Genomic DNA, 110795 nt, shown 5'->3' on the forward strand with positions numbered 1-110795 from the left:
ATTCACATATATACAGAAAACACTCTTTGCAGATTCAGAAAGAAAAAACATGGTAAGACAAAACAGTAATACATTGGGCACAAGTATTACTTTACAGTAATTCTTTCAGCGGTAATATACATGCTGGTAAAAATCTTACTTAAACCATGTTCATTATGCTGAAAGTAGTGAATAAGATTAAATACAAAACCCAAACTAAACAATTGTAAAAAAGGAATTGATATAAATTTATTATGCAAAACAGTTACTAGAATGCACTGTGAGGATGGCTGTCTCCAAGGTAAATACACACTTGGGATATTATACTGTCATGTAAATATATAAATGTAAAACTGTCAAATCGTACACACAGAGTGAAATGAGTTATCTTTCAGATACACTGTTTGTCATATTCAATAAATTAACGGTATTCCTGTTTTGGAGTTAAGAATAACTACAAACCTCATTTCAATTTATGTTTTGGATGCAAAATTTAAATACAAACAATGAAATGATGTGCAAATAATTTAAACTATATATGTAATTGCAAATAGTACAAATACAATAATTTTGAAACTGAGGAAGACTTTGTATTTTTCATATTTTCCCATTTAGATTTTCATGTCAGCAACACATTCCAAAAAAGATGGGACAGGGGCATGTTTACCACTGTGTGGCATCACCTATCTTCTTAACAACACTCTGTAAAACTTTGTGAACTGTTCTGAAAGTGCAATATTTTCCCATTGTTCCAGAATTTCTGTTGCTCATGGATTCCATTATAGTTGTTTTCTTTACATTGGCAACAGTTGGTTTTCAATGCGAATGTATCACCCGTACACTTACTAGAACTTGGCCTCAGTCCATTATAAATTAACTTGGGCCCAGAAGAGGTGGTAGCGTTTTTGCATACTGTTTATATACATTCTCTTCTTTGGATTTGTGAGTTTTTTTAACTTTCATTTGTGGATGAAGCAAGTCTGTGTAATGCTTTCAAATACAGAATTATATCTGTTTTCAATTAAGTGCTGTCTGAGGGCCGAAGATCACAGTCAGCCAGTATTGATTTTGGGCCTTGTCCCTTGCATTTAGAGATTTTTTCAGTTTCACTTAAACTTTTAATATTATTACATATTGTGCATGAAATATTTTTCAGAATCTTTACTATTTTAAGTTGAGAAACATTATTCTTGAACTGTGTGGTGAAACAATCCCTATTTTTCCTTTAGACATAACTCTCCGAGATTCTCCTTGTAAACCCAATCATGTCACTGACCTTTTGCAAATTAACCTAATTTATTGTTTTTGTAGCATTTCACAAAAATCTTTAGTTGCCCTGTCCTAACTTTTTTGTAATATGTTGCTGGCATCAAATTAAAAATGTGTATATATTTTTCAAAAACCAATCAAATTTCTCAGTTTCAACATTTGAAATATTGTCTTTGAATTTTTCTTTTTAAAACATTTGGTTTAAATGATTTGCACATCTCTGCATTGTTTTCCTGGAAATGTGTTTTTTAAAAACATGTCAAATGTTATTAGCCATAACAAATAAACTATGTAGCCAAAACATTTTTACACATTTTTAACATTTCTTCTGGTATCTGGGATATTATTAGGAAATTAGACTGTCCTCTGCTGTACTAACAACACCCTTCTGGAAGTGCTGGAACATTTAATTTAATTGCATTCACAATAGCAACGGTGAGGTAAGGTCCTGAGGTCGGATGATTAGCTTGGATCACAAATGTTATTCCAGTTCAGCCCAGTGTACATTGGATAACACTGCACCACTCTAGATCCACTGCTCCACAATTCAAAGCTTGGCACTGGGCATGGTGAACTTAGGCTCAAGTGAAGCCACTTCAGAGTGTCCCATTGGATTTTATGCTTTTTATGGAGATTATACAAGCTATGTGTGCACTGAACATCTGAGTCCATGAGGATTGCACCATAAAGATGAACTCTCTAATTATGAGTGGTGTTAATACACGTTTTCACATGTAGTGCTCAAACACAGCTGAGTGTGAGCGGAGGTACAGCGTGGTTTGTGTTTTCATACATACTGCTCTTTAGGAAAGGTGTAAGAGGTGATGGGTGCTGATGGTGTGGGGTAGATGAAGGTGCTGTGGGTACTGTGTTGAGTGTAAGGGTTCTGAGGCAGGAAGGTGAGTGGAGGATGGATAGGTGGGGAATGCTGTTCCAGATAATCATCTTTATTGCATGCCAGACGATAACTCACATAGTCTGCTGTGTTTGGCAACTCATCGTATAATCTCCCTGGACTCTGTGAAAACAACAAACTCCATTACAGAGAGTTGGAATAGATGTACAAGTTACAATTTTTTTTCTCCTTTACTATATATTTGGTTTCAAAATGGACAACAGCACAATACACATAAAAAACCAAAAAAAGAAAAAGTAAAAGGGCAAAACTTATTTCCAGATTAAAACTAAAGACTTAAATGAGTATCCCATTTTAAACGAAAAAAAGTCGTTTTCGTTTAAAAAAAAAAAAAGTGTCCTGTACAGGCCGTGTTGGAAAGTAACACAATACTTGTTACATATTTAGACAAAAGAAACATACGTAACTGCATTCCGATACAGTTACAGAGTAAACAAATACGATTTATAAAAGTTACATTGGTGAAATTAAGGGATTACATGAAAAGTTCTTAATTTAACATTTAACAATTCACTCTCAGATTACAGAGATTGTGTATTTCCTTAAGGCCCTTGAAATGAAGCATGCAACGTTTGCACTTAGGTATGTTGCATGCTCCGCAGGGTTATGGAACTGGCAGGACACAGCCAGGAGAGAAATGCATTTGTTTTCTTAAATTCAAACAATATTTCACGTTTAAGCAATAAACATGAGAGTGGATCACTGTGCAGTGCAACCTGTTTGCAGCTACTGACTTGCTTCCAGCATCCAAAAGGAGCATTCTAAAGAAGCATCTTGTCTGCAGCTTTAGTTTCATTGACTGGGTTTCTTTAAGTCCAAATTCATCAGATAAACTAAAGAGCCTGATATTGAAGAACTGACAAGTAAGATTAAAGACACACACGGTTTAGTGTGGTTATTAGAAACTGGGTGTACACATATGATGGATTAGTTATTTTGTGTAGCTTTTAAATGACAAACAGTTCCAAACTCGCCACATTAAATCATGCAGCAGCTGACAGACCCACCTTAAAAGTGCTTTAATTATATTTCATTGTTTTATTCCTCTTATTTAGAATAATGCAAAATTTCAGAGCTTCTTTCTAACTTAAACGTTGCTAATATCATTCCGGTCCAAAGTTCCACCTTAAATAGTTTACATTTAAACACATATTCTTTTGCTCTAAGAGCCTCTTATAAATTAGAAAATGGTAAAGGAATATTTATTTTCTTATTTCTTTGGTGCTGCTTTTATTTTAAGAGGATTATTTGCAACACTAATGCACTTCAGTAAATTAAGTGCTAAAAGTGTGTGAAAAATTAAGTAAAAAAAAACAAAAACAAAAAACGGGATATTATATATTTGTCCAATATATCTGTCACTCTTAACAGTTGTGGAAATACTCAAGGGAATACTGGGTCTTTTTTCCTTTCTTTTTTTTTTTGTGTTTACGTACTTGTATAGATTTGACACCTTTACAGCAAATGTTGTAAATATTCCGGAATACTCTTATACATTCAGCTAGTTGCTATGGTAGAAGGACACAGCAGAATATTCTTCTTAAGTGAACATGCTGTGATTTTTTCACATTCACACTGTTGTAAAATAATGTATTAAAATAAAGTATTTTAGAGTATAATAATATATTGTTTATATTATACATATTGAATATATGTATAATAAAGTATTTCAGAGTATTCAGAATACATGACTCATTTTGAGTAACCTAATGAAATACACTACATAATATTTTTCATGGTATGTTTTTTGTATTCTATAGAGAAATACATGTTAAACATAACCCTCCCAACACTGTGTACAGGTAAATTTTGTTCACCAAACAAAGAGTACAAACATTGTAAATGAATGTCATATTTACAGTAGTCAAAAGGTAAGGTGCTCCTAAGTACATTACACTAACATTTCCATATATGGTTCTGAATTTTTTAAATAAAACAAAAGCCAATGTCAAATTATTAAATATAATAGAGTACAATAATGTTCTCCAACTTCAGGTTTATGAACATTCAGGGTACTACTTGTGACTACTTTCTTTATATTGTACATGAGAATTGCAAGGTATTTAAAAGCACACAAAAAAAACCTTCCACTAAAACATCAAGTCTAAAAACCATAAACTAAGCAATGATTAAAATAACCACTGGCAAATTATCACATTCTTTTCTGGAGTTAATCTCCGGTGATTCACATTCATGTCTTCTGACTATTTGCTCAAATTTGACCCTAAAAACAGATATTTTTCTCAATTAGAAAACAATTCACATTCTAGAATTACATTATGTGGGTTGAGCATGAAATTCAAAATGTCGAATAGTTTCCAGTTATGTCCCACTTTTACAGGCAAATTATGAATACTTGTGTTCACAGTGACAAAGTTATCACGTTGTCTACAGAAAAAAACCTAAATATATTTTTCTATAAACCCTACTCTGTAATTTGTTTAACTAAAAAACGAAACATAAAGGAAATATGAGCAGCTAAGTTGACTGGCCTCTTCACCTTTAGGAGGCGCTGTGTCCTCACATGCACTAAGACCATGAGCTCTTTTATGTAATCACTGAAGCACCAGTGGCTCTATTCAGTTCAGAGAGCAGGCTTATACATTAGTGCATCTTTTCATCAAGAAAAAAAACATACAGCAGCTGAGTGCCCTCCTACCTGGAAGTCATCCGCCGGTTTCTTTTTAAAAGAAGGCTTTTTACGGCCTGGAGAAGAGTTGTCCCTGTTGACCATAAAGAGGAAATAGTGCAGCTGGTAAATTACAGGTCTCAAAGGCTGCAGTAAGTTTATTAAGTGAAAAAGTCCATAGTTTCCAGAACTGGAGGTCAAAAATAATTACAAGGCCAAGAGTAATTTGTACTCCTAACAAACATACAAAACCTAGTAAAAACACAAAACTGTCACCATCACAAACTTAAATCCTTCATCTTTGAGAGGCAAAATATTAAGCTCCATTCTGGCTTCAGATCTGGAAAAAAAACTATTAACTGATATCCATCTTTCTTATTTGAGAAAACAACACTATGGGACTGACAGCATGTTGAGCTCTTTAAGAAGCTTTTACTAAGAACAATTTGCACTAGAACAATAATGGGAAATCTGAGATTGTGAGAAACATCCACCTTCTAAAGCCAAATGTCTGAAATGTGGATATGATTGTAAAGCTCAAAGCATGTTTCCTGAAATAAATGGAAGCTGTTAAAGAGGCAAAAAAACAAAACAAAAAGTAATACACCTTATTTTGTGCCGGTGACAAGATACATACGAGTCACTGTCGCTCTGGGTTTGCTTGTTTCTCTGTTGTTTGTTGACCAAGAATGCAATGCCTGCTATACTGAGGAGCACTCCCAGGGCAACCACCCATCCCAGGACCCCCATCACCCTCTCAGCTGCACTCAGGGGAAGTGGGTTCTCTGTAGAAAAACACAGATGTTCAGTGACCACTTTCACCTTTCACAGTGTAACAACATGCAATAAACTTTTGATATTGTGAATTGTGAAGAAATGCCTCCGAATCATCTTTACCTAGAACGAAGAGAGCTGCTCTATTGTTTTGTGTTTAAACAGACAGGACAAAGCATGCATGCACTTCCTGTTGGAATATATGTCTTTGCTTTGTGCCAACTCACCCCTGAAAATGAGGCCTGTGGAGAATGGCATTCAAGTGAGTTTCCCTTAGGTCAGAGTGGACCTAAAACAACTGTGATGTCAAACCCAACTAGTGAAAGTCTGCTGCAATCACAGAGTGCTGTAATGGATTTGGAAACACAATGGCTGGTGGCTTGGAGCTTACACAGGGGATACAACAATGACCAGTCCAAATACTAAATGCCTGCAGTAAAGAATATGTCTTAAACAGTCTCCAGCACTGCTTTGTTGTTGGATCTTTATTGATATTTGCAACTGTGAACAGTGAATCAGACATATACTAATGTTTCCACATAGTTCCACAATGTTTGCCAAAATTACAACATGTACTCAAGGACATTCGCAATACAATATTAATGATTACATGTTAAGCTAAATAGAATTCAATAATACTTCATTTTTTTCAACTTTTCTTTACAAACTAACAAACTGGTAGAGTAGGGTTTGATTCCTAGCTTGGGTAGAAACACCACACTATATCAGTATGATTTATTGGGAAAATAAATCTGGTAAAAGAATATCTGCCATATGCACTAAAGTTTACAAACAGCAAATTCTAATTTCATTTTGGACAATTTCCACTGCAACGTTCCTCAAGGCATGTCCACAGTGTAAAGTAAGCTGGTTTTATCAAAAGGTTTAAAAACATACCAATAAAAGGACTTTAATCAAGTCAGAAACAATGGTTCTTCTCCCCACACATACGTAATTATCAGGACTTCACCATGAAGTTTTAAAGCATTTTTATTTAACATGAGCTTAAGCCAAAAAGCTTTACAAAAACATATGCAGACGACACTCAATATGAGCACACACCAGTCTTTATAACTCAGAAAAGGAGCAGTTCATGAACTAATAACAACCAAAAAAAACCTATAAGCACACACACACACACACAATGGTGACACCATTTATATATATATATATATATATAAAAAAAAGCCAGATTTACATATAAATATTTTTACAATACTGACACTGTACAAACCACTTGGGATTGGTCACATACTACAATAATACACATGTGCATCTCATTTGTGGTTTAAATTGTATTAATACTACCATGACACAATATACACACAATGTTCTACATGTTACATTGTCATATTTATCTACACAACCATTTCTGCTAAAGACTGTTAATGCATGACTTACAAATAGGGAATGTTGTAATGTTCATTATGTTCTAAACGAATACAAGTAAATAGAGCTCTTTTAATTATTTGGTGAGACATAATAATGAAATAATAAATGAAATGCAGAATAGGCTGCACCCAGCTCAGAAAAACAGAAACTATAAAGCATCAAAAGTTGATCCAATCTGCAACAGTCCATGCCACAGATATTCAATCACATTCATTCAGTCTTTAAAATGGCTTTTTTATATTTCCTTTTCTTTTTAATACTGTAAACACTGGGGAACAGTTCCTGTTCAATTTATTATGTGCCTTTTTAACGACCATCCACTGAGACAAGACAAAAAACAAAGCATTACTTCACCCACATTAGAATAATCCGTTCTGAGCACTGATCAAATACAAAAATGGTTTGAAGAAATGAATAGATTTTTTAAAAGAGAGTAGACACACTCAATTTGCTGGATGCTTGCTAAATAAAAACATTTGTTTCACTAAAGGGGAAAAACCAAACCTCATTCTATTAGTTCTGAATGGTATTGTGTTTGGTGTTTCTGGCTGGTGATTCAGAAAACATTACGCAGGTGGGCAGCAACTGAGCAAAATGAATGGCTCAGTCATTATATGCTTCAATGTATTTGTACGAGAAATTTCATAATGGTTCTAAGAAATGTAGTCATTATTAGTATTGTTGCAATGACTTTAAAAATTGAGCCATTACGAGGAACACTAATAAACTGATGAAAAATTAACATTGTGATGTGAGAATTAATCAACCATCCTACAGCCCGAACATAGACCCAAGTTATCTTTATCTGTTCCCAAATTTGAAGATGTCAATAATAATAATAACAATAAATTATAATTTTTCTAGTCTAGAGAAATGTATGTTTTGCAGGAAAATCTTTTTGCTAAATGCAAGATCTAACAAATATAGATGTTAAAGGTGAAAGAGAATAAATAGTTTAATGTAATAGGGGCATTCATTTAGTTCTTGGTAAAGGCATGAGGTAAAGCAAATATATAAAAGGAATTATGTGTATTTTACTTCACACATTTACTGAAGATTAATTGAACGCCCCTATTATGTTAAACTCTTTATTCTTTTTCAATCTGCATTTGTCTGAACCCGTTATTCTCCTCCAAAGCTTACAATACGTAATGCACCTTTAACACGGCCTTTGGACAATTAGGCTGGATTCCATAAATATCAAAAATGGTGCCTTTGTGCCCTGTCTTTTGACAATATTATCAAATGCTTTTAATACACTCCATCACATGTACTCTTAAAATCATAGAGAAAAGTGCATTTAGCACTCATCCCATTGGAACTGACTCTAAATTCCTCTATTAGGAATAAATTGGTTCTGCACTTGTTCTATCCCAGTGGCCTTTTCCACATTTACAATAATATTCTGGCCCTGTTTTTAGGTAAGTGTTTATATTACTGAATGTCCTTAAATATTAGCTTAAACCTTGATGGCTGTCAAGACACTTTTGATGTTATCAAGCTAAATAAATTCAACATCTGTCACCTGCTCTAAAATGTCATTTGAACAATAAAGACAATAAGTGATGCTGTATTTTGATTGTCATCACAATATTTGTCTCAGCAATGTCCCAAATCCTACATTTTACAAAGTCCTATATATTTGTACTGGCATTGAAAGATATGTACATGAATCATATTGAATATTATAGTTTGTAGGCCGATTGCCATTTGGGATTTCTCAGCAATATCCAAATAGATTTTTATTAATTACATTAAGGAGTCCTGTTGCATTAAAATAATCCCTTACTAAGTAGAACAGTGCTATAAACACTCATAGGTTTTCTGCTTTATGCTTCACAGTGACCTCAGTTTCCTCTGCCCCCGATGACTGCCCTGTGATGAATCATAGCAGTTCATAAAGTCTGACAAACAAGCACTCAGTGCTTCAACGTGCATGTAACAACTAGAAGAAACTGAAGACAAACCCATTTTTCTTTAGACACTAATCATGCTTCTAGATGCTACGATGTAATAAACAGATAATATTTTTAAATATTTAATATCGTAATACTGTCTAAGCAGTAGCAGTAGTATATATTCTATAATTAATTTTCCAAATCTTTTTTCACATATCTCTTATTGGTAATAATAACGGAATGTGTGAAGTAATGGAAGAGACTCTGAGATCTTTTTTTAACAAAAATATATTTGATTTTTTTAAATATGAGAAAGCCAAATAAACATATACGTAAAGGAGCAATATATAATACTGAGACCAAGCATTTAAAATAGGAAATATAACACAGTTTCATAACAGTGGAGAGAGCTGTCTGCCTCCTCCTCAACCCCAGACGACCAGGTTGCTAGTTTGAGGAAAACTCAACGAACAAGCAAGAGACGAGTTTAAGAACTATGGACTGTAATAGCTAAGAAGAATGTGCCATAATCAACATATTTGCCCAGAAAGGTGTTCATAATTTCACTAAAGCATCTACCTATGCAAGAAAAAGACAAAAAAAGTGAACGAGTGGCCACCATTTCCCTGCATTTACAAGCCTTTACTGTCCAAATCCACCTTAAATATTTCGACTAGAGAAGGCTGGTGTTACTTTTTGATTTTCCCTTCCGTCATAAATGTCTTTTAGGAGGCAGAACTTTGCCATTTATTCACAATTTTTGTAGTCAAACATTTCGTTCCACCTTACGTGTCTGTTTACGAGTCTTATTGGTGTTATTCGCCAGCTTCTTCAATTCTCTGTTCCACCTTAAGACCCTAGCACTATGGATTTTGAAACTTTTTGCACAAAGCAACTGTTATACTAGTTTATCAGTTTAATTCACACAAACCAATTGTATGTAATGTCACTAAACATTTACCTTCTTAAGTGAAAGGCAAAAATGGAAAGAGCCCCTGCCATTTTCCCTGCATTTACAGGAATTTACCGTCGAAACCACATTAAAAATTGTAACTAGACAAGACTGGTGTTATTTTCCCTTCAACCATAAATATCATTTTAGAAGGCAGATCCTTGCTTCTTATTTAGAATTTTTTATATTTAAGCATATAGTTTCACCTCAAATGGGTCCATTTAAGAGTCTTTGAGTTATTCTTCAGCTTCTTATTGAATATTAATTTCCACCTTACACAGCTATGCAAAGCTAAAGCTAGCACTAGGTTTTATAAACAAAACTTGTTTTGAAACACTTATTTCCCATTTTATCCACTTAAAACACACAACTAAGTGTACATATACTTACTAGTGAAACATTTATACCTGCTGTGTACTACTAGGCTTGAATTTTCTGCTCCACCTTAAATAGGTGAATATGCAAGGCTTTTCAAACACAATTCTTATTCCTTAATTTGTTTAAAAACACACACACACCACGGAGAAAACATGAATTTGCATCAATTTCTTTAAAACAAGCAAATAATGGTATTTACACCTTTCAATTCTGTTGTTATTCACTTTTTTCTTTTAAAACACACAAAACACAGTCCTAACACCTTTCAAACATCTCTATGTCTCACTTTTAAATGAAACACAAAACATATGGCGTTTACTCCTTTTAATCTATACATAGGCACCTGTATTTCAATACTGTTTTCAGAATTTGTTTGCTGTTACCTGTTTAGCTAGCTTTGCCGCCTCTAATTTTTCTTCTCATTTTACTCTGTCTCTGGTCATGGAGACTTTTGAAGGGCAATGGGTTTTTGGGTCTGGTAAAATATAACATTAATTCTGTTCACTTGGTCATTTCCTGGCTGCAAGACACTGTTTGCAAAACGTCTGGACAGAGTGGGGGATCACAGGTAGGACCTCTGAGGGCGGGATCACAGGAGCTCTGCTCTGGACTTGGCACTTCTTAAAGGGAATACACTGCTTCAGCAATGCTATGAGAGGCAACAGTGTTTTAGCTTTGACTGTTTCCTTAATCTATGATCACACACCTTGGACATTTTATGACTAAGTACAGTACATATCTTAAAGACTACTCCTTTAATTTTGGGTACATTTTACTGTACGTCTTATTCATAAGGCTACATGACACCTACATAAACCCTTTAATATAAATGACCAAAACCTATATAGACATCTATAAAGACGTGTACCATCAACTGTCCAAAACGTTTCTAAAGTTTAACTAACTAAAGCAGATTTTATGAGTCTTATGGATGGTGACCTGTATCAAAATGTTTCCAGTCTTTATCTAAACTGCCAAAGGTTTTCTTGCATCACTTATACACACAAAAAATCCTGAGCTTTATAACTGGCCTAGCCATAGGATTCAATAGCATACAAAAGCTGGCATTCATTTGATAATTCATACTAGTCTGTTGAAAACATTTGTAGCTTTGTAATGTAATAATTTATATATCCATATTTACTGTAACTCATCATTGATCATACACTTTCCAAGAAAAAAAATATAAACATATATATATAAACACAATAACACATGTTTTACATCTATTCTGTCCACTACATCTAATACATGGTGCATGTGACCTTCCCACACCCCCACAAAGCCACACACTTTTACAAAAAGTGATTGTAGGTGTATAGCTTTATGTACTGTATGTATGGAAACATATTTGCCCCTCTCCTCCTCAAAAAAAAAAAAAAAAAAAAAAAATATATATATATATATATAAAAAAATCATAAAAAATAAGAATTTGAGAGATATAACAAAAGCAAAAATAATCTAAAATACAAAACTTTTATAACTTTTAAAACTTGTACAAAGTATTATATGAAGTTAAAATTTACACAGACTTCATGTTGGTGGGTTTTTTAGGGGTGCGTCCCAATTGACTAATGAATTTTTGATTGACAGCTCAGTGCTCCATATATTGTTCAATGCAGCAAGTGAGTGTATTTTGTGTATTTCGTCTGGGGCACTGAGGTGTCACTCAAAAACTTATTAGCCAATGGGGACATACCCCTTAAAAAAACACCAATACCAGAGGTCTGTGTCAGAACTGTAAACAAAAAGTTAGGCAGCGCAAACCAGAAAGATGGCATCATAACTCTGTTCACAAAATCACCACCATTATTTAAGAGGACAGTGACAACCCATGCACACATTACTAGCAACAGTGCAATTTTTTCACAGTAAAGAAAGTGCTTGTAACGTCTATCACTTGCTCTATTAAATACCAAAAGAATGTAGCAAAAATGTCCTAAAAGGGTCTAACTTTCTAAAGCATTTTAGGCCTGATGCATGCAAAATCACAAACAAGGTATTGACTGTTAAAATAGAATCGTTCCAGTCTTTGGTTTTCAGGACCACAAAAGATAGCATATGTTAATCAGACCCAGATTGGCTTGAATTTAAATTTTCAGTCAGAAGTAGGATTAAAGGAAATTGGGGAGGAGTTCTGGGATAATGCCCTAATAATATGTTAGGAAGATATGGTCATATTAATTCTATTCACACATACCACTCTTCTTTGGAGATGACAGAACCATCCATCTGAGGAACCATATCCACAGAGATCTCCACTTCAGCTCCATAGTCATACAAGTAACTCTGTTCATCATATCTGTATCTCTTACTGTCTTCCACCGTGCTGTAGGCTATCATCCTGTTGTCAGGGTAACCATGGAACTTTTCACAAACACTTGTGTCCCCATAAAGTTCTGGCTTTTTCTCAATGTTTGATTCTTCAGGATTGGTCAGTGTCTGAGGAAGGGAAGGGCATGGTGGAAGGCTGCCAGCTTTGCCAAAACCATTGCCCAGCACTTGCTTCTTGGTGCTATAATCCCCTTTAAAAGTGCGCCTCTGGCGATGGAAGAAAACAGCCAGCAGTGTGACGGCTGCCAAGAAAACTGTGCCACACACCACAGCGCCACCAATTGCAGCACCTGTTTGCTGCTGCTCCTGAGACACCTCATGGGAGAAGCTAGGGTATTCTGGGTAGGGAAAGAGATGGAAGGGAACATGGTATAAGCATCACTCTATCAGAGCTACTTCCCTCAGTAGGGATGTGACGATGTAAAAAGCTGATACCAGTGACCATAACTATGGTTTTAGGGGTGTCTTGATGCAGTCCAGAGATTGATTATTGGGATAATTGATGCATAGATTAAGAGGTTGAGTATAGGCAATATTAAGCCTGATACACTCATTATCCTTAGTTTGTTCTATTCAAGGCAAAGACATTACTTACAAATTAGGGCAGAAAGGACATTTTTTAAAAGTTTAAAAACTATTTTACATATCTAAAAACAGAATTACTGTGAAGTGTCAAATAAAGTTTGAGTGGGTGGAGAGAATTTTTAAAAAAGATTTATTGAAAGATTTGGGTGAACACTGATATTTAGTGTTCGTACGGAATGTAAATTTATAGCTTCAGCGCTAATACAAAATACCAAATATGGACACCAAATATATAGACTCACCATCTACATAGGACTATTGCACAGTTTTGTACATTTTTATTTTGTACCATTGCTTTTAAAAATATTTATTTTTTTTTATTAAATAACTGTGTTTATTTTAAATAATACCATTCTCAGATTAGAAAAAGAACAAATACTGGATCAGCAACCTCCACCTTAGCTTTTGATAATATGTCACCACTGGTATCGTACAGATAGACTCTTTACAGAACTGCACAGCAACAGGATCTGTAGGCTGTTTAAACTGTAACTGTTTAAAATAAGCTAATCATACACATGTACTGTCATTTTTAGTATGTGAAACACAAAGACACAAAGTCTTTCAAACCCATACCTCTCCCATCCCTACCCTACAGTTAAATCACATCAAGACAAAATAGAAAAAAGCAGAAAACCTAGATGATGTAAGATTTCTGTGAGGCATCTCACATAAATTTTCTTTCTCAAGGGAGCAGCACACAGGTGGCACCAAGCATCATTCCAGATTTTCATACGATTCCAGTTTCTGCAGAGCACATGCAGCATTTCCACCATGCAATGACATAACCACTACATCATGCAAAAGGTAGTTCAGCTTTGAGAACAGACAAGACAGATCACATCAAGCCAAATGTCCACAGAGCAAACCATGCAGGTTGAAGAACAATACAAAGAAAGCAGAAAGGAACAGGAAGAATTCCCTGACAAACACAAAGCAGCCACACACAATACTTGTGAAAGTTAATAATAATAATAATAATAATGTGATGTTTCAGAGGCATTTCATGAGAAACATTACAAGTTAGTGAATGGCATAATCAACAATCACTTAATGACTTCACATGCACAGGATTTGGCAGCATAGACAAGCAAAGCAGTTATATGCTTTTAACACCGAAAACACAAGTGCTTACCTGACACTGTTACTTCTATTGATGCAGAGCCTGTCCCAACACTATTGGTGGCATCACATACATATGTGCCTGCTATATCATAGGTTACAGGACCTTTGAAGATTAGTGTGTCATCACGCAGCTCCACTGTATTTGGCATGGAGCCATTCAGACTAAATGGAAAAACAATTTCTTTAGTTATTTCATTAATAACAAACCCTTAAATTTCAGTAATCATTAGAAACTGATATAATTTTGGCTTAAGAGTCAGTCTGTGCCCAAAAGCGTGTCCTTAGAGTTAGTGGTTCTTTAAACTAAACTAGCACTGGTATCAATCTGTGTGATAATTCACGACTATGCATTTCAGTCTTGTCCAGTATTTCTACATACTTACTATCTCCACTGAAACAATGAGATGGGTGGGTTAGCATCAGCAAGGCAGGTGAGCTGAACATTGTCTCGGTTTATATACCAGTTTCCATCAAAACCGTCAATGATTACTTCTGGCTCATCTGTGATTTAAAAAAAATTAGAGCATTATGACATTTTGATCATTTCATAGTATATTTTTAATAAAAAAAATATAAAATTGTAAATGAATGTTACTACTCTTGGACATGGCTGAGTCTATGTTACAAGGCACTGTGCTAGAACAGTAAGAAAATGAGAGGTCTTTACTATTTTGTAATTTAGGGGAAGGCAGAAATGCCTGCTTACACTGTATGTTGAGTGTAACACTGTCTGTGTACTGTTCTTCATTGTACGTGGAGATACAGGTGAGCCGCTGCTGGTGCGTTTCTCGACTGGGCACCAATATGTAGTCACTGCGCACTGTGATGGTTCCATCAGCATTACGGGTCTCCTCTGTGTTGGCTTCTCCATCTAACTCACTATCCCACGTGATTACACTAGGGGGTTTCCCATTGGCAGAGATACATGTAGCCACAGTCATCTTCAGATCTTTGGATCCTGCCACTATTGTGGGTGTGGACAGACTCATCTGGACCATAGGTCGAGCTGTAGAAAATCACACATCAATACATATATTTAAATAAAAATAAATAAAAAGTAAATAATATTCACCCAAATTTACTGGTTATATAATGCTACTTCTTTGACTAATTAGAAAAATCAGTAACACTGTACTGCAGATTTTAATGTATTGGAAAATGTTGTTTTTGAAAACTAATGGTGAAATAAAAACATTTTCTTGCAAATGTGTAAATTATCCAGTAAAATCTCCCGCCAGCTGAATCTTAGCTCTGTAATCCACAAAATGCAACACAGCCAAGAAACGGAATGTTGTCTGTGTTCCAAATTTGTGTTGTGAGCACAACATCATAAAGTCAGGTCAGACATGTCACTAGTTCACAAATGTATCCAGATTATTCCTGGTTGACCCAGTGGAGTTCTGTGTATTAATTTCTGCACAGATATGCCTGTGTAAACGGATATATATAGATATGTATACAGCTCACTTATAAGACGCTTGAATTTTTTTTATTAAACCTGATGTTGGCAAATGTTTCATGTTTATTATAATCAATGAAAAATGTACTAGAATACTGAGATTCATGTTAAACCAATTATATACATATACCCAAAAAATAATGGAAAATTAACTTATAATCCCATACAGTACTCTTATTCACTACTGAAAAAAAATGCTAAAATCTGTTGTGCTAAATTATATAATAAATAAAAGATTATCTAGACTCTCCATTAAAAAAGCCTAATAAAATATTTCTCCAATGATTTACATAATTTTCTCTGTACTGCTGATCACCCACTAAGAAGTAAATCCCCACATCCATGTCAGTGATTTACTAGTTGAGGAATGTTAAATGACACTACCATAAACAGTGAGGTTGACCATGCTCTCTCTATTGCCAGCAGGGAAGGTGGTGTATTCGCAGATGTAAGCAGATTCATCGGACAGTCTGAGGTTATTGAATATGATGGTGGTATCCTCCAGGGAAGGCATTCTTTGACGCACTGATGAATTCTTGAATCTGACACGCTCTTTGAAAGGCGGCAGCACAGACACTCCTAGGGCAGGGTTGGCAATGGCTACATTCTGCTTGGTTCCATTGGAGAACTTCTGCCAGGTGACCTGGGAAATCTTTACCGGTGGGTTACTGTTGATAAACTCACAACGCAGCTCCACCTGTGAGCCCACATATCCTGACTTGTCACTGTCCATCTGCACCATCTGACTACTTCCACCTGAGGTACAAACATAAAAGGGACAGATTAGGAATCCCAGAGGTCATACTGGGCCTCAATCATGAAACATTCATAAAAAAAAGCAAGCTGCAAGTAAAATGGACCTTCCTGAAAAGGAAGCAAGGCACAGACAGCAGAATCGCCAAAGCTATGTAAACCCCAGATTTATCAGTAGACAGGTGTGTGTTAGTGAATACTAAGTGTTCTGAGCTGAAATGTACCTTTTATCAAAGTGGCACAAATCGACACAAAAGCTGAAGGCATTTATGCTTAACACAACCTCCTTATATTGGTTTTGGGGCATTTAATTATCTCTCTGTTTTCTCAAAGAGGGACAAATGTCTGTGGAGCTCTTCCTGCTTTGCAAGAGCTCCTTCAAATGCATTCATTTTGTATGAAGAAAGTTTAAAAAAAAGATTGGTGGTGCACTACCGGGCATAGCAACATGGCCCGGGCCTAACACGCAAGGCACAGGCACAACAATTGCCTCCCTCTGGATCACAAACCCTTGTGCTAGTTGCAGGGTGTCAAGTATAAGCCTGCTCTACAATTCCTGGCATGATGCTTGGATGATTGAGGGCTTAGAAATGTGTATCTGAAACGTTCCAGTGTCCAAGGAGACAAGTGGACAGCGCCTGTGCAGGTTTGGGAACAGGATCTGTTGGATTCCCTTCTCAAAGCTGGCTCTAAAATGTTGAACAAATACAAAAGAATGGATCTTGATAGTCAACAGAGAGTCATCCCTGTCAGTTCATAAACATTTATCGTCTCTATAGTCGCTGAAGTTCTCTCTGCAGAGGTCTGTCTGTTAATTCCAGCAGCAGTGCATGATCAGTCATTTACACAGGTGGGTATTACAGACCCTAAAGTCTTAAGCTAATTCACATTGAACTGACAACATGAATAACAAAACAGTTTATTATACATAAATAAAAATAAAAACAATACTCTTTAGCTGCTGGAATTAACATTAGAAAACTCCAGGTAGAGAACCGAGAATGATCCACCACAAAAAACAAACTTGTTAAGACAATGCTGAAAGATGTAAGAACTAATCTGTGTCGCATTTCTTCTAATTGCGATTTGTCAGTGTAATGTTAAAAGAATTCAGCCCCATGTTAACAAGAACTGGGCTCAAAAAGAGAAAAAAGATATCAACATATAACTGACAAACATATCTGCTTCAAATATATGAAATGCTCCATAGCCACTAAGAGGACAGTAATATTTGGTTTTGTGGATTTTTTTTAAAGATATCTCATAGCCATTATTGCCATAATACAGGTATCAGTGTGAATGTCCTTCACCTGTGGATACTATAGTGTAAATCTGTCTAAAAATAGGAGGGTTTAAGAGCTCTTGGCCCAATAAGGTTGAACGGGACTCCCCTAGCCAATAAGCTGCTGTTCAGCTTTGTGAAGAGCGACTGTAAACACAGTGGTGTGTTTGCCTGTGATTGAGCATATGTCAGTGTCAGTCTACTAAAGTCATGATAGTCACTGACTGGTAAACAACTTAAACGTGAGAGTCAATCTCCACTCTAACCCTAACCAAAAATAAGACAGCTGAGACTGTTCTGAGGCAAAACCTCTTATATAACCTTAACACTAGATTGTTCTCTCTCTCTCTCTCTCTCTCTCTCTCTCTCTCTCTCTCTCTCTCTCTCTCTCTCTCTCTCTCTCTCTCTCTCTCTCTCTCTCTCTCTCAATAACTCTCTCTGCTTTTTTGAATTTGACATCCATTTGGAAAGACTAAGATAAGCCATGCACTATATATCTGCCTTAAGGGATGATAAATTGAAAGTTTTACATTTCAGCTAGCAACATTTTTAGGACATTTGCAGTTTCACAAATGTTAAGCAATAGAAGAAGCAGGAACATGTTTTGAAAATATTTTCATCTAATCATTTACAATCACAAAGAAATAAATACATGTAATGCCACTTATAAAATAGATGGTTGCAAGTTTGTATCTGTCAAACACAACGCACATATTTAGCAGAAATAAACAATTATTTATTTAATGTAATAAACTGGCTAAATAACTACATTCCAATAATGTATTTTGTATAATTAAGCATAATTTATATAATATAATAAATATAATTTATAATATAATAAAGTACATATTATACATTTTAGAGAGAGAGTAATTCGGTTAGATTTGGAAGGCAAAAGTAAAAACCAGGAACTTCCATAACTTCCAATAAACAAATCTATTACAAAATCTGTGAGATTAAAAACAATGTTATTAGGAAAATTAAAAACCTTTTCATATTCAAATGCTGTCCTTTAATAACACATCTATTCCATTTGATATCTGGGACAGGTGTTTAATAACATTAAATGACAATCTTATAATTTTGGGTGCTACAGACTCAATAACCCCACTCTCCCTCCACCCCCAAAAAAGGCTACTAAATGTATGAGTTTCATGGACAGGTGTTTAAAAATTAGAAGAAGCCCATTCTTACATCAGAGCAGGCCGAGAGGTACAGGTTGGCCTTCCTAGGTCTGATGACTGTTTTTTTTTGTGTGTACAAATAAATATAGCAAAGATGATGATGATGATTTGAATCTGGAGTTGGGGAGTTCCATAATACCTGAGCAATTACATGTACTTCACAGGTTCTAAGTGCAACTCAGCTGAAGTTGGAAAAGCCTAGAATGAAGACAAACTATAAACCATTAACTAATATAGAGCATGCAATGTCAAGCTGGGAACAGCAGCCAGGAGCTGCTTTCATATTCTGACCTCATCCTCTAAGATATAGCTTTGTGAAATCAGGATTAAACTTGAAAGGTATGCTTAACCTTCGATAGCATTCAAACTAATCTTTTCATTCACATAGGAATAATTACACTGAAAATCTGATCTGAGTAATGAACATATCTGGCATTTTGGAAAACTCAGGAGCAGATTCATTTTTATAAACCCCTATGAATACATAGAAATGTGGCTCTCTGAAATGAAACAAATCAGCTCATTTTCTGAGACAGAGGTCTTTAAGTCCAGACCTGAAATCCACTTTCTGTCTTTGATTTCAATCACTATGACCAGGTGGCCTATCTATAGTTTAATTAAAAGGTGACACTTTATATATTTCAGAATTTCAGATATTATATTTCAGACATTCCCCTCACAATTTGCTAACACTCCAGTCTGTTTGCACTGTGGAAAAAAGGCTGGTACTTATACACAACCCTGGCTCAGTAAGTTGGAAAAAAACTCAGTGTCTCTATATGAACTGGCTCAGAAGTAGTGCTGGGCGATACAACAATGTCGATTAGTTTCGTAATTAATTTTTGTTCAACAGCGATGATAAGCTTTGGGTAATAGAGCTCAATAAACCTTCAATTTCTATTCCCAGTTAACAGCCAGCTGCATGTTCTCAGGCGCATATACACATGCTATTAGTGTAAACGAACATAGGCGACCACTTGAATATGGGAATATTATATATGGTATAGTCTTTTGTTCACTCTGTGTTTTGGTGTGTATTTTGTCTGGTACGGTGACTCCCTGTCAGAACACAAGCGCAGAAATTTTCCTCGTGCACAGGGAGAACCCAGTGGGTTTTTCTTCACCTAAAGTGTATTTTCCTTCCGGGAAATGTTTTCCCGTTTGCGAGAGCACTGCTCGTTGCCTGACATGGTTTTCCTCACGTTAAATTATTTTCTCCGCTTGAAAATTTTTAATTGGAACCAATGCCATAGATCAGGCTGCTTCCCTTAAATAAACACAGGCAATAAATAAACACTCCCAATGGCTGAACTTTTTCCGCCTGCGTAGGCTCCAGACCCATTGTGACCCTGAACTGGATAAACAGTTACAGACAATGAAGGAATGAACATGCAAAACCACAATCATGTTTGCTTTAAGTGCAAAATGTTTACAGTTCAGCACTTTGGAGTGTTTATTTGTTTATTAATTTATTATTTTAAACTCTTCTTAATCTGTTGAAATTGACTCTTTCTTCTTCTTTTAACGCTTGAGGTGGTAATGCCCTAAGAATGTTTTCATGACACAAGACATAAATATCATTACTTTTTTGTTGTAGGAAAACGTTGTGTATGCACATATATATTATTTATACACATATTGTATAGTTACATTTGGTTTATTCACTCTACATTTTTAGAATGATGTCTTTTGTCACAGTGTGACAAAATGTTAATATTGTTATATCAATATCAATATCAAATATCAAGGTCGATAAATATAGAAAAACCTATTTTGGCCAGTGCCCAGCTCTACTCAGAAGCTCAGTATGCTCAGACAGAACCAAGATAAGATATATGGAGATGTCTGGATGGTGGAAATACCTCAGAATGTTGAAAAGCATAAATAAATGAGGATGTGGCTACTTAAGGAGGAACAGACTCAAAATTCTAGAGCCTCTAACTTCATGACAGTAAACTCATACTAAAAGTGCTAAAAAGCTAAACAGCTGTAGTTACAGTTTCTATGTAATTCAAATTTAAAAAAAAGTTAAGCTTCAAACACAAATAAGCTACAGTTGGCTTCTAACTCAAACCTACTATTCAACCTTAAAAGATGAGGAGCTTCTGGATGAACACAAGCAGAAGGGTGGCATTTTTTTGCTGTGAGAATAGAAGTCCTCTAGAATCTTCTATGTTGCCTTTAAATATCAGTGAATACAAACCCAATACTATACAGTAGAGGCCCACAGTAGAATGTCCCAACTGCAATTGGACATTTCTAGGCTGTTCCAGCTATTGTTTTCCATCACAAATCCTGCATATTTCCTTAAAAAGATTTTTACAGAAATGAAAACATAAACTGTACTGACCCCACCATTCATGTGCAGCTACTGAACACTTTTATCCTTAACCTTATTGGAGAGATAATACATATAAAAGGTACCTCCCTAAGTCCTTTCTTGAGTCTCAAAGCATGATTACACTTTCAGAGCAGAGTAGAGCTTTAAAGGCTTCATCTGTAAAGTTTAACTACTGCTACAGTCATTTGAAAGCTGGTTGTTTGGACCAATCTGAAAAACCTTATAAAGATTTAAGCAGATATGCAAGGGAATGCTATTGCCCTAGTATACACATAAATAAATATTTTAATTATTTAACCACTCTGCCATTAGCTTTGAAGTTTTTAATCAGATTTCAGTCAATAATTACCTTTATTAATCTTGAATTCTAGTTGAAATACACAGATATATAGAACCAAATCATATAAACTTATGAGAAAGAACTCCTAACACAATAATTTTTATGAGGACCTTTAAACCTGACATACGCCAAGACTGGATTTGTCATCCAGTCACGATGACCTGGCAGGGGCCGGGAAGGCTGCACTTCGTAAGATGGTTGTCACGGTACTATGGACACAGGCTAATGAGAATTGAAAGCCCTCTGTGAAGCAGGACCCTGGCCGCTTTCCAAACTGCTGCTGCACAGTCCTGTCCTTTCACTTTAAGTCAAGAATACAAGACACTTACCTTTCCACACCGCACAACGAGTCCAGACATAGCAACAGACATGTGTTACAGAACAGAAGAGTAACAGGAACAAAGCATTTCTTTGATGGTTTAGCTGAGTAGGTAAAAGCCATATATATATCTTTTTTTATTTATTTATTTTTTGTGCTCAGGTTAAGACTTATTATTCAGTACCTACTACAATTTACAATTTGGTAGCATTTATGAATATGTACAACTCATCACAAAAGTGAGCATCTGAGGTGTGGAATCACAAACAGACCCTTAGGGTTCAGAGAACACCCGAGTACAGACATGTACTAATTACAATGTTTTTATAATGTGGGATTTTTTTTCCCTTGAAAAGATTGCAACAGACTGCTGTTGAGTAACCCACAAAGCAAGTTAATCTAGAGTCTCACGCAGCCTTTGACTAACATGTCCACTCTAGAGATGAACATGTCATACACACATGACCTCATCTCCACCCTCTCTGCCTGTGGACTGATGAGCTCTGCAGCTGAGCTGATTAAAAGCTTTAGAGGAGAGTAGGCAACCAGTCAGTCTGCAACACCTACCTCCAAACTGTACGTTGGGCCACATATGAGGGCTATAGTGTAACCCCCAGCATTTTTTCTCTGCAGTATAAGACTATTGTTGATTACATGTACAGACTACAGGTTTAAAGAATCAACAAACAATAATCACAAAAACGGGTAAGAAAGTGTTGAGTTCAGAATTCCAATTTCTCCCCCATTATTCAGCAGCATGCTAGACAGCACATCTGACTGTTAGTACACTTTAGAAAGTGACTGGCTTCACGTGTCTAGGAGGAAGCATGTGCTGACCTCACCCTCCCAGCTTGATACCATCATGTAACTAGGGGAGACCTAGGAACAGCAATGAAATTGACAATGGAAAATCAGACAAAAAAATTAATCGCATCTTGTTTCGTTTGTGGCCGATACTGTAGTGTTAGGACAAAATTCCCTAGAAATAATATAACGCAGTTGTCTAAATTCTGCAGAGAAATGAAGTACTACCTGATCATTTTCTTTTTACACAAAAAACATGACCTTTAAACTTACAACTAGGCTGTATATATTTAATAAACAAACTTTTATTCTGCACCAAAAACGCACAATCTGACTAATTTGTTTTATCTCACTGTAATAAATTCATTTACAAAGCGCTTTTTTAATTCTATTTTGAAAGTGTCATAAGTTCATTATTATTATTATTATTATTATTATTGTTGTTGTTGTTGTTGTTGTTTTTATTATTATAAGAAATTAAACTCCATAATAATTAGACAGTAAATTGTTATGGGCTGATAATAGCTGTAGATAACTAAGAGCCTAAACAGCTGTCTATATAAATAGGCAAGATACACTATAGGCTGATGCACTGTGTCATAATGGCTTGTTTGGTGCTACTAAAACCTAGCTAACTGACAAATAAGGCATGTTTTCAGAGATCATGAAGATTTTTTTGTGAATGATGATGACTGTTTAATGAGCTGTTTACTGCTGCAGCCACATGCTGTCACTCAACTAACTTGCGTTTGTTTGTAATGCCACAACTGAGGCCATCAGACAACACATTTTACCTCGCCTATGTATCTCTGAAACAACTTCTGCAGCGCACTCTCCAAAGTTTCTCTTTTTCACTCCACTATCTCACGTGAAAATGGAAAGAAGCCCATATTAAAATATTCACAAGGTTATTTGCATTGACAATTTATAGGTAAATGTGTGCATTACGGAGGAACGCAAGGCTGGTTCAGCTCTGCATGTTTTAAAGAAGGTTGTGATTTAAAAAGAGAAAACAAAGTTCAGGTGTGCATATGCATGCTTTTATAAATCAGAATTTTTTGGGGCATATGCTATTTTCTGGCTGTGGGCACGCACACACTTTTACTCCAGAATCCATTCAGACTTTTATAAACAAGGCCCCAGGAGAGCACTTAGATATCAAAGTACTGGCAAACATGAGTTTTCTTTCTAGATGTCATATTTTTACCATAACCCAACATGAATGGCTAAAAACTGCGATGTCAGTATCATACTAATTGCAACTGAAACAATTCCACATGTTCGAACATGCACTTGTCAACTCTGCAAGACAATTTCTGATGGAAGAATATCAGACCCACTATAGACAACCACACTTCTGCACTAGGTATTGTGGTGCTAGGATTCCCAAAGACATGACAACCATGAATTAAATAAAAGATTCTAGTACTGAATTTACTTCCGACCCTGATGTAGGGCTGGGCGATATGGACAAAAAATCATACCCCGATATATTTTAGCTGAATGGCTATATACGATATATGATATGATATTATATACGTTGTGAAAAATAATGAGAAAATGTTTTATAAACATTTTATAAACAGAACAGTCAGTTTTATGTGTTATCTCAACCTTGTTTAAATATGTTTAAGACAAAAGTTTTCATTGGGTGTCTTAACTTTTCTCCATAATTGTACATTGAAAACAATTCAGTTATAAAGCAAAGCTAAACAAGATGTCAGAAAACATTTTTATTTATCAAAATAAAGACTTAAGTACATGACAAATGACTTTATTAATTTACAGACCTACAGTGTGTGTAATAAAGTGATTTTAAGAACAGTATAAATGTGCTCTTGGTGTGGTTTTCTGGGAAATAGCTCGTCTGCAGACATGAACATTTAATCACCCAATCTTCAATAAATTGGATAGTCACGCTCAAATATGGCTCACATGTATATAATATAAATATAATATTTTATCAAATTCAGAATGTGAAGGTTTACACAGTGATGTGTCCTGCATCATTTACAGTAGATCTTTAAACAACGACAGAGACAGGTCTAACTTTAGTGGGTCTATTTCTTTCAAAGCTATCTTTGTAAGACAGAACATTCTTATCATCATTTTTTAATCTTCATTCATTTGAAGGAATTTCATAAGAGAGAAGCAGGGCAGATTTAAGCTTTGGGGACTTAAAGCTCCACCTCTGTAAAGTCTGAGAGGGCAGGGGTTCAGAAGATTTGGATCCATAATTCATCATGCACAAAGAATCTTACAAATCTACGAACCAAGTACACAGGTTCTTCACAGAATTACAAATAATAATAATATTAATAATAATCAGACATGCTTTATCCACACTATTCTAATGTATTCTCCAGAAGGAAAATACAACAATGTTTGAAACACTGGAAGCTATTTTATATTAAGCTAAAAGCCAATCAGAGAAACAAAAACATTACTGACGGTGCTCAGCAACAACTCTGTGTCATTTCTGGAGCTTGCGATATAAGCTGCCAAGAATCTCTTCTCACCATTCATAAACATAGAACAATTTGATCCAGATGGAGTGTTTTCATGAGCCTGTTTCCGATTAACAAAACCCCAGTGGAGAATTAAAACAAGTTCAAATCAGAGTACCCCAAATGCTATAAACCTGTTACTTTAAAGATCCATGACTTTAAAGAAAAGCATTTATGGTGCTGTGAATATTAAAGTGTAACTCACAATGGTGGATTTATATGAATTCCTCAATATGTTTTCATTATTTCAGTTGAGATTTACCTAAAAATTATCCAAATAATCAGGGTTGGAAGAGAAGTCCGGTTTACTCCCACGGTCCAAAACACACGTTGGTAGGTGGATTGGTGACTCCAAAGTGTCCATAGGTGTGAGTGTGTGAGTGAATGTGTGTGTGTGTGTCTGTGTTGCCCTGTGAAGGACTGGCGCCCCCTCCAAGGTGTATTCCCCGCCTTGCGCCCAATGATTCCAGGTAGGCTCTGGACCCACCGCAACCCTGAACTGGTTACAGAAAATGAATGAATGAATGAATGAATGAATGTATTAAGAATGAAGTTTGAAACTACAGCAGTTATCACATAGAAACAACAAGGGGGGAATGTACAGATTGTTAGTAAGTTATTGTATACTGTTAATGTATCTTCCTGCAGAGCAAATTTATCCAGTAATGGCATTAGTGTGGCACTGTATCACATTGGTTTGATTTTTCATGCTACTACTAAAACTGACAACTAACAGATGATAAATATTCATTTATTTATTGTCTGTAACAGTTAATTCAGTTCAGGGTTGCAGTGAGTTTGAAGCCTACACAGAATCTTTGGGCACAAGGCAGGAATACACCGTGGACAAGACGCCAGTACATTACAGTCCACAACACACTTACAACTATGGACACTTTTGCATGTCCAGTTCCATAGCAAACCCAGAAGAAACCCAAGTATAGAGAACATATCCAACTCCTCACAGACAGTGACAGACAGAGTCTGGGTTCAAACCCACAAACTCAAGACACTGTAGCTGTGTCAAAGCAACTCTACGTGTTGTGCCACCATGCTTTATAATAGGATGCTACTAAACACTAAACAATATACACTACTGAACACTACAATTTTGGACTCAATATTGACCCAGAGAAAGAAAAACAAATTGAGCAATAAAAAGGAAGATCTTAAATGGAACAATTTGATGTTTAAATAAAGTGAACACTTCATATGGAACACGATGTATCATAACTCAACTGTCTCGCACATGCCAGGATTAGTTCGGCCACTGCTGGACTGTTCATTGGGGTTCTTTGCCTGCATTTCTACAAACATATTTGGGACAAATTGTGTGCTGTACATAAATTCACATTCATAACTGAAATATAACTGAACAGAACAATATCAAAATACGCAATGAACAAAAAAGCCCCTACCCACAAATTTTAGTCAAAACAAAAAGCTATCATTATTTATTCAATTCATTAACAGCATGTTTGTCATGCTTACAGGGCATGGAGATCTGGAAAAGGTCACCATTACCTAATACTGTATTCAAATCACATGGTGTTAGTGAACAAAACCAGGAAAAAGGTAGCATGTCTCAATATGACCTTGCCCATATTTCATTTATAACACCATGGCACATTGTGATAATTCTAACTTGAGCTGAGCGCCACTGTAGAATGCAGCCTTAAGCAAGGTATTATAGCTAATATGATGTGCCAGAAAGCCGTGCAAGTCATCCCAAGAGCCATCTCTTTGAGTAATTCTGTTAGGCAGGGTCATCCTCACTTGACAGTGTAACTGGCATTGTATGCTCCAACATCCCTCTGAGTTTTCTGAGTGAACTGATCACATGTGCTTGACGCTCTTTTTCTGGTGGAAAGAATACCCCCTGCTTTTGTTCCTCTTTCCATTTTCTGATTAGAAAAATTTGACCCACCCACGTACTTAAATGCAGCTCAGTGTGCTGAGTCTATGGACAGCTTTGGTATGAAGTGGTTCAGTAGTGTGACCTATGGCTAGGCCCAGACCCCTCGCTCCTTGACCTGTGACCTACTGCATCATCTGTTCGGACAAGACTTGCGGTATCACCATGGCAACAGGCCAGAATGTAACAGATGGCAGGAGCATGCTCCACAGCAGTTTAAGAGTGAGTGCTGAGACCAGAAGGGTGAAAGTGGGTCAGGATCAGCCTGAACACTGCCACATTACACTGGACACCAGACTGTGCTGTGTACCCCACCACATTCACATTCATACTCTTAGAAACAAATGTTCATTTGAGTGAATATTTTGAGCATTATCTCTCTGCTTTTAATATGACTGTGAAAAGGGCCTTTTGTCTCTGAGATTAACCCCAAAGCCTCTTACAAAATTCATAAAATCATCAGAATCAGTCCCCAGCTATTATAAAAAAAAATCTGAAGAGGTTATATTGAAATAAGTATCCGAGGCCAAAAGACCCATGTTATTATTTTTGCCTTTGACAGGGATTTCCCAAAACCGGTTAACTCATTTTAGTATAGTGATCAGTGATGAATGGATTTCTTTATAAAAGTAAACTAATCTGCTAATCCTCCATCCTAATCCATTATTATAATATATATATATATATATATATATATATATATATATATATTCCTCCGAGTGCTCCGGTTTCCTCCCACAGTCCAAAAACACACGTTGGTAGGTGGATTGGCGACTCAAAATTGTCCGTAGGTGTGAGTGTGTGAGTGAATGTGTGTGTGTCTGTGTTGCCCTGTGAAGGACTGGCGCCCCCTCCAGGGTGTATTCCCGCCTTGCGCCCAATGATTCCAGGTAGGCTCTGGACCCACCGCGACCCTGAACTGGATAAGCTGAACTTGATATCAGCCTGAGGATCTTGAGGACCCTGAGGATTTACAGCAGTGAGGTTTGCAAATAATATAAAACATTTTACATGAAACATTTTCATTGCTATTTCATGTTGTGCATGGTATGCCTGCTAATATGAGTCTAATTATAAAGACCTGAAATAATGGAATGTGATAGTGGAGGATTAGAAGGGAGCAGCAACAGTAGATGTTAGTAATAAGTCAATAAATATTAAAACAAATATTAAAATAAATACAAATAATATTTATGTTAATAAGTTGTAACTTAGGGCGGCATGGTGGCGCAGCAGGTAGTGTCGCAGTCACACAGCTCCAGGGACCTGGAGGTTGTGGGTTCGATTCCTGCTCCGGGTGACTGTCTGTGAGGAGTTGGTGTGTTCTCCCCGTGTCCGTGTGGGTTTCCTCCGGGTGCTCTGGTTTCCTCCCACAGTCAAAAACACACGTCGGTAGGTGGATCCAAAAGTGTCTGTAGGTGTGAGTGTGTGCATTGCCCTGTGAAGGACTGGCGCCCCTTCCAGGGTGTATTTCTGCCTTGCGCCCAATGATTCCAGGTAGGCTCTGGACCCACCGCGACCCTGAATTGGATAAGCGGTTACAGATAATGAATGAATAAATGAAAGTTGTAACTTTATGCATGTCAATATTTTTATTTAACCATTCCCTCTCCTTGTGGCAGTCCAAAGTTTTATCCTTCATTTGTCTTTAACATTTAACTGATGGAAGTGCAAAGAAAAGATTTCCAAAGTTTTCGCTAAAATGTTGGCACAGTACCACATATATAAGGTTAACTTGTCAATATATAATTTGACAAAAGATAGATTATAACAAATACTGTTTATAGAGACAAAAATATAATTCAACCTTAAAAGAAGCCAAATGAATGTGGGCTACTATTTTGGTAATCTTAACATATTGCCTGTGGTATTAGCCCTGAGGATTACACTTGGAAGTATGAATAAGACATAATTCCTGTTATGAGTAACTACATTTTCACAGTTGGGACTTGTCCACCAGCTGAAGCATTTGCTTCTCAGGCATAATCCTTCTAAAATGAGGATTTATGGCATAAAACCCCCCAAAGCTCTTACTGAGGCCAATATCTCACAAAATAAGAGCACACACACATTCAGCTGCACTAATAAACACACAGACAACTCAATTTTCAGACGGCAAAAACTATGTAGTGATTCCTAAACACTAAACCAAACATCCGGCATCAAACAAAACACAACATTTTACATTACCATATCTTTACTGAACCAATTCAATCCACTTTTGAGATAAGACTATAATAAGTTTGTATTAAATATATATACTAAATATGTTATAGTCTCCTGTTCACTGTGTTTTGATGTGTATTTTGTCTGGTATGGTGACGCTGTTAGAACACAAGCACAGACACTTTCCCTCGCTCTCAGGGAGAGAGAATTTTGGGCACTGTCTTGACTGTCCTTGGACAAGGTGGGGTTTTCTTCACTCAAAGTGTATTTTCCTCCTGGGGGAGCACTGTTTGTTGCCTGAAATGTTTTTCCCTGCTCGGAAATTTTGAATTGGATCTGACGCCATAGATCAGGCTGCTGCTCTTAATAAATAAACACTCCCAAGTGTGGAACTTTTCCCACCTAGCACCCAGTGATTCTGGGCAGGCTCCAGACACACAGTACGAAATTCCCAGCCGTTATCGTATAACGGAAGCTGTTTTACCAAAGATGCACAACACTGTGCAAATGCATATCAAGAGCTTGTTGCTCATGTTACTAATTTATAGATAGATACTTTATTGATCCCAGAGGGAAATTCATATTATTGGTTGTTGTAATGTGGGAAAATAAAAAATGGACAGTTCCAGAAATGAACAATAAATATTTTAATTAAACAAAATGTTTTAATTAATAACTATACTATTACATAATGCTCCTGATTGCTTAATACTTGCACATACTTGAACTTGTACTCAACTGGAAAAAATGGTATTTATGCATCCCTAATTTAGTGTTACACTTTTAAAAACATTGTTTTTCATAAATTTCTTTAACCATTATATTTGTGTTTTATAACAAATGTGTTCTGTAAGGGGGGAGTGAGAACGGTAGAGACCTTTTACTTATGTGACAGCAGGTCTTCCACAGAACCAGTAACAGTTAGCAATTTATGTACTACATTCACCTTGATAAAAATATTGTCTTTATCACATTTAACTTGATAACAGTAAAGTAAACATTTAACAGTAAAGCCTGGGGTGTACTGGCCAAGTGTATCAGCAGATGTTTATGATAATTTTACATTTCTCCTCAGTCATGAAATTCATGCAACCAGCATGCTTTAAAATTGTCACCTTGTGAATGAGTTTCCCAAATGACCTGCAGCACTGCCTCGCCAGCTTTTTTACCTAGAGTAATGGCACACAGTCTGCCCCGCTGCCCACTGCTACTGGGATTGTTCTTGTCTGTTATGACATTTGAGCATCTGATGTACTGGGGCAGTGGAGAACAAAGTGCCTTTGTACAATATCATGGGGGTTATTCAATTTATTACAGACTACAATTTGGTCACTGGCTTTGGTATGCTAGAGGGGGTGTGAAACAACTGGCTAGCCTCAAGGTTCTTGCTAGCAATATCCCTACACTGTCTATGTTGCCATGGTAAAACCTTTCTGCTATCTGATAACAGATTAGGAGCTTTTAAATACTACTGATGTCTGGTAAGAGTGGTTCAGACACAGCAGTGCTTCTGGAGATTTTAATCTCCTTAGTGTCACTGCTGGACTTAGAATAGTCCACCAACAAAAACAATCCAGCCAATAGCATCCTGTGTCCATTGATGAAACACTAGAGAACGCCCAACACAAACTGTGTAGCAACAGATGAGCTACTGACTCTACATCTATCAGGTGGACCAACGGGGTAGGTTTGTCTAACAGAGTGAACAACAAGGGGGCACAGTGTTTAAAAACTCCAGCATCGCTGCTGTGTCTGATCTACTTTTACCAGCGCAACACACACTAACACACACCCACCACAGCATTGCCACTGGGGAAACTGACCATAGAAGAACGGGGTGAAAGGGAGCTAACAAAATTTTCAGAGCAACAGATGGTCTACAGTCTGTAGGTGTAGAAGTACAGAGTGCTCCTGTATGATCAGTGGAGCTGAGAGAATGTACAGTAAGTGTAGAAACAAGGAGGTGCTTGTAATATTATGACTGGGTGTGTATATGAGTGGACAGTTTTAAGGTAATACTTTTTCGGTGGAAATAACTTCTAAATATATGATTCAAATGAGAATTGAATAAAATAAAGATTACTTATTAATTACTCATGTGAGCCATATTCTGAAACTATTGACCCTCCTTCATGACCAATAACCTCAAATATTTTCTGTGGCAGTCGATTAGACCTATGCAGCAAGAAATATTTCAACCTCTATGGAATATTGTTTCAGTCTTTGTTGTGGAGTGTGTTGGAGTGTTTTAGCCACATTTATACTTTTTCTATCCAAAAAAATCTTCTGCTTGAATGACTAGTTTGTTAACTATGGTATTTTTGAATCATGGTCATATTATATGATCTAACCTCTGAAAGGGTATAGATTACAGAAACACAGCTTAATATTCTGTTGTTGACTTTACAATTTGTTGTTGACTGATGCAATTTGAGATTCTTTTTTTCCTTCAGTGACTTCAGCTGCCCAAACTTTAAGGTTATAATACCCCTCTCTCTAGGTCATGCACTTTTGGGATGATGTTTCAGTTTTGGTACGCAGTGTTTTTTGTTCTCTAAACAAAACATTACTCAAGTTTACTAAAAATAAGGCTTTCTCTTCTTCTCATCTGTCCACAGAACATTGCTCCAGGGGTACTGTGCTACATCCTGGTGGTCAGCGATCTTGAGATGCAATAATGATTTATTTGTTTTCAATTTTGGTTTCCTTGAGTTAACTCTCCATGGATACTACTTGTTATTCTTCTGAACATAGGTATGACATGCAGCAGGCACCTGCAGATCCTTAGCCGTCAACCTAGTGTGTGTTGTCATTTGTATTAGGATTCTTGCACTGATCTTCATAATACAACCACTTCCAGGAAGAAGCGCTGTGGTGCTGGGTTTCTTCCATTTGTAAACTATCTGCCAGACTGTTAACTGATGTGGGCCTACTATTTTGGAGAGTTTTTCTTAGCCTTGCTCAAATCTTTTCTTCTCTTGTCCTATATAAGCTCATCTGAATGGCACAAATTACACTTAAACAGCCTTATTTCACATTCTTTTGTAAAGGGATGACTGGCAGGCTAAAAAAATCAACTCAATAGAAGTATCTTCTTTAAAAAGGTACATTACACTGAAGTTTTACTAACTTTTTCCGTGAATCATCTTGCCTGTTACCTATAAAGAATTGTATCAAAGCAAAATGTTTATCAGTGTTAAAATCTTTTGTCCTTTCTAAACAATGCCCCAAATAATTCCAAACGTTTCAGAATTTATTGTATCAGTACAGCCTAATGTCCACCATAATTTGTTTGTGAGTCTGTGCCTTCAGTCATGGAAAATATAATCATTTTGATGTTTTAAAATAATTGCCTCACTCTGAGAGCTCAACATACATATGTGTGCTTTCTGGTCTAAATCCTTGTGACATGTGGCCAGGAAAATACTCATGCCCAACAGATGACTTCCGCGAGAACAATTCATTAAATGACATGCCGTAATCTGATGTACTGTGGCGAAACACATTGGCAGGGCAGGACATAAAGCATACAGAAATAATTGCAGCAAAAATCCTGACATCTAAATCCTGTCAAAAACACTGTGCACATGGCAGTTTTAGAGATGTTGCTATATTCTCACACTCACACTGATTGACACAGTTTTACATAGCTATAAGGTAAAAAAAAAAAACACCAGATGTTTTTCTGGCCTTTTCAAACCTATCATAAGTCAAGCTTGTATATAAAATAACACAGTAAAACAATGGTAGCTTAAAGAGTCCCCCTGTTACACAATAAACCAAAGATATTTTATATTAACTGTATAGAATATTTTCTCTTGGAGACATAGACTTGCTCAATCATAGTTTTAATCTTTAATTTGTATGTTCCTAGATCAGACTGCAAATTGAGAGGCTTGAGTGAGGCGATTTCTTTTCCCTACGTTTGGAAAGGACAACATACGGGCATTCGATGTAAAACTTGCTTAAAAACTACTGGCATCAAACAGATATTCAAATTTGAACAATTTTCAAAAAACTAATCTTCTGGGCCAACTGTCATAAGCAAATCTTGACGTGTGTAATAGCAAGTGTTGTGTGGACCAAACTTCTACATTTGGCCCAGATTTGGTCCATGACACACCCTATATCTGACACATAGAAGGTGCACCTGTGTCTCACCCCAAGTCAACGCTGTCTTTCAAGGTAGAATGGCAGTTGTGGGACACATTTGTGACAAACATTCATTGCTATCAAAGCAATCATGGTTTAAAAACTCCTCCCACTTCATCAGAATATCGCAACTTATTGCTCTGTCTTGCACCTGCAACTCGAATGCCCCTCCCACAAGTTTAAATGTTCTTTAGGTTTATGACATAAGAAACCCTGGCTCTCTGAATTTCAGTTTCAAAGCTAAAATGCTCAGCCATTGGGCTGACTGCTTATTTCACTCCTGGTACATGTTCTAACACATCTAGGAAAACTCATGGGCATGTTGACAAAATGAAAAAAAAGGAATGTTCACTAAAGGATGTCTTTAATACATGTAGAATCTCCTTTTCTTATTATATGAGTTGATTATGAATACACTGTTTATGGGAAGCATGGTGGTACACTGGCTCCAAAGTCCTATTATTGTGAGTCCATTCCCCACCACAAGTCACTGTCTGTGAGGAGGTGTATTCTCCCTCCTTTAAAAACCATGGATTTCCTTTGAGTTCTCTGGCTTCTTCCTAAAAAACATATGTTGGTAAGTTAACTGGCTGAGCAAAATTGCCATGGATGTGGCTATAATGCCCTGTGATATGCTGGTGCCTCGTTGTGGGTGTGTTCCTTGTTTGTGCCCAGTGATTCCAAGTAGGCTCCAGACCCACCACGACCTTAAACAGGTTAAAGTTATAACAGAAGATAAACGATTCAATGAATACATTTTTGGGGGGCCCTGAGGTAATGTTTTATGACTATTTTAACAGTGAAGAGGTGCGTGCATACACCCCTCACATACTACGTTTACCACTATATTACCATCAACATTACATAAAGAAATCAAAAGATGTGTCCCGGTTTGCTAGCAACTTTTAGATAGTAAATAAATTGCTCATTTTGTGCTATAAACATTACAACCCATGTTCCCATCATCACCACTGCAGAAAGAAAGTATGAGCTGGTTATCTCCACCATTGAAATTACATATCACCCAGATACCTCCCTGAATTATGTTCTTTATGAGACACGCTGAATGATGTAGTAAAATTTGAGAAATGGGATTAACTCTTTGACTTACCTGGCACCAGGAGGGCAGTTAATAGTGAAAGAACCCACACGAAAGTCATCACAGCTTCTCACCCTCAGTTTTCGGGAAGCTTAAGTATTCAGTGGTGGATGGAGTAGAGGGAGAAGTTCAGGTTGAGTTACTGACCGAAGAATAGTCCCAATTCCCATTTATCGGGAGAATTTCTCTCACGGTCAAGAGAAAAGAAATAAAAGCCGCTGAGGTCTCCAGCGCTGTTCACTCTCTCTAAGTTCACCGAGGACAAATCCACAGTCCCAACACAACACTGCCTGAAAACGCTGTATATGAGAACTTCAGAGTCGTGCGTGGGCAGAGGATCGAGCAGAAAGCAGCTTACAGCACAGGACACTGGGATTAATGAAAATATCAATCCACAATCTACTGATATCTAAGGGTTGCTCTCGTGTATTTGTTTCGAAATAACGTTAGCTTAGCCGCGCTCGCGCCCTCGGCTGCAGCTGTAAATCCTCTCAGGTAACGGTAACTGCAGCTCGGAGGAAAAGAATTATCTGCCAAAAACAGTCTTTGCTTTACAACTACAGCTTAACTAGACACAAAAGTCTTAAAAGTATTTATTCTGTAGAGCAGCCCTCTAAAAAGATGACAAAACGTCGATATAATTGTCCTCTCGCTACAGCCCGGCTCGTTTCTCTGGATGAAGAAGGTGCCTAAATGCGATTTAGAGCTGTACAAAAGGGGGTGGGGTTGAACTGAGCAAACTGAGTTATGAAGCCAACAGAAGTTGTACACTGAGCTGGAGTTGGCTTCTTGCTCAAATATTCCACATCTCCTTATAGGTTTCGTCGGTAAATGCTACAGTATCTAGCAATACTTTATTTAACTACCTTAGAAATACAACTTTCAAATGAATAGATTAACTTAGGTTTTGGGTAGAGGCTTCAGACAGAGCTGTGACAGGGCGCAATTAGCCGTTGAGCAAAGCAATGGAGGCCATTTCTGTGGATTGTTGTAATTTTTCTGCTAATGCTAAGCAGCTTGCTAATTTTGATGAGTAATTCAGGTCAAATGGGCCTTTTTTGGACTGTATGTTTTAAAATAGTTTAAGATACATATCATGGATCTCTTGGTGAGGTTACCCAATGAGAATAAGTGAATAATTTCTCTAAAGAATGCACAAATAGAACTGTTCACAGTACTGAAACAGCATTGTAAAACACAGTGAGCAAGAGTCATTTAAAGTTTCCATCCTTGTAATGTTAAGGTTCAGCATTTGATACCTCCCACATCTATAGCGTAGTAACACCATAGCAACCAACACCTACACCACAGCGAAGCCCTAGCAATCTCTAAGCAACTTCTTAGCATACAATGCTTTTCCATAGCAACCACCTGGAATACAATAGCAACTGGCTAGCAACACCTTGAATATCTTAGCAACCACTTAGAAACCCTCTGCCCAGTGCATACCAGACCAAAACCACACACTACCGCACCACACCAAACACTTTCACATGTATTTACACAATTTAAAAGCCAACCCAACTGTGGGAGAAAACCCTACACAGACATGGGGAGACAGTCACCCAAAGCAGGGCTCAAACTCACAATCCCAGAACCCTGGAGCTGTGTTAAAGACATTTGTTAAAGACCTATTGCACCACTATGATTAAGCACCTACAGTTCCTGTGTTGATAGATGGAGTTACTCAACAGTTTCTCTTAGGTTTATAGGGAAATCAGTGATCTAGGGTTTATGGGACCTGGTGCCGAAGTAATGGACCTCTTTTGTAGTGGACCTTTTCTACTTTGCAATATGTTTGAGTAATACTGAATGTTTATTCATGGTTTGAGGATGATTTTAGTCCCCTCTTGCCATTAAGGTCTTAAGAGGTTTTAATTATGGTAGTGACTGTGCATGGTGAATTGAGTTATCTTGCTAGAACTGAGATTCCACAGAGCTGGATACCAGTAGCCAGTCATTTTCGTCTATTTGTGAGTCGCGTGTGTCAAGGCACATGTATCTGATTAAATCTAACTAAACAACGATCTCCCCCTTGTGGTCAATGGATGCTCATGCAGTACTTCCATTGTTTTATCACGGACAACTGACAGACCCAAGTATCTTCGCAGGCTGGAGACCCTTTATGGGCGGAACGGTGGCGCAGCGTGTAGTGTCGCAGGATCCTGGGTCCAAAGCTCTCTGCTGTCTGGGTTGGACTGTAAGTTAAAAGCTGGGGTGCAAGTGCGAATATTGTGACAGGGGGATAGTTTGATAGTCTAAATCAACACGATTTAATCGTTATGACACCATCTTAAGAAAACGAAGCCTGGGACCATATGCATTGTGTACATTGGTATCACATACAAACTTCTACTCTGAACTTTGTAGTTTTAAATCAAGAGGTAATGAGTTAGATTTTAGTGTGGCTGAGCCCACAAATAACAACAGAATGTATCTTTTTAAATAATTCTGGCCCTATATTTAGTAGAAAAAAGGGCTGGGTTTATTCCATGTTTATAATCCAACCTGTGCATATAAGATTGTAATAATAATAATTTATTCATTCATTATCTGTAAGCGCTTATCCAGTTCAGGGTCGCGGGGGGTCCAGAGCCTATATGGAATCATTGGGTGTAAGGCGAGAATACACCCCAGAGGGGGCGCCAGTCCTTTACAGGGCAACACACACACACACACCTACGGACACTTTTGTGTCGCCAATCCACCTACCAACGTGTGTTTTTGGACTGTGGGAGGAAACCGGAGCACCCGGAGGAAACCCACGCGGACATGGGGAGAACACACCAACTCCTCACAGACAGTCACCCGGAGCAGGAATCGAACCCACAACCTCCAGGTCCCTGGAGCTGTGTGACTGCGGCACTACCGTGCCGCCCCTATTATTATAATAATACATTTTATTTATATGGCACTTTTCAAGAAGGCAAAGCACTTACAAAATTGCAAAAACAAAGAACATCAAGTGGATCCCAATGATACAACTGATACAAGACAGCACAATGGAAAAAAGTTCTGGATGCTAAAAAAAAAGAATTGATTGAGTGTCTTCTGTACGGCCCATATATGAATAATATAATCAAACAGAATAAGTCAAATATAAATAAAGTACAGTTCTGCATTTACCTGTTTTTGGCCTGGTACAGTGTGTTGAAAACATGATAAATATTTAAAGTTTAAGAGACCTTGCACTCATAGTGCAAGGTCTACATTATTTAATAAAATAGTGATATAAAATCTTGAGAATCTTGCAAAATATAATACATTTATACTATTTAAATGAAATATCTATATAAATTAGTGGGTCTCTGTCTTGCCTATGCCTTTATCACTGCTTAATATGTGGGTTGTCTGACCTTAATTTAGTATCATTTCCAGCAGACAAAGACCATTTCAGGTCTTGGCAGTCATTATCATCACAGGGAAAAAAATAACAATTCAAAATAAGCATTAGGAGTTAATGTGCCCATTTGAACCTCTCTGTCATTTCAGAAAATATGTTCATGTTTCTTAATACATATTTATCCTATGTTATAATAGGGCAAAAATAAACAATTGCTGAATGTGTGCATAATGAATTTAAATAATCAGAATTCTTAGAAGGAATCTGGGTTCTGGTGAAGTGTTCTCCTTTTAAAAGAAAATATTCTGTGATGTTTCAAGGGATGGGCATGGAGACACAGCCATATTAGCCTTTTAATTGCCCTTTATTATCCACCAGTAAGAAAACACCTTTTGAAAGGGCTGTCTGAATTTGAATGGGAGACATGTTTTGAAGCTGTTCAAAGTTGTCAATATATTTATAAAAAACTGCAAACGTTATTACAGTTTGCTTTTCTCTTTGTACTTGTTACCTGTAGCTTTGTAATAATAAAATTCCATTTGAAAATCAAGTGGGCGGCAGGTAGTGTCGCAGTCACACAGCTCCAGGGGCCTGGAGGTTGTGCGTTCGATTCCCGCTAAGGGGACTGTCTGTGAGGAGTTTGGTGTGTTCTCCCCGTGTCTGCGTGGGTTTCCTCCGGGTGCTCCGGTTTCCTCCCACAGTCCAAAAACACACATTGGTAGGTGGATTGGCGACTCAAACGTGTCCGTGAATGTGTATCTGTGTGTCTGTGTTGCCCTGTGAAGGACTAGTGCCCCCTCCAGGGTGTATTCCTGCCTTCTGCCCAATGATTCCAGGTAGGCTCTGGACCCACCGCGACCCTGAACTGGATAAGCAGTTACAGATAATGAATGAAAATCAAGTTGCTTACAGGCTTAACATATTTCTCAAAACCCTTCTCTAAACCTTGTTCAGTTAAATCAAGTGGATTCAGTAAAAGCTGCTTCCTGTAAAACTAGGTCCAGACTGTTGTTCCAGATACTACATTTATGACCTGGGTTTATATTTAGATTCTGAGCTGCTTTCTTTTACAGCTTAAAGTGAGATGCAGCAGGAAATTTGAAATGCAGCGGGAAGTGAGACTCATGAAAGAGAATGCTCTGGTTAACTGCCTCTTTTCAGAAGGGATTTTTAATTCTTTTACTTGGGTACCTCACTGAAGGGCTTTTGTTTATGGATTAACGTTATCGTAAATCAGATTCAGCCTTCTGCACAACCTGAAGCTTTTTTTTTTTTTAATTCAATGTACATTTTTCATTCATATTTAAAATTTCATCTATTTTATGTGGCCCTGAATTATATGAATATAAATTTACCTTTCATTTATTCTTTTATATTTCATTATTTTTAATTTAATAACCACTAAACCATGTTTTTCTAATCAGTTTTTTAAATATATGACTTGTCTTTTATTACAAAATATAATATATCTTATTATTATTCCTTGCACCATTCTTAAATTTGTGTTAGGAGATTTTTAAAAAACTAATATAAAGTTCTGTACACTGTTTGTCCTCATTTTTCTGGACATCTGCTCAGCCAACATTTGGGCTTTTTCAGCCAGCAATTAACACTACAATTAAGACTTTAGAAGAATTTAAAATGGAGACTTTCTGATGTCTGTATCCACCACAGTATAACATCTGAATTCAGTAATTATATGAGGCCTCTACAAGCTTGGGACAGTGAATTTAAAATGGAGCTGTTCTGCCTTTTGTCCAACAGATGGCAGTCTGAGTGTTTTCAAAATAAACCAAAAGCTCTATTGTCCTCGTTTTGAAAGGAGGACAAGAGGACATTTCTAATCGATGTTATAAACGTCTTCTAAACGTGATACTACCTGCATTTTCAGGCAAAGCATTTTAGTTTGTCCAAAATAATCAATAAATCACATTTCCCAGAAGGAACGAACCATTCCATAAAGCGAGGGGGATGTGGAATTTCAGAATGTGGGGAAAAGCAGACTATAAAGTTCCTCTTGTTACAGTCACTAAAATCTTTTAGTTACCAAGGGCAGAACTGCATGCACCATTGAGCCAAGCTCTGAAGATTATACATTGTAACATGTTATAATTAACATATAATGGATTATCATAGTGTTGGTATTTGCCATATATGTAAATATGTATATATTATTTTCCAGTAAAGATGTTTTTACTGCCACAGATACTCCTGCTGGTATATTGGTTTATCCCAGCCAACTGCAGAGGATTGGATGTGGGTCAGGTGGTGGGAGATGCTGCAGCACTGCAGAGAAGAAGCTTCCAGACTGCTCTGGGACCTGCTGTTTGACTTGCCTATACAGGACCACTTTAGTGGAATTGATAGCCCTGTTGTTTTATTTTCTCTTTAGATCCTTGTGCTTTTGGACCAAGTCAGCTGAAAGGATGAGGTTGCTGAAAGGACAGGTTAGAGAAAAGGGATGCCTGGCTGTTTTCATTGTGGATTCACAATGAAACAGGCACATGTAAAGCTTGTTGTTTAGTCATTTGCACTTTAACAGATATCTTCATAATGTATATTTTTGTCTGTCAGCTCTAAATTTTACATTTAATAGCACTGTGTCTGTTGCCAGAATGTTTCCTGTGATTTTATTTCTGGTTGACCTAAAAGTAACATCACCTTTTTCTCTTTCATGTTCTTTTAAAAAAACACACAGCTTGCTGTAATTAACTTGCTTATATGGAGTGTTGTATGGGCAGGTAAGGGACAAATTGTGATGCTTTCTCTGTATTCTCATATTATTCACTGGAAGTAGGAGCAAATTTAATGCACAATTTGATCATTATGACAACAGCTGCTGAAATGTATTTTATTTTTGGTTTAAAAAACAGTTCATATTGATGTGTGACCTGGTAAAACATTTGTTTTTCAGGTCTGATGTCCCCTGTTCTGGGCGATGATGATGATGATGACAATGATGACGATGGTGATGACGAAATGACTGTGTGCCAGGAGGAGAATAAAGACCTGAAAGTGACCTGCCCTCTCCGGCCCAAGGCCAGCTACCACACCCACTATGAGTTCTCCATGTCCAAGGGCAGCAAAGAAATTATAATCAACACCAATGTGTCTGGGACTATGCCTGAGCCCAGATTTAGACACAACACCCATGTGAATATGATGAAACCTTATGGATTCATACTGACCATGCTGAGCTTCACCCTCACTGAGAATACCACGTTTATGTGCAAAGTGTCCAACGAGGAGAAGAGGGTGTTTATTGAATTAGGTAAGTGATCGCTTGATTTTGCATTGTGAATGTGCTTTTCTTAATACATGGTCCTAAGCAAAAAGATGATCCCTAGTCAAATGGCAAGTTTTGCTGATTTTCTGTGTAAAAGTATTGTAGCAAGTGTCTTTATTATGTCCTAAAACAAGAGAACAGAAAGCAGATTGTGCCTCGGTGTGTAGAGAGAGCTGAGGGAACCTTACCCACCCTCCTACACTTCATGAGGAATGTGCATATGTATATTACCTTGAATCCCTATTGCTGCACACCATCCACAACCACGCACACAACCCCAAAGCTACAGGGGAGGCTGTGATAACTGTGTTTGACTCCACCCGGCGAGTCCAGGCCCTTCCCAGTCTATGGCTGACATCACAGTACTTAAATATATACCTTGACTTATTAGTTTAATTCGTTCTATGGCCGAGCTCGTAATTCAATTTGCCCATATATCAAATTAACATTCCCCATTAAAATGAATTGAAATGCTATTAATCTGTAACCTTTTTTGTTGCATGTTTTTAAATAAGAAAATGCATTTATAAATAACAAAAATGTATAAAAATAATAATACATGATAAAAGAGGATGTAAAGAAATAAATTAGTTCTATTTAGTGGTGTATTTACCTTGAAGATCAGAGGAGACTGGCAGAGGAGGTTGGGGGAGTTTATTTGCTACAGCGTTAATGCTATAATAAAAACAACGATACTACTGAGATGCTTGCACAACAAGACAGGGCCGCCAAAGGTGGTTAATGATAAGGAGGGGCTCAGCTTTAACCAGGGAGTCTGGGGTAATTGCCTCATAACAGAAAATATCTTTGACAAGTTACAGATTAAGCAATTAAGCAAAGATAACATTAGTTAGTAGAGCTCCAATAACAACGCAGAACCAACATTTATATAAGAGCTCAAATACAAGGTTAAACGGAGCATAATGGAGCAACACAAACACAACATGGGTGAAGAAATAAGTAATGATTAAATATGAATGAAAAATAAGAATTGAGAAGAAAGTGAACCAAGCGAAACTGGCTTTAGACCAGAGCTTCTGCTCCTCGCATTGAAAACAATGAACACATGTGTGGATCATTTTCATTTAAAGGAACAGTTTAAACCTGTTGTTCTCGTTCGAAGCAAGGCTGTTTAGACAGGTTACTGATTAAGCAAAGCCACACGGAGCTGTTGCCTTTAAAAAATATTGAATATCCATGTACAGGTAGAAAAACAAAACAATTATTAACTCATAATATACAGGTTTCTGTAAAATGTACAGTCATCATTGCAGGAAAGAACATGAACTTCAATTCAGTCTGCCTAAGTACTGCAGTGTTTAATGCATGAATAATTAATTTAACTGGCTTTTTCAGCAGAACTACTTTACATTCATTAACAGGTTTCCTCTGCATAATGCTATTACAACTAGTGCATCAGTGGCTTTTCACATTGGTTAATTATTAACGATTGTAACAGGCATTCAGTTAATGTTTTTTTTTTTGTCTTGAAATGACACTCACTCTCAGGATACTCACTACACCTTCTCCCAAATTGTTCACTAATTATAATAAGATCTGATGTAGTAGATTCCAGTAGATTGACCAGAAGAGGATGGGTCACCCCTTGTGAGCCTTGGTTCCTCCCAAGGTTTCTTCCTCAGCTGGGGGAGTTTTTCCTTGCCACTGTCGCCCCTGGCTTGCTCACTTGAGGGTTTTACATTTGTTTTTACAATTCATGTCAAATCTTTGTCTTACTGGAATTCTGTGAAGCTGCTTTGTGACAACATCAGTTGTGAAAAGCGCTATATAAATAAATTTGATTTGATTTGATTTGATGTGAAAGAATCGTATTGCCTAAAAGACAATCTCGTCCTCATTATATTATCATATGTTCAGTCAAAATGTCATAGAATTAATTGCTTATTTATGACCCATATTTGTCTTACACTCTAATAATAGTTTGCTAATGTTACTTTGATTCAAAAATTGATCTGTGATGTGTCGAGGGAGAATGAAAAGTAGTTTCTCCAGGACAGACCTGCTGCTCTCAGCATCACTGCAAATCAAAGCCCTGTAGGACGGACTGTGACTCCATTGGCTGCAGCACTGAATGATGAACAGATAGCTCTTGTTGCTGATTGGCTTAATATAGGTTAGGGTTAGTGTTAAGGTTATTAGCTGTTTATTTTCACTCTGTAAAGCACTTTGAATTTCCCTTGTGTGTGATAGGTGCTCTATAATAACCTTGCCGTGTCTTGCCTTTAGGTTGTTTATCAATTAGCCAACTTGTCTATAAGTAAAGTATCTTATCAGCCTAAAAGATACTGTACATGTCATTACATAACCATAAGTAAATGAACAAATCTGACGTTGGTTCATTGTAGCCTACACTGATTTCCCGATTATCAATGCAAATAATTTTAGGTTGTGGTAGCCAAATATAATCAAACTATACAGCCCATTCACACTTTTCAGTTTTCAGATGATGAGGAAGCTACTTTTGGTTCTTTATTCCAATGGGACATTTTTAACCACTGCCAAATATTTATACTAACCATTGTCTTCATATATCATGCATCTTTATCTCCTTTGTATGACATTTAGCATAAAATAATTAACTCTAATATTACAATCAATATTCATACACATTTGCTGCTTTTGCTATTCTGTTAGGCTGTGTGATGTATACAGAACAATCTGCTTGTTTAAGAGACTCTCACATTTGTCTTTCACTCTTAGAATACTTTGTATCAATATTATATGGAATTGCCTATTGTGATTATACATTTCTAATTACTTATAAACAATTACTCACTTCTCTGAAAAATTCTACAGACAGTAAATGAGAACTCCGTGTCTGAACAGCTGCGAAATTAAAGTGGTATTGATAATTCTTTTTTGAAAATTCAGTGTTATTACTTTGTTTTATTATTGTTTTTCTTTCTAATGAACAAAATAAATGTAACAAATGTTATTTTTCCACAAAGATTTATTTGTTTTACACACACATACTCATTCCTCCTCTGCATATTCACCATGCCAAGGACATCCACACACTGAAATGCTTGTGGTGAGGCTGAGAAAATTACTCTATATAGCTGTACAATAAAAAGAAAAAAGAAAATATGACTATAATGTATACTGTACATGCAGAAATGTACTAAGCATATAATAATGTGCAGCTCCATACGTAATTTTATGGAATTTTAATAAGTAAACATGTGTGCAAGATATGATTATAGCTAACTATAGTGCAAAGACAGAAGACAACCAAACTGCATCTGTGTCATAGCTTTAAATATGATTAAACAAATATGTGCGTGCACAAATGCAGTGATCTTTAGCAACTGGCCATAACTAACCAATCTGATATCATGGCTGAAACGTACCTAACACCACAAAGTGACAAAGTATACAGTCCATATACGGGAAAAGAAAGAGAATAACAGCATTGACATCAATGTATGTAAGCACAGGAAGAGACACATTAAGTAATTTCATGAAGAACCAGAAATTTGAGAACAAAAAACAACTTATTTCGTAGAAGTCCAGGTGGTAGCCTGATAAACTGGTTGTGTGCTCAGTGATTGCAGTCTGCTCTGAGTTTGAGTCTTTATCAGGTGTCAAGATAAAGGTCCTGGAAGGATGGGAGTTTGTTGTATGTCTTCCTCAGACATGTTCTCAGCACTTCTATGGGGTTTGTGGGAGTGGGGATGGGGATGAGGATGTTTGGTGCAGAACTACATAATTGTGTATTCTTCTTTCAGTGTAAACTACTTACTTAAGTAACAACAATTTTAGTACATTGTAAAATATTTCAGTCCATTCAAGGATTAAAATTTAACTACTTTGAAATCAGCCACTGTTTACAGCATAAACCAGGAAATATTCTACATCTGTTTCACATACCTTGAGTGTACGCTGCTCCACTGATGACGCTGGCCTCCTCTGACGAAATGTTCTCCACCTCTGAATAACCAAGAGTAATGGCCTATCATACAAAATTAACATACATATCATGGGTAACATAAATGTTCATTTTTAAGAAATGGTGAGCACTAACATACTCTAAGCAAACCTCGCTTCCTAGTTATAGCGGCACTGACTCAACATTTGATAATTATAAGTTTAACAAAATTAAGAAAACATCATATGACATTATTTCCTAATATAATGTGCCTGTGTGTGTACAAACATTTCCAGAGAATTTTGGAGGGTTTGTGCAATGCACTAAAAAATACAAAAAAACAATCTATATTTGTTCTGATTTGTTTACAGTAAAGTCAATACAAATACTAACATCTAAAGCTGTAACAGGACTCTTTTTGTGAATTCTTGGAAAGTGTCGACACATTATTCAGTTTCTCACACTTTTGAAATAACTCTCACGTTACTTTCAGTTGTTACTGAATAAACTGCAGCACTTAAAGGGAACGTCTACAATGGTGGAGAAATGCACCACCTGCGTTTGGAGACCTTTCCATCTTAAGTGATCTGAACCAGCAAAAAATAAGTCTGTACTCATTTTGTGTCATGCTGTAAACAAATCCAGATGTCTGGAGGAGAGAGAGAGAGAGAGAGAGAGAGAGAGAGAGAGAGAGAGAGAGAGAAAGACAAGAATTTGGATAAGCAGATTCATTTTCACTGGAGCTTCGTAAACACATTAGACCAGTTTCTAGCAAACAAACAGACTGGAGATCTAGAAAATGGTTAGTAAACACCTTTTATGAACTGAATTTTATAAAGTGTCTTTTGATTACAATCGTAGACTACACCTTTAAGTGCAGTGTTTGGCCTGGGCTACTTTGTATGATGTCTTCTGAAGGCTTCATTCTTCTTGTCTTTCAGAATCCCTGCAGCCCTGCTCTGCCATCAGTGTCTTTCTCCAGAGTTGTCCATGGCTTCTGACTCTGCTGCTTCCACTTGCCATCATTCAGCTACTTGAGGCCTTTTAAGAAACAACCTGAAACAGTTTCTCTCTGCCAGTGTGTCAGTGCTGTGTCAGTTATGAAAACTTGGTAGGGATGAAATGAAAACTTGTGTGTTCTTATATTTCTCTGCTATTTTGCAGCACTTTTAGATATGCTGCCTTTCTTATGTATATGCTATTCTATACAGTAAGTGCCAATAGCTGTCGCTAAGATGGTATCTGGTGTTAAGTTTGGTTGTAGCTTTACAAGCACAAACCGTCCTATGTCTGCACCGTTTGTAGTGGCTAGAACAGGTTAGACAGTAGCAGTATTTCTGATATTTGTTAACATAACCTCATAAAGCCAATGTTTCAGTGTTGTTTTTTCAGCAGGATTATAGAACTTTACATTTAAAAGTGTGCCCTGAGAGTGCAATTTTATTAGGCAGGGTTCCCCTTTTTGCTGGAGCAAATGCTTTTTTACTCCTCTGGGAATGCTTGAGATCAGTGTTAATTGTGTTAAAGAAAACTATGATGAAAAAATTAGTTGATGCCTAATTGATGCCTAAAAATAAAAAGAATGTATATAAAGACATATTCCTTACATAATTTTGGATGATTTTTTAATGTAGCATAACTTTTATTGTTAGTAATAAATAATATATGTATTAAAATGGTTATAATACATGTCTAAAATTAGACTTAAATGTTTTTAGTTGCCAAAATTAACCCTGCTTAAGAATAAATGTTGGAATATTGCTGTATGCATTTGATAGTGTTCAGACACACGCACGATGGTGAGGTCACAAAAAAGCCACTATCCCCAAAAAGTTATTAGAATTCCACTAGTGCACTACACAAGATTGGGAGACTTTATACCCCTCTAACTGATGCTTCACTTTGAGCATGGTGACATTAGGCTCACGCAAGGCTGCTTCATAATGTCCCATTTCATGTCATGGATTTATAGGGAGATAATACAAGCTGTGTGTGCACAGTTGATTGTCTGTTTACAAAGTGGATTCACCTTAGAGTAACTAAGTTCACCAAGTATAAGGAGTGTCTACAAGCATTTGAACATATCATATCACACTATTTGCAGTGTGTGCATGCTCTTTTATAATGGCTTTCTTCGAAACAGTGACAAGTTGTTACTTTATTGCCAGCAATAACAAGTGCTGCAAATTAACAGCACAACTAACATTTTATTAAAGCTATCATTACGTTACATATATGTTTTCATCTGTTATACAGAATAAATGAAGTTGCTAAACAGCAAATATGACGTATTGTATAATACAGTGTATAAAAAGTATTTCTTTACTAAAGGAGTAATCTATAATACTGACAGAAAGCATTTAAAATGGTTACTGCCGTCCAAATACAAAACACTGGAGAGAGTTATCTCCCTCCCTCCTCCTCCTTTCAACATGTGAAGCTCATGCATGTTGCAAAGTTGAGGACACTCAACCTACATTATTTTACTAAAATGTAAAGCATAAGAAAATATGAACAAGCCAGTTTTGACTATCCATTTCTGCCTTCAGTGTTTAACTAGATATAACTGATAATCTTATGGATTTATCTCTTCCACCATAAATGTCATGTTAGGGGGAAACATTTGCTTCTTGGTTGCAGTTTTCATATTCAAACATATAGTTCCATCTTAAATAGGTCAGTATACAAGACTGCCAGCTTCTTATTTTAATTTTCTGTTCCACATTAAATAGGTGACTATGTGAAGATAACTTTTAAAACACAACATGTATTCCTCATTTTTTGTTTAAAACAAAAAACTCCTGGCTTCCATAGCTGCAGCATGCTGTGTTTGTCTGCTATTATTTCATACCTGGCAACCTGGGGGGTGTGGAAATGGTACTGGGCTTTAGGCAGTGGGTGCGACCACGGGCCAAAACACAGATGGCGTTCCATTCTGTAACAGACACTTGTCAAAGTATAACATACTGGCTGCAGCACTGCTGTCAGAGATGCCAGTGCTTCAACTCTCCTTGTTGCCTTAATCTCTGATGACACATCCTAATAATTTTGAGATTTAGTACAGTAAATGTATTACAGATTGCTCCTTTTATACACTGCTTAGCCTTAGCCTTGTTAGAGCTGCTACAGACATTTTCAGTCTGCTTAAATTTGATAAGTTCATTGATTGTAAACACTGCAGCTCACAGTTCTGTTGCACTTCACTTTTGCTTAAAATGAGCTTGTACTTTTCAAATAAAATTGTACAAATACAGAATGCTGGGAATAATTTCTGCTCAAATCATGAAATTATACAACCCTCTGCATAAATCATGCTGCAGAAACCAGAGACCACACGTCATTCATTCCTGAGTTCACACTCATTAAAAGTACACTGCAGAATATTTTACCTTTAAATTACAGCTTTAAAATCATTGTGATGCTTCACTGTCTGCAAAAACCCAAGTCTTACCTAGTGTTCCTTTAACTTAAATTATTTAGCAACTAAAGTACATATATCAAATATTAAATGTTAGTATATCACACATATTAAAAAAGAAACTTGCACAGAATTTCTGTAGCCAAATATGTCATATTTCCATTTTATTTTTATTTATTTATTTATTTAGTTAGTTAATATTTAGGTAGTTAGTGCGTGAGCCTGCTTTTTACTTGTATTACAGCTTCCATTCTTCTTGGAGCTTTGCTTTCCAGTTTAGCCTCCAAAGTTATTTGAATGTCTGCTTTTCATGAGCCATGAAACAAAATAATTCACATAAAAAATCTGGGCCAGACTCTCCATTGCTCCAGAATGTATTTTGCTTGATTTGCAAATGTACCTCTTATGTGTCTATTTCCTTTATTCAGTAAAGGCTTTTGAACAGATTCATTTTCTCATAGTTAGAAGAAGGCCAGAAATACCTGTAGATTAGATATCTTAAAGATGGAAGTTTCAAGGTATCATCTAAAGGTAATCGTTCATGCGTCCATTTTGCCGTTTTTGCAATAAAGTCCAAATTACTCATGTGTCTCTAGCGTTTGATTACATTTAGTAAGAAGCTGAAACTGGGTTTCCTTTACATGGAGTTTGCAAAATACTGGGAGATCGCGTTCGCGTTCCCTCCTTGGAAAAAAAAGAAGCGGAGGAATGCTGCCCCCTGCCCTTCTCTTACAGACATGCGGAAATACTGTTTCTTTGTTGCCATGTTGTTTTTTGTTTTTTGTATTTGTTTTTACGTCATTTACACAAACAATGCTTAATTATGAAGAGCGTGAAACATTACTTAGTTTACACATTAACTCCTTTCAGTTTCAGATTTTAGTTATTAATTAATTATTGACTAAGTAGTATTTTGGTCATGTGGCGTACCACCGCTTGCTGCTTCACGTACCACTGTTTGAGAACCACTGATCTAAGACATATAATGTATCTTTCTTATGGCTTGTATTTTGGAACAGTCTCAAGACAGTTGTAAAATGAAAGCATGAGTGCCTTTAAGGAACTCCCATTTTAGAGTTCATGCCACACCTGCAGGAAGTCAACTGAAGAAACGAAAGAGAAACTTATTTGGACAAAACACTACGGTAATTTTTTTCTCTTACACTGTCATAAGTTAAACTTATTCTTATTTACTATGACAGCTTGGCTTATTTATATAATTAGACGTACATAGGTAAAAAATAAAGAATTGTTACTAATTCAAAAGTAGAAAAGCAGATATATCAGTAATAACATGTATGATACTTAAGAGTAAGATAGGACGGTAATGTTAATGTTTGCTGAAGTGTGTTTTGTGACTGGACTGATATGAAGCAAAAAAGTAGAATTTGTCTCAGTAATTTTCAGTTGAATGTACCTGGAGGACCTGGTTTTATATGTAGTAGAGACCGGTTGTATCAGATTTTGTGAATGGCATTTGAGTGTAAACCAGTGTACATGGCAATTAGGAACTAAAGTGTGGTCATTAGAGATATAGATTTGGTAATACCTTCACATTACCATAAGATCTACATTGTACAGAACACTTTTACATAGTTTAAACTTTACTAATCCTGTATTTTTCATATTCAGAAACAAAAGAGGAAACATGCCAATCAAATTTAGTGGCTGGGAGGCCTGCTGTGAAAAAGCAAAGCAACTAAAGCCAGGCCAAGCACCTAAAAAAAATCATGGATACACAATGTTCCACGGGACCCTTAAGAGCAGTGCCCAAAATATCATATCATCAGGATTCAGGCCCTCTGTAAATGGAACCCTTGGACCTGGAGTGTACTGCAGTAGGGACATTAACAAGGCCATGGGTTACCCCGGTGGATGTCTGGACAGCAATAGGGTGGTGCTCAAGCTGAGGGTAAGAGTGGGCAAGGTGAAGAAGATCGATGCCCAAAGCATAAACATGTGTAACACATGGCATCAGCATGGATATGATACAGCCTGGCTGCCCTCCACAATGGGGGGCTTTGAGGAAGACTGCGTCTGGGACCCCAAACGTCTCACTGTAGTTGGCATAGCATATTGCTCAGACCCTGCCACAAAGACTCATTTAGAGAACCTTATAAAGCAACAAGGAGGTGGAACAGGCCAGAGCCAGAGCAAGCAACTGGGAAGTCAATGTACAGGCTGTGGGATAAAAACACTGGAAAAACATACTGTTCAGAAGTGCTGGACCTGTAAGACAGCCATTTGTGCTTTCATGGATAAACATGTATGTCAGTAAGCCTGATTTCTGATTACGTAAAGAAATTGAATAAGATAAAATAAAATGACCAACTTGATTTTGCTTGTGCCTAAAATTAAATAAACAAATAAGAAAAGAAAAACAACTAACAAATATGTACATTATAAAATATCAACATCTTCAGACATTTTATGTTTGTATCTTTCTTTTTTTGCATATTATGAAATGTACATTCTCTAAAAGTGTTTCCCAAGTTTTCTTGTTTTAGTCTAGAATTTGTAGATTATTGAGCCCCTCACTCCAACACAAACATACACGGCATTTGCTTCCAACCTCCACTGGAATTTATTTGAAACAATGAAATTAATACAAAACTGCAACATCCTACTGAATAAAACACAATAAAATCAATATTTACTATTGGTTATAATGATTATTATAATAAATCATTATTATTTTTTTTTTTATGGACATCCCAGCAATAGTGCCCTCAACCAGACACACACCAATGTCTGGGAATCCTACAAAGTGTTATTTGTAAATGTAAAGCTGTGGATCGTGACGTAAAATTATCAGTCATTTCATATTCATGTTGCATGTTTGAGTGCGGGTCTTGGTGAATTTCTACTAGTTTATGCTGCAAAAACTGGAGAACCATTGTAACACTAAACATATATAAGGCATGAGGGAAATGGTTCTGTTTTTTGTTTTGCCCTATTTCCCTCCCAGTTTAAGTCACTGGAATTTCCACCCAATAGCTCACTTTCCTCCAATTACACAATGCCACTGAGCTGAGAGGGTGAAGGCAGCTCAAGATTCTTCTGAGATATGTGAAGCTGTCAGGCGGAGATTGAGGTCAAAGAACACAGAGGGGTGCATACAGGTGCAGATGTGGTTTTATGTGAAAAATAGGATGGTGGAAAACAAAACAGAAATGTGGTAAGATAAACATAAATTTTAAACGGGACATTAGAAACAAGGACAAAAACACATTGAACCTAACACAGACAATAGCCAACAAACTAAAGTTGGGAACACATTCTTAAGACCACTAAAAACACATGACAGAGACGCATGCCGAGTGTAGCAAAAAAAAAAAAAAACAGAATTAGAAACTAAATCAAATGTAAGACATAAGGAGAACACAATGGCTAATATTGCTATTTCATTGTCATTATCATGAATCTTTTAATGCTAAATATTTCTGTTTCCATTTCAGTAGAGAAATGACAAGTAAAACATTTAGATTTTTTTATTAACAGCCAACTTCTGATAATCACATAGAACAGTACTGATTTGAAAGCAATTTGTTATATATTGGGTGACACCTAGTGGCAAGTATTGCCAAGAGACATTCACAGAATAGAATGTGTCAGTCTGTGCATTTCAAAACAATGAAAAAACACGCAATAACTCATCTAAGTCTAAACATATGACTACACCTGCCAACAGCCGTAAGAATAAAATCCCAGAATTTGTACTTTCTCCAGTCACAGTTCACATGGCTGCTGGCTAGTGATCAAAGTCACTGTTTTACTGTGATTCTCAGTCCCATTTTACCCCGGGTCCTATTGCTTACCCCTGCAGCTCCAATTTTCCAAATGTTGTGTATTGATTTTTATTGGAAGGAGATAATGCCATTAAAATGGAGATTTTGCAGATTTCAAATGGTGTTATGAGACATATCCCAGAATTCTTTTTGAATCATAGGCAATATGGCAGCCTGAGCGAGCTCAGGAACCCACAAAGTTCAGTATTTCCTCCTTTAAAAATATACTAATCATTGTGTTATTGTAGTTTAATGTCATTTCAACACAGCAGCATCAGATTCATCTGGCATCAGATTCAGACAGCTAAGAAAAAGGGTAGGGATTTGCATGTATTGCTAGATTTAACTAATGCATTTGGCTCAGTGCCACATAAACTTATGTGGAAAGCTTTAGAATTCTTCCAAGTGCCAGATAAGGTTAGTAGGCTGGCTAAAGCATACTTTAAGGATATTCAGTTTTGCTTTAGTACAGGGGAATTTGTTACATCATGGCAGCGATTAGAAATAGGTATAATGGCTGGATGTACGATTTCACCATTAGCATTTACAATGGCAATGGAGGTAGTATTTAGGGCCTCTAAGTGGGTTGTAGGCAGGGAAAGTTTGCATGACAGTACTCGGCTCCCCATAATTAGGGAAAACATGACAATGCTAACGTGAAACATAACAATGCCTTACATGGAAAACATGACAATGCTAACGACTACTGTGCCTTGCACATGGCGGTTGCTGGAGAAGTTAAATGATAATCTAAGGTTGGCTGGAGTGAGAGTTAAAACAAGCAAGTCTAAAAGTCTGTCGATTGTCAAAGGAAAACTTGTGCAAGAAATTTTTTTGATGGAAGGAGAAATTACCCCTACAGTACTGGAGAGACCAGTGAAGAATTTAGGTTTTAGTCCCACAATTTGCTCTGTATTGTTTAGCGCTGGTAATAGCATTGATAGATCGTGTTTGCCAGGGAAGTTGAAAGTGTGGTTCCTGCAGTTTGGCTTACTATCACGTATTAGGTGGTCATTGACAGTTTATGATGTTTCAAACACAGAGAGGATGGAAAGGGTTATTAACAAGGCCATAAGGAATTGGCTAGGGGTGCTGCAGTGTTTAAGCAGTTTTGTCAGGATCGATAGATGCAGTGGTAAAAGCAGCAGCACCAGTCACAAAAGCAGGAAGGAAGTGGAATCCGAAAGTGGCCGTGCAGGTAGCCAGGAGCTAATTAGAACTAAAGGATGTGACTGGCCAAGTTCAGTAGAGCAGGCCTTGTTTCAGGTGATTTGTGGAAAGCTTTTAGTAAGGCCACGTCACCAGAGAGAAGGCAAATAATGACTAGTATTATTCATAAGCAGGAGGCGGCACGGTGTGCAACAGCAGCATCACAGGCAAAACAAGACCAGTCTTTGATGGCAGTATCTAGAGAAGCAGAAGATTTCCTGGCTAAAGTTGTGGGTGATGGAGGCCAGTTTTTGCTGGGAGCAATTTATGACGTCCTTCCAGCATGCTAAAGCATATTCTATCAGCTTGTAAAGTTAGTTTGTCACAGTGTCATTATACATGGAGGCATAATCAGGTGTTAAGGGTTTTAGCATGTTTGTTGGACAGCAAACTACTAGAGGTTAATGCATTGATGAGTAGCTGTCATAATAAAATAGTTAGCTTTGTGCGTGAGGTGGGTTGTTTTCAAGAAAGTGCGCAATACAAATATTGGTAGATGGGTTGAAGCACAAGATTGGAAATTGCTGGTGGACATAGGAAAAAAGCTGCAGGTCCCAGAGTGCATTGTGTTAACTACACTGAGGCCAGACATGGTGCTCTACTCTGAAAGTAAACTGATAGTTTATTTCATAGAGTTAATGGTTCCATTTGAGGATGCATTACAGTGCCAGTGAGGCTAGGTATAGCCTTAGTCACCAGGGAGGCCAGTGTGGATTTACAGTTGTTGATACTTAAGGGTAAGGTAGGACTGTAAAACTAGCTTGGAGGGGGTGGGTCTGGGACACCAGACTTCACTGTTGAGCCTTCTGGAGGTGTTGTGGGCTTATTTGGGGAAACACCAGCGAGAGTAGGTGCCTGCCTGATGACCCCTGTGAAGAGCTAGTGACACAGTGACTGGTTTGGATACTCATGGGCTGGGCTCAATGAGTAACCATAGTTGTTAAGGATAGCCGATTGCTGATTGGATCATAAACGACCACAGCAACCGTAGTGTTGAGCTGTAAGATTCAACAGGAATTTTGTGGCTGCAGGGAGGAAGAGAGTATGATGGGCACTATGTGAAGCTCTAATGGACTGGCATAGGATATTTTACATCTTATCTTGTGTATTATTAAAATTACAATGTATGATGTCACTCCATAAAAAGCATAAAACTTCACTAGTAGTATGCTGATGTCTCAGTTGGTAGCTACTTAATTTCATGTGTACTGTGTAAGGTCTGTGTACTTTTTGTTAATTGTTTTTCCATTTCTAATCCTGCAAAATAAAAAATGGAGAACGGTCCATTTCCCTATTTTGAATGATATAAATTGATGATAAATTGATTTAAGGAAACCCATTTTCTGGAACTGGAAGTTCTGACAAAATGCTACTAAATAGGAAGGTGAAATCAACTTCATATCACAAAGTTAGGAGTGGGTGATTATATGCTAAAGTCCAGCAGTGAGAATGCTGCACTGTATAATTCTGATATGACTGCAGACATATTACTATTTAATGGCACAGCTGCCTATGATTCATCAGGCTCTTGAAGGATTGTCCATTTGGGTAGGTAAAGATTTTAATTAACACATGACTCAGTTTCAAGGTGCAAAGTTACCCTAGAAAATGAGGGGTAGGTGTAAAAATTAGAATTGGGCCTGAGATGAGTTGATGTGGCACAGCAGGTAGTGTCGCAGTCACACAGCTCCAGGGACCTGGAGGTTGTGGGTTCAATTCCCGCTCCGGGTGACTGTCTGTGAGCAGTTGGTGTGTTCTCCCTGTGTCTGCGTGGGTGTCCTCCAGGTGCTCCGGTTTCCTCCCACAGTCCAAAAACACACGTTAGGTGGTGGATTGGCGACTCAAAAGTGTCCATAGGTGTGAATGTGAGTGTGTGTGTGTGTCTGTGTTGCCCTGTGAAGGACTGGCGCCCCCTCCAGGGTGTATTCCTGCCTTGCGCCCAATGATTCCGGGTAGGCTCTGGACCCACTGCGACCCTGAACTGGATAAGATAATGAATGAATGAATGAATGAATAATTGCTTACGGTAGAACTAACGCAAAATTCAGGATAGTTGACACTTGCCATTATTAGTCGCTAGGTGTCACCAAATTCCCTATAACTGACCCTGGTTTCTGGGTTAGGATAACCCACCTAATGTACAGACACAGAAATTGAAATAAATAGACGAAGCAATGTGGAAATACATAAAAAAAAAATTTTTAATAATGTAGAAATGTGGAAATAAATATATTTAGAAAATAAAACAATAACATCAATAAATGTAGAAATGTGTAAATACAGGAATAAATAAATGTAGAAATTCGTTATTTAATGTAGAAACTAATTTAAAGAATTAATCTAAATATTTTCATGATCAAAACCTTTTTGTGTTTAGTTATTTTACAGTTGCTGTAGAATTGTATGGAGAGGAATTAGGGTCAAATTGAAAACCAATCACTGCAATAAGACAGTGTAAAAGCAAACCCGTTATTATATTGTTTTCACGTTGCTTGACCTCTCTCCCGAAAAACAATACGAAGATTTGCATTTTAAAATTATATTCTGAATAGTGTCAAAATTTAATAGTCACCTCAAAGTGTAATCAGTACACAGCTGTGTTGCTTTACATCTTGAGGCACTTCAAAAATAAACGTCTTATATTGTAACGCAATACGTTGGGTTGCTTTCAAACACAGACGTGTAGAAAACGTGCCGTAAACGTGCCGCTCTGTCTCTTACCTGGAAAAATACGTGATTCCTATTTAAAGTATGAAATGCTAAATTCGTGTCAGAATTGAACACAAACCAATCAGCTCAACTCTATTCCACTGTGTGGCGCTGTGAACGCGCCAAAGCAAAATGTTAATCAATGTTTTTGCTTTTAATTTTGGCACCATGTTAGTTTGGAAAAGCAATTTCACATTGTCCTATTGCAGTGATCGGTTTTCAGTTTGGCACTAATTCCTCTCCATAGAATTACCCATAATTACATGCAACATCATTTTTTTATATCACAAAATTTAATTTTGCCAAACAGAGTCTCTTTAAACATAAGAATTATAGCATGTGTTTCAAAATATCCCAGCACACATGGAAAAGCATGATTTATGGAAATATTACAGGTCTCTTCATATGTACGTTTACGGTTAAGACAGATCTTCGGTTGTTTATGTTGTAGTGTCTGCTGATGGAAGATGCTGCCATATGGTAAGAAAGCTTGTTATATTCAGCTGTTTGGCTAAATCATTCTCATTAGTCCAATTAAAAGGCTCTGTGTTATGGCATCTGGTCAAATGTGTCATTTGTTTTAAGAGGAATTTGATGGGGATGTATTACGGTGGTATATACTTGGGGTTGTGCCCTCTATATGCATTTTCATTTCCCTGACCCACATGTTCAGATTTTGCAGAAAAAAAATCGAATTGCTTTCTTCCTGTTGATTCAGTGTTTAATCCCAATGCTATTATCCCTGCCGTAATCCTAATCTTATCTCCCCTACTCTCTCTGCTAATCCCGCTCAGAGAGAGAGAGAGAGAGAGAGAGAGAGAGAGAGAGAGAGAGAGAGAGAGAGTGTTGAACACTGGTCAGGGTAAGAGGACAGATGGGGCAGTGTTCAGAGAGAGACTAGTCTCCATTCCTGCTGTCAGGGGCATAGAGACATCAAAGAGAAAAGAGTCAGATTTTATTTTGAAGAAAAGGAGAAACGGAATGGCTGACTGCTAGTTTGTTAATCTGTATTGTCTTTGCTCTGCCCTTTATAATCATTCAGAGAAAAATAATGCTTCCATTTTTATAAATGCTCAGCTACAAAGAAAAATACATATAACAAACATACAATTGTGTGTAAACATTGTGATTTATTTATAAACAGATTCCCTACAGAGTAGTTTATTTTACTGCTCAATAACAAAATGTTTATTTTCTGAATTTGATTTTGTGTGTGCACTAATAATATATTGAAAATAAAGATAAATAGTGCACTGATGGCAGAATCTAATACATAAATCCTGCAGAGGACATGTTGACTGTTCTCTTAAGACTGAGCATAAATGCATGTTTTTTTTGGGTTTTTTTTTCGGAGTGTATATTACATTAATGCTTGCTGTAAATAATGGGGATTATCAGGCTCCATCTGGGGAATAGATCAACCATCAGATCCCAAAAGCTGTTCATGAACTGCTTTCATGGCAACGTGCTTTTTGAGGCAATGCACCATTGAGGGAAAATTATTGAACCGTAAGATTTATCTCCCATTTCAGATTCTTACTCTCTAACCTGCAGGCGTTTTAGTGGATTTTAGTATGTCCTTAGTTGATTCAAGTTTAAATAGATGTTAAGTGATTGATTGATTTAACATCTGGATTTTTTATATTCACATTGATGTATATAATGGTGGCTTTAAAAGTGTGTCCAAGCTGTTGTAGCTTCAGAGAACAGAAGTTGATGCTCCTCAAGAAACCAATTTCCTGTCAACACTGCTGGCTGTTTACTAGCCTGCTGGATGCATTCAAGGAAACAGCAGATACAGTTTAAAGTGCAACTTACAATTTATATAGTTTACATTAAGCACCCATTTTTAAAACAGCATATATTCCACCTTCACATATTCAGATCCATGAAGGACACTAAAAACTGCCACAGAACTGCTCAAAACAAAGTTTTTGCACAAGGACATTTGAATAATAATATCAAACCATATGGATTAAGAATGGGCCACGCAAGTTCATATGCGTGCGAAGGAAGACGGGCAAATAATTTTGGCAATATAGTTTATTTTGTTTTGTTAGCTTCCTCAGTTTAGTCCTTGAAAATAATCAATTGGTTTGAAGTGATAACCCAGTAAACATTTAGCCGTTGATTCAACGTTGAAATAACGTAATGACTGCCGTCTAATCAACGTTCTCTTAAGGTTGAAAATTTAAGTTGAAAAGACGTCCAAACACAGACATTGAAAAGACGACTATTAGACGTATTTTGGACGTTCATTGACGTTATTAATTGGTCCCGAAATAAATTACTTATATAAAACGCATTTTAGACGTCCACTGACGTTATCGATTGGTCACCACTTAACTAACTTATTAAGATGGATTTTGGACATCCATTGACGTTTAAAATATGTCCTTGACGGGCAGACTACTTTTAGACCTATTTTGAACGTCCAGGGACGTTCCTTGTTTACTGGAAAAACTGTATTTTGTTAAGCTATGACTTATATGTCAATATATAATGCACTTATCGATTATTTGTGCACATAGGGTTCATCCACAAGCAGAAATTATAATTGGATTGCACAATGGGGCAGTCACTCGGCTCTTTTCCAATAGGACAGCCTTGTATTTGGGTTAGATTGCCTGGTTGGACTGAGAAATCCTGCAGTAACAGCGTCTACTTCATAAACCGTGTGGATTAACGCGCATATTAGATGTCAAATACGTGCGTAAATAAACACACTGACTGCTGGATTTAATGTAGGTGGGCGTGTCAGAAAGCGTCAGTGTCGGCGGGTTCTCTCTGAGAGAAACGTTGACACAAGAGAAGGTGCGAAGAAGGTAGTTGCAGTGGAGCTCGGTTGGTGGCTTGAGGCCGCTGAGGCTTGACAGCTGGCGGTGGCGCGCATGCGCAGAGCGGTCTGAGAGAGGAAGCGACGGGGCAGCCGCAGCAGCAGCAGCAGCAGAAGCGGGGAGCTGATCTGCTCTCGGCTCGTTTCTCCGCGTGATCATGTTCGTGGGTCCGCTGCTGCTTGCGCTCCGGTGACTGAGCCCCGTGGCCTGAATGGCACTGGTCACGGTGCAGAGGTCGCCGACTCCGAGCGCCACGTCCAGCCCCTGTGTCTCGGTGAGTAGCGTCCGTGGTTTCGGCGCTTTTTCAGCTCCGAAACGCCGCGGTAGTTTTGGGCTCATTTCCGCTGTTTTTTTCCGACTGTTCATTAGCCCTCAGCAACACGCATGCGCGGAGATATCGGTTTGATATTAACATTACATTGTTGCCGCCGAGTGAAGCGGCTTAGACGAAGAATAACCAAAGTGTCAGACCTGTAAACCATTATCCATTTTTATAAATTCTGTCCTTTCTGGTTGGAGACTGTGCTCCTCTAGCGGGCCTGGTCAGTTAGACAGCAGTACACTTGCAGTGAAGAAGGCTGTAACGTTAGTGGTGGCAGTTTCTTTGGCATCCTAGCCTCTCCACCTTAAAACAGTTGTCGTTGTATTGAACGGGGGTTTAATCTGTTCTTCATAGAAAACAACAGCCAGTCTTGTGATCGTCACGAAGCGGAATGAGCTTGGTTTTTACGCATTTAATGCTTGCTTTTACAAGACCAGGCCCATAGGCCAAGCCTTCGTGTGTTTTTAGGCTGTAAATCAGCAGTCTGAATTCATTAATCTTATCATTTGTCCTTTTTTAGCTGTTAATCGTGGTTAATGATCTGTGGAAGTTTAGACTTTTGTTTTTGTAAAAGCACCATAAACCACAAAGGAAAAGACTTAATTGAAGGACACCCTGTAGAAAACTGAATGAATATAATCTGTTTTTCTACTAAAGCAGTTTGTAGTGCACAGCTAGTACATAAAAACAGTTAAAGCTTCCATGTGTATATTCAAGTCACACTAGTTTAGCACTTCATGTTCACATTGAAATTAGAAGCAGTATTTGAGTCCATGTTTTTGTTTGTTTGTTTGTTTTTTAAATAAAAGGCAATATAGTGTAACATGTTTATATATACTCTGCACATTTTATAAGGTGATTCAACACATCCAGAACAGGTTGAAGGTTGAACATTAGAACAATAGTCTGCATTAGTGGTAGTATATTAGGCATTTTAAAAACCCTGCCTTCTCTATTTAAAACAGCAGTTAAAAAGTGGAATCTCAGAATGTATTTCAAACATCTACTGCATGATTTGAAAGTCCAATCCTGTAAGCCATACCTTTGGGTCTTTTGCATTAAGTCATATTGCTTTAATACAGTTATACCACTCTCCTTTAGATTATCTTTGTATTGTTGGTTAATGAAATGTAAGGCAAGCCAGTGATGTTGAAAGTAAATGCTCCAAATGCTTCAAAGCATAGCATTCACTATCCAGTCTGTATATAGAAGCTGCACTGACAGATTATTTTGAATTCATATTTTCTTGGATATCACAAAAATCTGCTAATTTAAATATATCTGCCTGTTCCGTCTATATAGCTTAGCCCTGTCCATCCATACTGATATTCCTGGTTTGGAGCGTTCTTTGTAGCAAGGCGAAATATCAGTTAGAATCAGGGCAAGGAATAAAAACAGAAGACATTTATACAGACATCTTAAATGCACATGAACAGGGCGTAACTGTGTATAAAATGAATCATGACAGTTTTTGCTATGTAAATGTAACCTGTACTGGGCCAGGTCCAATCTCCAGTAGCACTTTTTCGTGACAGGAAATACAAGGAATGTACAGTCCCCCTCAAAGCATTTGAACAATGGTGGCATATATAAATTTGTTAAGTTCATTGTTACTCAGAAGCAAGATGAAAAATAATAAAGTGGCATTCGTTTTAAGTAGATCATTCCAAGTCTGTATAGTTTCATCTTGACAAAATATTATTTGGAAAGGCAGTTGGTACATTTAGGCAGCTGGCTAACTTAGTAGCAGCATGTGTCAGAGTGTGATTTGTTTGGGATATAGTTTGCATTTATAAAATAAAATCTGAATGGGCCCTTTGTGAAAGTAATGAACTAGGAAAAATGTATTAGTCCATAACTGCTGTTGCCTTATTTTAGCAGTCAGCAATAACATTCCGTCTGAGGAATAAACAAAAAAACTAGGTTAAGTTAGTTCGCTGTATTTCCCTCCAGCTTCACATGTCATGTGAGTTCAACAAGGCGTCTTGTGAGAAGCTGGCAGCTTTTATTTGAAATATTGCACAGTCCAACTTTCAAAGATTTACCCATGGGAAAGGAGTTTTATAAAAGCCTACTGAGTGGAAATGTGAGCTGATCTTCAACTAAAGTGCCAAACATGCATTTTAACACCATGCGCATGTATATGGTTTTGCTTGATGCTACATGCAAAAACATGCCAGCAATGTGCTGTTTCTGTAGCTGGGGTGCAAAATGTTTTTCTATTGTTTATGTATTATATTGGTTTTACTGAACATGTTTTTTCATTTATATATTTGTTCTTCCTTCATCTGTGTCACAAAATTGTATGTGGGTGTTGGCTAAGGGGACAATGCCTTAGCTGATAGCTTACATTTCCTGTCATGTTTCAGATCATACTTTGTAACTCTTGGTAGTCTGTAGTGTCACTGGAAAGACAAATGTTTTATATAAATATTAAAAAGCAATAGATTTGAATTCTTATTACACTGTAATACAGAATTAATTTAGCTTTTACAAATTTATGAAATACTAAGAGAATTAAAATAATACAAAACATGTTTGAAGGTTATACTCCCATAGGGCTGGGCAGGAAAACAAGACTACACATTTTTATGATTGGGAATTTATACAGTGAAGGACTTTGCATAAAGTTATGTAAGCACCAGCATATTGCTACGTGTACTTCAAGTGTAATGATTGTAGAAATAAATTGTATTTTGGAGAGAATTCATTAATAAGTACGCAACATATGACAAAGATGAACAGTTTCTTGTAAAAATAGAAATGTATATTTGATTGATTATTTCTACACTTGATGATGTTAGGCAGATTATTTACTGATAATTTTCAGATTCAGTTGTCACTCCCTTATATCCACAGATGCACACTGTTATTTATGTATGCAAATCTAGGGAATTTGCAGATTTTATCCAGAGTTGCTTATGACTTTAATTATGTTCCACATACAGGAAAATGTAGTGTAGTATTAGAAATCTTGCCCAATGACACCAGTGACTTACGTGGTCTGATTTTCCTGGGCAAAGAATCAAACTCTAGATTGCATTTTTTAAAATTATATATTTATATTTTCTATGCAACCGAAATGTCTCTGTAATGTAAGATATTTGAATTTTAGATTGGTTAAGTTAGTTACTCAAATCAAATCAAATCAAATTTATTTATATAGCGCTTTTCACAACTGATGTTGTCACAAAGCAGCTTCACAGAATTCCAGTAAGACAAAGATTTGACATGAAATGTAAAAACAAATGTAAAACCCTCAAGTGAGCAAGCCAGGGGCGACAGTGGCAAGGAAAAACTCCCCCAGCTGAGGAAGAAACCTTGGGAGGAACCAAGGCTCACAAGGGGTGACCCATCCTCCTCTGGTCAATCTACTTGGTGATAATACTCATTATGTTTTAATAAGTGTTGTGCAGACCTTAGGCTGCCATTGATAATTATTTTTTTAAATAGTATCAGAGTGATTTATTGATTGATACCAAGATGTAAATTATGTTTCAAAAGCTATGAGAAAAATGCTACTAAAATATTTATAGCATAATTCAGAATTATATATAAATATGTTTAAAGACCAAAACTAAACAATGAGATGAAAAAAACTTTTGAATTTGTCTTTTAGATATTCTTTATTAATTAAAAATCTACATTATTTTGTAATATTATTGCATTATACATTATTATACTGTTTATTGTTTAAATATTAATAGGTACAATTGTATATGAGGTAAAATATAGTTTCTGTTTTCTAGTTTTTATTATTATTATTATTATTATTTGCAAGTTGTTAAGTGACAGAAAAGTCTTTTTTCTGATTATTGTTATTTTCTGCTTCAGGAGTCTGGCAGTGGAGAGGATGACCGGCGATCTCAGCCCAGAAGGTAAGAAAAAGTTTCCCACAGGTCTTCTTTAGGTCAGTCATTATGAGCACTTCCTTTGTGCTTGTAGGTGATCATGTCTAGTTTTCTCTGTTTGTTCCCAGTAGCCACATTGCTATTGTTTGAACCTGGAACCTACAGGTTCTCCTTCCACAAGTTCCTGAAAGCATTGTATTGTATCATGTTGCATTGCCATTTACAAGGCAGTAGGTGTGTAACTCTGAAACAGTATTAGGTGAATGCTCCTCCTTGTCTGATAGTTACGTGTCTCTAGCAGTGAGTTTTTGACCAGTATTTTAAGGACAAATCTGCTTAATTTTCTGTGCAGTTTATGAAGTTATTCTTTACTGATTCCGGCTGGGGTTGTAGTAACTAACCAGAGTTATATACCTGCAGCCTGCTTCACAAATGATATTTAGCTAAAATCCTTATAGGAAAGTCTGTTCAATCTGGTGACATCTTAGCAGTACTCCTGGACAGTTATCCCTCCACTAGTAGTCTTTTAAAAACATATTTATAGTCATAAATAAAATTTGATTTAAAGTACATAAATATTTTGTAGCAGGCAGTGATATCTCTAATTAACTGTAAGTTTAGCTTCACAAAATCTAACAAACATAGCTGTGATTAACCTTTTATAATGTCAGTTATATATATGTATACTCAGACTCATAACAGTAAAAGGCAATGTTATTCCCACTATCATCACTGTGGTATGGTTCCCTTCATATAACAATACAGGTCTCAAGGACTCATTTCGAATCTAGACATAGAACTTTGGCATTAGAAATATTCAGACGCTCACTTCTACTGTCTGTGATCTGTAATTTCAAAACTATTGCTGTCTTGATTGTTTCTGTTTCTGTTTTTGGAGAGACAGAGCTGATATGTATTTGTAACGACATGCTGTCAACAGATCCGGCTTTGTTAATGAATTGTAATATCGCAGGTATTTCCTAAAGCAAAGTCATCACAGTGACATCCTCCTCTGCATGCCACTGTTGTACTATGATGTTGAATTATGTTCGGTGTCTACCGCGGTAGAAGATTTGACATCACAATGAAGCGTTAACCTCCTGCTCTGGCTTATTGCCACACTGAGCAAGCAAGTCTAACCGGTCCCCTCCGCACTCAGGTTACCTCAAACTGCTGTTAATTGAGAATATCCTGTACCCTGAAATATGTTTACTTCCTGAACACATTCAGAGCTTAAATAGGTTTTTATCAAGAAGGGGTTATAACAAACGTACTTGACTGCAATTCTTTCGGGTGCAATTCAATGGAAAAATAGACTATTAACAATGTTCCAATGACCATTTAGCCACATAAATTGACTTGTTAAAAGAACACTATAAACTGTGATACTTTTACCTTAAAAAAGTGCCATATACACATATCAACAGTGTTATTAAAATAAATTACCATGTTTTTACACTCCTTGTCTATTTGATCAGCTGCACTTTCTATATAGGGGCACCTTGTAGTTCTACAATAACACAGTAATCTCTCTGTTGCTTGGAATACATTGTTTGCCCCCATTTCTGTATGTTTTTTTAATGTTCAGGATCTCTAGAGGTTACGTTAAACACTGTACCCTTTCACTGTCCACTCTGTTAGCCACACATACTTTACTGGTAAACCCTGTATATGAAAAGTCAGAGACAGTAGCAGTAGCTATCTGTTGCTGCACAGTTTGAATTAGCAGTCTTCTAGTCCTGTAGCAGTGGTCACAGGATGCCATTGGCTGGATATTTTAGGTGGTGGGCTGTTCTCAGTCCAGAGTGACACAGCTGTTTTTAAAACTCCAGCACTGTTGTGTCTGTTCCAATCTTACACACTGCCATCTCGTTAGTGTCACTGCAGCACTAAGAATCATACCTGTTCTGTGGTGGTCCTGTGGGGGTCCGGTCCATGGAAGGTAAAAATAGAATGTTCAGGTCGAACCTGCTCACAGTATGAAGAAAATGGCTAGGGTTAGCTTCATAATATTTTTTTCATAATTGTACAACAATTTATTGTAAGAGGACAGAAAGAATACAAGAATAGGGAGCAGTTAAAGTTGCCCTAAGCTCGGTTTTTTAGAACAAAGAAAAAACAATTATGCCATGGTAATCCCCTACCCTGAAATAAGTCAGTGACGCAGTGGCCATGGCTAAAGGAGTAGCAGATTTATTAATCCCTGCAGCATGGCATGTCTGTCCACCAGAGGGGCCAGTGGAGTTTTATTTAGTGGAGCACACTCGTGATGTGCTTGTTTTTTGTTTTTTGTTTTTTTTAAATGAGTTTATGAGTTGTGTTTTATGAGTTTAGTCAGTTTAAGCCATGCAAACCTAGGAGCACAAGGGAGTTGTTATGTGGAATTGAAGTTTGCACAACAAACATGTCGTTGATGGATCTTGTTTATGACTTTTTCCATAGGCATTAGATTACTTTCACATGTAATGTAATGCCTCTAAGTAAATACGCTATGTTGATTTGCATGCAGCATGGTCCAAGACAGCACTAGAGAACTGATTAATTGTACTGAATAAAACAATGGTTGTTGATAGGATATGGGAATGTATTTAGATCATGGACAACATGGTCATTGCGTTTAGGCTTAGTGTTTCTAGGAGCACTACTTTGAACTTGCAAGATGATTATATCTGTTTAAATATGAACTTTCTCTTATGATGAATATATCAAGGCAGGCTGATCTTAGTGGAGCTTTTCTTGACTGCTATTTTCCATTTTATACACTGTAAATTATTTTGTGTGCTAACTTTTAATAGCATATAATCAAGCAGCCTTGAGACAGTTTATTTATGCATTCTGTGTTGTGTAGTAGGACTGGCCCGAAAAATATTGGTCTATTGCGAATAATTTTTGGATAATTCCAAATAAGTTCAAATATCCCCATAACACAGTAGTGTTTTAAATCATTCTTATAATGGGACACGTTTTATTTTAATAAACGTTTTGGTTTATACTGTGTTATAGTGAGATATAGCCACTCTTACATCTGTCAGAACACAAGTCTTTAAGAGTGCAAGTTCCATAGAGCTCCAATGAAATTACATACTTCAAGTCCTCTACTGTGAGATTTCTGTATGATCCTATTATTTCAAGAGTTGTAGTGGAGTTCATGTGTAGTAAAAGAAGTAAAAAAATCCTTTTTATCATGATTTAAATTAAATATAGATATCCCGTTTGTGGTATAATGTCCATTAATATGTGAGCTAAATTGTGCTAAAATAATCCATTTTTAATACCCAAAAATAAATAAATAACCAAATAAAAATTGAGGCAAAATGAATGGGATAGGCGGCACGGTGGCGCAGCAAGTAATGTTGCAGTCACACAGCTCCAGGGGCCTGGAGGTTGTGGGTTCGATTCACGCTCCGGGTGACTGTCTGTGAGGAGTTTGGTGTGTTCTCCCCGTGTCCGCGTGGGTTTCCTCCGGGTGCTCCGGTTTCCTCCCACAGTTCAAAAACACACGTTGGTAGGTGGATTGGCGACTCAAAAGTGACCGTAGGTGTGTGTGTGTGTGTGTCTGTGTTGCCCTGTGAAGGACTGGCGCCCCCTCCAGGGTGTATTCCTGCCTTGCGCCAAATGATTCCAGGTAGGCTCTGGACCTACTTTGACCCTAAATTGGATAAGCGTTTACAGATAATGAATGAATGAATGAATATGAATGGGATGCATGATGGTACTTAGATATGGATTTAAGATGCTTCCATTGCTTGCAGCCTCTTATGCCAAATTTTAATGTGAACATTTTTAATGTATTTTGATTGAATGGCTACATAAAGCAGTGAAGTCTGTCAGTGGTTCATGGGGTACCTTATAAAACTGCTTCAGGTTTGTCCTGTAAATGAAAAAATGGTTAAGAAAAAAAAGCGAACGTTTGTAATATTTTGAAAATATTTTTCAAGATCTCACAAAGTTTTCATTTAGGTAAATATACCTCTGGGTCAGTTCGTCAACCAAGTGCAGGTCTGTGCACAGTTTCACAGAGGCTGAGTGAGTGCTGTTTTTAAGTGCTGTTTTTTTTTCACACACATTGCAACTAGACAAGGTGGGCAGAGCAGACAATGTGTGTGCTCCATTATTATGGTTTTTATTTGTCCTCTTGTAACAGACCCAGAAGTACATTTACCTAAATAAAATGTTAACATTGTCTCACAAAAAAATGTGAAATAAAACTGGAAGTTGAAAGTTTTCTCCACTTGTAGCTACACATACTTTTGCAGCAATACATGGCACTTTTTTCTCTTTAATATTCTTTAGATTATAAGCTTACAGCATGCAAAAAAAAAAAAACTCTCTGCTGCATGGTGGGTGTTATATACTCAGAAGGAGGAAGGGGTTATTGAAAATGTGCTTATTTCATCATTTGACCACATAAGACACCAAGCAAGAGCTTGGTAATACATTTCGGTGCAGCCTTGTTTTGGTTGCTGACCTGTTTAAAAAATTCCACTTAATGTTTTTGACTTTTTTTTCCTAGCCAGAATACAAATACATATTTGCCTTGCCCCTATTTTAGCAGTCTCTGTTATTTATATGTAAACATCTATGACATGGACAATAGAAGGTGAAACTTGGAATTGCTGCATTTGTTTGAAATATATATTTTATAATAAAGAAATAAAGAGGCATATAAGAGATCATAGTATCAGCCTTCAGTCTTTCTCGTAGATCTGTATGTACAGTATTGACATATGTTTTGCAAGTGTAATCAGAGGCTGGGACAAAAGGAGTTGAGACTTTTTTTTAACTCGACAGAATACTTCCTTGTCGGCAGGTGTTCCAGGCACATGGTTTATGGTTTCCTGCCCGTATCTACGTGAGCACCTGAATACATACAAATACCCTTCCACAGTTTGTACACAGCTACAGTTTGTCCTTGTGAGGTATAAATGGTTTTGGCCATTTAAATTTTTTTTATAAAGTTTATGTAGATATCAATGTAATGTTGCAGCTTATAAGCTCTGTATTTATACATGTGCTGTACAAGGAATAACGTTTTGGACTTTCTAAATTGATTACAATGTTAACGAATTTAGTTTAAAACTGCAATTGTAATGAAACTATTCCTTTACAATTTGAGAAAAGGAAATATCTGTACTCAGTGAACTGCAGTGAAAATATTTTCTTGTTTATTATCTGTTTATTCCAAAGAAGGAAGCTCTGTATAATACCACCTGACACTGGAGAAGCAGCCATTGTATGCACCTAGATTTTCTGACAAACTCAGAGAAGAAAATTCAGGTTATGCATTTCCACTCATGTATTTAATGGAATAACCCTTTCAGATTATTGCATTTGTCAGGCTTGGTATTAGTCACATATGTTTTTACTCGTATTAATAAACATTTATATGATTTTCATAAAGGCATTAGACTTAGAATATCCTCATTTTAGCTAAGATTTACGAACTGTCTTTAGTGTAGTACAGCAACAGAAAGATGCTGAGATGTATTACTGCACCCGGTGTGTGGGAGATTACAGCCTTTATGTTCCTATACTATTGTTTTCCAAATGTCTTACAAACCCCTTTTCCAATAAATATTTGAATGCTGTGCTGAATGTAAATTAAAAACAAAATGCAAAGATGTGGAAATAATTTAAACCCTATATGTAATTGAAAATGGTACAAAGGTAACATCTGATATCATGAAACTGAGATATATTTATTGTATGCTTGTTTTGAATTTGAAGAAACATTCCAGAAAAGTTGGGACAGGGAGATGTTTAACACTGTGTTGCATCACCTTGATTAAAAATAAATAAATAAATAAATAATCAAATTTCCCACCCTTAGTGCTTTCGGGTGGTACCCACAATGTGAGACTTTAAATTTAAATTAAAGCTGTTTCTTCTTGCATAGTCTTGTTATTCAGAAGACACTTGGAAGCTCTGCTTGGATTTATGACCTTTTGTCCTTACCTTTCCCTCTTTTGTTTAAGCTAGAAATATAGAAATTCCAATAAAATATCTGAGGGAGGTGAGAGAATAGGTTTAGTCATTTAAAGGGAATGCCTATGACTGTGGAGAAAGTCAGTTCTTTCTGGAAGTTTACATTCAGAATATCGGTGTGTTTTAAGCTGGAACGGTGTGTTTGAGGAAAAAACGACTTTTGTTTATTCATGGCTTTGAGTTTAATGTTCAAAAGGACAATTTTATTCAGTCGTATTGATTATGCTCCACATATGACGAGGGATTGATTGTGTCAATTAGTGCTATGTGTTGTCAATTAGTGCTAGGGTTGAACCCTAAAAAGAAGTCTTATTTATTGCTTCCTATTTCTTATAAAGGGTCATAGCCTACCTGACAGGCAGCCCTAGTGGTTGTGTTTTCCTGCCTGTTACCTTGTGCACTGTAACTGATGTTAGGAGACACAAAATGGAGACACCATCTCTAGGACTACTGTTTGTGTGTGTTTATATGGTATTGTCACCATCAGCATTGCTCAAACTCACTGATATTGCCATGGCACTGACATGTGAGACACAGCCTAAATGGTTACAAGAGCCTTGGGTTTCACCCAGCGTTTTGGATTTCATTAGTCTGGTCAAGAAGGGATTATGTGCAAGGGCAGCTATGCTCCAGGGGGAGAGATCTGGCCCATCCTCTCTATGGCCTCTCTGCACTGAAAGTACATCTGCAGCTAAGTGAAATTCCAGAACTCAGGATGTCTATACTCTGACCTATAGAGGACAATGAACTAAATGAAGGTTGTGATTGAATCTTGACTATGGAGATACATTGTCAAACTCAAAAGTTGTTGCCAGTTGTTACCCGTTGTTAGGATTTCATGTAGACCTGTTGAGACATGGCTAGTGGGGTCTGGTTGTTTACATTAGAATATAAACCTTGTTGTATGTGCATTTATTTTTCATTCATTCTCTGTAACAACTTATCCAGTTCAGGGTCTGATCTAGGAATTAATCCCAGGGTCACAGTGGGCAGGAACACACCCTTGAGGGGGTGCCAGTCCATTGCAGGGTGACACGCTCTAACATTCAATCACATACTCGCACCTATGGACACATTTGAGTAGCCAGTCCACCTACCATTGTGAGGTTTTTGACCATGGGAGGGAACCGGAAACCAACGCAGACACAGGGAGAAAACAACAAACACCCACAGACAGTCACCCAGAGTGGGACTCGAACACACAATCCCAGGATCCTGGAGCTGTGTGAGAGCGACACTACCTGAGGGTCATTTAAGTTTTCAGTATCTATATAATCTACTAATCCAGCAGGTAATTATATAATGGTTCTAAAAAGTGACACTTTCTAAAGGATTTATAAATAAGATATTAGCTAATGTTGATCATTAGTATTGTTGCAATCCCTATGACCGTAAATCCTCCACCCTACAGCTCAGACATAGCCCTGGGTGATTTTTACCTGTGATCTTTCCAAATTTGAAGAATGAACTTCTTTGTGGAAGTTGTTTTTGCTCATGGTGACAATAAATGATTGAGTATAAACCAAAATGCATTTTTTCAGGGAAATGAAAAGCTAAGGGCTAGTTCTAACAAAAGTATAGAAGGATGATTACATAGAAAAATAAATAATGCATTTTGTGTGTTTTACTTCATACCTGTACCATGAACTTATTGAACACCCCTCGTACACACACACACACACACACACACACACACACACATAAAAAAAAAAAAAAACTTTTTTTCATTTTAATTTGCCAAACAGAAGAAGAAGTGTGAGAAAGACAGAATACAAATCCGTATTTGGAAGAATGTGAATTATGAGGAAGACGTGGGAACCTCGAGGTGTGTTGTGTTGGGTGACGTCAGAGGGTGGGATCTGCTGGAGCACGTGCGCAGGGCTGCTGTCTTCGCGCGCTCAGAGAAACAGAGAAAGACACTTAGCGAGAGGCGAGTCTAAGGGCAACAGCACTGATTATCGACCGGAGCGTTCACCCGGGTGCTGCTCCTTTATTTCACCGAGAGTACATCGAGGGGGGCCTCCGTGTAGATCGGTGGAGAGCTCCCGGGGGCCGGAGGAAATGAGAAGAGAAAGAGTAAAAGAGGAGCTTCGGAGAAGTGGAGGAGGACTTGGAGAGTTTCTGAAGGGAAGTCGCTGTCTCCCTCTCTGTTTATAAATGACTCTGGGCGATTTGAGCGCTGCTCCGCGGTCTCCGCGGTTCTCGTCCTCCGCAATGCCGTGTCTCCTCTCTCACAACGCTCTCAACACCCTGTAAGTGGACGAACATGTTATTACCTGCAAAATCACGGACATGAGTCTTAGGTGGTCGAGGGAGAATATCTCTCTACCAGTCAAGATATGGCTCTGTAACTTTATTAAAATAATCACCCCAAAACAATCATCAGAAAGGTGTTTAAACAGGTATTTAAAAATTGTGGGTCCTCCGTATTTGGACATTGTCAGTTGTTAAAGTTATTATTATTGTTTGATTGTTATTGTTGCTTTCTGGGTCTTCTATGATAGTGTTGTATTATTGAGATTCATAAAAACACCCACCACCCCACTCTGGGTGACCTGTCTGTGAGGAGTTTGGTGTGTTCTCCCCATGTTTCCTCCGTGTGCTCTGGTTCCCCCCACGGTCCAAAAAACCCAGGTTGGTTGGTGGATTGGTGACTCCAAAGTGTCAGTGGGTGTGAGTGTGTGAGTGAATGTGTGTTGCCCTGTGAAGGACTCCAGGTTGTGTTCCAGCCTTGCTTCCAATGATTCCGCGTGGGCTCCGGACCTATATCCATATATATATATATATAATTTGGTGTACTACTTTGTTTGTTAATGTGGATTTACGTTTGTGCTGGAGTTTCTTATTCAGGGGAGAATAAGCCAAGTTTTTCTCGTTTATTTGTTTCTGGTTTGTGAAGTTTTAGGATGGGTGGTTTTGGTTCTCTTTGACCCTCTGTGTCCTGTAATGTGCTGCAGGGTGATCTGATCTTTAGAGTCACTGTAATCGTTGTCATCATCATCAGTGACTCTTGATTAGGGGTGGGTATGGCAATATATAATCTCACCTTAGCCTTAAAGTGACCGATGAGCCCCTTTTACATATGAACTCTGGAAAAATTCTACAGCAAAAACTTCAGATCTGGAAATGTCGCAGGGTTTCCCGCAGTGCTTTACAGGGCGGACACCTTGATGTCGTCTAACCCAATCCACTGCTACCCCCACAATTTGTTTCGTGCAGTTCATTCATTTTCTTATCAAGGCTTCCGATGTGTTTGTGTGTGGCTTTCTGCTATGTCCAGTGATCTGTGATTAATCAGTCCATTGTAGAAAACACTCAATAATAAAAGATCTTTCAAAGTACTTTCTGTGATTCGTTTAATGCGTTATTCTTCATTTCTGTCACAAACACGTGTTCTGAGGTATTATCCAGTGTTTGAAGCGAGCTGTGTGTCGTCTCTTATTGAGATTTATTGTTTAAATTGGCAACATTTTAAAGTCACTGGAAGCAAAAGTATCTGTGGCATGTAGACAGAGGAAGAGAGCGATACTGGGATACCCTACAGTGTAGTTTTAGAATGACTCATTCACCTGTCTTGGTGTTCGCCTATTAATCATTCAACAGGAGCATGACGGAGCACGTAGGGTGTGTGTTGTGATGATGTTGACAAGTGTCTGCTTAGAAACTGACTTCCGTTCTTCAAAGTGTTTTGCCTCAGTGTGGTTGTGTGACTTAAATGTGAAGTTATACCTTTGTAGAATGATAGACTTATTTTAGTCTCTCTCTCTCTCTCTCTCTCTCTCTCTCTCTCTCTCTCTCTCTCTCTCTGTCTCTCTGTCTCTCTCTCTCTCTGTCTGTCTGTCTGTCTCTCTCTCTCTCTCTCTGTCTGTCTGTCCAAAGTCTGATTATGTTGCTGTCACTCTGAGCTGTGCCTTGCCTGCATAATAAACAAGGGTGTGTATGTAGACAGATATGAGATTTTACTAGTGCCTGTACTCCCTATGGGTCCAATGGTATTATTGTATGCAGTCAGAATAGAGTTTGTTTCACACCTCTTTACTACTTCTTTCATCCCTTTCCTGTGTACAGTGCACAAGCTTTACTTCCTGCAGAGCCACACCCTTATTAGCATCACCACACTTCCTGTGTATATAGTACTTATATGTTGTTATTAGGGGCAGCAGGTAGTGTCGCAGTCACACAGCTCCAGGGACCTGGAGGTTGTGGGTTCGATTCCTGCTCCGGGTGACTGTCTGTGAGGAGTTGGTGTGTTCTCCCTGTGTCCGCATAGGTTTCCTCCAGGTGCTCCGGTTTCCTCCCACAGTCCAAAAACACGTTGGTAGGTGGATTGGCGACTCAAAAGTGTCCGTAGGTGTGAGTGAATGTGTGTGTGTGTGTGTCTGTGTTGCCCTGTGAAGGACTGGCGCCCCCTCCAGGGTCTATTCCTGCCTTGCGCCCAATGATTCCAGGTAGGCTCTGGACCCACCGCGACCCTGAACTGGATAAGGGTTACAGATAATGAATGAATGAATGAATGTTGTTATTATATATGAATTTCCAATTTCATGTTAAATGTTGACTGATAGTCTACAGACGTCATGACTTAATGAATACATTAATTTTCATTTTGGATAGTTCATGAATGAATTTAATTTTTGGATTTAAAAAAAAACAGATGATCATTTGTCCTTGGCAACAGTAGTCAGTCTGTAGTAGGATGAAATCAAAGGGTGACAGAGGAGAGTTATGTGGTTACTGAGATCATAAGAATTTGGCTTTGTGTTTGATGTGTTGTGTAGAGAGCAGGCTGGAATTCACTGTGTCACGACCTTGCACAATGACATGCTTTCTTTCATAAAAATCAAGAGCTGTTTATGTTTGCAGTCACAGCAGAGAGGATACACTGATACATTATTACTACTTTTATTTTTCCTAGATTTAAGATGTGAAGAATTTGAGCAAAATATCAAGACTTTGATTTTCATTTATAGAGGGAGTGAATAATAACTATTTGTTGGTTGATCTTAAACAGTTAATGCAAGGTTATGTTTTGGTCAAAAGCTGGAAGACAGCAGGAGGAGAACTTGACCTGTTTGACTTCTGTTTTACTGAAACTCATAAGATAAACATGTTTATGCATGTGACATTTCAACCACACACCTGCATACACACCCATAATGGTACACACACACACACACAGTCTCATTCCCACCTTTATGGCTGTTATTAAGCTGCTATTCAATTTCTATTGTTTGTTCTGTCTGCTAGTGTGATATCAGTTGATTTCAGGAAGAGGACACATGCACACGCGCGCGCACACACACACACACACACACACACACACACACACACACACACACCATACAAAATGCTCTTTCTCTGATCCCCCCCAGCTGTTGCAGGGATGAGGAAACAAGGCCACAGTGGAACAGCTTGTTCTTATTTATGTCCCGCATGAAGTGTTCAGTGTCTGAGACAATGCCCCTCAAAAAGTCCCAGAATTTGTTCTGTCGGGGTCAGAAGAGGCATCAAAACAAAGAACTAGTGCTGGGTGATGGTATTTTGGTGATGTTTCTCAGTTGTAGTGGTATCGACTGGTCACAAGGGCACATGGGACATTTACTTCATGTTGAATAGTCGTGTCACTCTTGGTTTTTTTTTGTTTTGTTTTGTTTTTCCTATTGCCATGCTGTTTATCCACTATATCCATGTATTGTTTTGATGGATGCTTAAGATAAACTCGACAGTAAAAATCAGAATGGTGATGATCAGTTTAGTTTATGCCCAATTTCAGTTCAACTTTACTGCTGAATTGACCAGTAACATGCTTGTTATAGTTGGATTTTTGATGTTTTTTGGGGCAGAGCATTGGCAGATAATTATTAGCACTTGAACTGCAAGTTTATACTGTGTGGGGTGAATGAACACACGAAACACACTTGCACATATCTATTAACTCTAGTCAAAATTGCAATGCAAGTAAGATAATTTTTTCTTTACTGAAACCTGAAAACTGAAGAATCTTATAGCCATAGCTCAATAAGTGGATTTCTGGAAAACTGATTTCTGTCTAGTTTGATATCACAGCGATGTTTAAGGCTCTGGTGTAGTTTTTTGTAATTAGTTTATGGCAAATTTGTAAGAAAAATACTGATCAAAAGAGTCCAGTTGTAACGTGCACTGCTCCTTTGCTAAGGGTGTGTTTTATAAACCTGACATTGCATAAGAAGAAAGAAAACAAAACCAACCACAGGCCTGACTTAACTGTGATATAAGACACCTTGTTTTTCTACTTTAAAGATTAATATAGGGCTTGATGACTTGTGGTTTCCACGATGTTCTCTTTAGTTCAAAGTGTTTTTAAGCGTTTGACTGGAAGTTCCTGTTATTATGCCCATCAGATTAAAAATCATAAAAAGCCTGCCGCTATAAACATTAAGCTTTCAGATATATTGTAGCTGCCAAACATTGGACACAGGGTTTAATTGCCTTGTTTTGCTTCCCCAGCATCAGCGAGAGCTTCCTTACAGTGAAGGGCGCTGCACTCTTCCTTCCAAGAGGAAATGGCTCCTCCACTTCCTCCACCTGCTCCTCGCGAGCCACAGGACAACGCAGCAAACATGCAGGTATCGGAGAGTAGCTACACTAACCTCATATGGGCACTCACACTTGCATTTATTTGTATACAGCCATTGTCAATCATTATTTGGCAGTATGTATGATAATGATTAATGTTTGAACATTTCTTGTACTTTATAGGGAAAAGAACTTTAAAATGAATGTAAAAATGTTGTCACTGAAGTGGTGCGCTCACGATTATGTTCTCTATAAACCCTTTAGTCAGGGAACATAACTACCATAACCTACTGCAAATATATTTTTGAAATGTCATTAACTCCATACACCCTGCCTTGACATTAAGTTTTTTGTTTGTTTGTTTTATTTTAAACTTAAAATGCACAGAAATCCTACAAAATTGCACCTTTCACATGGTAAAGTTAATATATTAAATATTTTGAACTCTTTAATGGTACAGAGTTGGATCTTAGAGACTATGTGGTATTTTTTCTGTAGGTACATTTAAGTTCTTACTTTACTGGACTAAAATATAGACAGACTATGGCCTTTTACATTGTGAACATTTAGTAAATTATGAATTAATGGCACTTTTGAAATGCTAACCGATTGTCAGAAAAGATACATTGAGATGTTTAACTATTTCTCCTATAAAGTTACCGTTTTGTAGATATTAGAGTACACTATTTGCTGTGTGGGTATTTATGTTTGTATGGTGGTTTGAAAGTGTATCTGAATTAATTAGCATTTATTTGTGATCATTTATTTTGTTTAGGGGATCTTCAGCAGCACCTGCAGACCATGTTCACATTGTTGCGGCCAGAGGACAACATCCGCTTGGTAAATCACCCAAATGAATGCAATGTTTGATATTACCATATGCCAAACATCTCATATCTAAAGAATTTGTTCTCTCCTGTTCAACTGGTTTATTGAGTTAACACTTTTGTCTGGCAGGCTGTGCGGTTGGAGAGTGTACACCCCCAGAGCACACGCTACATGGTCGTAGTGTCCACAAATGGACGGCAGGACACAGAGGAGAGTGTGGTGCTTGGCATGGACTTCAGCCACACAGATAGGTGTGTTTGTCTGTAGGTGGCGGGGTGGCTTTGCACTTGCATTTTAAATCTGATTGAATATATTCATGTTTATCAATTTGCTAATACATTATTATTTATTTATATTTTTATATAGTTCCTGTACTATAGGTTTGGTTCTTCCTCTATGGAGTGACACACTGATTCATTTGGATGGAGATGGGTAAGTTTGTTGTGTCACACTGCTGCTTTCAATACTGGACATTTTTCAATATTCTGGACATAAAGTTGACCTTAGGGATGCACGCTGTCTCTCACAGGGGTTTCAGTGTATCGACAGATAACAGGGTCCACGTTTTCAAACCAGTATCCGTCCAAGCTATGTGGTATGTGGTTGTTCTCAACTCATTTCTTGTTTTAAAACTATTTAACAATTAATAATTATTATACAGTATTGTTAACAAATGAAATTATTTAAAAGAGTTCAAAGAATGATTAAGATATTACAAGAGGAACTAAATTTGGTCATTGTGGAATGGGATCAAAACTAGTGATGCATGATATATCGGCAGCTGATATATTATTTGCCGGTATGTGTATTTTTTAGTTATTGTCATCGGTCCGAAATTGGAATTTTAGCTGGTATTTCCACCGATAAATTAATGCCTTTTTTGTGCTTATGCATATTCAAAAAAAGAATACTCCAAGGTGCTAATTATCAGTTATCGTATCGGCCTAAAAAATCTGTGTGTCCTTAATCAAATCTAAACATAAAATATAATGCCATTCTAATGTCTCCGTTAATCTTTATAACCGTATTGTTCCTTACCTTAGTTACTGTGTCCTCATCCCTTTCTCTGCTCCTCCCTCAGGTCCGCCCTGCAGTCTCTCCACAAGGCGTGTGAGGTGGCACGTTGCCACAATTACTTCCCTGGCAGCCTTTTCTTGACCTGGGTTAGCTATTACCAGAGCCGTGTGTCCTCTGACCAGACACATATCAATGAGTGGAATGCAATGCAGGATGTGCAGTCGCACAGGGCTGACTCACCTGTACTCTTCTCAGACGTGTAGGTGTACCATACTCTTATGACAGCCAAACCATTTTCAGTTGTTATTTATGGCTAGCTCTTATTTAAAGTGCTGGGTTATTATTCAGTAACATCAGCCACTTCTTTTTCAGGCCTTGCATTCAAATCTGCTCGGCAACAATAGCTTGAGCTTTAAAGCCAGCTCCCTGGGTAAACTGTATTGTTATTGTTTAACTACCTATATTTTCTACCTACTTTCAATAGTTATTGTTTAACTATTGAAAGGTAGATTGGCCACACAATGACAGTTCTTGCACAGCTTCCAGATTGTTATCTTAAATAACCTGTAGAATGTAGTCCCTGTCTGCTGTAGAATGGAAATGGGAAAATGTTAGGGATTGAGTTCAGGGATGGAGCAGGAGGAAATGTGAGTCAGGAGGTGTAAATATTATATCACCATCTCATCTGCCTCTGCTGTGCCTCTCAGATTCGACTCTGCTATAGGTGCAGGTGACATGTCTCTGTACTGAAGTGAAATGACACACCACAATGTGCAAATTAGTGAGGCATTGTTCTGATGGCGGGCTCTTTGGGCTGCTCTCATATTGAAGGATATGAGTCAAGGATTTTTGTGCTCGATTTAGATGAAGCCAGTTTCCCTCCAGCCAGCAGCTCTTCCTTCTTTTTCACGCTTTGCACTGCATCTCCTCATGAACACCACCAACCCACCCCAGCAACAGTTCAGAGTATTTTTAAAAATTCTGCTAAAGGTGGAAGCTTGATGGCTACTTCCAAAACCCTGGCTGTTTTTCTAGCCATCTCTGGAATATCTGTGCATTTGATAACAATCTGGAGTAATGTTAATTCAGATTGGAAATGACTAGACTGCAGAAGATGAGGGACTGCTTAACCATCCCTGAATCATATTTAGCTCAACAGGGAAATATTGCCATGTTTTGCACTCTGTATGTTGCATCATCTGTGGCATACTGTTGTAAATTAACAAATCTTGTAGGTTCTAATGAATTTGAAGAATACAACAGCTCTTTCTAATGCACAAGAGTAAATGTAACGCTACTTTGTTTGTCTGGCTGAAAGATTTTTGGTATTTAATGTAAAGAGCCAGGCTGTATGGGGGGTGTTTGTGTTGAGCACATGTGCCACTGTGTGTGAGACTGCGGTTTATGAGCGTGGCAGTAAGGAAGGCAAGTCTGAACTTGTGGCAACTCGTCTGCAAGATTGTCATATCACCACTTCTGCAAAAGTGAGGGCACAGAGGGCGACAGTCAGACAATCACTTCTTCAAAACAGAACTGCAAAGACATACTCACTCACACTTCCTGTTTGTGGTCACATTATCTGAGGCATATATAATGTGCCCCAGTGAGAAGTTCCTTTTACAGGATTTTGTGTTTCTTGTGTTTGCTCCTTTGTCTGATGTGTGGAATTTTTAATAGAATATAACTCTCCAAGTTGCTCATTACTGCAGCATTTTCTTTTTACCTTTCCCTTGTGAAAGTGCCTTACAGTTCTCTGTAGGAGTTTGTGGTAAAGCAACTGTTTAGCGGAAATACCATAAAGATTGTGTGTTTTGTGCTGACAGGCCAACTGAGCGAGAAAGAACAGAACGACTGATCAAGACTCGTCTAAGGGAGATCATGATGCAGAAAGATCTGGAGAATGTCACCTCTAAAGAGGTGTGTTTAGACAAGTATACACTCCTACATTCCTCCTTTTATACAGCAGTTGTATCCAGATTTATTTGTTTGACTACATAAACTCAAGAACCAACTATTTGTGGTGTCTACCCATTGCCTGTATTCCAGCTTCCTTTTTTCCTTTTGATCTTGCTTTCAGTTTTTCAAAGAAAATGAAAAGCAGATGTTTTTCCACTCCTTTTAAGCTCATTCTTAAGTGTTGGTTGTATTTTCTGATGCTCATTAATGAAAGAACCCCACACTGACTGACTGATGTTTTCTGGTGTGCCTAGTCCATTGTTCTGAGAACACCAGCTGCAATTTTATTCAATGAGCATTTTTTCTTCTTTTGAACCCAAGAGAAATAACCTGATAATATGTAAACATGCAAATTACATGGTATTTTTTATTTTTATTTGAATGGTAATTTTTGCCCTGAGGCACCAAATTTAATTGTTAAAGAATTTAAGAATTTTTTTTAATTAGATATTTACTATAATTTGCCACACACTTGCTTGATAATATGACATAGAACTTTTGATGTATACAACACTTAACTGCATCTGAATCATAACAGATCCGTACAGAGCTGGAGATGCATATGGTGTGTAACCTGCGGGAGTTTAAAGAGTACATTGATAATGAGATGATTGTGATCTTGGGGCAGATGGACAGCCCAACTGAGATATTTGAGCATGTGTACTTGGTGAGTGTTTAATATCCTACATATTTGTCAGTTTCCTGTTTAACATGTTAGCAGATGAAAGTATCGGTGTTTGTCTTTTGTAAGCCATTTCTATTTGTGTTTGTTGAAAGGGTTCAGAGTGGAATGCTTCTAATCTCGAAGAGCTACAAAATAGCGGGTAAGACTGCTAGACTTCATTAGTAACCCCTACACATAACTGGCTATTTATAAAGATATAAAAAGATCCTTTTTTTATGCTCAGGGTACAGTACATCCTTAACGTCACTCGAGAGATTGACAACTTTTTCCCGGGCCTGTTTGAGTACCATAACATACGGGTGTATGATGAGGAAGCCACAGACCTGCTAGCTTACTGGAACGACACATATAAGTTCATCTCTAGAGCCAAGTAAGTCTGACTGCTGCCAGCTACTAGATTCTGGTACAGAAAATTATAATTCCTTAAAGTAGCTAGGTGGTAGGTGTAGTACTGTTTTAGACTTGCTCAGGCATGCTGCTTTTTCTCATGTGGTCAGAATTGATGTCTCTCTTACTGGGTTTGGTGCTTTCTCTCTTTTTATGTCTCTCCCAATGTTTGTAATAATATTATTTAATAATTAACATATAATTAATGTTGAGCCATAGTTTTATAACGACAATACAATTCTACAAATGTCCTTCATGCATAAAAAATGACTAAACTGCTATCTGCAGGAAAGCAGGAGCAAAGTGCCTGGTACACTGTAAGATGGGCGTGAGTCGGTCTGCATCCACTGTGATTGCTTACGCTATGAAAGAGTATGGCTGGGACCTGGAGCGGGCCTTCGAATATGTCAAGGAACGTCGAGCTGTTACCAAGCCTAACCCTTCTTTCATGAGGCAGCTGGAAGAGTACCAGGGTATTCTGTTAGCCAGGTATGCTCTATATTTGAATCTATTCAAAATATACCAACACCAATACCAATATATCAACACCAACAAATAGCTACAGACAAAATATATAATCACTATCCAATGAAAATCTGTATCTATAAAATAGCAACTTTACATAGGAAAGAAAAAAAAACTTAATTTTAATTGGAAGTCAGTGTAAAAATATTCCAAATTTTGGAGCATTTCTGTTGGACAATTCATCACGACATTTTCACACAATGGGAAGAACAGCTGATTTAGCTCATCTACAAAATTGACAGAAATGATCATCAGACAGTGACGATATAATGTACAACTGTGAAAAAATCACCAGGTATTTCCAGCAGTGTTCTTAGTCCATACGTCTAAACTGTCTGCTGGAAAGCAAGGAACACTGGTATATGACCCAGCCAAACTAATTTAGTTTACTTAAATGTACTGCAAAAACTTATATTCATCCTTAGCACAGAATAATCTGTGTGTGCTCATACAAACCATTAGGAATGTATGTATTATCACACAGTTATATCATTTTCATTCTCACTTTCTATGTAATGCTGCACTTCTAGTAAGTGAACACAGTTATAAGTGTCTCTGTCCTTGGGACAGTATGTATCTGTAGCCGTTTGGCTGCATTCCGCTCTGTCATGTCTACGTCCAAAGAAAGCTTACTTGCGTCTTCAGCGCGTGTATTTGTTTGCATAAGCATCCAAGCGTTAAAAACCTCTTCCACTTACCTTTGTGCTGTTTATAAGTATCATTCTGAAACTTTTTAGTAAGTGCTGGTAATGGCAGGCTCATAGTAATCACTGAAAAATTCACACAGACTGTGAAACAGCCTCCCTTGCCCGTGTGTAGTGTTTTGATGCATCACTGTTGGATTTCACTTGTAGTGTTTGCCTGTAAAAAGTGGCTCTTTAGGTGCATAAGAATGTCTGTCTCTTGGACCCTGTTTGGTTGAGACCTTTTCAAAATGTTGAGAGAGCATCTGTCTGAAACAAATCACCCGTCTTAACAATCCACTCTCAAAAATACGGAACACAACGCGTCCCGTATCAGTCCAGTACGCAGTTTTTAGTGTTCAAATACGGGATGGTTTTAAAGTATTTTATTTGACAGCAGTCCGCAGCGAAATTAGGGAAGTTCCGCTGGACTCTAACGTCGTTAAATTTAGGGCACCTTCAAAAGTGTTCCACAGTGATCACCCGCTCCTCACTGTCTGTGAAATGAAGCTGAATTCAGCGGCTTTTTGTACGAACTTCCACATTATAAATGTGCAAACGCGTCTGCATTTAAATTAGACCCAAACGCCTTAAAACAACAGTGCCACCCAGCGGTGGCTTGTTCGCCTGCTGGCCACATTTGTGGATCAGGCTGCATTTGTATTTGGATCGGGTGAAATGCGAGAGGAAATTCTTAAAATCCAAAAACCCGCGAGAGGAAATGAACAAATGCACGTCACAAATACACGTGGGTGACTTGAACCACAAACGCAGATTCTACAATTTACAAATACATTTTAAATGAGAGACAGTGACTTTACAAATATATGCAATGTAAATTCAAACAAATGTATTTATTTTTGCATAAAATTATGATTATAGCTATGAAAACCAAAAACGTGTATTTACGAATTTAACTCTGTACAAATTGCAGACTGAGATCGGGATGTATTCATTTGTGAAACATATTTGTGAATTGTGTTTAATTTGTGGATTAACATTTACACATTTCTAATCTCTCGTATGAACCTCTGCAAAAGAGACTTGAAAGTAAAACTTATTTTTCTTATTCTGTTCCGAAGGAATATGTAAGTGAAGTGGTATTCAAGACAGATGTAAAGGGAGGCCGTTTCAAATATAAATATCATCAGAAAGAATTTTGACTGTCCCAGAAGGTTTTGCATATCTCTTTTGCACTTATTGACTTAAGGGTTTGGGGAGTGGTCTTTGCTTTATCATTGATGTTTTAATTGGTAAATCTTTTGCAGTAATTTGAGAGTAGGTTTTGATATACAAGTTTTTGGAAAATCAATAGTGCAGTCTCAGTCTGTCATTGTTTAATTTGACCATAAACTGATACAAAGGAATTATGAGAAAAAGGAATTATCACACTGATTTTACTGAAACATAAAACACTGTTGTGTTGGTTGTGGCTGATACCTTTTGTCCCACATGTTCCACCTGTCATTGTCTAAGACCTGATAATGTTGTCTGAGGATGTCCTAAAACATAGCCTACACGTGATTTTAAAGCAGGGTATCACTCAGCATGTTTAAAAGTTATGGCATTTGTGGAAGTATAAGTGTCTTGCTGCTGTTTGCATGAGATCAGTCAAACAATACTGTTTTTAACCTGCGGTGTATAAATTTAACCATAACTACGGATTACAAAACATTTGACTTAATATTTCATAATGTTTATTGTGTGTGTGTATACTGGGTGGTCTGTTGTATAGTTTCTAAAGGGGCACATTTTGTATTCAGCATTGTTTTAAAAATAATTTTTAATTGAATCTAAATAATCAAATCTTTTTTTATTGTTCCATTCTGTACTCCCTTCTTTTCAATTTTCTATTTTAGTAAGCAGAGGCACAACAAGTTGTGGCGTTCCCATTCAGACAGCGACTTGTCGGAGCATCACGAGCCCCTGGTAAAGGCCCCTGTGGCGCAAACACTGGGACGCTCCAACCCACGCAACCAAAGTAGCTCCTTGGCATCGCCCTCGCTCCATGCTCTGCTTCAGACACTCACCCCCGCCTCCATCATTGCTACTGGGGTAGAGGACCAGGAAGAGTCCGGAGAGCAGGAAGTCCCCTTCTCCAATGGCCTGGGAGACTCTGAGGAAAGTGTTGCTGCAGAGGACCCTCCAATGCTCCCTAGACCACGAGCAGCTACAGTGGTACCGGAAGTCCAGCCTGATGTGGCGGAAACCATCTCATTGGGCCGTTGTCATCCACCTGCTTCCCTTCATAACCTGGTCTCATACCCTAGGATTCTCTCAGATGCAGAAACCAAATCAGTCAGCTGTGAACAGTCTGAGACTCCCTCTGTCATGCCTGAGGAGAACTGTGGTCCTCAGGTGTCTAAAACAGAGTCTAATAGGAGTAAAACCCCAGAGCCAAGCAAGCGAGCCCCAGACTCCTCATCAGCGGGGCTACCCACACAGGTGCCTGAACATCATAGGCAAGAATTAAGCCAGCAAGTGCCTGACACAGACTCAGACTGTGCAGGTTTATTTCACACCAGCGATGATGACTACCATCACCCTAGTGCCACATTATCGGAAGCAGGGCTTTCCACTTTGCTTCCATCAACTTTAAGCACCGACCGCATTGACTTTTTTAGTGCCAGAGAGAAATTTCTTGGCCTCGCTCAGGAGGGACAAACCCGTGGGAGTTCTGAGCAGGCGGTGCAGCAGATGCCCCAAGACAAAAGTCACAGCCACCTGCTGCTTCCCGAAGACCACATTAAAGGGGAGGAGGACCAACAAAAGGTAGGATACGTAGATGAAAGACATTTTCGTATTTGCTTTGTCATTGTGCAATCTATTACTATGAGAACAATGAATTGTGGGTTTATTTGTCTGTAATCTTCTTCCCGTTCTTTATCTTGTTAGAAGAAAAAGTATTTGTTTGGAATTTAGGTTCCATTATAATGGACCAGTTTGGTCAAAAATTGCATAATAGCTCAGTACGTTTTTGAGTATACATCTCTAAATGCTGTATTATTATTCTGCAGCAACGGAGTAGTGTTGCTGAAAGTAAGTGCCAACCTTCAATCAAAATCAAATGTCCCGACATTCCATGCATCTCTGTTAACATAATTTGAGTCTGACTTCATGTCATTCACTGCCACCTGCTGGTCAAAATGAATGTTGCATGGAGCTCTCCATCTCAATCATGATGTGGGTGGTTGCAGTCTGTGAGCACTGTTTTTGTTTTTGTTTTTTTCTTTGGGGCATTTTCAGTCATTCATCTTTCTCTACTTTTATTTCTTTTTTTCAGGAGAGCTGCAATGCCTCAGTTAATGATGTGGTGTCAGAGCTGGATTCTGTAAGGCACAGTGTAACTCCTCCCCCTTCTCTTATCAGCCAACCTATTTCCAGCAGCTACAAGGAGGAGGAGGAGGAGGAGCAGGAGGAGTTAGTCAAAAGCACACAAGAAGAAGCTGAAATGCAGAAGGCGGAGCTTGGAGAGGCCCTGCAAACCGATTGGCCAAAGGGTACAGTGCGGCGAGCCACCCGGCAGCTAGAACAGAAGCTGAAGCAGGAAGTTTCCTCGTCCACACTGCTAACATGTGCTCATGGGGGTTCTTCACTCCGCTCTGCTGTCTGCACCAGCAGCAGAGACAGAACTGTAGACACCTCACCTCATACAGACCTCACTCAAGATCCAAGCACTGTGTCAGCCCACCACCATCAGCCTGAGAGCACTGTGGAGGAGAAGGTAGAGAAGGAGGCTTCTCCTATAGAGGAGGGGATGGAAAAGGGGGGCGAAATAAGACTCAGGGAAGAAGAGTGTGGACACACTGGAAATTCAGACGAGGACATAAGCCTCGTGCACTCAATGCAAAACCATTCCACTCAGTCCAGCTCTTCTCCAGCAGTGGTTCTACAGCTTGATGGAGTCGTGGAGAAGGAGAGTAGCACTGACTCCCCCTCAGACCCTCATATGTTGGTGGACATGAGGGAGACCTGGGAGACGTTGAAAGAGCTGGGGGCATTCCTCTGCCAAGTGAGTGGGAGATCAGACAAGAGGCCTAGCCACCCGTGGGCTGGAAAAGAACAGAGAAAGGGGCGGAGCATTCAAGAACGGGCCAAAGAAGTAGAGGCCAGGATTCGCCAAGCTGGCCTCACCCCACCTTCACTGATAAAGCGCTCAGCTTCATTAGCAAAGCTAGGTTCCCTGGAACTGTCAACTAGTGATCTGAGTGAGCTGGAGCTGAGTGCTGCTTCTGTCTCCCGACCCACTCTTAAGCCACGCCCTCATTCTTTTACCGATGATACCTCAAAAAAGAAGCGGGTTCTACCCAGGCGCACGCCCTCTCTCCCTTCTTCTGACACGTCTTATCTCTCTTCTACTGGATCATGCACGGATAAAACATTGGAGGGCCAGCAGACTGGAGAATTAGAGCATAGTGACAGTAATGACTCCCCCACATCGCTGCCACTGTCTAATCAGTGCTGGAGGCAGGGGAAGGTGCAGGACTCAACTCCTGTTCCAGCCCCTGCCTTAACATCTGTGGTAACTCGGCAGCAGTACGGCAGAACCCACCCTTTAAGAAGGCTGAAAAAACGGACCTTGAACCCCTACCACACCATGTGACCCAGGCTCTGTCTGTATGCTAATTTGTGCGTCCGCGTTTTACAATGTAATTTTATCCACACATACCTCAGTGGGCCTTACAAAACCGGAAATCAAAAAAAACCTGCAGGGTAGGTTTGTAGCCTATCGACAGACACACAATGCAGAGATCATGGTCAGAAAGCGGAGATCAGAGATCAGAGAAGTTATTGGTGTTGAGCTCAAAGACCTTGGAAGTCAAGTCGTTCTGTATTCAATACTTATTACATAATGAGGAAAGTGATTGCCATTCATCCCCACAGAAAATAAACCTGATATATGTTGCCTCATGGACATTTTCCCTCAGATAAAACCATATCCCTTAAAATTTGGAAACATCTTAACACAGCAACACATTCAATGGACAACAGAAGACTTGTAACCTAGCCAAAAAATCTAATAGTAGATGTATTTTGCGCAGTGTCGTTTTAATATGAAAGTGTGTTAGCTTGCTTGTAGCATACATGACGTTTTAGTTCATTTTTGGCTCCTAAAGGGGCTGTCTGCTTTAGTGGGTAAACGCTGTTCTCTCTAGTTTGTTTATGTTCAGATGTTCCATGTCTCTTAAAATGGAACAGTATGTTTGAGGGCAAAAAAACACTGTTGTTTGTACCTAGCTGAAGTTTCACTTGTTTTTATTCACTGTTTGAATTACCACAGAAGCTCATTTGTAACTCCAGTTGTTTAGTTTTGTAGCACTTTTAGTAATGCAGGTAGCCGTCTCCACCTTATGCAATCTGAAACATCAAAAATAAGTTAATATTACCCACCTATGGAGCAGGAATAGTGCAATATCCTCGTCTCAGCTTGTGCTTTTCTATGTTTGGAGGTTTAATAGTTGTCAAAACTCTGCTGTGAGCAGAGAGAGAAACCCTAGCATACCGGACTGACACGCTTTTTAAACCCATTTACTGACACCAAGGCTTCATAAACCACTAGACATTAGGCTAATGGTGAGGAAACATCCGCATAATTTTAACGGTGTACGTCACCTTTAAACCGCCGTGTAATTCGGATAATCATAATATATTGTGGGGAATGATTAATGTAGGAGAAATATACCTGGATTTGAACATTTGGTTTACCATAGGGCATGAGCGCAGTGTTTTCAGAAAATACGTTGTACGTGGAGTGCCTAATATGGACATGACCATGATTACAGAATGGCCTGACTTCAGAAGTCTGTGTCTGATGGGATTGAAGGGCAGGTTTAACCTGGACCCGTCAGCAGGAAATAGCTGCTCTTGCTCTATAAAAACAATGAAGTGCTATGACTGATTCATACTTTTGCACAGCGTCTGTCAACTGGTTTATTACATAGTGATAAACTTGCAATTACCTGTCAGTCTGTGATCTTGTACTTCAGAATGCTCTTTGCTGAACTGAAATTCCCCACTCTCTGGGGATATTGTTTTGGTATGTATGTATGTACGTATGGGAGTGAGATGGAAGCATAAATGTAAAATACATTCTGTGGTGAATGTAATGTAATTGAGTGTAAAATTATTATGGATGTCTGCTTAGTGTGCATGTTGGTCAGTTGAGTATGGGATAAATTGTGTACTTAGAATGTAGATCTATGGGGCTTAGTGGATGTATGTATAGCCTACTTTTTATGGATGTGTATGATCATACTTCAATGTGAGTGTGTGCACCTTTTTCTGTCTGTTGGATTCTTAAGTGCAGTTTCTCCTTTCTGGCTATTTGTTTAGTAAAATGAACAAACACAGGGGAGTTTGTAATATGCACTTTACCTTTTGTTTTTTGTTTTAATTATGTGTTTTGTTTTTTTTAATATAATCTGTGGTTTGTACTCTGGAAGCATGCTTGCTGAGTATGTACTTGGGGTCACCTGTATGGTTGATGTGTACAGTGCAATTCCTTTCCCTTAAATTTGTTTTCATTGTAAGACTGGAAGAGTCAATATTTTCTTTTTATTCTGTGCTTAAACTGTGACTATTAAAAGAAAATTTAAGAACAATAGCATCAGAGTCCATCTGCCAAATGTGATGTGATTACAGGCTGTGGTCCAGTTGTTGCTCTGCATACTTCATTAGCCCCTTTTTATTATGTTTTTCAGAGATTATGACCATATCAGAGAGGTTCTGAGTTGACAGTGAGGGAGCACAGTCTTCTGTTTCTGATCCAGTCATGCACTGGATATATACAGTCTGTAATTGTACATCTACACATTGCATCCATCTGGTCAGTGGAGCTTACAAAATAATTTTTAGAAAAAAGTTATTTTAATTTTATGGCGGATTGTTGTGTTTTTACTTATGGAACAAAAGCTCAAAGCTCTGCAAAATGGGAACATTTACAGCAGAGGAAAAATCTTTTATTCAAAGTCGGTATAATGCGATTACATTACATTACATGAAACAAACTTTTACCATTTCTACAGATACAATGAATTAATGAAATGATAATGAAATTTTCACACAATGCATAAGGTAACAAGGCAGTGGTGGCTCTGCCAAATCTCTCAGAGGGGAAATGTTTGTGATGACGGCTTGTTCAGTGGGTAAATTAAGAACTAGACAACTGGCACATTGCACTGTACAAATTAATCAGGAATCTAACTTGACAGTGTCATCTAATGTTGAAGAGTTTTATTTCTGTGGTCACCTCATATAGAAATACCACCAGTAACCACTAGATTCATAAAGCTTTGTCTTTATCTACATACTGTACATTATTTATGGAGATCCTTATCCAGGAGTTCATTATGAAGGTCTTCTTTAATAAAGTTACTTTGTCTCTATAGCGAATCAAATATCAACTGTGGTCATAAACAAATTGAATGCCATTGAGTCACCATTTTGAGGAGAAACCAGCTTTTTGAGAGTATTGTGAAGTTTACGGAATTTGACCAGATCACTAGCTGTTCTCTCTACACAGCTCTAGCTGCTCCGGTATCCGTACAATGTTGTGCCCAAAATGAATCTGTGCCCTATTCAATAAATAGTGAGCAATGCAGGGGAATAGAGTAGGAGGCCATTTGGAATACGCATAACCTTGTTTATGACAAAAAATTACGTTGGGGTGAGCCCTCCCGGAACCCACTGAGGATATACTGAAGGCTCTGCAGCTTGAAAAAAAGAGCCTTAACATGAGTTTATGAGAGGAGACTGGGGCAATTTTCCACTGTCTTGAAATTGCCCAAAAAGAGGCAGGACTGTATGGAACAAAACCTAATGCTGGTTGGACTGTGATACTTAAAGGCAGGACAAACCATCTTGTAGAGCTTGATTAATACATGACCATGGGTTTTTACTGTAGAAGAATGAAAGAACAAAACATGTTAAATTGGTAAATGGAAAAACTGTGTATCTCCTGCCATGTAATTATAATGATACAATATTAGCCTTTTATATTACATAGATAGGCTTGCTATGTGTATATATACAAACTCACAGCTGTATAAGCTTCAACATTAGGTCATAGATTATAATCACGCTTGACATAACTGAGTCTCAGATCATAGTGTCAGTGATGTGAAGCCCTGAATGAAGCCCCAATGGGGAATTGTTCTTAAATATGTGTGAGAGAGTAAATGAGTTAAAGCCTGTTCCATGACTACTTTGCATGACTGTTCTTAAAGGGGACATATTATACTTCTTTTTAAACAAAGATAGAAGAATAGGTCTATGGGCTATACAAAACATGTTCATGAAGTCCTTTGGACAAAATCACTCTCACATAAAGAGATGTCACCAGGTCTATTCTTGACAGTTTCAGTCACTTTCAGAATGTGCCGTTTAAGGGATCTGTCACTTTTACACAAATAATCTGTTGCTGGCCATGTCCCACCCATCCCATGTTAACGCTGAGTGTTTACCACACAAATGACAGAAAACAGGCGCTATCTAACCCTATATGTTCGACTCTGAGTTGGACCCAGAGCAAGTAGAAGAGGAGCCACCCGCACACAGAGACGGTCCAGACTTTCCTGGAGCCCTAAGCTAAATTTTGAACTCTGAGCCAAAATGTGACCATTTTTTGACAGATGCATCTGACCCTGCACTAGTGTACTCCCGCATTTTTTGGTATAGGAATGAACAACCAGTAATATACAGAACAAAATGCGTTGTAAACAACCAATATTTATTTTTAAAAAACTATAACGTAATATCTTTGTGATCAACTCTCCAGTATCCAAGTCTGCATTGTCTGATACTGTAACAGCTGCAGTCCTTAAGGTGGAATAGAAGAAAAAGATGCAAATGTAGCTTATGCAATGTGCGTAGTGAGCGTATAGGGCGGTCCTGCACTGCCTAAACAAACACCTGCACAAATGCCAGGGTGGTTCTATGCAAATTTCCCTAGTGTGACGTCACAATAAGGGAGCCATCCAGACTCACAGAAAACCTTGCTTGAAATTCTTGAATGAATTTCTTGCTTGTAGCGTATATATGAGCAGTAGAAACCCAAGTGGAAGTACAAAAGCGAGTAAAAAGTAAAAAAGTGAGTTTTGCATAATATGTCCCCTTCAAGTAAAGACTCACTTTAGATAACCATTATTGCCACTGGTGGGCGCTAATCAGGAACAGATCTTGTAGAGGGCAGCAGTCCATCACAGGGTGTTACCACTGTAAGCATTATGGCACAGCCAGTCCACCTACCAACATGTGTTTTTGGATTGTGGCAGGAAATCTAAGCATCTGGAGAAAACCCACACAGACACTGGGAGGACACATCAAACTCATAGTTACCTGAACCGAGGACTGAATCCAGGACCCATTTTTCCAAATTTGGTATTATAAATTTCCTGAAAAATACTTTTAAATTAATATTAAGTATTAAGTTTTTTTTCTTTTAGGATTGTTCTTTATATTATTTATAAAACCCCACATTTTTAACAAATTATATCAACTGTTAAATGGAAAAGATTTACTAATTGCATAATATTTGAAAAAAAAAAATCAATTTCTCAATTTATGATTTATTTAATGAAATTTCATATTAATGAGGTGAGGTAAATGTTATGCAGTTTAAACCATTCAACACATCTTGTATCATCCACATCTTAATACATAACCATTGGTAATTTGTCAGTCAAGTTTCCATCCTTGTTAACATGTCCTCCCAGTGCAGTTTCTTTGCTAGACGGTGCATCATGAGCGAAATAACAGTTAATATCATGGCTGATATTCAATTTCTTTGGAACAGCAGTGTTCCAAATACAGTTTCAAATACACAGATTGAGACAGCCAGGGTCTCATGTCATAAACCTTGGATCCAATCATACCAAGATGGGCCTAGGAGGGAGCGAGTATATGGCGTCAAAAGTTCTAAAGTTCCGAGAACCAAAAACAAACAGACTCCATAACCAATAAATGTCATTTTGTAATTGAGAAAACTGTCATTAATATTCAGAGTTATAAAAACAGGTTTACAAACAGAATATTTCTGTATATAATCCTCTATTTTCTGTTTAATATTCTTGAAGAATACGTTTTCGCTTTCATTCCGCCTTTTCTCGGTTGCGCTTCTTAGTCTCACTTTCGCCTCCAGAAGTTTCTCGCTTTTGACGGGGGTCGGGATCTAGACAGTCATTGGCTGCTTAAATTAAGCCCCGCCCACCAATCTGATTTAGCACACCCCGCTCTGCAGCGAGAGCACCAATCTTACCTTGATTGGAAAAAGACCGCCCGGCAAACACGGGTAAGCCATATCAAATATTTTTAACGATGACGTATTTACGTAACGCACAGTTCGTCATAGGGGATTAGAGTCATTTTGCAATCAGGGTTAGGGGGTGCAGAATCTGCTCTGTGGGCGGGGCTTAACTTTAGCAGCCAATGACTGTCTAGATCCCGACACCGTCAAAAGTCAAAAGCGAGAAACTTGGAGGCGAAAGCGAGACTGAGAGAAGCGCAACCGAGAAAAGGTGGAATGGAAGCAAAAACGGATTCTTCCAGGAAATATTCTGTTTACAGCTCTGTTTTTATAACTCGCAATGACAGTTTTCTTAATTATAAAATGACATTTATTGGGTATGGATTCTGTATTTGGGTTCTCAGAACTTTAGAACCTATTTTGACGCCATACGAGTGGAAGTGTGTGTACGGAATAATATTTTGCATCCAGGACATAGCGGAATTTTTCTAAAAATATATATCTTTTAATCCTGTAACTGCTTATATTTTCTGACTCTAATGTTGAGCTTTGTCTAGTATGTTAAATTGAGCAATTTCAGAAAATGTGTCCTAAAATGTCAGACAATCGCATATTGCTTTGTTGTCTGTAAAGGAGTTGCTCGTTTATTTTCACTAAGAAAGTGAACAGCATGTCGTTTGTCCAGGAGTGATTCAAACCCTGAATTCCACTGTAGGTAAATGTAGAGATTTTATTCTATAAAACTTAGAGACTTTGCATTTTTTAATTCTCGTTCCAACTAGACCGTTACTATGCTTAATATCGGTTAAAAATGATTGTGAAATAGTAAAAACCAACAAGAATGTTGCTAGAGACTCTTTAATCTCCGCGCGCGCTCCGTCACCTGACCTTGCGCGTTCCCGCTGCTATCTATCGCCCTGTCAGCGGCGATGGGAGAAACAGGACCGCGTCGAAAATAGACGGACCGCCTTGACCCCTCTCCACCCCCTCTCCGCTCTTTTCTCCTTCTCTACAGCCCCTGCAGTTCGTTTCTCTCTTCTCTGCCGCACGAAGGTGAAACTGTCTCTAGAGTCCCGCGGCTTCGTACAAGTTTCCAACGAGAAGAGTCGAGACAAAGAGGAGAAAAAGAGCAGTTTACCAGAAGAGAAGGAGAGAGAAATTAAGAAGAGTCCTGCAGTGTATTCTTCCAAAGTACTGAGGTATGAGAAGTTACTCTGTTTCTTCTGAAATACAATAACCCAGAGGTTTATAGGGAATACCTTTTGTGGTTATTAGCTTTTTAGTAGTGCCTCGTCACGACAGTGCGCGTTCACGAATAGTGGATCCATGGCGCAGTTGTTTTCGGGGTGTCACACACAGAGGGGCTCTTCGAATAGAGGGCTTCATCACAAGAGTATTTATGGCTGGTGGGCAGGTGTGGGGAGGCTTATTGTATGGCTCTGCTTTTCCTTAGTGGGGAAAATCAGGGTCACTTTCTTGTACTGAGAGGTCCTGTCGGAGAAATTGGGGGTAGGGGTGGGGAACAGGGGAAGTGAGGGAGAGGCAGTTTAGCTTGCCTATATTAGGAAAATAGCTATGTCATTCTGTGTACAGACATAAGAGAAGGCTTCTTCTCACCAGGGAAAAGACCGTCAGGCCTCAGCACTGGACTGCGGTCTAAAGATGATTCAACTAATACAGAGCATGAGCCTCCAGCAGACCTAGTTACAGCAGCTCTTAATTGTGTCACTGCTGGGAGTGGGGAGCCAGAAAACAAGTGGGATATAATTTTACATGTACAGACATCTCGTCCTTAGTCTGGCTGTGTATTATAAATAAATATATAATCGGAAAAGTTTACTAGAATAACTTAATCATCATCCACCATCTAAAGCTTTGTTCATGCTTGTGTCCCCTGGGCGAGTTATTCCCGGTGCTATTGTGTTAGTGATGCAGAATGTGTGTCCCAGTTGTTTTTGTCCATAGTGGTTCTTGGGAAGCTTCCCGGAATAACTCCATGATGGGTTAACACAGTAGTGTGACTGACGGCAAAAACAACACAGTGGTACACATTGGCTTTCTGTATTGGGTTGACAGTTAATTCATTATATCAAAGCAACATGCCCTTGATTGGCCACATCTCGATGACATGTAGGAATCAATAAACTAGGGGCCTATCCATTATTTTAATTTAATGTAAAGTCAAATGCAGATTTTCCAAAACCAAAACTGTTAAAACATAAAGAGGAAATGGGACAAAACATGGTAGATCATCAAAGCTGCCACCATCACACAAACAACACTTTATGTCTTGTTTTTGAGAAGCAGCTGAAAGCTCCATTCTTGCTTCAGATCTAAAAAAACCCACAGCTTTTTGTCTCCAGTCTTTAACTCTGAGAAGTTAAATAACCTAGTGCTAGTTTATATGAAAGGGACTGTATGAAACTATTACTGACAAAAGGAAATACTTTTAAGTCAAACAAAGAAGTTGCCCCCTGCTGCCGTTCTCAGAACAACAGACTAGACCTCAGCTTCACTGAATGTATTTGATCTAGAAATGCAGAAAAGGCAACCGACTTGTAAGATTGGAGTTGTGGAAAAATGTCTGTTTATTTCTGGAATTACTTTTCCTATGAAGACTGTAAACTGTAAAAAGGATAAAAGGGTAAAAACACAAACACCAAAAATACTAGAATTAACTGAAAAACGATCTGTGTGGCACGGTAGTGCAACAGATTAGTGTGGCTGTCAGGCCTGCTCCAGGCGACTGTCTGTTTGGTGCGTTCTGCCAGTGCTACAGTTGCTCCGGTTTATTCCCACAGTCCAAAAACACACACATTGTTGAGTGGATTGGCATTTCAAAATTGTTCTTAAGTGTGAGTGTGTGAGAGAATGTGTGAGTGAATGTGTGAGTGTGTGTTGCCCTGTGATGCACTGGCACCCCCTCAGGGTGTGTTCCACAGTGATTCTAGGTAGACTCCAGACCCACCATGACCTTGAACTGGATAAGCAGTTAAAGACAATTAATTAATTAATTAATTATCCTAAGTAATTTACTGTGAGGCAGCACGGTGGTGCAGCAGGTAGTGTCACAGTCACACAGCTCCAGGGACCTGGAGGTTGTGGGTTCAAGTCCTGCTCCGGGTGACTGTCTGTGAGGAGTTGGTGTGTTCTCCCGGTGTCCGCATGGATTTCCTCCGGGTGCTCTGGTTTCCTCCCACAGTCCAAAAAAAAAACACATGTTGGTTGGTGGATTGGTGACTCAGAAGCGTCTGTAGGTGTGAGTGAATGTGTGTGTGTGTGTGTTACCCTGTAAAGGACTGGCACCTCCTCCAGGGTGTGTTCCTTCTTTGCACCCAATGATTCCAGGTAGGCTCCAGACCCACCGTGCTCCTGAACTGGATGAATGAATGAATTTACTGTGAACGTTTTGTCTAAGATGAATCTTCTGCAGTTTTCCTCTGAAAAAAATGGGAGTTTGTACTGTGTCCATTTTTTACTATAAATAAAATAAATGAAAAGTATTTCGCATATTAGTGTGTATTTGATCAAAATCACATGTCAGTATTTAGACTTCTCTCATACCAGCGGTGGTCACATTTATCTTTGTCATAAGTAAGTTCCTCTACTTTCTTGGTTCTTTCAGTTAACCGCCATAAAATATGATCCTGTACAGACTTTGATCATTTCATCAGTATTACGTCATGTGGATTTTATTTCAGTCCACTATCAAAAGTAGTTGTGACATCACTGTCAGTAGAGTCCATAGTTAGTAGATGTATGAATCCCGTGCTTGGAGAATTTGGGATTTTTTTCTAAGTTAATTCCCTGGAATCTATATTTATTTGAAAATAACTCTAATGTTTTAACTGACCAACTTGATTGTATTTTAGAAATATAAACAAATTCAGAATTTGACGCATACAACAATCAAAATAGTTGTGACACAGTCATGTTTACTACTGTGTTAAAAATTCGGGAACGGAATATACAACTTGTTATTGATTTGTATGTCAAAATTGTAAGTTTTTCTGGCTTGATACAGGATTTAGGCTTCTCTTTACACTGTGATTGCTATTGTCTGATTCTCCTCTTCATGATGCAGCTTAGGAGACCGATGTGGACTGCAGGCAGGCCAGTCGAGCACACCCACTCTGTGTCTGTAAAGCCTTTGTGTTGTATGAGGTCTGGCATTATCTTGCTAAAATAACTATGGACTTCCTGAGTAATGGTCTCAGTTTGATGGCAGCATATATCTCCCTGAAATACCAATAAATGCCTCCACATCAGTATTAGGTTTACTTCATCTTATGAACCATCCCAACTGTTTTTTTGTAATATGAATGGTATAATGACGGTGTAACACAGTTTTAGATTTGATGAGTCCTTTATTAAGTAATCAGTAAAGAAATGGCCCATGGCATTGTATTGAAAATGTAGTGATATTTGAGGTTTACTGTTAGCTGTTTTTATTATATTATCATCATTAAACATGTCTGGAAACATTCTGTGAAAATCAGACAATACAATCAAATTTAGCTTCTGGCACACACAAGTGCAATAACTTACCAGTGCTTTCTATACTTTCTTTTAACTTTGTCTGGCAGCGATAGAAAAATTCATTTAAATGTTATACAAAATGAAATATAAATGTCATAAATGAAGGATAAATAAAGCAGATAAATAAAGAAGAATAAACATCTTAAATGTTTTTAAGCATATAGAGACATGCAGATTAATCCTGCTGAACAAAGACTGCTATTTTATTATTCTGCTTCTGCAATATTTCAGTGACTGTATAAAAAGTCAGCGTTTGCATGAATATGATTTACTGTTGATAATCTGTCAGGAAGTAACTTATTATAGTTTATAATGAAGTAAAAAATTAAAATGATAATAGGCAATTGTAATGGTAATATGCTAATCATATGTTAAGGATATGGTGTGTTCTGACTTGATCCTGACCAAATAAGAAAAAGATAACTGTTACATTTTAGTCCTGGTTTGGTTGGAGTTCACACTGATGCATTTACAATCAAACCAGCGCACGCAGAAACATGACATATGATGCATATATGATTTTATTTTGTGAGCCATTTGTCAGAGTCATCAGAAGAGCTTATTACACTTATCGGGGTTGTGTGTGTATATCGTTTTACCAGCTAAAAACACAGCAAGAAGTGGTTAAATGGATTAAGGTGTCAAAGCACTGCAGGAACCAAAGCAGGTGTGCTATGGAGAGAAAATGTTAGGAGTTTTGTCCATGGCTCATTGTTTGTTTTTAGCACACACAGTGTTCCCTTGCTGCACGATTAATGTTGATCTCGGGACATCGCGTCCTGTGTTTGGTTCATTTCAATGTCTTTGGTTCATGTTGCGTTCACACAACCGCACCGCAAGAGTTTATTTAGACACAGACCAAGATCCACCTGCCTAGGCAGATTCGGTTTGATATTTATTGCGCGCCAGATTAATAATGATTACATTATTAAAAAGATTTAATGTCCCATTAATTTTGTAAATTAAATTAAAAAAAAAAAAGATATTCAACTTTTTAAACTTTTTCTGACACCTTATTTTCTGTTTCTTTCTCCTAGTGATGAGTCGTAGTATTGTGCGCCAAAGTAAATTCCGGCATGTTTTTGGACAAGCTGCGAAGGCAGAGCAGAGTTACGATGACATTCGGGTTTCCAAGGTGACATGGGACAGCTCCTTTTGTGCAGTCAATCCAAAGTTTCTGGCTGTTATAGTGGAGTCCAGTGGAGGAGGGGCTTTTTTGGTTCTACAGCTGTCAAAGGTAAGATGATCATGAAACATTGCTTGAAGTACAGCAGTTTTACTTAATCCTGGTCCTGGCGATACATGTCCCTAATTAGAGTTTACATACAAACCTAATCTAACAAACCAAGTAACAATGATTTTCATGGGCATCTGAATATTACAGCACTGTTTGTTAGCTCAGAACTAATTCTGTTGGTAAATCTCCAGGACCAGGATTGAGTATCATTTACACCATTGAGTACTACCGAGGCACATTCTCAGCATATAGTACTCCAGTTTCATGTGTAAGACCCAGTAGTAGTAAGTTTCCTCTGAGATTGAGGAACCAGTGGAATTAGTGGATGTTGTGTTTAAAAGCTCAAGTAATCAGAGAAACTACATATTTTTTCATAGGAAACAAGCCATTTTTCTATAGTTGGAGTAAATTAGAATCTATTGCACAGACCCCTTTTATCCTAACCAGATTTACATTCATAGCATTGTTCTAAAATGAAGAACTAGTTCTCTTCACTATGAATAAACAGACTGAGACAGAATATGTTTACTTTTAGTTAGAGTGGAGTACCTATAAGTCTCTTTGATGTAGAAGTCTTTTTCTGTTTCAGATGAATAATAAAGAAACACATATACTTCGGTTATGCAAACTTGCCATCCATCATGTTTAATGATGTTTGGAACTGGTGTCATTTTGGAGGCTATACTAAATGTGTTATGGAGCAGTGATCCAGGATCAGCTCTTAAGAATATCTGGGAAAATATGGTAGATGTCTTCATTATATGCTTGTATTGTGTATACAGTGGGTAAACATCAGGGTGTTCTAGACCTTCAAAAGACACATAATGGTTATTGGGATTTTTCTATTTTAATTCCATTTTATTTCTGTAAATTAGCCACAATTTTGTATTTAAACATCACAAATACATTACTTCTATTCTTATTTAATTCAGTTAGATCTATTGTCTCTATGCTGTCTCTGTTGATACTGCCAAGCTAAATCTCTGACTAGTTAGGCCTTTAGAAGCTGGACTGAACAGTTCATGTGTCAGATTAATAAACCATCTGGAAAGTTATTATGTAATTTGTTCAATAATTTAAGAGCAACATCAGTTTAACCATAGCAAATTTAAAATTAAACTTCTAACTGTTCAGTAGCTTTTATATATCTGAGCTACCTTTTTATTTTTGGTGCATTAAATGTCAGTGTATCTTCCTATACGGTAAGTTCAGCCACTTTAATGTGCACTGACTACAAATGCAGGATTTCAACTGAGGATTCTCACACAATTAGCTTTTACTGTACAACCTCTATAGAAAAACTTTGCTGTCTTCTGCCTAAGGTCCCTATACCTAAAGGCAAGTGTCTGTTAGATGTGTTTAAAGCCCCTTATGTCTGAGCTGTTGAACAGAGAAACTGGAGTGTTTTCTGGAGTGATGGTACTATAGCCAGTTCCTTTTAGGATGAGCTAGAGTGGTGTTTGTGATCCAGAACTTTTCAACTAACATCCGAATATGACTTCATTATATATTTATTTATATATTTTTGGTTGAATCAAATTTTCTTGTGTCAACATTGAAGGTAAAAGTTGATGATGAAGTGATTACAGAATATGATTTACTTAATAAATATTGGATAACCCATTGTCTACAAACTTTTGGCCATATAGTGTGGCTTAGCTTGCTACATTTGTAAGGTTGTACGGCATGGCACAGTTTAATGCTGTCCTTGTTTTTAAACACTTCATGTTAAATCTGTACTAGGGAATGATGTCTCATTCAAACATCTGGCAAAGATATTTAACAATATGTGGTTTAAGTTTGCAATCTGATTGAATCTATAAACAGAACTATTTCCAAAAAACTGCAGTTGTGTATGTTATATCCAAATCATTAAGAAATTTAAAGATACTATTTTTAAAATGTTATTTTTATTTATAATGCACCACCTACTCCAATTTTTTCAGAGCTTTCTAGTTCTAAGAATTAAAAACAAGTAAAATATCAGCATTAAAACTCTGGCCCATCCTAATCACCATGGTGGATTGCTAAAAATGACTTTGTTTGACATGTCTAAAACAGTCTGACTTTCTTTCCCTTAGTGCTGGTCTTGTGATCAGTCTTAGCATTTTAGATGCTAACTATATCTTTACCATTTTTGTACATTCACAGTGACATCTCCATGCCTTTATAGATACCCAAGCCTTTTCTGAACAGTAGTAGATCAGTTTTTGTCTTGTCTATAGTAAAATTATTATTTAAAATAAACATTGAAGGTTTGAGGAGCATGGCCAGCAGGTTGAGGATTTCAATGTAACCGTTAAAATAACCTCTAAGCTACTAAAATAAAGTAAATAGAACTGTTTAGTAGTTCAGCTCCATATATGGCTGGATATTCGGTAATGTCTGTGAAAGCCCAGAGTCCATATTAGACAGTCATTTGGAAAGGATGGTCACTGGGAATTATTTGGAGCATAAATACTGATTCCCTTGTTTAGGGAAAGTGGTGTTCCGTTGTAAGTGTTAAGAGTTTGTTAGTATACCCCCATATGCAGACTCATTACACAGAGACATGAGCATATATCAGCAGGACTGAACAGACATGCTATAAATACCCTGCCAGCCTTCTCTTCTGTGTCCAGGCCCAGGCAGGTCAAAAGAAAAACTCCCTTTTCATCGCCTCGTCATAGGGTTATAAATAAATACTGGGTTAGTGCAGGGAGGGCAGGGGAGTGGCGGGAGGAGGAGCAGTCCCAGGAAGGAAAACGCACATGTTCACACTGACTGAGCAGGAATTAGTGGAATTATGACAAATGGAGTGGGGAGTTGTACTACAGTACATTAACGCTTGTTAATAGCATCTATTATGAATGATAAATGCTTAAATATTTCCTAGAAATGCTCAGGCACTAACACGTATAATTCATAATTATAATAAACAATAATTGTTTATAGTCATTACAGGTATTCACTGTCTTTGGGGGGCGTTCTTTGCTGTTTTTTGTGCAAATGTACACTTTAGATATGTTTAGATATATATATATATTAGATATATATTAAGATATATTTTAAAAAAGGCCATGTTATTTTAAATGCAAAACCATTTGTAAACTATTTAGGATAATTTAAGGGTAGCCAGCTGAGTTCTGTTGGATGAGGTGAAGTATAAATCTCAAGATTTTTGCTGTGACTTACTAGGAAATAATTTGGTGATTTAATTATTAGTCATAAGTACATTTTTTGGAGACTTTTCTAAACCTCCTGCAAAAATCCATACAAATAAAGCCTAAATAAGTAGAATTTATTATCATGGTTGTTTAAATCATTTCATGCAGTTAATTTTGGATATTTGGCTTTGTTCATTTTAGGTGGGGCGTGTGGACAAAAACCATCCGCTGGTGGTGGGACACTCTGGGCCTGTCTTGGACATCGACTGGTGTCCTCACAATGACAATATCTTGGCCAGTGGCTCTGAAGACACTACTGCCATGGTATTTTTATTTGGTATTATTTGTCTCTCCATGTTGCTAACACTGCATAAAAAAGTTTGTCTGTATTAATTGCACACTTGAAAACCTATATTGGAAGAGAAGATCATAGAGACCACAGTTTCAGGGTGACTTGTAATAAGGGGGCGTGAGATGAGGCTGGTATTTCAATACAAATGTTAGTGGAATTTTGTAATCATAAGAAGTTGAGGGGTAATTGTTTGCAGAATGTGTCTACAATGATGAGTAATGTTAACACACACACACAAAACCCCATTCTTCCCATATATAAACAAATTTGAAATAATTTTTTCCCCCTCTATTACAAAACAGTAATTTTCTGACCACACAATCTGAGAGTTAATTCTACAAACAGCACAGAACCTTTTCTGGACATTAACTCAGCACTAAGAAACAACTTTTTGCTACAGCTGTTATTTTCTAACGTAATACTCTTGCAAATACAGAAACAATTTTTTTATTCCATGCAAAAAATCTAAATTCATCTAGTGTTGTATTGCTTAAAATTTCCATACTCAGACCACTCAAACATTATACTATTCTACGCTTACTGTTACTGATGTTATTACCAGGATGTTATTACCAGGATTTATGACACAACTTCATTGGATACATATATAATTCCTCTGTTATCTGATTCAGCATAGCATGCTATCTAATGTATACACTCTTTGAAATGAATGGAGTTGGTAATTTTTGTTTACACAATGGTATGTAATGTCTACACTATGCTCAGAAAACAAGGCTTAACTTGTAATTTATAAGGATTAAATTATTTATATCATAAATAATGGGATTTTCCCTTCCACTAGTTGCTTTAAATTATTTAAAATACATTTTCTATTACAGTACAGCGTCTGGTGAATGAGGCAACTCATGGATTACATGTTGTAAATGTCATCATCTTACATTATATTACAAATGTGAAGGCATGCTTTCTATGCACGTTTTGTGCAGACGGCCCACTGCAGCTGTTGTGTTCTAGGGGCACTGTCATATTTAAACAACATTCATGTAATGTATCCGGTAACATTAGGAGAATGTATAATGTTATATTAATAAATGTACAATGAGTTTTCTGCTATTATTCATAAGCTGTATTGGGATGTTTACATGCTTGTTTTCAGCTGAGCTCACAGAACATATTTAGCCCATAATTAGCCCTTAATTTGACCTTGAGGAATTCATAGTACATGGTTCCCTTGAGCTTGTAGTCAAAGATGTCAGCTCCAGAAAACAAAAGGCCTAGACATTTTCAAAAACGTCCTAAACATTTACTCCAATTAAATACATAGAGATAGACTGCTATTTAGTTCAGTGAGTTACGTAATACTCTTTATGGCATAATCATGTTAATGATATTGGCTAATGTAGTGTTGGGAGTCTTGCACAAAGACTCTTGTTGGTATAATATAGTACATTTCTTTTGTATGGAGAACAGTACACCAACAGTTTAAGCTTTGTCTGTGTGAACTATCTTTGGTAAACTTTCCTATGTTGAAATTTTTGTTTCACTGTTGACAAGGTATGGCAGATACCTGACCACACTCCATGTCGGTCTATCAGTGAGCCCATTGTAGTGCTAGAGGGACATTCTAAACGTGTGGGTATTGTCAAATGGCACCCTACTGCCCGCAACATTCTTCTCACTGCAGGTAAAGGACATTTTTTTTCATTTGTCTAAAAAAACTTAATAATAATAATAATTTAATCATTTTGGTGTGTGTGTTGCTGAAAACAAATATGTTTAATTTTTCTAAAGTGTTAGTATATGGGGAGTTGTTTTTCTATTTGATAATATTTCACAGAAATGTAACTTGAGTATGGACTACACCATATTTTACCATGCAGTGTATTAATTTGATTGGTAAGTGCTCAACTAATTTGCACAAAACATGTCCAAAAGGGCAAAACTAAAATGCCTTCCTGCATGTGTATGACTCAGGCAGTGATAATTTGATCATCATCTGGAACGTGGGCACTGGAGAGCCAGTGATGACAATGGACGACCACCCTGACCTCATCTACAATGTCAGTTGGAACTACAATGGAAGCCTGTTTTGCACAACATGCAAAGATCGCCGTCTTCGTGTTTGTGATCCACGGAAGAGAGAGGTGGTGGCGGTGAGTTTTGAGGGTATAGGAAAAAGAATATCGTTTTTCTGTCAAAACACCAATTATCCATACCACTGGGTATGGACAGGGATGACAAAATTTTGAGAAACATACACATATTCAAATTCCATATGTGTACACAGGTAGCATAAAACTGGACTGTAATTGATGTGATTGTCGCAAGCCCAAATTCCAAATGTGTATACAGTGTACAAACAGACTACAACAGACAAGGGATGTTTCTTAGAGAATGTTGGTAAGGCAGTGGAATAGTTCATACATTTACAGAAATGATAGATGCAGCTATGATCAGTCCAGGGATCTTATATTTATCTAATAGTATTTTGGAAAGTTGATGTGTGCTACGAAGCCAAAACATATTGCTGAACTATTCCAAGAGTCAAATTCAAAATGTGTCTGCAACATTTACAGGGTTTACTTCCATTTAAATGACTGCAAACTTTGACAGTTTGTTGCAGTGGTCAGTGAGATGTTGTAGAAGGTATTTGCATATGTTAATCTGACAAATCCTGACAAAACAACCTTCAAATGAGTTGCTTTGTCATACGCCCTGTGATGGACTGCTGCCCAACCAGGGTTTGTTCCTGTCTTGCACCAAATGATTCCAAGTAGTCTACAGACCCACCATGACTCTGAACCTGATTAATGGTGAATGAATGAAAGAACATTTTGTCATATTTCATTAATATTACGTGCAAAAAATGCCACCTTCGTGTTGTATATGTTTTATTGTGAGATGCTGACAGCTTCTGTCTTGTGTTCCCTGCAGGAAAGAATGTCCCCACATGAAGGTATCAGGCCAATGAGAGCCATCTTCACTAGGGAGGGCAACATTTTCACCACAGGTTTCACCAGGATGAGCCAGCGAGAGCTTGGCCTCTGGGACCCGGTTAGATTCCACACACCCAGTGCACATCTGGATCAAAACATACAAACCCTGTTTCCAGAAAAGCTGAGATTTTTGTTAAATGCAGTAACAGCAAGAATCCCTCAATTGTTAACTCTCTTGAACATTTATTTAAATGACAAAAGAACAATGAGAAGATTTCCAGTGTATTCACTGACCATCTTATTTATATTTTGTGAATATAAAATACAAATTTAAGACAGAGGCATGTTTGCCACTTTGTTACATCATCTTTCCAGTATTACACTTTATATATTGTCTGAGAATGCAGATACAAATAGTTGTTTTTGTTTTTTTTTGTGGACTATTGCTTTTCTTGCTTAATACAGGATTTTAAACGACTCAATATTCCATGATGCACAATAGGAGGAATATCTGGAACACAGGCCAGTCAAGTACCTGTCTACAAAGCCACACTGTTGTTAGCATGTGCAGAATGAGGCCTGTCATTATTTTGCTGAAATAACCAAAAGCAGCATAAGTCTTTCTCAATCCCAATATTGGCCCCTGCATAAGTAGTACCATATCACATATGCAAGTAACCCATAGTGTGACACAGATGCGTCTTGTTCACCTTTTACTGATAACAGTCCCAATTTTGTGTGTTGCAGGCATCACATTTTAAATTAGTTAATATTTACAAAATACAATCAAGGTAGTCAGACAAAATATGGAAAGGTTTTCAGTTACAAAAATATTAAATATTCATCAGTTTGACGAAATTATTTCTATTTATACTTTTTGTAGACAAATTTTGAGGAGCCCATCGCACTTTTGGAGTTGGACACAAGTAATGGGGTATTACTGCCATTTTATGATCCAGACACTAGCATGGTATATCTTTGTGGCAAGGTAAGTATCAATATTTCACAATCCCTTATGAATTATTTTAATCTGGTGTCCAAATTTGTGCAGATTTATGATACTATTTCTTTGCATCTGTCTGCAGGGGGACAGTAGCATTCGGTATTTTGAGATCACAGAGGAGCCCCCCTATGTGCACTACCTCAGCACATACAGTAGCAAGGAGCCACAGCGAGGAATGGGCTTCATGCCCAAGAGAGGAGTGGACGTCAGCAAGTGTGAGATTGCCAGGTCAGCCAGGCTTGTGTAAAATTAGGATAAATCAAACTGACGTGAGTTAAAAGGATCAATTCAGTTGTGCATTAGGTAAAACAACTGAATTTTCTGATATCTGTGACATGATTTTTGTCACTGAGACTGCTGGGTACTTGGCAAGTTAAATAATCTTGAATTTATCTTCAAAGTAAGTTAATTTATTTAATATTTTACTTTTTAATCCAAAACAGCAAAAATAAGTCATTATTACCTACATATTGAGCATGAATAAAGCAATATACTCCTCTCAGTCTGTGCTTTTCAACATTTGGAGGTCTAAAAAAAATCCAAGATGCCTTTACTCTGCCGTGAACAGAGTGAAAGCCTAGCATACCGGACTGAGACGCTGTTTTTTTTAAATCCATTTACGGACACTGGGTTTTTTAAATAGTTTAGACCAGTTTTGAGCACACAAACAGACTGGGGAGCTAACAAATGGTAACCAAACATCCTCAGAATTTTGATTAAAAGCTTTTTATGATTAAAATGATGAAAATTGCCTTTAAAACAAGTAATAATATGTCAGAAAATGTTGTATATTAATACAATGTTTTAGAACACTTAGATACAGTATTGGGATTTGGTTTAAAATGACTGTATGTAGAAAGATATTTATTTTTGTGTTAAAGCCTCTGGAAAGCAGTCAGTCCTGACTTTTTAATACAAACTTTTATCAAATATAAAAAATAATCTAATGCATGATGATCCTATGGTGATTATCAGTGGGCACAGTAGCATCTAAATTGAACCACAGAAGAGTGGAAAGAAGTTGCTTGGTTGGCCGAGCTTTGCATCATGCTGATGGAAGGATCAGAATTTAGCTCAAGAAATATGATTCCTTGAAGCCATTCTGTTTAGTGTCAACAGCACAGGCTGCTGGTGGCAACTGAACATTTCAACAGCTTGGTAAATCAGAAAATAATTGCTAACCAAGTTCAGCATATTTTTTAGAACAGATGCTCATGAATTTTTGCTTTACAGAACATAGATAGAGGTCATTAATGAACTTTTCAATACAATTAACTTTTTTAAGCATGGCAAATGTATTTTCAAAATATGATTAAAAAAAAAGAAAGACAAGCAAGTGCTATACAATATGGCCAAAAGGTTATGGATTTGGCCCCAGATTATCCAAAATTTTTTTCTGACATGCAAGTTATTAATAGGTAGGTTGTTACCCTTGGCTGCAGTAACAGCTTCTACTCTTCTAGGAAGGCTTTAGTGTGTTGGTCAAGTACTAATGTTGGATGCTAAGTCCTGGATCACAATAGCCAGTTCAGCACACCCCAAATGTACTGAATGGTGCATCATCATTTCAGAAAACACAGTTCCACTTTATAGGGCTTGATATCTTTCTAACCCTCACTTGGCACTGAGCTTGGTGACCTAGTGTCCAGAGGATCACATTTCATATCTTACTTTACTATGGAGATTTAACAAGCACGTCATGCACAATTTAATGGGGGCACATTGGGGGCACACAAAGCTTTATTAGCTAAATTCATAGATTTTAAAAAGGGGGAAACATGTAGCATGCATTTTTACTAAAATAAAGCATTCTGGGTGTTTTTCTGGGTTTAGGTTATTCAAGCTCCATGAAAGGAAGTGTGAGCCTATTATAATGACAGTACCTAGAAAGGTAAGTACCTTCTTGCAGTCACATCACAGTAGCAGTTTTAGCATAGAAATAAATGGGATTCATTTTTAAACCTTACTGTAAAATATACAGCATATTAAACAACTCAAGGTATTTATTCACTTCTCCCTGAAGTCAGACACCAATGATATTGACTCTTTATGTTTTCTGTTGTACCACCTCTCTTGCTAGTCGGATCTGTTCCAAGATGATCTCTACCCAGATACTGCAGGCCCAGATCCAGCTCTGGAACCTGAAGAGTGGCTGGAAGGCAGAGATGAAGACCCCATTCTGATTTCCTTGAGGGACGGATACGTTCCTCCAAAGAGCAGAGAGCTGAAAGTGGCCAAAAAGAATGTCCTTGACACTAGGCCTACACCTCGCAGGAGCTTGTCTGCTGTTGATGGGAGCAGTTTGCCTGTGAGTAAACACTTCGTGTATCACCCATGTCACGTTTCACTCATATTCTTTTACTTATGTGACACCTTTCAAATGAAAGACTTCAGCGCTAGATGATCCTTCCACAAGCTTGATCTTTCCTGTCCCTTACTTGCTTTCAATTCCTTGTCATATCTCCTCTGCACTCTTTTCTAATCCCTTTTTTCTTTCTTTTTCTCCTCACCTGTTTCTCTTTCCTCTCTACTCTGCCATCTTTTCCTTTTTTCTTTTCTGTTCAATAGCCTCAGTTGTTGGAGAAGCTTGTGGAGGAGATTCAAAGTCTGAAGGCCACAGTTCTTTCTCAAGAGAAGCGAATCTGTGACTTAGAGAATAAACTCTCCAAGTACACCAACGGCACTGTCTGACAGACACAGTAAAGAACAATCATCTTTGTACACACTGCCCAATCTTCACTGACCCTAATAGATGCACCTCTGTAGACCACACTACCATAGCGTTCACCATAGCTTTTATTGAAGTGCATTCACTATTTACAGCTTCTGATATTGAGGCTCAAAGCAATAGTAAAAGTTAAACTGATAGATTTTACTAATGCTCTTTCATGCTTTACAGCATCTTTCCAAAGACGTTTAGGAATATAAAGAATGTTTACTGCACATACGCTACACAAATGATGACTTAAAGAATGTAAAATATATATATCATCACTGTCCAATGAAAATCATTATCTCCAAAAATAGTAAAATTACAGGAAAAGGAAAAAAAACTTAAATTTCAATGGAAGTCAGTATAAAAAATTTCAATTACAATTAATTTTGGAACATTTCTATTGGTCCACTCATTGTGAGGTTTTCACACAACGTGAATGACCACTGCTGTTTTCAAATGATGTAGTAAAGTAAAAATCCACAAAAATGGAGAATCATGTTATTTTTTTATTGGAAAGCAATGATATATAACTTGCCCCATCTGTTACTAGTCCCATTCTGTGTAACTCTCACCTGAACTATTCTCTGTAGGAGCCACTGTAGGAGCCTTTCATAATTTGGATTTTTCATTGTTGTCATTCTGGTCTGTGCTGACTCAGATACAGTTACAGATACAGAATGAGCACCCCGGTTTTGGTGATTTTCTGAGTAACATACTGCAGCTCTTAGGTGGTAGAAGCAGTTGAGGAAAACATAGCACATGCAGAGAAAATGCAATACCAGGAACAGTTCTTAGAAGAATAATATATCATCTTAACCAGCACCAAAAACTCACAAAAATGGGTGAAGAGGTTGACCATTAGAGAAAGAGTATAAAAGTGGTAAATAACCAATGCTAAAACTACTGTCCTCATGCCTAAAAGCACAATAAAATAAAAGACATTTTACACTAAAATAACAAAAACAGCAACAATAAACAACAGTAAATTCCCTCTTTAGGGGAGTAAGTCATGGGATATCTAGCCCCACTGTCCCCTCCCTACACACACCCTTTTATACGCCACTTCCCCAGCTTGGCCATCGTCCACGTGGATGTCCTAATCTTTCCACCACAGTCTCTTCAGTGAGGGGAGAATATGCTTGTGGACTATCCACTCCTAACCATTTCCCATCAGCTCAGGCTCATGCCATTGCCTTGTCTTGTGGCTCGCTTCTTGCAGCACCAGCAAAGGAGGTGAAATAAAACTTTTGGTCACCAGGAGCTTGACAAAGGTTTTCTTTGTCTACTTTTTCTGCTGTCTGACCACTTTGTGCTCAGTAGGGTGTTCTACTCAATTCAAACAAGCCTGCTTGAAAGTCCTTAGTGACATCATATGTACTGGATGCTGGAAGGCCTCAGGGAATTCAGAGTCAAGGAATGCCTTCAACTACAGCCCTTCCTGGGCTTGTTCTTTGAAGCTGGGTTATACCTGCTTCTACATTTAGCTCAGCTGTTAATAATGCTAGCTTGCCATTTCCACACCACTGCTCACATATCTGCTTCAGCACTTCCAGAGGAGCTAGGACCTGGTTGAATTGTTGGAGTATCCATCATCAGTGTTCATCCACTGGCAACTCACTTAATCGCCTCTCTCTCTCTCTCTCGAGTGCCAAGCAAAGCTGTGTAACCATCACCATCTCTGGTGGCATGTTGCTACCTGGAGCCGAAAGTGGTTGTGCTCCCAAATGACATTACCATTGTATTGGGGAAGCTGGACATTTACTGCCATGCTCACATGTGCCGCAATGTTTGTAGTTTGTTGATCAACTTCATCATTGTCAGCAACCGAGGCTCAAGATGGCAGTCATGACAAGAAAAAGTATTTGAGGATGGTGGACTTACAAAACACACTCACAACCAGAAAAAAACTACACTAAAAACAGTAACAGCAATAAACAACAATAATATATTTCTCTACAGGGTCTGCCGGGCATGATGAGAACTGCTTTGCATGCTAGCACCCCACAACAGGCCAAAAAGGCCCATTGTGCACAGTATCACCACAATACATTACCACATACTCTACAGGGAACAAATGTCTTGTGCACAAGTTCTGTTTATTTGATGTGTTCTATTTATAGAGAAAATATAAACTTAAAATATAAAATGTGCCAAATATAAATATTAAACATTTAATTTAGTATTGCAATACATATTTTATTACTAGACAATATCTGTAGAGGAAGCCTTTATATTTTCACTGCAGTAATCAATCAAAAATATTTGTCCAGGGGCATGAAGCATTTGCATACAAATTGTACAATATTTTACAAAGGTCAGGGACCACCTATCACTTACTTCCTAGTCAACTGGCTATTAAGTCCAATTTATTAATTTTAATTGTTTGAAAAGAAAAACATTTATATACACATTTCAGGGTGTCCATCCTTTGCCTTTATTCCAGGTCTGGTTTTCTGGTGACATGATTTCAGTTAATGTAATAAATTGGCAGTATCTGTGAATATTTTCCACACCTCCATTCAGTCTCAGAAGTTGACTGCATTTTCTGTTGCTCATATTCAAAGTTATCCCAACTATTGCGTGATGTTGTGGACTGTGGCCCTGAAGCCAGGCCAGTGTTTTGAGAACAGATTTCCGTCTCTGATGTGCTTTTTATCTTTTTCTGACTTTGCCTGTTTTCTTTTTCAATTTTGCCTTCTTGACGGCTACACACCCTTTCACACCCATGATATTATATTATCTTCTCATAATAAAAGAAAGCACAGGGTGGTCACAGACATTTGTACAGTATTGTATATGTGAAAATAAAGCTCAAAGCATATAGAAAACCCAGAAT

General features: G+C 37.7%; 5 protein-coding genes across 7 annotated transcripts; 4 read left to right on the forward strand and 1 right to left on the reverse strand.

Annotated features, from left to right (window-relative positions):
- Window positions 1–12108: 12108 nt before the first annotated feature.
- Window positions 12109–34671, reverse strand: nectin1a (nectin cell adhesion molecule 1a). Its single transcript, XM_066646669.1, is given in 6 exon segments — window positions 12109–12905; window positions 14243–14394; window positions 14616–14733; window positions 14939–15238; window positions 16076–16447; window positions 34566–34671. Coding segments are annotated over 6 exon segments (1518 nt in total). The 5' UTR covers window positions 34615–34671; the 3' UTR covers window positions 12109–12378.
- Window positions 34657–49040, forward strand: LOC136668916 (thy-1 membrane glycoprotein-like). Of its 2 annotated transcripts, XM_066646668.1 has the most exons (6): window positions 34657–35048; window positions 36665–36753; window positions 40289–40343; window positions 40595–40637; window positions 40811–41167; window positions 46013–49040. In XM_066646668.1, the coding sequence occupies exons 3-6, from the start codon at window positions 40323–40325 to the stop codon at window positions 46117–46119; spliced, it is 528 nt and encodes a 175-aa protein (XP_066502765.1). In that variant the 5' UTR covers window positions 34657–35048; window positions 36665–36753; window positions 40289–40322; the 3' UTR covers window positions 46120–49040. The 2 variants fall into 2 exon arrangements, with proteins under 2 accessions (XP_066502765.1, XP_066502764.1); XM_066646667.1 differs by lacking the exons at window positions 34657–35048; window positions 36665–36753 and adding an exon at window positions 35184–35238.
- Window positions 49041–49465: 425 nt separating this feature from the next.
- Window positions 49466–51120, forward strand: LOC136668952 (uncharacterized). The gene is made up of 2 exons (XM_066646723.1): window positions 49466–49634; window positions 50122–51120. The coding sequence occupies exon 2, from the start codon at window positions 50138–50140 to the stop codon at window positions 50765–50767; it is 630 nt and encodes a 209-aa protein (XP_066502820.1). The 5' UTR covers window positions 49466–49634; window positions 50122–50137; the 3' UTR covers window positions 50768–51120.
- A 7962-nt stretch (window positions 51121–59082) lies between these two features.
- ssh2b (slingshot protein phosphatase 2b) lies at window positions 59083–89211 on the forward strand. Of its 2 annotated transcripts, XM_066645497.1 has the most exons (15): window positions 59083–59306; window positions 63189–63232; window positions 75677–75795; window positions 76521–76585; window positions 76703–76824; window positions 76940–77005; window positions 77103–77168; window positions 77655–77849; window positions 79414–79507; window positions 80085–80213; window positions 80324–80370; window positions 80455–80601; window positions 80907–81107; window positions 83686–84598; window positions 85110–89211. In XM_066645497.1, exons 1-15 carry the CDS (start codon window positions 59244–59246, stop codon window positions 86427–86429), a joined length of 3591 nt encoding a protein of 1196 aa, XP_066501594.1. In that variant the 5' UTR covers window positions 59083–59243; the 3' UTR covers window positions 86430–89211. The 2 variants fall into 2 exon arrangements, with proteins under 2 accessions (XP_066501594.1, XP_066501595.1); XM_066645498.1 differs by lacking the exons at window positions 59083–59306; window positions 63189–63232 and adding an exon at window positions 71119–71442.
- A 3979-nt stretch (window positions 89212–93190) lies between these two features.
- Window positions 93191–108256, forward strand: coro6 (coronin 6). The gene is made up of 11 exons (XM_066646044.1): window positions 93191–93268; window positions 97646–97845; window positions 101193–101315; window positions 102859–102988; window positions 103279–103457; window positions 104239–104358; window positions 105124–105228; window positions 105326–105471; window positions 107077–107134; window positions 107324–107551; window positions 107812–108256. The coding sequence occupies exons 2-11, from the start codon at window positions 97648–97650 to the stop codon at window positions 107932–107934; spliced, it is 1410 nt and encodes a 469-aa protein (XP_066502141.1). The 5' UTR covers window positions 93191–93268; window positions 97646–97647; the 3' UTR covers window positions 107935–108256.
- The last annotated feature ends 2539 nt before the right edge of the window (window positions 108257–110795 follow it).

The sequence above is a fragment of the Hoplias malabaricus genome, chromosome 15 (genome assembly GCF_029633855.1).
Source record: "Hoplias malabaricus isolate fHopMal1 chromosome 15, fHopMal1.hap1, whole genome shotgun sequence".
In the NCBI taxonomy this organism is placed as follows: domain Eukaryota; kingdom Metazoa; phylum Chordata; class Actinopteri; order Characiformes; family Erythrinidae; genus Hoplias; species Hoplias malabaricus.

Coding starts and splice junctions, on each gene's coding strand:
- ssh2b (XM_066645497.1), top strand. CDS start 59,244: ATGGCACTGGTCACGGTGCAGAGGTCGCCGACTCCGAGCGCCACGTCC. Junction 77,169..77,654: donor GTATCCGTCCAAGCTATGTG/GTATGTGGTTGT, acceptor CTCCTCCCTCAG/GTCCGCCCTGCAGTCTCTCC. Junction 80,371..80,454: donor GAAGAGCTACAAAATAGCGG/GTAAGACTGCTA, acceptor TTTTATGCTCAG/GGTACAGTACATCCTTAACG.
- coro6 (XM_066646044.1), top strand. CDS start 97,648: ATGAGTCGTAGTATTGTGCGCCAAAGTAAATTCCGGCATGTTTTTGGA. Junction 101,316..102,858: donor CTGAAGACACTACTGCCATG/GTATTTTTATTT, acceptor ACTGTTGACAAG/GTATGGCAGATACCTGACCA. Junction 105,472..107,076: donor AGCAAGTGTGAGATTGCCAG/GTCAGCCAGGCT, acceptor TTCTGGGTTTAG/GTTATTCAAGCTCCATGAAA.
- LOC136668952 (XM_066646723.1), top strand. CDS start 50,138: ATGCCAATCAAATTTAGTGGCTGGGAGGCCTGCTGTGAAAAAGCAAAG.
- LOC136668916 (XM_066646668.1), top strand. CDS start 40,323: ATGAGGTTGCTGAAAGGACAG. Junction 40,344..40,594: donor TGAGGTTGCTGAAAGGACAG/GTTAGAGAAAAG, acceptor AAAAACACACAG/CTTGCTGTAATTAACTTGCT. Junction 41,168..46,012: donor GAGGGTGTTTATTGAATTAG/GTAAGTGATCGC, acceptor CTTGTCTTTCAG/AATCCCTGCAGCCCTGCTCT.